Source organism: Semicossyphus pulcher, unplaced genomic scaffold, assembly GCF_022749685.1.
Source record: "Semicossyphus pulcher isolate SPU_LCO1_2020_fin unplaced genomic scaffold, fSemPul1.0.p SCAF_12, whole genome shotgun sequence".
NCBI classification, from domain to species: domain Eukaryota; kingdom Metazoa; phylum Chordata; class Actinopteri; order Labriformes; family Labridae; genus Semicossyphus; species Semicossyphus pulcher.
The window spans coordinates 30,980,107-31,102,013 of record NW_027211626.1 but is presented as its reverse complement, the minus strand read 5'-3'; the positions used below and the strand labels follow the sequence as shown (position 1 = coordinate 31,102,013).

Sequence of the window (121,907 nt, the reverse complement as noted above, 5' to 3'; positions counted from 1 at the left end):
CAGTGTGTGTGTCCTATCGTGTTTGCATATTATAAGATAAGATCAGATAAGCTTTATATAACAAACTATCAAAAGTCAGAAAGGCATTTATGTTAATCATCTGCAAATATTTAATTGTTGTCACTTACAGATAAACATATTTACGGTTCCCTTCACCGTCCACGCTCGCATTGTTTACATTTGTTCAAACTTTATTGAGTACTACTTCAATTTACGAACATTTGTTTACATTTGAGGGGGGGGGGGGGGGGGGGGGCTGGACAATCACGTTCGTATACGTCACCAAGTTCGCTATGAACTCTGGGTAAGTCCCACAAGAAAGTCTGCAGATAAGCGGACAAGGAAAGTCCGTAATTTGGCGTTGGAAAGTCCGCATCAGAGCCTTCACACACTCTGTGACCTGACAGTGGGACAGCACTAAGCACTCACACACTTACCAGGAACGCGCCTCAAAGTCCGTGAGTGTGGAGATTGGGATTGGGCCGAAGAAGATTGTGAAATTACCTACTCCTTTTCCTTTGCTCCGCTAGGTGCAGCGTCACTTCGCCTGCACTTTGCCGATCTCTCTCTCTCGCTTAACCACTCGCTACAATAATAGCTCCCAGAACAAGGATTTAATGTCAAATATCAGTGCTTTGTTGAAATGAAGAGCGTTTATCCTACTGATAATATTTTAATTGGGGGAGACTTCAAATATTCTATGTTTTTTAAATGGTAGATCTATTTACAATAATAATCGTCTTATTCTGGATATACTAGATAACAGTGAAATGATTGAGGATAAGGGCTTCATATTATTTCTGGATTTCAAAAAACTTTAGACATGATCGAACACCCCTTCATGTTCCATACTTTAAAAGCATTTGGTTTTAGGGACAATTTCATACAAGTCATAGAGACTCTATACAAGAACATTAACAGCTGTGTTTCATTACCTCATGGTGCATCGCCTTGTTTTGGTGTGCAAAAAGGGTGGGCAGGGTTGTCCTATCAGCCAGAGACTATTCATTATAGCAGCAGAACTGCTGGCTATAATGATAAAGAATTGTGAGAACTTGAAAAAACTCCATGTATTTGGAACTGAGCTTGCAACGGGCCAATTTACGGACGATACGACCTTATTTCTCAAGAATAAACATCAGATTCAAACGCTTCTGGACTATTCCTCAACATCCAAAAATGTCAAGTCAAATTTTTTTATATAGCACATTTAAAACAACGTAAGCTGACCAAAGTGCTTTACAGAACAGTGGCAGATAAAACAGTGGAAGAGATACAACAGATTATGAATATAACACACCACAGTATACAATTTTACATGCATACACACACACACGTATATACACCCATTCATACAAAATACTCACGAACCATTTCAAAACTTCTTCATTGGCTTTAAGTATTTTAAAAGGCCAAGGAAAAGAGGTGGGCTTTGAGCTGAGCTTTGAAAGAATTTATCGAGTCTGCCCTTTTGACACGAGGAGGCAATGAGTTCTACAGGTTGAGGCCCACAACTGAAAAGGCGCGATCACCCCGTAGTTTTCGTTTAGCCCTAGGGACGACCAGCAGGGACTGCTCAGAGGATCTGAGTGCTCGTGATGGGGTATAGGCGGTTAAAAGGTCTGCTAGGTAAGAAGGGCCAGTCCATGGAGCGACTTAAGTAATAACATTTTTACATTTATTCTGAAACTAACGGGTAGCCAGTGGAGAGAGGCGAGTACAGGGGAAATATGATCACGCTTTAGTGTACCTGTTAAAAATCTGGCAGCAGCGTTTTGCAGGCGTGAGAGGGAGGACTGACTGACCTCCACATATAGAGAGTTGCAGTAGTCCAAACGGGAAGTAATAAAAGCATGAATGAGTATTTCCGTGTCATTGAGCTTTAGGAACGTCCTCACTTTGGCTAGGGCTCTAAGTTGGAGGAAGCAGGCTCTCACCACAGAGTTTATTTGTTTATTGAAATTAAAGGACGAGTCAAAAATCACCCCAAGGTTTCTGGCAGAGGGTTTTATACAGGCTGATAGTGGGCCAAGTTTGTGGCAGATCTGGCTGGTGTAATCAGATGGGCCGAACAGCAAGTTTTGGGCCATCCAGTCTTTAATGTTCTGGAAGCAGTCAAGCAGCGGTTGTAGAGACTGAGGGCTATGGCATTTTAGTGGGAGGTATATTTGGGTATCGTCTGCGAAACAGTGGTTGGATATGCCATGCTTCCTTATGAGGGGACCTAGTGGAAGCATGTAGAGAGAGAACAGAAGAGGTGCCAGCACTGAGCCCTGGGGAACCCCACAGGTGAGGGGGGCCGATGAGGATAGGGCATTTTCCAGGACATAGTAAAGGTTCTGTTTTCCAGATAGGACTTGAGCAGATTTAGGGCTTTTCCCTGGATCCCAACCCAGTCCTTGAGCCTGGCGAAAAAAATAGCACAGTCCCCATTGTCTGCTGCTAAAAACAGGTCATTAAAAACTTTTAAAAGAGCCTATTCGGTGCTGTGGTGTTCCCTAAAACCAAAAATGTGAACTGCTGCCTATTCATAAACAAGCACAGAGTGTTCTTTTAATATATACCTGTTAAAACTGTGGTTAAGTACCTGTGTATTTATGTAACAAAAGATTAGAAAGAATGAGAGATGCTTAATTTGACAAACAAACAAGATGAATGCAAACACAAAGGTAATGTTTGGTTACAAAGAGATCTATCAATTTTTGGTCGAACCTACCTCACCAAAATGGAAAGATATCTCGAGGTGTTCACCCTGCATCCTCACTGTAGCACTTAGGTCAGGCTTTGTTAAATCTCTAAACCAACTCAACTTTAATTTTATATGGAGGAATCAAACCCATTATATCAAAAAAGCTGTCACTGGCCCTGTTCACATTTGGTATTACGCAACTGTCCTGGGTGATCCGATCACAAGTGGTCAGCTCTCAGCCTGCAGTTTACACCTAGCATTAACGAGCCCCTCGAATGCATCTTCAGTGACCACTTGTGATCGGATCTCACTCTCGCTGCGTTATTATATCTCTTATTATACCTATGATCTGCACGCGGGTTATAGCTCCTGCTCGTGTCATTCACAGCATGTGATTTTAGTTTATACTTTATGGTAACTGGGTGCGAAAATACAGGACAGATCGCGACTGCTATTGAGCCAGTGGCAGAACCGGCGAAACACACACAGATCTGTGTCCTCCTCACTGCGCTGCATGATTAAAAACTGTGATTAACTTCATGTGGTTCACTTGAATTTTAAACTCTGATAAACTGCTCATGGATCATATCTTGCGCCATCTCTCTCCCTCGTCAGTTTGGGATGGTCCTGTATTAAAAAATGTAATTCTCTCTCTCAATTAATAAATACAGACACGTTCTGAGACACAGAGAAGAAATGTTAAATCAACAGGAATGGCTCTACAAAATGTATGACAGTATTGATTCTTCTTGTGAGAAATGTCATCTTACACCTGCAAACCATGTGCATATGTTTTCTGTGGTTCTTGTATGCTTACTGGACTGAAATTTTGAAGACTATGACCGAGGTAACTGTCACACTTATTGAGCCTAATGATATTACTGCTTTGTTTGGTATCTCCCAATTACCTTTATCGAGGCACCAAGCAGATCTAATAGCTTTTGTAACATTTTTGGCTAGACGTGTAATATTAATAAAATGGATATCTCCAGTACTGCCCTCTCACACTGTGCGGGTAAAAAAAAAATTTAATAACTTGCAGCTTCAAAAACTCCGGTACACACTGAAAGGTTCTTCCCAAAAATGTATAAAAGTAGGGGGACCTCTTTTTGCCTATGTAAAGAAAATAACCTTCCCAGTTATAACAGCCAATCTGATCTTATTTACTTGTATTTAAAAAAAAAGTTTTAATCTGACGTGAATAGTGAGGCTATGTTTACTGTAACATGTGAAATATTACCAATCTGTCATTTGTTGTAATTTTTAAGTTTTTTTTTTTTTTTAATACTTTATTGCAATAATTACAGTTTCATCATTCCAGACAGCTGTTTCTTTAGTACATTGCAGTTTTTATATTAAATTTAAGTAATATATGAATGGGGAAGAAAAGGGAAAAAAAAAAAAAAAAGAATAAAGAAAGAAATATAGAACAAAAACGGGCAACACTATAAACAACAACAACAGAAAATATAAAAATACAAAAATTAAAAAAAAAATTAAATTAAATTAAATTAAATTAAAAAATAATAAATTTACATAAATTTAAAATAAATAAATAAATAAAAAGGTAAAAAAGGAAGAATAAGGAGTGTAGGGGGGTGGGCTGGTGGGTGGGGGAGTTAGTGCCTATTCATTGCAGATCTTAGTTTAAATTTATATAATTAGACAGTCTACCAAGTCTATCTTTAGGATACATCTTATTTAATTTTTGTATGTCATCTCTAATTGTGTATGTTAATTTTTCGGCATCCAAAACTTGTTCTAGTGTTGTTAACCAAAATTTTAATTTGGGTGGATGTTGTTGTTTCCATGTCCTTGTCACCTGCTTCATAGCTGTCACACGCAGTATGTTAAAGAGATGCATGTCAGCAGTTTTTATTGTTCTCGGTAAATTAATTCCTAAATAATTTTCTGGTTTCAGATGTTCATTTAACTCAAAGACTTCCATTAACGCTTTCTCCACCTCTTTCCAGAATGGTAACAATACTGGACACTTAAAAAACGTATGTGAATAGTTTGCCTTTTGTTCTCCACATCGCCTCCAGCAACTTGGTCCTTCTTGGGCGTTATATTTACCGTATTCGCAGGGTGTAATAAAGTACCTTATACTCACTTTCCAGGAAAATTCCCTCCAGTATTTGGATTGTGAGATCTTAAGATTTCCACGTAAGGAGTCCTTCCAATCATCTACTGCGATATTAATTTCTAGTTCTTTTTCCCATTTTTCCTTTACCTTATTTTCTACAATCGTGTGCTTCTGCAATATTTTATATATGTTTGAAAGGTTTCCTTTGGCTTTATTTCTATTTTGAGCCAAGTATTGTACCAACTCATTTGTTGGTTCATCTTCCTCTAAATGTTTCAGGAGGTAACTTCTCACCTGTAAATACTTAAAAAAATGTTTTTGATCTAATCCATATTTTGAAGCTATCATTTCAAATGAGTTTATTGTACTGTTTGTGAGTAATTGCGAGTATGTTGTTAATCCTTTACTCACCCAACAGTCTAGTATTTTATCATACTTGTTTGGGATAAAATCAGGGTCGTACGCCATTTCTCTAAGGTAGACACATTCACTATTTATTTTTAGTTTTTTACATATATGTTTCCAGTTATGTACAGTATTTAGAATAAATTGGCTCTGCCCTGTATTTATTTTCCATGATCCTTTTCCTATGAATGGTAATGTCCCAATTGATATCTTTACCATTTCTTTTTCTATATTGATCCATTTGACATCTGTTTCCCCTTTCATCTACCTCATTATTGTGAGAATTTGTGAAGCATACAAGTAATTCTGCAAATTTGGAACACTTAATCCTCCTTCCTCTTTTTGTTGTAAAAGGGTTTTGAATTTGATTCTCTGTCTTCCATTATTCCATATAAAGTTTGAAATCATTTTATTCCATTTATTAAAGTCCGCTCTTTTTATCGGTATTGGTAATACTTGGAATAGGAACAAAAATTGTGGAAGAACCATCATTTTTATTGTATCCCCTCTGCTTAGTATTCCATCTGGTATTAATCTCCATCTGTTAAGCTCCTGCCTTATTTTACATTCCAAAACACTATAATTGTTGTCATACAGTTCATCCAGGTTCTGACTAATATTGATGCCTAGGTATTTTATCTTCTGTGCGTCCCATTTAAGTTTATATTCATTTTTAAGATCTTGGCTAACTTGTTTCCCGATAACTAACGATTCACATTTATTTTTATTTAATTTATATCCTGAGAATTTGCTGTATTCCTCAATTGTTTTCATTCATTTATGTACTGATTTTTCTGGTGATGTGAGATAAAGTATTACATCATCTGCATACAGTGCTAGTTTATGCGTTTCTTTTCCTACTTGTATTCCTTTTATATCTTCATTTTGTCTAATTGCTTCCGCTAGCACCTCTATATAAACGGCAAATAAAAGAGGGGAAAGGGGATCTCCCTGTCTAGTTCCTCTTTGTATAATGAATCTTTTTGACAGTGTACCATTTGTTTTTACTCTGGCATTTGGATTACTATAGATTGCTTGTAACCATAAACCAAATTTCTCATCTAAGCCAAATTGTCTGAGAGTCTCAAACATGAAAGGCCAACTCACTAAGTCAAAAGCCTTTTCCGCGTCTAGTGTTATTAGCAGAAAGTCTTCATCTTGCTTTTGAGCATAATCAATTAGATTTATAGTTCGCCTAATGTTATCTGCTTCCTGGAATAAAGCCGCACTGATCTGTATTAATTATATGTGTAATAATGGCTTTTAATCTGTTGGCTAATATTGCTGATATTATTTTATAGTCTGTATTAAGAAGCGATATAGGCCTGTATGAGGAACACTGTGTGGCGTCCTTTCCTTCTTTGTGAATAAGTGTTATTATAGCTGATTGCCATGTCTGCGGCCACTGTCCTGTGTCTAATGCGTAATTATAAGCTTTTAGGAGTAGTGGGATGTTTTATAGAATTCGTTTGTAAATCCGTCATCTCCTGGAGATTTTCCTGCTTTCATTCCCTCTATTCGTTGTTTAATTTCCTCTGCTGTTATTGCTTTTGTCAATTCGGTATTTTGTTCCTGTAATACTGTAATACTAAAGTTACTCAGATATTTCCTAATCTGATTCTTATCTACCTTTAATTCATTTCTATATAAAGTTTCATAGTAACTTGCAAACTCCTCTGCAATGTTGTCTTTGTCAGTTACTGTTCCTGACTGATCTGTAATTAGTTTGTGATGCAGCTTTTCTTCATTTGTCTTTTAAGTTTATAGGCCAAAATTTTTAAGGATTTTGGTCCACCCTCGTAACTGTCTTGCTGTGTAAACCTCAGTAATATTTCTATCTCTATTGTTCTTATTCTATCTAATTCACAGCGTTTTTCCTTTAATTTATTTTCATCTTCCATACTACCTGTCTCCCGATGTCTGTCCTCTAGTAATTTAATTTCCTGTAATAATTGTTTTTGTTGTTGTTGTTCTGCCTTTCTTTTTGCAGAAGAGTATGAAATTATATGACCCCTCATAACTGCTTTAGCTCCTTCCCATAATATAATTGGATCTATATCCTCTGTACTATTTATTTCAACATATTCAGTCATTATCTTTTGTATTTTTTCTATAGATTTGTTATCCTGCAAGAGTGAGTTATTTAGTCTCCAGAGAGATTGACGTTTACTGTTTTTTAATGTTATTATAAGTGAAACTGCAGCATGATCTGACATATTTATTGAGCCAATGGTGCAACTCTTAACCAATGTTACATTGTTTTTAAACATAAAGAAGTAGTCTAATCTATTATACACCAAATGTCTCCCTGAGTAACATGTATACTCTTTCTTGTTTGGATGAAGTGTTCTCCATATGTCTACAAGGCCAATCTCGGAACCGGCTCTCCTCAAGATACTTGCGTTTTTTTCTGCTCAATGTATCTTTGCATTAGAGGAGTCTAACTTTGGGTTCAGTATTAGATTCAAATCTCCTCCTAATATCACGACTCCCTTACTTTTTGTTGTTATTAACTCTATCAGCTGACACATAAGCTCTGGTCCTGTATCTGGTGGGTAGTAAACGTTTTTCCAACTACAAACACATACCTACCCTCTTTGTCTGCCGTGCAGATTTCTTTTTCAAAGCCTACATGCGGTTTAATTATTATAGCTACCCCTCTCCGAGCTGAGCTACACGAGCTACAATATACATGACTATTGGTTGTTCTCTTTAATTTCTCATGTTCCTGTCTTCTCAGATGAGTTTCCTGTAAGAAAACTACATCCCCTTTATCTCTCTCCATCTGGAGCAAGACCTTCTTTCGTTTAACAACATTATTCAGTCCATTAACATTCAATGATATTATATTTAAGTCACTCATAGAGCAGTTGATGAATGCATGGACCTGCTGCTGTAAGTTTGTAATACTTTTGTGTTGTCTGCCTTATCTTATCTGTTGAGACTTGGTGGAGTGTGCAATATGCAGGCACGTATGGGGAAGCTGGAAAGTGCGGGTTAGGGATGGGATAAAGTGGAAAAAATAAACTAAAAATAAACTAAACCTAATATAAAAACGATAAGGAAAAAAAATGAAAAACAATTTGTCAGCTCCTAAAGTCTGGTTTTCTTCAACCATTTCTTCTTTTATGGTTGTGCAGGCGTACAATTGTCGCCTCAAAATGATGTACAAACAAAGCTTACTCAGTTTATCAGTGACAGCTTAACTACTGTTCCTCTGGCCCCTATTTATTAATCCATTACATTCATAAGGGGATGGGATAACTAAAATAAAATTAAATAAGAAATACAAATTCACCTTATTCATGTTTTTACTCTTTTCTATGTTAAGACAATTTAATCAGTTATAGCCTTTGTTCTATTTACTCTACGTTGTAAGTAATTAACATTTTTTGCCCTCCCAATCAGGTACTCACACACGCAGCTACTCACGCACACTCAAACACGCACATACCGAGAGCGAGGGAAAGTGGGAGACAGGGAGGAAAATAAAAGAGGAAGAAAGAGAGAGCGAGAGCATGAAAGAAAACCAAAGACAGAAAGAAGGGGGTAAAAGAGGTACTCCAAGTGGCTATTTCTTTAGTCCATATAGGTACAGTTATAGTGTCCATACATCAGGTTTATCTCATAGAAAAAAAGGAAAAACATGAAGTTCATCACGCAGGCGATTAGGCAACTTACAGATCTGCAGCGTGTCCGTTAATTTGTAGCTGTTCCTCGCTGTAGGTTGCGCTTGGATAGTTGTCTATTTATCTCCATCCAATTTATAGATACCTTTACGCTCCAAATCCGTTCTTGCTTGTTCTGCACTGTTGTATATAGTTGTTGTACCGTCTTTATTGAATACTTTAACTAATGTTTAAGTTGAGATGCAAAATACTGTATGTTGTTTTCTTTTTTGTTGTTGTTGTTGATGTGTTGTTTTTCCTTTTTCTTTGTCTCTTGCTTTTTTTTCTTTATGTTTATAGTATGGTATTGTCACTCACAAGTACCTGTCACTCACAAGTAAAAAAAAGACAGGAATAAAAGTAGAGGTCTCCTCGTATCCACGTGATCCTGTATTCTCGTTGCCGTGGATACGGGGAGAGAGGGAGCGGTGCTTAATGTGGCCCAGCACATGTGCGTTCACACTACTAGACGTATGTGGATAAACAACACGCAACACAAGGTAATAGCAACAAAAAGAACTATGCAAATAGCTCAGGGTGAACCAATCTTCTTTGCATCACTTGCTAACCCTAAATTAAACAAATGAAACCAAAATACATACTCTAAACCTAACTCCCTACCTTAAACAAAAACAGGAGAAAAAGATTATTCAAAAGAAAATGGCAGTTCACCCCTACTGATCCACTCTAGCTAACTTCAGAATTCTTAAACAAAAATATGGGTGTAATGAAAAACATAATAGCACAATCAATAAGTTATCTATAACAAGTGGGGGGACCCCGAGATGAGACGCAGTTCACCCCTTCTGCTCCACTCTAGCTCGAGGAATTCTTAAACAAAAATATGGGTGTAATGAAAAACATAATAGTATAACCCACATAAGAGATAACTGCACACTGGACTAGTATAAGTGATTAGTCAGACACCACAATGAGTAACTAGAACACAGATAAGGTAAGTTGAGAGTAAAGTAGCTGTATTAGCATACATATGAAATGACTTCAAATACAACAATGACAGAATAATGCCGGCATTCCATATTTTCTCTTTTCAAGAAATGTCTCTTTAACTGGGTGTACCCTCAAAATAAAATATTCCCACAAAAATAAAGATAGTCCTCTTTAATTGTCTCCAAAGTTCTTGTAAAGGACCTTTAAATTCATGTGTTCATAATATGTAATTCATGGTTTTATTTTGATATTTGTGGTTTTATTTTGATATATTTCCTGTTATACCGGAAGTGAAGTGAAGCGGTGCAGCAGTGTAAACATAGACAAGGAGAAGATAAAGATAAAGTGATACACAAGTAAGACAAACTGATGAAAGTGTAAAGATAAATGAAACAGTATTAAGGACGAACGGGGAGAGAAAGAAAGGAGTTTAGCGCCAGTCGAGAGGGCAACAAGCTCTTACGTTGGTCCATGTATGTTGTTAAGAAGATTGTCACAAATAAACAGCATTAGACCATCAGTCCAGGCTTGCTTAATTCGGCTGGGAGCTACAGTTCTTTTCCAAAGTCCTACCACACTGATGACAGGGCAGTTGAAGAGTTGAAGGACTCCTCAATCGAAGCTATCAACACGGGTTGCTCGCCATCTCCCTCATCTGGGAGAGATTCAGATCCAAGTATCCAAGGGTATCCAAAACCCAGCCTGTATAACATAGCATGGCTTTTATAGCATATATCCAAATATATCAACTTTTCTGTTCAAGGTTAACCAAACTATACCATCCACTTTTCGTCATGTTTCATCAAATACACAATGTAACCTTTCACTGTGTGTAACAATGTTGCTTTACAATGTTAACATAAGAATTGTTAACTTAAATATTTTTTACTGACCACTTAATTGTTAAATGTGATCAAACCATTAACATTTGAATTAAATACCTGTTACCATTTAAATAAGGTAAGCAAAACAATGTGAATTTCCTTGTCACGATACTGACACCTTGCATTAATGCAACCAAAGCACAACAGTAATGTAAAGAATCAAGCTAATTTCTTCATCCATGAAATTCAGCTCTGCTCAAACATGTGAAAACACACACACACATACTCATATCAAACACAAATATCCCCATCCGCCTTTAACATTTCAGGAAAACGTAGTTAACAAAAATGTACTCACAAGATGTTTGTCTGATAGGACTGTAGCTAAATTTAAGGAAACAATTCCAGCTGCTTTTAATTCTTTACCACATCTGTTTACTACAGAAAGCTCTTATGCTAATGTTAGTCCCTCTCAGATTGATCAGTTTGTTGATAGTACTGCAGGTTTGCTGAGAAGTACTCTAGACTCGATTGCCCCCTTAAAAAAGAAGATTATTAAACGACAGAGGCTAGCTCCATGGTATGACTCAGAAACTCGTAACTTGAAGCAAATGTCGCGTAAATTTGAAAGAAAGTGGCGATCCACCAAAACAGAAGAGTCTCGTTTACTCTGGCAAAATAGTCTTAATAAATACAGGAAGGCCCTATGGCATGCTCGAGGTGTCTACTACTCCTCCCTCATAGAAGAACATAAAAACAATCCCAGGTACCTTTTCAGCACTGTAGCCAGGCTGACAGAGAGTCACAGCTCCACTGAGCCAAGTATTCCTATAGGCCTCAGCAGTGATGATTTTATGAGCTTCTTTAATGACAACATCCTAAAGATAAGAGACAAAATTTGTAACCTCCGGCCGTTAACTGGTGCAGATGTATCTTTGGAAACTGCTCAAAAACCTGATGTTTACCTTGACTGTTTTTCTCCAATTGACCTTCCTGAGCTAAATTCTCTGATATCTTCGTCTAAACCATCAACCTCTTTTAGACCCGATTCCAACCAAGCTGCTTAAGGAAGTCTTTCCCTCAATTAGCACTTCTTTACTAGATATGATCAATATGTCTTTATCGACGGGCTATGTACCCCAGTCTTTTAAACTAGCTGTAATTAAGCCACTTCTTAAAAAGCCTACCCTAGATTCAGGCACCTTAGCTAACTATAGACCTATATCTAACCTTCCTTTTATCTCAAAGATCCTTGAGAAAGCAGTCGCTAATCAATTATGTGACTTTCTTCAAAACAACAGTTTATTTGAGGACTTTCAGTCAGGATTTAGAGTCCACCATAGCACTGAGACAGCCCTTGTGCGAGTTTCAAATGATCTACTTACTGCTTCAGACAGAGGACTTCTCTCTGTACTCGTCCTGTTAGATCTTAGTGCCGCTTTTGACACGATAGACCATCACATCCTGTTACAGAGATTAGAACATTTAATTGGCATTACAGGATCTGCACTAAGTTGGTTTAAATCTTATCTATCAGATCGATCTCAGTTTGTTAATGTTCATGATGTGTCCTCTATGCAAACCAAAGTTAGTCATGGAGTTCCACAAGGTTCTGTGCTCGGACCGATTCTTTTTACCTTATATATGCTTCCTCTGGGTAATATCATGAGGAAACACTCCATTAATTTTCATTGTTATGCAGATGATACTCAATTATACTTATCTATGAAGCCAGATGAAACCAATCAGCTATCTAAACTAGAAGCAAGCCTTAAGGACATAAAGATCTGGATGACTAGAAACTTTCTGCTACTTAATTCAGACAAAACTGAAGTTATTGTGCTCGGCCCAAAACACCTTAGAGACTCTTTCTCTAATGATATAGCTGCCCTAGATGGCATCAGTCTGGCATCCAGCACTACTGTTAGGAATCTGGGAGTTCTATTTGATCAGGATATGTCCTTCATCTCCCACATAAAACAAATATCAAGGACAGCCTTCTTTCATCTTCGCAACATAGCAAAAATCAGACACATCTTGTCTCAAAACGATGCAGAAAAACTAGTCCATGCATTCGTTACTTCCAGGTTGGATTATTGTAACTCGTTACTATCAGGCTGCCCTAATAAGTCACTAAAAACTCTGCAGCTGGTACAAAATGCTGCAGCACGTGTGCTGACAAGAACTAGGAAGAGAGAGCACATCTCTCCTGTATTAGCCTCTCTGCACTGGCTTCCTGTAAAATCTAGAATAGAATTTAAAATCCTTCTTCTTACTTACAAAGCTCTTAATGGTCAGGCACCATCATATCTTACAGAGCTCATAGTGCCATATTACCCCTCTAGAACATTGCGCTCCCAGGATGCAGGCCTGCTTGTGGTACCTAAAGTCTCTAAGAGTAGTGTTGGAGGTAGAGCCTTCAATTACCAGGCCCCCCTCCTCTGGAACAATCTACCAGTCAAGGTCCGGGAGGCAGACACCCTCTCTTCTTTTAAGAGTAGACTTAAAACTTTCCTCTTTGATAAAGCTTATAGTTAGGGCTGGCTCAGGCTTGGACTAGCCCATAGTTATGCTGCTATAGGTTTAGACTGCCGGGGGGATCTGACACACCAAGCTTCTCTCTCTCTCTCTCTCTGACTCTCTGACTCTCTCTCTCTCTCTCTCTCTCTTCCTCTCTCTCTGACTCTCTCTCTCTCTCTGTCATATTAATGCAGCTCATTAACTCTGTATCTTCTGGTCCCATTAACATTACTAACCACATATCTTCCCGGGAGTTCTTGTGCTCCCTTGTCTTGAAGGTTCCTGAGGATCGTTGCTGCAGACTACCTGCTGCTGTGGACCTGCTCGACTGCAACAACTACTAACATCAGCCTTCCCCATAGTATCATTATTGTTGCTGCTAATGCTAATAGTAGACCTGTTGACTTCAACTGTTACAATTACGATTACCTTAGCCTTTATCATTACTCTGCTTCTCTCGCTAATTTATTTATTTATTTATTTATTTAGCCAATCTTCACCCTAGTCTACCACTATTATTGGCATTGCAACCATAAGTATGTGCCTGTTGTTGTTCATGTAACAAGGACATATGTTGTTGCGGTAACAAGAACATATGTTGTTGTTGCTCTCTTTGCCTGTCTCTATCCTGCATCTCCTTCTATCCCATTTTCGGCCCATCCAGTCGAGGCAGATGGCTGTTCAACATGAGTCTGGTTCTGCTCGAGGTTTCTGCCTGTTAAAAGGAAGTTTTTCCTTGCCAATGTGCCGAATTGCTAAGTGCTACTCATGGTGGATTGATGTTGGGCCTCTCTTTAAATAACTTAACAAAGAGTCGGTCTAGACCTGCTCTTTCTGTAAAGTGTCTCGAGATAACCCTGGTTATGATTTGGCGCTATACAAATAAAATTTGATTGATTGATTTGATTGATTGATAACATTAAGCTACACTTCAGCAGATTTAAAGCAATTCTTACCTTTCTGGCATTTTTACGCTTTTTTTTTTGTAATCATAAAATGCTCCTAATAAGCGTATAGCACAATAAAATGTAAAAGAAATCAACTAGGCATTGAAACTCATCAATATTTAATTCTCATATATTTCTGATAAAAGTCTGACCAATCATTTTATTCGGTCCGAATAAAATGATTTGCCGAGCTTCCTGTCTGTCATCCGTCGCCGCGTCCCTCCCAGTTGCACCGCTGTCACGGCTCGCAAGTCGCGCGCCTCTCAAGTCACGCGCCTCTCTGGTAGAGCAGTAGAGCGGTGAGAGAGAGCAAGGAACAGAGACCTGACGATGACTGACCAAGGCGAGCCGCCACTTCCATCATCAGCTGCCCCCACAGAGAAAATTATCAGGACAAAGAAGACTATTTCACAAAAAGCTGCCTTAAAGAAAGAGCTTGATGCGGCAAGAGGCAAGACTGGAGTCAACATCGGCTCTGCTTTCCAGCAATAGAGGAGGCAAATGCAGCTACATCCGGAGCTAAAAAGAGATGAGATGGTCGCGGAGTTTCTGCTGGACAGGTACGTTAAGTTTGCCTAATCCTAAAACAGTGCAGGGAAATTTAGCCTAGCGTTAGCGTTAGCGCCTATAGTGTAAACAAACTGACTCCGCAGCTTGGTTTGTTTAACGTTACACTACCGGTGACGTTAGCTTCAGCGTTAGCCTCAGTGTTTATTGTGAAGTTGTCATTAACCCAGTTTTAGTATTATAACTCCGGGGTTGCGTTTGACTTGGTTGGTTGTACAGTTACCAGAGCTAGTTCAGCACAGTGCTAGAAGACTTCTCCGGCTAATAGATAATGCTGGCTAGCTGACATCTGTGTAAATAAGACCGATCTGTCTATGTTTGTGACTTTTTCCATCCTTGGGAAGAAGTACTATTTACCAGTAGGGAATAAGTTGATACATACACTTGCTCCACTTACTGTACATTGTGATAACATCACTCTGTGCCAAAGCAGCCTAAGATCTATATCAAATCTAGCCTGTTTGAGTTTATGCAATTTATATCCTGTGTCACGTTTCTATTTTTTTTTTACTCTTTGTCAAGGTACACCACTCTCACCGTAATGGAGGACATCCAGCACCAGCCAAGACTTGGTACCCCTGGAACTCATGAAGAGCTGAATGTTACATCTAAAAGATTTGTTTGCATTACTAAACAGTAATCTTGCAAGTGCCTTATGTTATTTATTTGCTTTTTTATTGGGACCAAATAACTAATTTCTTATAGAAGACAGCTGTAACAAAAAATGATAAACTGTGTAAAATAAAAAAATGTTTTTCTAAAAAATAGATTTAAGCAATTCACTGCAGTTCATTCAGATGAAGTGGGAATATGAAAATAGGGGCATAATGGAAGTAAAGCATAATAAACATTACTTTATGTGAGTAAAAAGACAAAGGAAATTATACAATGCAAGGTTTTATTGAACAACGTAAATAAGAAAAAATACAAAACTATATGAACTGCTGGACTCGGATGAGATCGTCAGGACTGAGTACAGCAGGTCCACGTGCCCTCCGACTGGCTCTTGTTGTGGATCTTGGGGCAGCTTGTCTGCTGGTTCCGGGCCTCTCCTCAGCAGATTCCCCACTCTGCATCACCCCACGGCCCTGCTGCTTCTACCCTGGCAGCCCCTGGAAGGACCTGCCCTTCTCGGGGCTCTTACACCTCCTGTGCTGGTTCCTGCTGTAGGCTGCTGCTGTCGGCCCCTGCCTCTGAAGATCCGGAACGTAGTCGGGATCTCCAACCACACTCTCCTCCAAGAAGCACCACAATTTAAAAAAAAGAAAGAGCCTTTTACTTTGTGACTATATAACATAAAGTTAAAAGAAAAAAATGTTGAAGCTAAACGTCTGAACGAGGGCTAAAGTTAGCTACCGTTAGCTGACAAAACAGGTTCTCAACAAAGTTAACCTGTAAACAAAACTGCTTGTACTGCTCCTAATTTAATGACAAACGTTACCGGGACAATTCAGGCAAGGTAAGACGTTATGACAGCAAGAAAATATTAATTCTGCCGAAAAACGACGCATTTGACTGTAAACAAACAGGCGATGAAATGCTATAATTACGATAGTAACGTTAGTAGTTCGTCAGACTACAAAAGGTAACTAAACGTTACGAGGGAGGGAATATTATTTAATTACTGTTGGTTAGTTTTCACTTACCTGTGCCTCTGACTCCGACTCCATTGACCCGTTTCACTCGCGCTACTTCTCTCACCGCACGCGTCAGGGATGCATGGAGGAGGAGGAGGAGGAGGAGGAGGGAGGGAGGGAGGAGGGAGTGAGGGAGGGAGGAGGGAGTGAGGGAGGGAGGGGAGCGTCAGAGGTCAGGCAGGGGGAAGAGGGTGGGACTTTGAAGGGAGGAGGAGTTGTTCTTGTTCAAATTTTAACTAAGTGCAGAGGGACATGCCAGCAAGGTAAGAATTGCTTTAACAGTGCAAGGCTTCACTAGTTCAGAAAACAACTGGCTAGTTCGCCATGTGCGGTGGACACTTTTCTGGTCAGAACTCACCGAGGGATAAAAAGGTATACAAGGAAATGAGTGTGTCTACTCGCTCCAAGAGTAGACACACTCGTACTTGCTCACGAAGTGTACTTTATCAAGCACATTTAATGTAATGTCACTCCGTAATTACAGCGTCTCTGCTACTCTCGTTCTGCTTCTGTGTTCTTCCGCACTCCTCACGTCTCTCTAACGCCGGGAACACACCGGACGAGAAGCGCTGCGAAGCGCCGCGCAAAGAAAATCGCGCGCGAGCCGGAGCACTTCTGTTCACACCAGACGCGCATTTCTCAGCGCCGGTCGACAAGCGCCTCTGCTCCTAAGCTGTAGTTTACTCAAATTTGGAGCTGTTTTTTCATCATGCTCTCTCTCTCTGTTTGCGTGTGTGTTTTGACCATAGACTGTATAAATAATGGATGTAGTCTCAGTGACGTCACCCATTGGTTTCTGAAGCAACGTCTTAAAGCCCGAATTGCGCCGCCGCTGGGGGTCGCCATATTGGAAATGCCAGAGCTGGCTAATCCAGAGACGGGCAAAGAGGCGGAGCGCGACCGAGCTGAAGCCTATGGCTGAGCTCTATGGGCGGGCTGCATGAATCAGCCAGCTACGGCTATGAAGCTAGGCTATATGCTCCTCAGCGTAGCTAACAGTTATTATCCATAGACTGTATACATCATGAATGAGCTGGTTTGACTTTCCCAGGAGGAGATTCTGTCGGTGACTGACTGCAGGTGTTTAGTTATCAGACTAAAGAAGTCCAGTGAGAGAGTGGCGAGCCGACACGTAAACTCCTGACTCCTATTTACTGGCCGACGATTAAATAAATGTTTGATAAACACTGTGCAGGCTAACAAGCAGCTAAAGCGAGCACAGTATGCCTGCTACTTAGTGCAAAAAATATTTCAATACAGTAACACTAACATTTAACTCACCGAAAAGCTGGAGCTCAGACTTCTTGCACAGCCATAAAGTTCCATAAATCCCACAGAGGGAGATTATTTGTCCAAACTTTCAATGAAAAAATCCCCAAAAGGCTTCAACAACACAAACAGGTGAAGTTAAGCTCAGTGTCTGTGTCTGTGTTGACGTCTAGCAGACAGCCAGCAGGATCCACCTGTCAATCAAGTGATCCGGCCCCTATGATTTAAGGCTTAATATAATTAAAATGGGTGTGTTATAAAAAAAATCACCCCCCTTACAGTTATCTTGAACAATAAAATTAGCTATTTATAACAAAACTGTTTTTTGTACCAGGCTGTAAACATGTTTATTTCTGCTGTACAAATTGCCATTTTCCCACCTGCTGTTATGTTATTTCTTGTTTTCTGATACCAGCCTCAAGTGGCCACTCGAGGAACTGCATTTTTCAGCACCGGAGGTTGCCGCTTGGTTTTGACACGACGCCCCCACCCCCTATAGCCAGCCCACTTTGTGTCTCTCTCTCTTTCTTGTGTGTCTGTGTCTGTGTCTGTGTGTATCTTCATCTCTCTCGCGCTCTGTTTAGATACTGACAAATATATAAAAGCACACAAATATAACCGCATTTGTCAATCGCGGTGTTTAATTTTGAAAATTGACCGAATTCTGACTTGCTGCCAGGATTGACGCAATCGCTCGCGGCTCGCGCAAAAAATAGACCAGACGCCGAAACGATCGCTGCAGGGCGCTTCGGCGTCCGGTGTGTTCCCGGCGTTAGACTTCTGAGATAAAATAAAATAAATAATAATCAAATAAATTAAATATTTAATAATAAAAAAAAAATTAATCATTAATTAAACAAAATAAATTCTCATTGAGGTAAAGAGTTCTTATTTGTCCTTATTTTGTCTTATATGTCATTTTCCCAATGGGTTACAATAGAAAAATCAATTAGTTATCTATTAGTAGGGGGACACCAAAATGAGACGTTCTGCTGCTGTCAGTGTGTTCCAGCGTCTGTGAGGACCAACGGCCTTTTTGAAAGTTGAGAAGGATGCAGTCAACCAATCCTGCTCATCTCTCTGCCTCAATAACTTTTAAAATGCTCGTTTTTTGAACGGAGATCAAATCGATCCTTTCCGATGCATTCGAGGGAGTCGGGAAACCTGAACGGGTTGTTTATCATTTTGGCTCGTTTGTGGTATTCTCATTACGTGTTTGCCCTACAATCTTTCACAAGGCCACAGATCTTTGGGCTATGCACTTAGTTGTCATTTATTGATAATCACCTGCTATTTGATTTCTGTCACCTGTGTTTGCCATGTAGACGTCTGCAATTGAATACTATGACAATAGTAATACAGCCTCGAGATTATGTCATGAGAGGCTTGTTGCATTTGCAATACATCTTGTCAAGCTTTAACAGTAAATAAGTGCCATAGTTTAATCAAATGAAGAACATTATATCATTCAAAGGCAAGCAAGGTCAAAAATTTACATTTTTTTTATGAGGCAGAGGATGTTGTCTTAAAGGTGTCCAGGGTGTGTGTGCGTGTGTGTGTGTGTGTGTGTGAGATGTAAGTATGAGATTGAGTGAGAGAGATTTGTTATATCTGATGAGATTAACAAATTAATTATGGCCACAAAATCAACAACCCCCGGCTGCCCCCGTACCCTCCCCCTTCAAGGTGTGAGGTTAGCTCAAGATGTATTTGGCTAAGCCCCAGATGTTTTCAAGTCCAAAAAACGCCCCTGGGTGGAGATTGGGATTGGGCCTTCGTCTTCTTCAAGGTTTTTACACCAGTTGGCGTCCATGATGTTGCGTTACTGCCACCATCAGCGTTTTACCTCTCAGTTTCTGTTCATTGAAATCTGTATTTTCAGTTAAAAATCCACACTCATTAGACCAACTGTCTCCCAATTGACGAAGTCGGGGGAAATTAATTGGAGAAAAAAACATACATATTACACTACACTACACTACATATTACACTACATATTAATTGTAGGTTAGGGTATATGTGTGCGGGTTTCTACAATTAGGGGTTTTTTTTAGGAAGGGACATAAGCTAGCTGTAAGCTTATTGTCTGTCCCACATCCGGGGCGGAAGGTGGCGGTAATGCCAAGAAGCTGGATGCCAATCGCCGTAAAACAAGAAGAAGAGAAGAAGCAGTGACTGGTGGAGAAGGAATCACATGCTCTATGTAAATGAGCCAGCTGTCCGAAAGGAAGGCCCTGCCCCGCTCAGTGTTTACGGCTGAAGATGGCGGATGGGGAGAGCGGTCTCGGAACGGCCTTCTCAGGCGCCTCCGAAATAGAAGAACCCGCCAAAAAGCGGTCGAAAGTCAGGCCGGTGACAAACTACGGATTCAAAGTCGCCAAAGCAGACGAATTCTCGTGTGTCTCTAGGGTCACAGAGAGCTGGGAGGCTGCGGAAAATTGCAAGCCGTCAGCGGAGCAGGAAGCAATGCCGGCGTTGAACATAGAGCAGGCCCCAGTAGCGCCAGGCGGAGACAACAATGGACTGGGAAGGCTAGATTCCGAGCCACAGAAACCATTTGTGAATTTAAACGCCAGCGCTTTACTCGAGACAACGGAGCAGGGTGCTGGTAAGAAAAAAGACGAAGACGGCGGACATTTTACAGAACACTTATGTATTTACGTGACTCATAGTTTTCATTACCCGTTTCTCAACCTAACCGGCAAGTTTGGAAAAGATTAGTTATGGTAATCAGTCAAAATGTAATTAAGAAAATACATTTTGGGAACTGTGTCCTGTTTAAAGTTTTACCATCACAGTCCTAAATTTTGATCACAACTAAGCATTTTTTTTTAGCTGAGTTATTGATCCTTCCCACAAACATTGACTTAAGTTATCGTTAACACAGCGAGATTGATCTTATTGGCATTATTTGTAATGGATCATAGTGGTCATGAGATTTAAAAGACAAAAACTCTCTAGTTTAACGTCCCTTCTATAATATTCTTTCTGCTCAGATTTTCTTGGACATGACGACCACCCCTCAAACGGTTTGGCTGACACACCGGAGCACATCAACGAGGAAGATGACAGATCGTCTCATGCAAGCTCCAGCGACTGGACCCCTCAACCACAAATAGGTTGTTAAATATGTTTACTTGAGAAGCATTTGGCTAAAACATTGCCTACCATACCCTTTAACTCTGGTAATATTATGCATTTAGTAAGTAGGCAATTGTTTAAACTCCTTTTTATAATTTAAAGGAAGGCAGATAATATAAAAATGGAATTATAGAAGTGATGCTATGATGAAAATGTTGTGCTCTTGGCCAGGTTCCTACAGTTTTATCCAGCAACACATCAGAGAGACAGATCCGAGGACCATTCTGAGGGATTTGCTGCCAGAGACTGTACTCCCACCAGATTTAGATGACATGACATTGTGGCAGATCATCATCAACATCTCAGATCCTCCTAAAAGAAAGAAGCGGAAGGATATCAATACCCTAGAGGATGTAGTTAGATTACTCCATGAAAGTAAAAGGATTCTAGTGTTGACTGGTGCTGGGGTAATAATTTATATTAGTAGTATACATTAATAGTACAAATTTGACTTTTGAATTACTATATGTTTGTTTAAACACATTATACAACTTTTCATGATATTACATCAGGATATCTGTATGCTCTTTTGGTAGGTGTCAGTTTCTTGTGGAATACCAGACTTTCGCTCCAGAGATGGAATTTATGCACGGCTTGCAGTAGATTTTCCTGATCTTCCAGATCCTCAAGCTATGTTTGACATTGAGTACTTCAGACGGGACCCAAGACCCTTTTTCAAGTTTGCAAAGGTTTGACTATTGTCTCCTCTTATTTTCAAATCAAAGTTGATAACAATAATTAAAAAATGTATTAATTTTATTTAGCACCCCCAATTAAGGTCCAGGGGTCTGGTATATGATGTGCAAAATTATTACACTCTATTAAAGAAATGTATTTTAAACCGAACATGCTTACATAAATCTTTGCTAGGTCCTATGGAAATATTGTGCACAGTTATACTAAGTTTTCACACACACACACACACACACACACACACACGTCACAGCTGCACGCTCATTTTTTTTAGGTTTAGTTTATATATTGGGGAGACGAGAAAGGTGAAGGTATTTTACATTGAGCATTACTGCACAGTTGCTCCCATTGTTTTAGTTCCCAACACATAGGATTCACATGTTACAATGTTCACCCTTGAGCACATACATGAGCACATTGCATGAAGGTCTGTGTTTGTATTCATATGGCGATATACAGTAAGTTCCTTTGTGTGTTGATTACCCAGGCTTTAAGACGAAAATAAAGATTTAAAATAAAAATAAAAACAGTTTTCCAAATGAATTGAGCAGACAAGCCGCTACAGAGGCACACTTATAATAAGCTTTGAGATTAGTCCACATATCTGAATGCATCCTCTTTGTCCATTTTTTTTTTTTTTTTACAGGAGATCTACCCTGGTCAGTTCCAGCCATCACCTTGCCACATATTCATATCCATGCTTGATAAGCAGGGGAAGTTGCTGCGCAATTACACTCAAAACATTGATACACTGGAACAAGTAGCCGGAGTTCAGCGGATTATCCAATGTCATGGTTAGTGATAGGGTTAATTAATTAATCTTGCTTATTTTTTATTTCATTCAGTCCATGCTGATTACAAGTCATTAATAACTTTTTTTTATTTTTCAGGGTCGTTTGCAACTGCATCTTGTCTCGTCTGTAAACACAAAGTGGATTGTGAGGCTATACGGGAAGACATCTTTAACCAGGTATTAATCCATTACAAACTGATTTGAGATGGCACATTAACATACTGCATCAGCAAAGTGCCAAGATGCTGCAATTTCATTTAATCATTTCCCACAGCTCCTGAAGCGTAGAACATACAGTGGCAACCATGTATATAAAAATAAACAAAATGTTGCCCACACTTATGCCATCTAGCATTTCATGGTTGTAGCATGGAAGCACCTTCCAGTGAAGAGTCTTGTTCGACCCTGGAAAGGGGGTCTTGTGTATGCCATACCCTTGGTATCACTTAAATTTTCATGCAATTTCAAACCAGGACGCTTCAATGTTACTGCCATTACTAATATGGCCAATGAAAAAAGCAGACCATTATTTAAAAATAATTTTTGCTGAATCTTTCACATCTAGACTAACGCATTAAATTAACACCAGGGCGTATGGAAATAAATTATTTGTAGTCACTTTTCAGAAGATGTAACTCATTACTGATATTCAGGGGTGATGGAAGTTGAAGTTGTGGTGTTAACAAGAACAAAGACAAGACCTTACATATAATGAAACATGGGTCACGGTACAATACATATTACGATACATAGCAATATTCTACATACTTTTTTAGAAAATTAGAAATTGAAGCTGAGAATACAACTTGCAGTAAACCACCTGAGTAGCAAAATCATTCAATTAAAACAATTTCATTCAAAATTCCCATTATAATTTATTAGATCAATGTTTGAATTGCAATTTCACTGAATACACTGAATAGAATGATGCCATCACACATCATATGAAGATAAAGTGCAAATATTAGTGTGTCACTATAATCAGATGAAGATGCCACAATACAAAAATAAAATGTGTAGTGTTCTTACAGAGTCACTAAAGACACTTAACTAAAATGAAAATGCCATAACATCATATGAAAATAAAGTGCATATAAGGTCGCCCAGGTATATTTGCCGACCAATTCTGTCATGTTTCATATTTTTATCTTTCCAAGATCTTTATCCACGACTAATGATAGACTGATCATGATCGTTCGACCGATTAATCATTCCGATTAGGAACTTTCTCTACAAAGTCTACGCTCACTTCCCATAACAAACCTGCCAGACGTCACATGCATACGTCACACATAAGGCCACCGTTCTTAGTGGAAGGTTCCGCCGTTAAACACCTTACTCAATAACAATAACTACAATAATGTTTAATTATTTTTTTATGTAAGTTTACAAATTTTGTGTGCACAAAAACTTTATTTTTTATTCACATATATTAGTTTAATTTTTTTTTACAAAGTTTATTTTTTTGATTACCATCGGACATTTATTAAGTAGATATATTGTTTTTAATCTGAAATAAGTGTACTGCAGACAGAATGCGGTTGTACTTGCAGATAATGCAGACAGCGTTAAATAAATTCTCATTCAAGTTTAGCAATTTTGTGTCTTATGTGTTATTAAATTGTTGTATTTTACAAATGCAAAAATAGGCAACATGATATATTTTTCAATTAGTCGATTAATCTAACAATTTATCGATTATTCTAAAGATATATTTTTTTAAGATTACTTTTTTTTAATCTTCAATTTCCACGTCCCTGTGATAAAATTAATAAAATGGTAAATTGACTGTACTTATATAGTGCTTTTCTAGTCTTGCCACAACTCAAAGCTGTTTCTATACTACATGTCACATTCAACCTTTCACACACACTGATGACAAAGGCCTAAGTGCCAACCTCCATTCAGATCTATGCCTATTCATACCCGATGGCTATGCCACCGGGAGCAATTTGGGGTTCAGTGTCTTGCCGAAGCACACTTCGAAATGTGACTGTTGCAGTCAGGGATCGAACCCCCAACCTTCCTAGTGAGAGTAGACCAACTCTATATATGATAATAATAATAGACTTTTTGTCAGATACCTGGGCAGAAAAATACTGGACCTCAAATTCTAAAGGATTGCTTTGACACTGTTTGTCACAGCAACCCTTTCACTGAACTGGAGAATCAGTATTTTTACTTAAGTACTTACTTAAAACGAGTAGAGTGAGCTAATTAATCAACAGAATGTACTACTTCAAAACATAAGTCAACAGTTATTGAGGAGGTACTAAAGAGGCCTACTTCTTACACTCCCCTATATTAAGATTTAGATTTTTCCCCACCTGTACCTAAACGCATCTCTCCTCTGCTCTTGTGTCGTGAAGTGCGCAGTGAATGGTTGAGCAAGTACGAGAGCATCGGAGAGAAATTTGAGCTTATATTTAACATCGTACCGGGGCTTCGTTCATAAGGTTTGAAGCTCAAGCCAGCGCTCCCCAGAACGCACGCCCTGGTAGATTTCCAGCAATGAGTGACAAGATCTTATTCTGCATGCACGTAACTTTATTGTGCTCCAGCTCTCAGCCCTCGTGTTCTTGTGACACAATGACACACGTTGTACAAATCCTCGTATTTCTTCAATGAATTATGTCGATGAGTGGCCCCAGCCCTTACCCTCATATCACTTAGATATGTAGAGAGGTAAACTGAGAACAGTCCTGTGACAGATGTATTAATAATATTTATATTTTCACTCTTCATGCCATTCTTGCATGCTTTGGTATCCCATATCAGAAGTTTCAAATGTTTCTTCAGTTTCCTAATTCTTGCAGTGGTTACGAAGCTATTTATTGGTCAGAGTTCTAAGTTCCTAATTTGGGCCAGCATAATTGTTGTTATAACACATTTGTTCTGAAAAGTTCAGGTGGTGGAGCGAGCATTGGTGCTCTCTGATTTGATCTCTTGCTGGATATGCCTCTGCAGCGGTAAATCTCTTTCCAACACCAGCATTTTGTTGCACTATTTGCTGGAAGGAAGGCATAGTTAATGTTATGAGCTCGTAAATTTCATGCTGGCAAAAGTAAATGTCTGTTTTTTTATGATTTCATCATAACTTGACCCATGTATCTGGAGGGGTATTCAGCAAAACAGGATTACAAAAGTAGCCACCTATAAGGATGCTAATGATAAACAAAATTTCAATATATTTTGTTGAAACTTTTCATCTGGCTAACCATATGCTTGCATTTTAGATCATCGGATGGTTTTAATAAATGCTGACAAAAACTGTACAGTTACAAGGAATATAGATGAATGCTGGGTATTTTATTGATTAGTAGTCAGTACAGTATAACTTAAGGTTATGATTTCCCCTAAAAATCAGACAAATTTGACACAAAATGGGAAATGCAAATCCACAATTCAGTGCCTGGATTCCAGTTGTTTCTCTAAATTGCTGTGGTCCATTTGCTTCTCTTTGTATGTCGTTAGTCTTTAAAAAGGTAGCCCTGACTTCTTGTTGAATCTGTTTGTACAGCCAACCGCGTAACAGCTAATTCCCATTTTTGACGTCTTATTTTTGTGTTGTTGCAGCATTCAGGCTGAACGCCCATGCTGCCACTCAGTATGTGCTCTCTGCCACTCTGTGGGTATAACCGCAGTGACTCCCGCCTACAGTGACATTACTTGCATAGCCTCCATAGTAACATCTGTCCCTAAAGTAGTATTGTGGATATTATATACATGCAACCCCTATGTAAATCATGATAAAGTGATGACAATGTCATTCCATGAAAATGTTTTGTTAAAATTGTAATAAAATAAATGTTTGCAGGTTGTCCCTCATTGTCCACGATGTCAAGATATTCCTCTGGCAATCATGAAACCCGACATTGTCTTCTTCGGAGAAAATCTTCCAGAAATGTTCCACAGAGCCATGAAGCAGGACAAAGATGAGGTGGACCTATTGATAGTGATTGGCTCTTCACTTAAAGTCCGACCAGTTGCCCTTATCCCAAGTGTGTTCATTTTAGATGAATAGATTTTTTTTAATATTCTGCTTTCAATAACCAATGTGTATCTATTGTGCTTCCAGTACATCCAAACATGCAATGTGTGTGCCTCATCCCATCCAGATTCTATTCCTCATGAAGTGCCTCAGGTCCTGATCAATAGGGAGCAGCTGCCTCACCTCAACTTTGATGTGGAGCTACTTGGGGACTGTGATGTAATTGTCAATGAGATCTGTCATCGGTTAGGTGGAGACTTTGAGGAGCTCTGCTATGATACTGTAAGACTCTCTCAAATCACAGAGAAACCCCTTCGGTTACCAAAACAGCAACCAAGTGAGGCCTTGGGTCCTGACTGCAATGCAGCTCAGGAGGAGCAGAAGCATCACCGTACAGACTCAGTAACTCTGCCTTCAGAGGAGAGGGAGAGTCTGAATTTCACAGAAGCTGCTGACAATTGTGCAACACCTCCAAAACCTTGTCCAAATGCTCAATGTCCCAGTAATGAGACAACTGAGCCTTCACAGTTGTCAACAGAAGACACTCCAATACAGATGGCGACTAGAGTAAAGGGCCCAACCTCCAACATTGAATTTCATAGACGATGCTGGATGACTCAAATCAACAGAAGTCCGATCAGCAAACGCCTTGAGAGTAAGCTGTAGACAGTGATAGAGAAAACATTGTTTACCATACGAATATATTACATATATCTCGGTATATTTGTAAAGAGGGAGAGGGTGCCTATTCACGTATCAAAAGCTTTACTCAACAATTGTTTATTTCTTCGTAAAGCCAAGTGCATGCTTATCCAAATAATGATAAATGTCAAAGTCATAAAGTAGATGCCGCATTAATTTGTAATGAAAGATTTCCTCCAGATATTTATTTCAGCCATGTAAATTGTTTGTATTGTTTCCTACAGCAGGCCAGTACCTGTTTCAAGCACCTAATCAGTACATCTTCCATGGAGCTGAGGTTTACACTGAATCTGAAGATGAGACATCAAGCTCCTGTGGGAGTGAAAGTGACGTTTCTGAAGGCAGTGCAAATGGGGTCGAGGAAGACAGCGAGACGGAGGAAGTCGTCAGACTAGCGGTGGATGGGAAGAAATGCCTTAGAGACACAATACAGCACTCTAAAGCTAATGAGCCCACATCAAGTGTGCAGACTAACGATGCTTCTTAAAAGACTCCCAGCTCTCCACACCTTTTTTTAAAAGTAACCAGTACCTAGTGCTTATTATATGTATAAGTGTGTTTCGTATGTTTTTGACAATACATTTATTATTCATAAAGTTGCAATTTATTGACAACTTAGTGTGAATATGCATATGCAAGTTCTTTCTCTTGCTTACATGTGTGTTTGTTTGTTTTTTCTGTCCAGATAGATCTTGTTTCATACAATGTACTACTAACTAAATACAATGTTGTATTTTTTTAAATGTCTTTCTTTCCATGTGCTCATCTCATTTTTAATTTACTTTTTTTAGAAATGTAGCTTATAAATTTATCTATTGCGATGTTCAAGGAATACACTAGATCAGACTTTGACTCCTAAATTGCAGTGATTACAAGCAAGGACATCAAATGTGTCTGTCCATAGTATGATGTCAGATATGGTCTAATCTGTGTATGAATTGATTCCTGTCACATTGGGAAACATCCAAATAGTGAGTATTATAAATTCATGGTTTACTTGAACACATTTTTCTTACATACTATATGAAAAGTAAAGCTATTCCCCTTCATGGGGGTAAATGTTAGACTTTGACCAAAGAACATTAGATCAACATGCTCTAATGTTGGCACAAGCTTTGTATGTTTAGCCTGTCATTTAAATCTTAGAAAAACATAGAACATTGGACAAGGTGTTCCTTCTAACATGTGGCAGCTACTTTTTAAGGTCAAGCCTCTTATTTTCTTCGCTGATATAAACATACATATCAAGGAGTAGATCGATGATAGTTTTGATCTGTTTTAAGTTATATTTAGCCTTAGAAATATGTTAAACTTTAAAAAAACCCCGTCTTGCTCTTAATCTGATTGTACAGAATATGTTTAGGCAGATAGACATTTGAGCCAATGTGATGGAGTAATTAATCTACAAGAGCAAAATTCACTTGCCAATTTCAAGATGTTTTGTTTACAGTTAAGTTACAGTTTTGTTTTTGTACATAATTATAGTTCTTCTGGGGTTCTCAGTAAAAAGGTGACGCAGCTGACGTGAGTGGTGTCTAATCTAGCCTGCTGAAAGTGAACTGACGTGCCAAAGAATTTGCTCCCCATTATTGTGAATTGCAAGCGGCTGAACTGTGTTGTTTGCTGGTCAGTTGTGGAGATGAATTGAGGAGTCTGTTCAATTTAACCAGCAAGGGTGATTTATTTAATACTATTACACTGTCTTCTTAAGACGTATGATTATGACATAATAAGGGGGAAAAGCTGTTTAAAAGTAGCACCGCCAGCCTTATTCGTGTTACCAGGTATCAGTGAATCAGCCGCTTTCAATACACAATGAATGGGAGTGAATTTTCCCTTGCGGCAGTTAGCGTTTCTGAGGCATGTTCCTTGATTTTGCTAAAAGCAAACTTTTAGGCTCATTAAGATGCATTAAGATTCTTTTGTCCTTCCACTCACAACATCTCGGTATTCCCTTTCTTCTGATCATTTTGACACTGAAACTTTGATGATCTGAGCAGGAAAGGACAGAGGAGGGAGGGGTGGAGTCGGCACTGTAGGACACCTGTTTGAGACAACGCATTATAAAATGAACCAATGATGGTCTGTGTAACACTTGTTAGTTAAATTTTCCATATAAAAAATGGAAAATTGAATTCATTTTTCTAAAGTTGTATTTCTCGGTCATCAGATTAATGTGTAATTAAGATTTTGGAGTCGTTTTTCAAATATTCTATTTGTGGAATGTTGTATAAAAAAACGGTAAATTGAAAAATAGAAAATCAGAAAGGTTTGATTTCTTTCGGAGTCTCCAATGACTATATAAAGATGGACAGCACGTCTCGATCAAAATTGCCACTTCCGCTAACCCAAACACAGTTAACGGAGAAAAAAAAGGCAAAGATCAGAATCAGAATCAGGTTTCTTGCCAGGTAGGTTCACACATACAAGGAATTTGTTTATGGTGGTTTTGGTGCAGAACGATTAACATAGAACTAGAATAAAAAATAGTAAAAGACTTAAAAGGGAAGGAGATTAAAAATATAAAATGAAATGCATAAAATACATAATATGTACAACAGGTGTAATTAGGAACTGTACAGATGTGCAGGATATTAGTGAGTGCAAAAGCTTACAGTATAAAGATGAGTTAACAATAAAAAATAGTGCAGTGTACAGACAATATAGGGGAGGGGGGAGGGTCTCGAAGAGACGGTGTCTGGGGTGAGAGGGGTCGCCTTTGATTTTACCTGCATGCCTCAGGGTCCTGGATGTGGACAGGTCCTGGAGAGGCAGATTGCAGCCAATCACCCTCTCTGCAGAGCGGATGATACGCTGCAGCCTGCCCTTGTCCCTGGCAGTGTCAGCAGTGTACCAGACGGTGATGGAGCAGGTGAGGATGGACTCAATGATGGTGGTGTAGAAGTGCACCATCATTGTCTTTGGCAGGTTGAACTTCTTCAGCTGCTGTAGGAAGTACATTCTCCGCTGTCCCTTTTTGATGAGGGAGCCGATGTTCAGCTCCCACTTGAGGTCCTGGGTGAGGATGCTCCCCAGGAAGTGGAAAGACTCCACAGTGGAGACACTGATGGTGATGGGGGCAGGTGTGGCTGCTTTCTTCCTAAAATCCACAACCATCTCCACTGTCTTTAGAGCATTAAGTACCAGGTTGTTATCACCACACCAGGGGCCTCATGTACAAAGACTTGTGTGGATTTCCTACTGAAACATGGCGTACGCTCAAATCCAGAAAACGTCGTATGCACAAAAATATCCAGATGTATGAATCTGTGCGCACACATGTATCCAAGCACATTTCCTTTGTACATCCCAATCAACGTGGAATTGAGCGCACACGTTGGAGTACCCGACCCCTCCCTGTTCACGCCCCCATTTAAATACGCAAATCATATTTAAATGAGCCCTGCACCTGAGATTCCCCTCTCTGCACGAATCAGAAAATTGAATTGAGTGAATTGGAGGCGCTACTCGCTGAAGTGGAGGCGCGCAAAAATGTGCTGAGGAGTGAGTGGGAGAGTGTGTGTGAGGCTGTCAATGCTTTGGGGTCAGAGAAGCGCACACAAGCGGAAGTGAAAAAGAAGTGGTCCGACATCAAGGTGGATGTGAAGCGGAGGATGGCTGCCCACCGCCAAAGTGTGGCCAAAACAGGCGGGGGGACAGGAGAAGAGGGGCCCACCCCGTTTGAACAGAGAGTCTCCGCAATTGTGGGCGACACTGCTCTCTCAGGGGTGGTGGGAGCACATGTGGGTGACTCTGATTACCACCAAGGTAAATACCTATGTATCTGTGTAACTCACAACAAATGTGTTCATACAGTAGCCTGCTCACAGCCCTATAAGATAGAGGTTCATGCGTAAAACGCGGAAAAGGTGAGGCTGATTAAGACATTGCACACTTTACGCACAGGGTTATTAACATGAGTACTTTGCACACAGAGACAACCAGGGGCTTGTTAGAAAGATCTTAAGCTGTAGTTTAACCAGCAAAAAACAACAAGTCACTAACTTTAACCACCGACTAGTAATGATGCTGTGAAAACAGGATAGAATTTGGGGGCACATGCTCAATGCGCATCACGGAGATTAATATTAGGACAATTACACGAATACATTTACTCACCAAGAAGCCACCAATCGCGCACAGTGCCAGTCTGTTCCCAACCATGCTCAGAATGTATGAATCGTGCGTTGCACCAGGCCACCTCGCCACAATGTTGCTTAATTGCATTTGCACATCACATATGATCTGTACATTGATCAAATGAAAATGTTTCCTGTTGACATATACAAATTCATCATGTGATGGCGCTTCTATAGCAATGTGTGCGCAGTCGATAGCTCCGATCACATTAGGAAAACCGGCTGTCGCTGCAAATTGCGCTTTAATGTTGATGCATTGTATGGGAATTTGATATACCTGGCTGACATGCGGATAATTCCGTCCCACACGGCTGGCATGGCTCGGCTCAGGGTCGACTGGCACAGTCCCGATCGGTCGGCCAGCTCCCTCTGGAATGTCCCGGTTGCTAGGAACCCCAGTGTGGTCAGCACCTGTATGGGCACAGGCAGCGCATGGCTCCTCGCTGTGTTGCGCTCCAAGGCCGGCCGCAGCTCTACGCACAGTTCCAGGAGGATTGCCCTCGGGAAGCTAAAGCGGCTGATGAGCCAGTTGTCATCATGTGCCAGGAAATCCTCTCTGTCTCTGAACACACGCTCTCTTCGTATTGCACCATTTACAATGTCTTCTAATACTGCTAAAGCAGCCATTGTTTTTAATGGTATTTTTTGCACCACTTTGCGCATGCTTTTATATCAACTCATGTAATTGCAGACACGTGGGTGTGTTAATTGTTCATCAGTGTTAATTGTTCATGTGTCTCTGATGTGCACATCACTCAGTCTGAGGACTAATTGTTTTCACATTTCCCAGCATCACCTCTAAGTGTCGCCAAAGGGTCAACAGCTTTAGAAACGTGCGTACGCCAGCCATGAAGTTGGCGTGAGGCACCGCACATTTCCACGATCATTTCACTCTTGATACAGCTGAACTTTGCCGTGAAAAAGAGCGTACGCCACGTTTTTGTCCGTACGCACCCTTTGTACATGAGGGACCAGATGGTCAATATACCACCTGTAGGCGGAATCGTCCCCCTCAGAGATGAGTCCAATGTGGGTGGTGTTGTCCGCGAACTTCAGGAGCTTGACGGACTGATGACTGGAGGTGCAGCTGTACAGGGAGACTACTTAACACTAAAGAAAATGTGGAACATATAATACAGCACTGTCAGTAACAGAACAGGTAAATGGCATGATGTTACACAGTGTGTAATACACACTCTTGTTCAGTAGGTGGTGGCAATGCACCATAAAGTTGTTTTCCAACCGCCAATAGAAGAAGAAGAAGAAGCACTAAACAAAGAGAAAAGAGAAGAAGAAAGTACATTTCTGTTTCAAGTGGGTCTATCGTCGAATGCACAACAGTCCGAATAACTACAAGACACGCCAATTCTGTTTTGTCGCAGCGGTCCTGTGATACATAAGAAATCAACAGCAGCTGCAAACCGAGATGGCTTCCCACACAGACGCTTGACGCTGTCTGTCTTTGCTAGGCGTCGGCGTGCACGAGTAAATATGATCTCGGAGGCGATGGAAGATGACATTTTAGACATAAAAGACGACCACAACCACAACAATTGTGCGAGCAACAGTGGCAAATTCCGCACATATACAAGTAGCCAGTTGCCGACTGCAACGACTGGGTGTCGACGAGGTAAAGTGCTGTCTGGCAGTTTGGGACGGTCAAAGTTCATAGACTCGGTTCTAGACAGTGAGAGCAGTGAGCCGCAAGTCAGAGAGACCAGCGACACGGCCCCGCCTGCCGCTTTTGAAGGAAAATTTACCATCCATTCTACTTCCAAATTCAGTAAGTTCACCTAAAGCAGGCAGAATGACAACAAGGCCCGATATCCTGTAGCCATTCAACTGATTGGTCTACTATAACACTAATGTGTGTACGGCTGTCTTGGCAGCAGATCGTCAGTAAGAACGTTAGATCCGATGGTTGTTTGAGTTTTTTTTTTCAATCAAATGTGTCATTATAACTCTTACCGGCTCTCCTCTTTCCGCTTAGTTCTGAATGCAATGGCTGCGGAAGATTACCGGGAAAACCACTGGCCAAACCTGGAAAAGGCAATTGACCGTCTCTTAATTCACAATCCAACGGACCACATCTCTGTTTCTTATGCTCAGATATACAGGTAAGACAAAATAGGTAAAGGGGTGTTGACAAAACTCACAGCTGAGCAAGGTCGGATTTTTCTTGTGATTTTATTTTGCCTCGAGGAGACCCCTTAACTTGCCAAATGATCACTGTTGCTTCTTAGTCAATTTTAAGTGTTTTCTTTGCTTTGTTTTCCTAGTTACGTCTACAAGTGTGTTTGTCAGCAGCACTCAGAGCTGCTCTACAATGATTTGATCATAAAAATAACAACCCATCTGCAACAGATTTCCATCAATTTGGAAGTAAGTTTATAAACAATGAAACTATTACACAGTGCACACACAAAAGTATAAAATTGACTAAGATTTTTATGATTGTTTTCCAGGCTAGTTCTCCTGAGAAAGTCATTGAGAACTTTAACGATGCGCTGACCCAATACACAGCCTCTCTTCAATGTATAGTTCCTGTATTTATGTACTTGGTAGGCCTATTTTTTAATTTGTTTTCTTTTTGAGGAATATCTCTTGTAAAAGCAACATAGAGAATTACATTCTTAAATGTCTAGCACATCCCATGCCACCAAGCATAGCCTTGCTCTAGAGTGTTGCTTGTATTCAGTTTTGTGCAAGTTTCTCAATTTCTTTTATTTTGAATGTTTTCAGAACAAGTTCTACATCGAGTCAAAGCTAAACAGAGACCTAAGAAAGGATCTGATGAAGTTGTTTGCTGATCACGTTGCGGAAAAGCATGTGAACACACTGATGTGTGAGTGTATTGCTGCATTTGAAGTACCGATGGCTGTCTTAACATTTTAAAAATGGTTTCTCTGCTTGTAATATTAAACCTGCAACTTAAGTTTTCTGCTGCATTCTGTTAAAAAATCCTTCCTTTGCCCATATCCGGGACAGATTTTTGTGTCAGTCCATTGTGCACCTTTCTCTAATCTTGCCGTTTTGTATGAGCACCATCTAATTGCTGGATTTCTTACTAGTACAAATGTCTTCTTAAACATGTGTTTTTATTGATTTTTTTTTCTTGTTTAGCTCTTCTTATCGAAGCTCAATCCATGCCATTTCAAGTGCAGCCATCTACAATGGCCAGCGTGGTTAAAGGCCTCTACAGCCTTCGACCAGGTGAGCTATGTTCATTGTCATGACCTGTTATGCTCCCAAAAAGCTCCTGTATGTGTTCTCTTTTTTAATGTAATAGAAGTTCACCTCTGCTGTAAGCTTATGTAATCTCTATGCCTAATTATGGCATAAATTTATTACATTATTATAGCAAGTAACTGAATCTTGTTAAGAGGAAGCAGATCCCACATACCCTCTGGCATCAGATAAAGTCTAAATTTATATTGATTAACAGGATTTAAGTCATTTAAAATCAACCTCAGAGCTATCACTCTTTCAAAGAGAGAACTTGAAATTTGCCATGCAGTTGTTGAGTTGGTGTACAGTGATTGTTACACAAATCAGACTAACCATGTTCTTCATAAATATAAAGATTAATTAAACTACTATCCATTTGCACATAAAAAACAAACCTCAGCTTACTACTAAATAATCATACCAGCGCAGCCATATGATGAAGCACCATGAAGTCATGAATATATCAATCCAAGGAATACAATGATGAAAAAATTATGGCAAGTAAATGATTACAATTGATTCAGGTAAAAACAAATGTATGAATGAGTGCAGCCACATACAAGGTTTCTGAATAAAGATCACCAAACCAGACTGATGCATCATTTTAAAGCCCCTGGAAACTCAGCTTGAAATAGCAAAAATGCATATATGATATCAGTTGTGAGTGAGTCATAAAGCATCCACAAAAATCTGAGTGAAAATAAACGTTCAGAACCACTAGAAAATCTTCTTGAAAAACAGCTCGTTTGGCTGTGCAGACAATTTCTCAGGACTGTGTAGGCGTGGCAGCTCCCGTGTTGATTGACACCTGCCGGGGTCTGCCTGTCCGAGTTCTCATGGCAACTGTCAACACAACAATGGCGCGTGGGAAAGCAGTGTTTCCTCTAGGATTTTTTTCAGCAGCAGGGTAGAGGGTGTTGTACCACCCAGGTATGTGCGCATGTGCACATCATATCAAACTATTGCTGTCAGGTGATTAAAAAAATGAATCTAATTATTGACAGGCTTTGTAATTAATTGATTTCAATGAATCTCATATATCAATGATTTCTGTGAGAAGCACATAACATGTAACTTACCCTCTTTGTAGATGGTTGTTTCTTACTTCCACAGTTTAATTGTACTTTCTTCTTCACCTCATTAAGTTTTAATTCACAAACTACTTTAATCTGATCACTTTGCTTCAGTCCCCCAGCACACCTGCACCTCCGCTCCCTGCACCACTACTGGCCCCGCTCAACCCCCCCGCCCCCGCTTCTGTCTGTCTCTCTGTCTGCTGTGTTGACTGTCTTCATCAGCAGTCTGTTTCATTAAGTCACAAAAGTTACAAATTTTCTCTTTCGCAATTCAGTTCTCACAGCACGTGAGTCGCGTGTGCACGAGGGACGTTATTAATGACGTAGCGATCTAAACGATCGATCGTTACCAAATGACATCTCCTTTTATAAGCTTTATAAAGCACGACAATCAATGTATTAACAGTAGGGACGTACGGAGTTAGACAGACAATATCTCCTCATTTCAGTATAATATTGTGCAGCTTGCTGGAGGGAGATCGCCAGGGAGCTGAGAGTTTGATACTGAGCGCACAGCTGATATGGGCACGTGGATTGTTTACACTGCGTAATAGAACTGCGTATGTATGCCGATGTCAGCGATGCGGAGCGGACCCTCTTTTGCCGTTAGAAGTAAACTGGTTCCGCTGTTGTTTATGTGGTTGCCAAGACTTCACGAGTTCACTGTTTCTGTGCTCTTCCTCAATGAGGAGAGGATGGACGTTCGTTGATTTGCAGCGGAAATCTCTAAAGAGTCGTTCAAATACAACTTCTGAAGCAGCGGCTGCAACAATTCATTACATGTATGTGGCGGAAACACTGCTGCTTCTCCAAGTCCGCCGCATTTAGAAAATAAAAGAATGACACGTTGTCATCTTAGATGGTGGATGTGCAACCGGGGACAGCACACACAGGCATGATGGGGGGAAAAGGCGATCGTTAGGTAGGTAACTGCAACAGGTATGTGCAGAGATGTTCAAGTTAGCGCAGACTCAGAGAGAGGGATTGATCGCGAGCCCAGAAGTGTTATTGCACCTGTGAGGGCGGGGCAACTGCTGTTGATTATTTCACAATTGGTTCAAGAAAATTTATGACAACATAAATATCTTCACTGACCACGCCCAATTTAACCCCAGCGTCAGGGAAGTTGACAAAGTAAGAATGGCAAAAACTCCATTTTGGATTAAAAGTCATTTCTAAAACGTTTAACATGCTTACAAGTGTGTACATAAGACTTTAAATTGCATAGTGAGAAGGATTTTGTGGATTTGGGTTTCCAGGGGCTTTAACAAGATGAACCCCAGCGAGCATTTTTCCTTCGAAAAGACGTTTGAAAAGACGTTTAAAAGACAACTATGGCCCCTGTTGAAAAGATGTTCAAAACTGGTTCAAAAGTGAAAGTTTTTTCACCCACTATTTGAAGACGTTGATTAGCTAAACGTTTGTGTTTCGACCAGATTCCACCTGCTTCTGTCACAAGATTCAGATTCAAGTAAATTATATAAGTGAACAGTGCATCACAGTCACCAACGAAATTCTTTTTGCAAAATGGGTTGAGTTGGATTCGATTCCATGATCGCTGCATTAAGCAGAGCACTCAACGCCTTCAGATACCGAATTCTCTTGACACATGTCCGTCAGGTATTAATGAACAATGTCAGCATCCAGGGGTCATTCTGCCTTCATAGTCAGAGCTGCACAGCCCAAGTACCTGGGCATGTACAGTCTTCTTTTTTCTTGTTCTGTGGAGAATGTTCAAAACTGCTCTCCTTACGGTGTCTCTGAACCTTCTCGTTAACATCACACAGCCCATAAAGCACCATATTTTTGATTTTTGTATGAAAAATAAAATGCGTTGAAATGACATCTTTGTGTAGACGGGATTTCACCCAGTGCTGCAAAATGATTTTGGAGAAATGCTGCTACAATCATCACTTTCGTCACCCTTTCATTGCTAAAATGAATAAATTAACAAAATGATAAAACAATAATTAATTTCTGACACATTGATGTCGTAACCGTATTTTAGCTGGTTGAAAAAAGGTATTGGATCTTCAGACCTGATTTCACACTTTTTTCAGCAAAGTTTCCACTTTGAAATCCTGGTTAGTGCTCACTGGGACTAATTTAAGCACAGAATGGAAGTTATTTGGGAGAGTTAAACAATCAAAACCCCAAATCAAATTATACACTACAGAGAATGGCTTATTTCAATAACAATAAAGGCAAGTTATACAACCTGAGAAGCAATTTAGTTTCTGTCCCTAACTATTACATTTAAGGAACAAGTGAAGTAAGTGGGGTTTAATGTTCATGCAAAAACTGTGCAAATGACACAAAAAGACTCCACCTCATTCTCCAAGCTCACACAGAGGGTTCAATGCACCCCAAAGTGCGCTGCACAGCAAACAGCGTCTCTGTGCTCCGGGGCAATTATGGAACCCTTTCTATGCAAATAAGCCTCGTGGCAAAAAGCACCTAATTTCCAAACGCCAGCACTAACAGCACTGCGCAGTTAGAATGAAAATATTACCGTCTGCAGAGAGCTGGCGGTACTGTGACACAATAGCCTATTATAAGGGCTGTCACGCTCTGAGTTTCCAGTGTTCATGACAACAGTTTCCCCGGCACACAGGCACACTTTGGAGACATTATGACGTTGCGCACTCGTTTAAATAATGAACCTCATTACAGATCTTTAAACTAGTGAACACCGGTCGAGTCTGGACTTTACAATAAACTGTTAAAAGAGCTGCCCCCTCCTCTCCCTGCTCATCTGTGCATAGAGTTGAGACCCATCACAGGAGGTGCAGAGACAGGAGGTGCAGACAGCTTCTCCCCACAATCAGACACAAAACAAGAGCAATCTCCACAGATCTGCAAAACTTTATGGGTGTGTTTGTGCTGGAATATAATTAGTGCTATTTGCTTTGTGAATGACCTTGAGACGGAGCAGATAGCGGGTGCAAATGATACGCAATTTATCAGCCGCCACAATTTATTCTTAGTGAATTCCCCCCTTAGTGCACAGGTGAAATGAGGGCAATGGGCATCTCAAACACATTCATTCAAAGGGACGGAAACCGACTTCAGTTTGCAACACTTACCTTCAACAAGCATACAAAGATTTACAATGACACACAGGAGAAGAAAGCATAAAGAGAGCATAAGGGGTTTCATGTAGAAAACGGTCTGAGGGCGCTGGTTTGGCTCAACGGTTAAATCGGGGACCATATACAGAGACTACAGTCCTCGATGCGGGGGCCACGGGTTCAACTCCCGCCAACTATCCACTGTCCTCTCAATAAAGCCATGAGAGGCCAAAAAAAAAATCTAAAATGAAAAAATGAAAAAAAAGAACAACAATCCTCTCTGCATCAATAGAGAAATATTTCTTTCATCCAACCCAGGATGCACTTGCCTTATTTCTTCACCCACCAAGTAAAGTGATCTGTTTTGTCAAAGATGTTTGGTAAATAGACATATTCTTTTGGATAAGATAGGAATAAAATAGAATTTTAGAAAACTTTTTAAACTGTATTTAGGGTAGTCTATTGGCTATCTTGGCTGTTAATTTCTCAAGCTACAGCCTAAAATGTAAAAAGTGTAATTTGCTGTGTGTTACAGGTATATTCGAGAGCCAATGACCATCATTTATTTTGTAATATAGCCGAGAATATGCAAGCAAACAGGAAAAAATTCACCAATGCCTCCGCAACACCATGATTCTGAAACAATCTGATGCAGGTCTTGTGAGTGGCCACAAGTGTAAAACCTCTCTCTAAAGCTTTTGGCAGCCCCAACTAAGTGATGGAGTAAGATGGACAATATCCTCGCCAAGCAATCCTACAAGCAGTGTTGTAGTACTTGAGTCCAGGACTCTAGTCCCGTGACTCGACTTGGACTTGAGCGCTGATGACTCTGACTTGGACTCTGACTCGCGCATTGACAGCATTTGGAATCGGAAGATGGAGAGAAGGAATTGGACCTTTTTATTGATAAGAAATGTTTTATTGTTTTTAACCTCCTGAGACCCTGCGTCATACGGGGACATTACATTTTGGCTTCACAGCACCATAATATTTAATTCTGCGGAACTTAGACCCGTTGGTCTCATTCCTTCCTTTGTCCACCAACCTGTGGTCACAAAAGCAAATTACGCTGAACAGTGTACATTCAAGATGGCCGTGATCCCGACCAAAATGTGTTTTTGTAGCTTGATATAGCAGACAAATTTGACTAATTTTATCAATAGCAACAAGCTACAACACTGTTACGACAAGGTACTCACATGAGGACATTGGGACTTTTTCAATGTAACACAAAGACGATTCTTAAGTTTTATACTTATTAGGTCCTATTAATCCCCAAAAGGTGGGAGCAATTAAAAATGCATACCAAACAAAAGCTCGGGTCTTAGGAGGTTAATAATGTACTCAGTTTCAAGCGAGAGCTGACACGTGTGTTGCATGCCCGTTCATTCAGCATCCAGGATGCATAAAGAAGCACCATGTATCATGCGTTTTACTCTCAAAGACTTTGCAGCTAAGTAAGTAAGTAAAGCTTTATTTATATAGCCCTTTATATAGCACACACAAAACACCAGGTTACAAAGTCTTCACAGACACAGGAATAAAAATCAAATCAAATCAAATTTTATTTGTATAGCACCAAATCATAACCAGGGTTATCTCGAGACACTTTACAGAAAGAGCAGGTCTAGACCGACTCTTTGTTAAGTTATTTAAAGAGAGGCCCAACATGAATCCACCATGAGTAGCACTAAGCAATTCGGCACATTGGCAAGGAAAAACTTCCTTTTAACAGGCAGAAACCTCGAGCAGAACCAGACTCATGTTGAACAGCCATCTGCCTCGACTGGATGGGCCGAAAATGGGATAGAAGGAGATGCAGGATAGAGACAGGCAAAGAGAGCAACAACAACATATGTTCTTGTTACAACAACAACATATGTCCTTGTTACATGAACAACAACAGACACATACTTATGGTTACAATGCCAATAATAGTGGTAGACTAGGGTGAAGATTAGCTAGATAAATAAATAAATAAATTAGCGAGAGAAGCAGAGTAATGATAAAGGCTGAGGTAATCGTAATTGTAACAGTTGAAGTCAACAGGTCTACTATTAGCATTAGCAGCAACAATAATGATACTATGGGGAAGGCTGATGTTAGTAGTTGTTGCAGTCGAGCAGGTCCACAGCAGCAGGTGGTCTGCAGCAACGATCCTCAGGAACCTTCAAGACAAGGGAGCACAAGAACTCCCAGGAAGATATGTGGTTAGTAATGTTAATGGGACCAGAAGATACAGAGTTAATGAGCTGCATGAAAAATCTGATCGAAAACATTTTAAAAAAATCACAAAATTGAACAAGGCCAAAAAATAAAGAAAAAGAAAACGAGAACAAATTTAAACACAAGAAAGCGATGGACAGCTACAAGAAGGCTTGTCTATACAAATGAGTTTTTAGCAACTTTTTGAAATTGTCCAAAGATTCAGCAGATCTGATTGTGGAAGATGGTTCAAGAGAGTCGGGGCTAAAACAGCAACAGCACGATCAACTTTTGTTCTGGTATTAGAATGTGGGATTGATAGCAGGTCGAGATTAGAAGAACGGAGAGGACGAGAAGTGGAATATGGGAAGAGAGGGTCAGAAATGTAACTGGGGCTTGTAATTGGGGCTTGGTATCTCAGTTACAATATCAATGCATCTCTAACCTGGTGCATTATCAAAATTTTTAATGGTTACATAAAAAATTGACCCCAAAGAAGTTACATCATGTACTTTTTATTTAACATGACAAACATGCAGCATTTAACATAATAACAATTTTATGAATTAGACAGCTTATGAACTTTTTTTCCAGTTTCAGATTTTTAGTCTGTACATCTGCTTATGGTTTGGATTAAACGAACTGGGGTTCAACTTGCGCGAGATTTGAGTACAAAACCACACGAGACTAGGAGTTATGGGAAAAGGCATATTGTTTAACAACATGGTTGAAAATACACTCGCGGTCAAAGCTGACCCTAACAGAGTGTAACATAAACATCAGTGCAAAACTAACTTTCCTATTCATGGACGCGCACCTAATGAAAAGAGTCTGTTGACGATCACTGATGTCTCTATAGTAGGTGCAGTAAGTAGTCCGGGCATGTCTCCCTCACTGCCGTGTTTCGGCTAAGTCATGCTGCATTCAGGAGCGCTCAGAAACTTGAGGGATCAGACACGTTTTTATATATATTTTTAAAGATCGACCTCGGGATTTATTCATCTATATTGGGTCATTCAAATGAGAATCAATTCAAATGTGAAAAACCTACCCTACTTAAAGTTTATTCTGAATTTTACAGGGAGCCAATGGAGGGATGCAAGAACTGGGGAGAAAGGGGATCGACGGCTGGTTGTAGTTAACAATCTGGCTGCTGTATTTTGAACTAACTGTAAACGGTTGAGAGATAATTGGCTGAGGCATGTGTAAAGGGAATTACAATAATCCAGGCGGGAGAAAATAAAGGTGTGAATTAATAGCTCGAGATCAGAAGAGGACAGTATTGATCAGATTTTTGCTATATTTCTTAGCTGCAAGAAACATGACTGGACAGCTTAGCACTGTGATGGTCAAAAGACATATGTCGAATATGTTTCCAAGATTCTTAGCGGTAGGTTTGATATTCGACTGAAGTGAGCTAATAAACTGTTTAACTGCAGAGGTGAAGTTATTGGGTCCAATTAAAAGTATTTCAGTTTTATCGGTTTAAATTGAGAAAATTTAGAGACACCCACTTGTGGATAGTGGCTGAACAATTGTGAACGGAGGACAGTTGGTTCAGGTTATTTGGTTTTGCAGAGAAGTAGATTTGTGTATCATTGGCATAACAGTGGTAAGTATCTCATGAAATCGGCTAAAAAAGTTACCAAGAGGAGCATGTATTGTGAAGAAAGGATTGGTCCAAGGACCAAACCCTGTGTACCTCAACAGAGCAGAGAACCAGAAATGCCAACCCAGTTATGTAATCTATTAAGTAAAATGGCACGACCCAGGGAGATTATGGACAGGAATGGCTTCTGGAGCAGGGTTGTGCTGAGGGAGACATCAGTCGCAATTAAAAACAATATGCCGGATGAAGTTCTTAAGTTCTTTAACACCCTTCACATTGGGGTGCAGACCACCAGATTTGTAGAGGTCATTTCTGGTCCAAAAACAGTCAAAGTGGCTACTAAAGCCCTGCCCAGTTGCGGTGCAGTATGTTTTTAGCCATTCATGCAGGCTGTAGAGACTGCTGAATTGTTCAGGGTTGAACAGTACAGTTAGATGATGAGTGATTAATTAATTAAATCCAAGTTAAATGTACCGCTATGTTACTGTTGCACTGTAAACTTGTAGATATGTGTATGCAGCATTGGGTGTGTTGTGGTGATGCGTGGATTGAAGTCACGTTACTGTGGATTGGGCTAACGGGGTCTTAAGAATTAAAATTTTGGTTAATAGTGGGTAGGGATGGGTACTGTTACGATTTAATTGATACCAGTATTGATACCGATACGCTTATCGATGACGATACTTATCGATTACTCTCCATTATTTGGTGCAAAAAACAAAGACATGTCTTTATTAGGGTGTCTGACAGTAACAGTAACCATAAGCAATACAAACTGTTTTCTGGCTGTCATAGCAACTCAAAATTCACACTTAGACGAGCTATCAGTTACCAGCGTTCTTAAACCAGCTGGACTCCACTGTAGTGAAGTAAATCTTACACAATAATTTTTCCATGATTGATATTTTTTTTAAAACAGTTCTCTATTTAAATAAGGTTACACTGTATTTCCCCATCAGAAATTTGCTTCACTTCCCTATATTGTAATACTTAAGTCTGCTCATCTTGCCTCTCATGAATTCATTTTACACACACACCTTCACCTGCTGCACACAGAGGCTCGTCCTGCCCTGCCACTTTCTGTTTCTCTTTCTCTTATCATGGGCTGCAAGATTTAAAAGGCGCCCAAATAACAACTCGCATTTTGAGTTTCTCACCTGCGATCTCGTTTTCACAGCAACAGGTGAGCCGAGCGTGAAGGTGGCTCGTCTTTAAAGACACTGCGTGCCGAAACGATCAAAACCGATGTTGTTCTGAATGACACTGGCACTAGACAGCTGCACTTAACAACAGTGCCATAACAAGGTTGTACCGTTAATCAATGCCTTTACAGGAGGGATGCAGCAGCGGATGTCTGTGTCTTTGTGTGTTTCTCTTATGAGCATGTCTAGATACGCTGCTCACGACGGGAGGGAGCAGAGGCAGCTAACTAACAACAGTGACTGAATAACTACAGGCTTATTTATTAGAACCATGCTTGTTAACTGGATTTTTTGTTTGGCTAATCGCATCTGCAGCATCAGCAGGACGGATGCCTGCTACGTTAGAATGAAACTATTTAATGAAAACGTTAATAATAAGATGTAATGTTTACGGAAAATACCGATAGGAGCACTGTTTGTCCATGAGCTTATCGTACTTTTGGTACCGACTAATTAAGTAACGGTACGAAAAAAAATACCAGTTCTTGATACCCATCCCTAGAAGTGGGTGGGTTGCAGGTATTTTAGAGTTTATTGGACACCTGCCTTGATCGCGCCACAGCAGAAATGATTCTCTGCGATGAGTCTCTGCCCTGCGCATTTAGGCACGACACACAGTGCTGTAACTTCACTGATCATTTAAATCTCGAGACACGCTAATAGGATCGGTCAGAATCTAATTAGAATGAAATGAAATGTGTTATCTACACCAACAAAAGGTCCCACACTTTCAGTCAAGGTTACAGTGAAATAGTTTGGAGTGAAATAGCGGTCCTCCTTATACATCCTGGGCTTCAAAGTTTTATTTTAGATGCTAAAAGTTTATTCAGTTCTCTGTGGAGTTTCCTCTGTCCTGTCAATTTATATCAGTTTAATCTCTTTGTAGTTTTGCTGCTTTAATGTCCCACGATAATTGCTGCAGTGACATTACTGCACACATAGAAACATTTACAATTGCTGTAATCAGCTTCTCTAATATTTTAAAGTAAATAGTTGAGGAAGACATTCACACATGAATAAAACACAATTTAAGAAATCACCTGGAAAGCTGCACTACTCAACATCATTTATAATAATTTATTGATTATTTGGCTCCGTGTTTTAACAAAATAACACCCACTACAGGGTAAAGTATAAACATGAGGACTCCGATGATACAGAGTTAAAGCTCAGCTTAATAGCATTTAACATCCTTAAGGTTAAATTAAACCTTGAGGACTCAGACTTGGACTCTGACTCAGGTAATGGGGACTTGACTTGTATTCTTTGGTGACTCGGACTTGACTTGAACACTGGGGACTCGAGACTCGACTCGGACTCGAGATTTGGTGACTCGTCTACAACACTGCCTTCAAGCAGTTTCCAAAGTCAGTGGTTGCACAATATATGGCAACTCACAAATAAATAGGAATAAAAAGCCAGATTGATTTTAATAAAGATAATCAGTCGATACATTGCATTTCTGTGTAAGATCAATGCTTTGTTAAAAATGTTTTTTAATTAAATGTGTCGGTACCTTTTACATCGCTGTGCTTTGTAACTGTTTAATGAAAGTATTAGCTCACTGTCATTTTATATTGTGATTACATCTTGTCTAAGGGCCCTCCGTTAACAGCAGCAATTAGCAGTGACATAATCACAACATATTATGGTTTATTTCAGCTAAAAAACATCTTATAATCTGACAAATCCTTTAACAAAAAGTCAGGTAGTTTCATATTTATTTTTAAATTTTTCCAGGCCTGCTTTTTGGCCTCTGATGTCCTATGTAACAGAGTCTTTTGTGAAAATTGTCTCTTCTCTAAAATAAGCAAACAATTCTTTGTCATGCCGCTCTTATCTGCTACAGAATTTTGGTATCCTCTTTTAGGGTGGGCCAATTTAGCCCCTGCTCTCTTCTCTGGGTTTATTCCCCAAATCAACCCACCTGCTGTGGAGTCTTTGCTGCCTAACTATGCCAGAAGTGACCAGAAGTTACAGAAGGAACTCTCCATGAACGGATTTCCACGGTCAGTTCTCTGAGTGTTTCATCTAAGCTCGTCAACAGTCACAGTTTGAACATAACCCCAACTTTTTGGCACGCACTTCACTGATGTGTTTTGTTTTGTTTTGTTTTTTCCCCCAGAGGTGACCAGTCTCGCAAACGGGCCAGCGATGACTCCTGATTACAGAGCCACTGTCACCAGAGTTGTTATAAAAACTATTACTGTTTTTCCTTCATCTTCATCACCAATGACTGTATATAAAGATGGAAACAAGTCTCCATGTAATCTCATTGTACAAAATTGAAGCCAAAATACCCCCCCATGACGGGCGCTGCCATCTTGCGCTGGTGACCTCATTTGGAGCCAGAGCTGCACAGTTGAGATAGGTGGGTGGAGCTGCCATAGCCTAAACAACTATGATGACAAAAAACATGTTAAAAAAAAAAGAAAATTGGCGTGTATTTTGATTTTATAGTTTGACTCGTCCCGTCTGATAACATGGAGGAGGTGGGGCTTTATGACCTATACTGCAGCCAGTCAGCAGGGGGCGCTCGAAATGTCTTGGCTTCACTTTTAGGGAGCTGTTATGATCTTTTTCTATCAATAGAAATCTATTTATTTTCGATCCATATTCATTACAACTTCAATGCAATAATTGCAATGTTGACAATGTTTCAGTTTCACCTCCAATGATAGGACACAATACACTATGAACAACAAAAGAATATAATGTCATTTTCTAGCAGCTTAATTCACTGCACTAAAAAATAGAACCAAAACTTCTATAATAGTGTTTTGCTCTGTGATTATGATGCATCCAACTTCAGTATTTGTGGGATCCTGCTGGAATTGTTTTCTTCACATTCTCCCATCTAAAGAGTGCCTTCATGGTTTCTGTTGTGATCAGATCCTCAAGTAAGATAGGTTGATAAAAGGTTATTTATTCCTTAACTTTAACATTATAGTGTCTTTTAAATAAACTGGGCAAATCAAGACTCTAATAATACTACAAAAATACTTTGGGTGGCTGTGGCTCAGTGGTACATTGTCCTCTTTCAATAGAAAAGTTGTCTGTTGAATCCCCAGTTGCTGCAGTCTACATGTCAAAGTGTCCTTGGGCTACGCACTGAACCCCAAATTTCTAATGAAGGCACAGCCATCATTGTGAGACTTTGTGTACATGGTTAAGATTGGCACTTTACATAGCAGCCTCTGCCATCAGTGTATGAATGTGTGTGTAAAAGAACATTGAATTGGAAGTGCAGTCTATTTATATGTGCTTCAGTTTCACACATTGTCTGTAACCCTGTTGCTTCACCAGCACAAACAAGTGTGGACAGACATAAGATTAGGAGAATTAATTCATTGACCTCAACTAAGATTCTCTTCTTCATATTGCCTTTACTGTGTAAGTATACAGAATGGTATTATCCTGTTATACCAAAGAGGATTTTCAGTACATCTTTTTTTTTTTTTAAGAATGCATTGGATTCAAGCTAACTTTGTTAATGTTGTATGCTGTCTGCATCACTGAGCCATTTACATTGTCTTTAATCCAAAAAAGTTTGTGCTTTGGTTGACCCGTCTCTTTGTTAGGCTCAAGTGATATTAAAACACTTTAAAGCAACTTTAAGGTACTTTTATTGACACATTTTGGAAGGGTGTACAGTAATAAGGTAATGTCTCTATGGCTATTCAAGATTAAAAACTGCAATATAATGGTAAAATAAAACACATTTGGCTGCTCTGTCGTGGTTATTTTGGGGACTGTCTAAATCAAAAATATATGACAGTATAACTTTGTCTGTGCATCAGATACTACAACCCATATTTAAGTAGTTATTCATATGGGAGAAAAGACAGAAATCAGGTAACATTGCATCAAGTAAAGTCTGTTTGGTTTTGGTCTGGGGGGTTGGATGGGTCACACAGTGGCAAAAAAGTTCCCCGAACCCTCTTGTCAACCACTTAATTTCAATCCCCAATAGATAATAAAACATGGTTGAAAAAATCTTAAAAATAGGTTATAAGACTTGGTTGAAACTCAAAACTTAAAAATATAATCAAAGTCTTCAAAAAACTCAGACAAGAAAACAGAGGCTGCCAGAATCTGATGCAAGAGTTTGTTCCCGTATAAATTCAAACAAATAAACACGATTCCATCCGGATGAGACTGCCCACAGGTCAGCCGCTCGGGTCTTATACTCTAAACCAGCGGTCCCCAAACGGCGGACCGCGGTCCCGATCCGGACCCAACTGCCGTCGTCTCCGGACCCGGACCTATTCATAGTTTTGACAAGCGCATCTATTATAACCTGCGCAGCTTTTTGTCTTTGCGGTAGTGATTTGGGGGTCAAGAAACTCGCAGACCAATGAATTCGTTGTAAATCGTCACACGTGACGCTACTCAGACAATCAAATCTGTCACTCAGATTAACATCGCGACTGACCCAGTGGGTGTGTGAGAATACAGATACACACTGAAGAGCCAGATGTCAAGAGAGTTACAGAGACACAGTGGGAGAAAATTAGTGAGTTAGGGAAAAGTAGACATGGCGTGCTCTGAAATGAGAGCAGTAGAGAAAACCGAGCTTTTAAGACTGGACAGACTCGTATATGTTCCGTGACTGTGGCGATTATTGAACGCGGACATTGTCTGACACTGTCACTCCGCTTGTCTCTGTTAACAGAGACTCCAGGCTGCAGTTTAGTTCAAACAATTTATTGATAAACCTGAGAGTTACACAGAGCTACATCAGGCTTCATCGCCATGACGGGTCGGTCGTCCTTCAATCGGAAGGTCGGAGGTTCGATCCCCAGCTCCGTCAGGCTACATGTCGAAGTGTCCTTGGGCAAGACACTGAACCCCAAATTGCTCCCGGTGGCATAGCCAACGGGTATGAATGTGATATCTGATTGACAGTTGGGCACTTTACGTAGCAGCCTCTGCCATCAGTGTGTGAATGGGTGAATGTGATATGTAGTGTAAAAGCAGCTTTGAGTGGTCGCAAAGACTAGAAAAGCGCTATATAAGTACAGTCCATTTTACCATTTACTTATTTTCCTGATATTTCCGCAGTTCTGTTCTTCTATGTACCGGTATGTGCCCTCTTTCTCTCCCCCTCGCTCTCGCTCTCTCCAGCAGTCCGTCAGTGTACAGTGCGTTTAAACGTGCGTTATTTATTTCATAGTCATTGCCTGTTTTACAACTCACTATGACTCACCATGAGAAAAAGTCTAATGCAACTGCCTTTCGGCAAAACATATAATAAAATTTGGCAAATTTTTGATAGTTCTGCCAGGAGGCAGAGAGATAGCAGCTTAAGTGAAGAGCTGTCACTCTCTTTTATTGATTTCTGCATGGAACATTATACACACACATTATACATTATACTACCAGTATTACCAGATTATATTATTTGTTTTCATTTACAAATAAAGACACTTCCATCACAAACTGGGGCGTAAAATAAACCAAAAATGCAGGAATTAAAGGTTTTGACACTCAACATTTCCTGGGGGGGACCCCCCAGACATACAAACACACACTATATTTCATTACCATTATTGAAGTATTCATTATTATTATTGTTAAATTATGAGAGCTCTGTGTAAAAGTTATTAGCGTTGTTGTAAAAACTATTTAGCCTAATTGTATTTTCTTTATTTGATTTGACAGACGTTCAGAATGTATAATGGTACTGAATCATAACGCATGTCAGACATTATGATGTTCCAGACCTCTGCTTGAGGAAAAAAATCTCTAACTGGACCTCTTTCAAGTGTAATTGAGTACCCCTGCTCTAAACCCCTCCCTCGCTGGGCTTCGGCATATTTTTATGTGTGTCGCAAGTGTCACCACCAGTTGGAACATTTGACTATAAAACCTTAACTATAAAACATTTGATTGTAAAATTTTAACTTCAAGGCATTAGACTATAGAAACGTTAACTTTAAGACATTTTGACTATAAAAAACTTTAACTTTAAGGCATTAGATAGAAACGTTAACTTTAAGATATTTTGACTATAAAAAACTTTAAGGCATTAGACTATAAGACCTTTAACTTGATTATATAACTTCAACTCTAAAACATTTGATTATAAAGTGTCAATTTTTTTTCCCAACAATATCACAGACATCAAGTCATTTACGTTACATAGCCAATGTAGCCATTAAACTAAAATCATAAACCTCTTTTTCTAAACTTATGCAAAAACCAAGTTGTGTTGGTGCTTAGACCCTAACCAAGTAGGTGCAAAATGAGAATATCATGGAAAAGTTACATTTATTTCAGTAATTCAATTCAAAAAGTGAAACTCGTATATAGATTCATTACACACAGAGTGAAATATTTCAAGCATTTATTTCTTTTAATATTGATGATTATGGCTTAGAGCTAATGAATACCCAAAATTCAGTATCTCAGGAAATTAAAATATTTCATAAGACCAATTTAAAAAAAGGATTTTTAATACAGAAATGTCAGCCTTCTGAAAAGTATGTTCATGTATGCACTCAACACTTGGTCGGGGCTCCTTTTGCATGAATTAATGCATCATATATATATATAAAATTATGAATTATCATAATGCTCATTATCATAATATACAATATTATATCGTACATTCTATCATATATTTTATCATATCGTGGTAATATATCATTGTATTGTTATATTATTTGGTTGTTGCTTATGTTATTAGGTTATACTATGTCATTATACTATATATAATGTTTATGATAATTATTATACTACTCTATTAAAACAATAACTTTATACCTAGTTATTCATTCATTCATTCATTCATTTCGTATTTTATTTACAATTTATTTTTGTGCCATAAATGCCATACCCCCCACCTGTCCAGGATCCTCAACCCAAACTGAACCTCTCATACAAACATCCAACCACATGCACACACACACACACACACACACACACACACACACACACACACACACACATACACATACACATATACACCACACACCATCCCTGAGCCAACCTAATTTCTACTCCCAGACTGTAATGATATCAACACTAACACTATAGTAACCTTTCTGTGCTATTGTTTATTAATTTATTTTTTGGTCATGTTAATTGTTCATTCACAAAAAAAATTACAAAAAAAATAAAAATAATGCATCAATGCGGCGTGGCATGGAGGCGATCAGTCTGTGGCACTGCTGAGGTGTTATGGAAGCCCAGGTTGCTTTGATAGCGGCCTTCGGCTTGTCCACATCGTTGGGTCTGGTGTCTCTAATCTTCCTCTTGACAAAGGTCAAGGGAGCTTGCTGGCCAATCAAACACAGTAATACCATGGTCATTAAACCAGGTATTGGTCCTTTTGACAGTGTGGGCAGGTGCCAAGTCCTGCTGGAAAATGAAGTCAACATCTCCATAAAGCTTGTCGGCAGAAGGAAGCATGAAGTGCTCTAAAATTTTGTGGTAGACGGCTGCATTGACTTTGGTCACACAGTGGACCAACACCAGGAGATGACATGGCTCCCCAAATCATCACTGACTGTGGAAACTTCACACTGGATTTCAAGCAACTTGGATTCTGTGCCTCTCTATACTCTTCCAGATTCTGGGAGCTTGATTTCCAAAAGAAATGCAAAATTTAATTTCATCTGAAAAGCGGACTTTGGACCGCTGAGCACCAGTCCAGTTGTTTTTCTCCTTAGCCCAGGAAAGACGCTCCTGGCGTTGTCTCTTGTTTAGGAGTGGCTTGACACGAGGAATGCGACAATTGTAGCCAATGTCCTGGATATGTCTGTGTGGTGGCTCTTGATGCACTGTCTCCAGCTTCAGTCCACTCCTTGTGAAGCTCCCCCAAATTCTTGAATGGGCTTTGCTTGACAATCCTCTCAAGGCTGCAGTTATCCCTGTTGCTTGTGCACCTTTTCCTACCACACTTTTTTCTCCACTCAACTATGAATATGCTTGGATATAGCACTCTGTGAACAGCCAGCTTCTTTAACAATGACTGTGAATGACGGTGGGTTGTCTTGGACTGCCACCTGGTGATCAATCCTTGTTGGTGTAGCGTCAGCTGAGAGGTGCGACGGTAGATAAAGGGAGAGGCAATTAGGTAGTGTAATCTCCTGTCTCACCTGTGTGCCTCTTCACCGCCTGTGCTGCTCACCTATTGTCTCCTATGATTTAGCGTGGCGTCTGTGCTGCTCAGTTTCTCCTGCGTTTGGCAACATTTCACGGTTTATACCGAGTAAGTTTTCCCCCTTAATGCTATTTGTTATTATACACGGCATCGTCATGAAGAATTTGTCACTGCTGTTTTGTAATATCAAGCTCATGTGCAATTGTTGTTGGGTTTGTTAGGAAGCAGATGGTCCCCAGAAGGCTTTACCTTTGACGTTCTCCTAATAATTAGCTCCCTTGGTAGTGGAATGAGGTATGTAGTCCTCAATGTATGTATTATTATAAATCCTTGGGATGTTTCTGGAATTTATTTTCTTTATTCCTGAGTGATGCAGCTTACAGAAGTTGATAATGAATTATTTGTTTGAATTTTAACAACCATAATTGCCTTGTCTAATGAATGTATTTATATTTATTAATTTTTCTGTCTATTAAATAGTGGTTAATTGCACATATGGATTTCATAGTACCTAAAATCTGAATGTGGAATTCAAGTTTTGTTTTTGTCCAATATTAATTGTGAAGGTGTAAATGAAATATTTGCTTGTATTTACACTAACCCTCTTATTTCTGTACTTCTTATCTATAGTTTTCACAGTGCTTGGCAAGCAATGAAATTGAAGCACCAGTACGAAGCTCTCCGACCTCATTCATTGGTACAAAGGGCCAGCTACAATTACCTTTTGTGGCTGACCCTCCTTGTGGAGGGTGTCAATGACTGTCTTCCCCATGACTGTGTAGCCAACTGAACCAGACTGAGAGACCTTTTAAAGGCTCAGGAAACCTTTGCAGGTGTTTTGAGTTAATAAGCTGATTAGAGTATGACACTGAATTTTGGGTTTTCATTAGCTGTAAGCCATAATCATTAAAATTAAAACAAATAAAGGCTTTAAATATTTCCCTTTGTGTGCAATGAATCTATATAATATGAGTTTCACTTTTTGAATTGAATTACTGACATTTTTCAACGATATTCAATTTTTTTTAGATGCACCTGTAGTTTTAGTGCCTAAATCTAAACAAACTACAACTGTCTCACAAGCGTAAGTATGAGTTCCACATGCTTGTCCAGTGCAAACTAGTCAGTGGTAGGGGTGCTTATTTATTAGTGGTGGGACTCGATTAAAAAAATGAATCTAATTAATTAGAAGCTTTGTAATTAATTAATCTCAATTAATCGCATATCAATATTTGACACGAGAAGCAACATTTTTCAATTTAAATGGATTTTGGTATATGACTGAATCATTGAATAGACACATAAATGAGCTTAAACAACAAAATTGTGTTTATTTTCACCACTGAGTGTTAACAAAGTGCAGTATGAATAAAGAATATTATGACTGCATTGTTCACAAGGCACAAACTTAAATTCAGCTATATTCAAGCTTTTTCAGGACTTTTTGTAAACTTTCTGTCTTAAACACACATAATGTGTGATTCAGTTTTCAGCATAGTGCCTGGTGGTCGTCTTCTGCACGGTTAGGGCGAAAGACTTAAGATGCCATTCCCTGTCAGTGACGTCAATAATGTGTGCAGTCACACCGACGTAATTTGTACGTTTGCTTGCTTTTCAGTGTCATAAAGCTGATGAATTTTGTTTGAAATTGTCTTTCTGCATGGCAGTTCATAAGTTGTGTCTGACGACGCTATCTGTAGCACCGCTTCTAGCCCCTGATCTTCTACCACCGAGAGTGGCTGACAGTCCACTGCAATCCACTTCGCCAGCGCGTTGGTTAATTTGTCAGTCGTGGACTAACTCATATTGGCTCTGAACCCTGTCATCTTGTCGAGTGTGGATTGGCGACACTGCCTGCTCTAACAAGGAGCGTTGTCTGTGCTAGCTGCAACATGTTTGGCATTGAGGTGGTAGCGGAGGCTGGAAGTGCTCCGGTGATAGGCCAATTCTTTCTTGTACAATTTGCACACAACTGTGCTTTTATCCAGGTTTCCACCCGGTAGTTTTTTAAAACTAAAATTTCCGCCCACCGAACCCAGCAACGACTTCTCATCATCGGTTTCCATTTCTCGTGTTGTGTCCTGTGCATCAGTATTACGGGTTTGCCGGGAACTCATGCAACGAGCAACGTTCCGTGCTGTTTGGAGTGCAAAAATAAATTGCGATTAAATGCGTTATTTTTTTTGTCGCGTTATTTTTTCTGTAATTAATTAATCGTAATTAACGCGATAAAGTCCCAGCCCTATTATTTACATAACACTTTTTTGGGTTGTATTGTACAATATGCACAAAATCCCTTGTGATTGTATGGATTGTTGAGTTTTGTTGAGAATGCTAAAATTATCAACTTTCACCACGAATGTTAATCTCTTTATAATTGGAGGCCTTGTGCAAGATATTGCTATGTAGCAAGGCCAACAAAACGTATTAAGTGTAGGGGTGCCAGTCAGAGGGTTTCTCTGACAAAACACAGTTTTCAATTTTATACCAGCAACCCTACAAAGGAGTTGACAGAGACTCAGACCCTTTCCCCAAACTATGGTACACAGCAACTTAAGCAAGCCAAAAGAACACATACAGCAGACTTCAATTCTCCCACAGTGTGTTACACAATAACACAAGTGCAGCAAATAACCAACAATAGTGCAACAAATTCCCCAAATCCCCCAGAGTCACTTTCTCGATCCCATACACGTTGACAGTCAACTGTATAACACAACACTGTTTAGGGTGAGACCTCCTGTCTCACATCAGAGACACCCCTTTTCGACCGAGGCAGTTTCGGGTTGGTTCTGAGCTGGTGCTGAATTGAGAACCAGTTTTTTTGTATTTGGTCAATGAAAGAACCGGCTCTCGGCCAGGAAAGCGGGTTCCAGAGCGGCACCAACTTTTTGCTGGTCTAGAACCACGAACCGCTTATGTCAGGTGCCGTGACAAAAAAGACAAACCAAAACATAGTGTCCACCATTTTTCTACATTCAGCGTCACAAAACAAGGAAGGTTAAGTATACGAGTTGGGTAAAGTTGGAAATATATTCACAGATTCTGCTTCTTGTAGTGTCACCAAACTGTCTTTATACATAAATGGTCTCCTGTTGGATACACTACAACACTCAGTTTGGGAAATTGTGCTTTTATACATATTTGAATATTTTTTAAAAGAATAAAATACACAATAACTTCCTAATAAGTCATTGTAGTGTTGCAAAAATTACTTCAAATAATAAAGATATGCAATGTTGATACAAAACGACTTTGTCTAAAGTAGTTGATTGATTAAATTCTATTCCTTCAATTGCAATTTGTTTTTATCTCCACTAAATGAAAAGATACAGTCACATTTGACAGGTGTTATCCATTAAGTTACAGTAAATCAAAGTTACAGTGATATAAAGTACCAATTTAGTTAGTCAACCTCATGCAACAACTTTTTATGATGTGTTTTGAATTGTATTCTTGTGTAGCATAAACATATATTGTCATATACATTATGAACAGCCATTTCATAGTAAAAGTTCCCTTTTAACATTTTCAACAAACGGAAAGATTTAAATCAAAATCATTAAAAATGTCACTCAAAGCAAAGGTCTTAAGAAATAAACATTTTAATGAGGCATAATAATACGGCAATAACATAATAATATGGCAAAATAAACAGCTTAAACAGCTATAACAGAGCTATACATCGCCATAGCATCAGACGTTACATCATTAATGTAGAAAACCACATTATTTATTTTGACAAAAAAGAAAAAACACGTCTGTTTGAATAAAAATATATAAAATATTGGAGATTTGTATCAAGACTCAAAAAGTGTAAAACTATTTAAAGAGGATATTTCAGATACACACCAATTGCAGCACAGTTTTTGTTTCTTTGTTTTTTTGCACGTTTGACATTATTTGTGCTGAACAAGATTTATGGACATGCAGTTTCTAAGTAAGCAACTACCGTTATGGCACCACATAAAATTACAAAGTTCCCACTAGGATTTTAAAAAGAGGATTCTTTCAATTTAAACATTTTAATTCCCTACAGTCTTCAGACATTAACCCTTACATCTCTGGCAACAGTAAGCCATGCTCACCTGTAGCCTCTTCAGTTACCAAGGGGCATCATTGATTGGTATTTGTGCTGGTATTTGTGCTGGTGTGATTCCAAGGCAATGCGTGTAGAACCATCTTTGACAGGTTTCACACTGAATCTACATGGAGATAAATACATAAATAATTTTAAGTACATTTTAACTTAAGGAAACCTGTAATGCATAACAGTATACAGTATTTAATTCATAATTTTATATTTTACTCAAGATCATCTATCCCATTTTCGGCCCATCCAGTCGAGGCAGATGGCTGTTCAACATGAATCTGGTTCTGCTCGAGGTTTTTTGCCTGTTAAAAGGAAGTTGTTCTGCCAATGTGCCGAATTGCTAAGTGCTACTCATGGTGGATTCATGTTGGGCCTCTCTTTAAATAACTTAACAAAGAGTCGGTCTAGACCTGCTCTTTCTGTAAAGTGTCTCGAGATAACCCTGGTTATGATTTGGCGCTATACAAATAAAATTTGATTGATTGATTGATCTACAGGTTTTCCATTTATCAGATTATCAATTAATTATTCAAACAATTACAACATTTAGTCTTAGTCTTTAGTCCCAAACAGCAGCAACAGCAGTTTTGTGCAGGTCCTCATTTCCACAGAAGGAATAAAAGTCATCATTTGAAACTGGAAAAAATATAAATAAAAAAAATATATATGTATAGGCCTATGTATTTGTGTATATGTGTGTGTGTGTGTGTGTGTGTGTGTATATATGTATATATATATATATATATATATATATATATACAGCTTCAGTTAAGTTGTGGAACCAGCTGAGTCAGTTAGCCAACTGTCGATTTGGCATGGAGGCTCCAACATAATAATAACTCTATTAATTAATTATATCACTCTATTAATACCTGATCCTTTAAGAATTTCTTCAGCCATGTCTCTTCCGAGTCTTTGAACAGATCGGTTTGATGATTCAATGAGAAATGTCGGTGGTATGTTTGGAAATTCCATTATGGTAATCTTGACCATCTGTATGGATGGAAAAAACAATACATCTACTGTGTTTGATCCTTCACAGTAAAACAAATTGTTGTCAGGTTAAGCTGATCAGGAATAACATTTTGCATAAAGTCACCTGCATGACAAAGACCCCACAACTGGTGCTATCTTTCTGGTAGGTGTGTGTTATCTTGCCAGGCAGCCACTTGATCTTATCCCAGTCCTCCTTTCCAAGTCTATTCCAGCACATCTTGAAATACTGTCTATAGGAGTTAAGCAAAATACATTTTGATTAAACTTGGTTCTTACTCTTTCCCTTTTGTAAATGTTTGTGAAACCTATTTATTTCCTATCAGCTAAAACATTTTTTTTTTTTAAATTAAAATTTTACCCAAATCTGTAGCCAGCCTTTCTGGAGTCCTCAACTTCATCTGACCCTTGCAGAGGATACTTGCAAATATGTAACTAAGTATTCATTTAAGACTTCAAATACACGGTTAACATAAATTGGTACAGCTTTTAGTAGTACATTTACTGAAAAACTGTATACTGTTGGGTGAGTAAAACAAAGTAAACAAACCATTAAAAAAGTATAATATTCTGAAGTATTGAGAAAATGGACAGCTTAACTTACCCAAGACATTTAAAACTAAAATAAGGAGCCTAAAATCAATCAGAACCAAATGAGTTGTTCTATATTATTTGAACAATTAAGTATTATTCAACTTGTACTCTAAGACTGCATTCGACAAAAGTCTAAATCAGATTAGTTGTATTTAGTAGATTACATCTACCTATAAACCTATATTATAGCAATTTTAAGGCAGATAACCCTCAAAAAACATACCATGAGCCATACATAAATGTTGTGAATTAATGTTGTTCTTCATTAATGTAACATAAGTAGCTGTATACTCACCACAAACTTCCAGTGCATGTTTCTTATGTTAAAAAATACAATCATAGTCACTAAATGTAACCTAAGAAATGTGTTTAAATGGAAACAAAATATTTTTTTTTTTTTGCATAGGAAAAACTAACATTTCAGTCAGACAACTCACGTTGTTATAGTTTCAAATGTTTATTGCAGCAGAACATAGCTTGTGTTTGGCGTCTAGGCTCCGACCTCCGAAATTGAGGAGTGATGAGATAATATCTTAAACCTCCTATTCGGAGCCTGCAGGTGGATGCTGGGGTGGTGGTGGTTGGGCTGAAAGTAAGAGCGCAGTACTGGTGCAGGGCAGCGATGGCAATGACAGAGCAGAGGGAGAGACAGGAAATCTTGCAGCTTAAATAGACGCCAGTTGGGAGGAGGTGATTGTCAGGTGATGTGGAAGTGACATATATCAATTATTAAATCAGTGCAGCTCGAGTTGTCTGCCTGAACTAGCTCGCAGGCATGGGCCAATTTTATCTACACAGAAATAGGGGCTGTTGCTATATCATATGTATGGATTAAAGAACATTCTCAGTATCACATCAAGGACAATAAACACATAATGATATCTGTACACCAAATTAAAGCCATTTAGGTTTCTATATCAAGCTATACAGACTGAGTTGTACTCACCCCTTTTAACCCTTGCATGGCCATCTGCTCTCTTGTGCCATGCAAAATTGCACCCATGCTGTCGTGATTAAGGTGGTATAGTTGGCCAGCAGTATCCCCAGAATTGAGGATGACTCTTATGTAACCTTTTAGAGAAGATAGAGATAATTATTTATATACAAATGTCAGGTAATTAAGAAAGTATGGTTAAGCTATATTACATTGTTGTTTCTCAGACATCGATGATGCGCAGATGATGAAAAGAACTTCCGTTGACACCGACTTGTTTGTATAAGCATAGATTTATTACAAAGAATCAGCATCAGTCAGGCTTCATGAATACCTGGGAGATCACCTCGGCCAAATAGTGTCTTCCCGAAACACATTTCTACTTGCACTTATATATGATCGGGGTGTGTGTTCGTTTCTCTTACCATGTGTTTCACATTAGGACAAACCCAAAAGACTCCTAACTCATCAACACATTAGATGGGGTCCTCTCCTCATTGGCATGTTTATAGTACCATATACATCATTTTAGACCGGGCATATACCATTTGTTTTACTACTCCTGCACAACAACATTCCAGAGTCACTTATAAGCAACTCACATCTCAAGTCAGATACTACAACATCCATTAGCTGTCAAAATGTTGAATGGTTCATAAAACACTTTAGCTAAGACCAGTTTATCGAAAGTCACACTCCACACCTTCTGACCTGGCAATCTACTTGATAATCACTTATTTCAGCACAGTATCTTCACATAAATCTTGTTAGGGCTTGTTGCATCAACATATGTAATTAATTTGAGAAAATCAATCTGGTACGACAACAGTTTTAATGATAAACTTACCTCCCCTATCAAAAGTTTATCAGGCCTCAAACTATGGAATTCTCTGTGCCGCATGGTGAAATTCAACTTTTGTTCAGCATTTCTTACAACAGCCACAACAACCTATGTTGGTTTTATTGCGATCTACTTGACTCCAAAGATCGCAAGAGGCTAAGTGAAGGAGTGTGACCTCTGTTTGACGCGAAATTATCCAGCTTGAGTCCAAGATACATTTGATTATTTATTAAACAAAAACAGTAAAAACAGCAAACTCGAAGTACAGCTCATAATATCAAAAATGCGGTCATAAAGGCGGTCAACAAAAATGCGTCCTCACTCACCCCCTCTCCCTAATGACAAACAGGTGAGCAGGTGAATTCATTCATTCATTTCTACCCTCATCCACGTGACATGAATTACAACAGCGGAGAGGGAGAGAGAAAAAAAAAAAGAAAAAAAAGAAAGACACTTACATGGCTCCTACATTCCAGCCCCCAATTATTATAACATACCAATAATTACTCAAATACATATAAATAGGAGCCACATCCAAAGGCAAATTACATTACACCTCTCAAACATGATTGAACATAATAATTGTTAAATATGTGTGAATTAAACTTCATGATTTCTTTTATTTCTGTTTGAAGTTATGATAAAATGGGGTGTTTTCATTATTTATTCCTTTAAAATGGCCGCTTGTGCTTTGAGTTCAGTATTTTTCCTTTGTTCACTTATGCTTAAGTGTAATCAACTCCTGGAGAGGTGACATTAAGTTCACCTGTGGTCAAGATGGCACTGATTACAGAGGTCACCTGTGATTGGCCTAAAAGCAAAGTATAAAAGGTGTGTGAAATCAACTGTTGGATTGATGTGTGTCAGTTTGGAGGTGAGGGCTATGAGGAGAGCCTGTGTTTTCTGTTTGAATAACCTCCATTTCTTTTGTCTCTACAGAGGACACTTAATGATGATGTTTGATATTTGATTGATAATGATTTTTTTTGCTTGTCTGGATGGCCTGAATAAATCTACACCTCAGCTGGTAAATCGTCAACCATGTTTTGAATCCTTTTTTTTTGTCTCACTCACACTGCCTGTCATCCAGAAGTGTAACATTTGGTGGCAGTGGTGGGACGGTACGCCTTGTGAAGTGGAAACGGAGAGAAGGAAATTGACCAGTTGAAAGGTGTGGGGCGTGGAAGAGGCCGAGTCACAAGACCAAATCCAGTTCAGCAGTAGAGCAATATGAAAGTGACCGAGAAGAGAGGAACATGGAGTTAGAGCCTTCACAAAAAGGAGCTCCTGCTTCTGCTCAAGACCATCCAGGCAGTTGTCAGATGACTGAAGCCGCAGAACTGATCGATGAAGAACCAGTGGTTTGGCCTAAAGGGGTTACTGTGAGTACTCCAAGAGAACAACTTGTTGATCCTAACTTTATGAAAGAGATAAGAGACTTTATGCACCACTCTAAGCAGAAAGAAGAAATGTTGTTTGAACAGATCAGACAGTTGCAAGCGAAGCTTAAACCAGAAAAAGATTGGATGTCAGAAGAACAGTCAAGTCAACAGTATCCTCTTCCAAAGCCTGCTCATTCCAAAGTTCGACCACTGATACTTCCACATTCATGCCTGCAGCCATTCCTCATAGACGAGAGACCCAGAATCAACTTAATCAGCCCTATGCTCAATCACAAATCTCAAACAATCACAGATAACAGATTGGAGAGGTCATCATTTTGGAACAATATCTACGTGTGCTTCAGCCTGATGTCCGCACCTGGGTTAAGGAGCACAGTCCAAGAAGTAGAGAGGAAGCAGCAGAGTTGGCAGAGCGGTACATGGCAGCACATTGGGAGCCTTTCAGGAAAAAGGTGTCTACTCTGAAGCCTGGGTATGAGGGTCAAAGGCCACCCAGAACAGACTCCAGTAATACTGACAGTGTGGTTGCAAGAAGGTCTACAATGTCGCATCCAAAAGGTGAACTCATTTGTTTCTATTGTCAACAACGGGGTCATAAGGCTGGCTTCCTGTAAAATCTAGAATAGAATTTAAAATCCTCCTTCTTACTTACAAAGCTCTTAATGGTCAGGCACCATCATATCTTAAAGAGCTCATAGTGCCATATTACCCCTCTAGAACATTGCGCTCCCAGGATGCAGGCCGGCTTGTGGTACCTAAAGTGTCTAAGAGTAGTGTTGGAGGTAGAGCCTTCAATTACCAGGCCCCCCTCCTCTGGAACAATCTACCAGTCAAGGTCCGGGAGGCAGACACCCTCTCTTCTTTTAAGAGTAGACTTAAAACTTTCCTCTTTGATAAAGCTTATAGTTAGGGCTGGCTCAGGCTTGGACTAGCCCATAGTTATGCTGCTATAGGTTTAGACTGCCGGGGGATCTGACACACCAAGCTTCTCTCTCTCTCTCTCTCTATGTGTGTTTCTCTCTCTCTCTCTCTCTCTCTCTCTCTCTCTCTCTCTCTCTGTCATATTAATGCAGCTCATTAACTCTGTATCTTCTGGTCCCATTAACATTACTAACCACATATCTTCCCGGGAGTTCTTGTGCTCCCTTGTCTTGAAGGTTCCTGGGGATTGTTGCTGCAGACCACCTGCTGCTGTGGACCTGCTCGACTGCAACAATTACTAACATCAGCCTTCCCCATAGTATCATTATTGTTGCTGCTAATGCTAATAGTAGACCTGTTGACTTCAACTGTTACAATTACGATTACCTCAGCCTTTATCATTACTCTGCTTCTCTCGCTAATTTATTTATTTATTTATTTAGCTAATCTTCACCCTAGTCTACCACTATTATTGGCATTGTAACCATAAGTATGTATTACCTGTTGTTGTTGTTGATGTAACTAGGACATATGTTGTTGTTGTAACAAGACACTAACTAACACTGTGTTGGAGGAACACACCTACAGACTGTTAAAAAGTGCATATTAAAGTATTTATTTACCTTAATAAGGCACTGTTCTTGCTTTAGCAAAAAAGCATAATTAACTGTTAAAAAGCTGATTGCTAATTACTGAATAATAACATATTTAATAATCTTGATTAAGCAACTGTAAAGCTTAGTAAAGGCTTAACAATGGCATAATAGGTAATTAAGACTCAATTAATACATTTGTAATGCTATTATAAACATTTATAAGAAACTTAAAAGGCTTTTATTAACGCTTCTAAGCTGTCTATAAATTGTTTACAAGTCTCTTATAAGTGCTTATAAATATCTATAAGCACTTATAATCTAACAATAAACAGGATTTTGACACTATTAACACTTATATAGTCTTATTAACACACAATGTTAATAAGCATCTTATACAGACTTATAATGGTTTTATTACCTATTAACTAACCTTATTATACCCAGTATCTCTTCAAAGCGGGCTGTTTTTATCACTAGGTAATATTTGGAACTATAAATATAATGTCAAATGAGAATGTATGTCTGATAGGGATATATTTATTACTATGATTAATGTATATACACAACGCAAATATGACCAAGGAGATATCTGGCTGACTGCCTTTATTAAAAATGGCTGATATTTGCTTAAACTATTCTTAAATTGTGAGTTGTGACTAGTTAAAAGCTGTTCTAACCCCAACCTTGAATAGTTCAGAAACGTTGTGTATTCATTCCGTTGTGAAACCTATCTTTCTAATTCTGTGGGATGGACGACTTTGATAGACCACTAGGAGTAATCCCTTTTCAGCATGTCCACCCTGGCCAATGAGCAGGGACACCACCCAGCCACATGGGCCAGGCCTCCCCAAAATAACCTGCAACTCCTGCACTCACAAATGTTACTACTTGTTCTGGTGACAGATTACCCTAGCTACCCGGCTCCATATTTTCCCGTAAACTCCAAGGTTAACTCGACAAAACTGTGCTGGGCAGCTGCCTGCGACCAACATTTCCTCAGCTGGCAGTAACCACAGGATCGGAATCTCCCTCTTCAAGCACAGGTGCACTTTGATTTAGGGTTTGATTTACCAGTCATTTAGAGAGACATGCTAGGTTTATTTTAAAGGTAATACACAACACTTCCTAATTTAATTGTTATTCACTGTGTCCCGGACTACCTGTTGGCATTAGCTTGCTATGGTGCGAATAGCGACAGAAAATATCTGACATTAAGCAACAGACAGGCTATGGTCTATTTCTTTTTTAATGTTTAATTTCTTTTTCATAACCTGTCTAAATCTCTGGTAGCCTACTGTGTTTAATTTGGGGCACGTTAATCTGTGTGGGCTCTTCTTTGTAGGCCTATCTCTCGGATAGTTGTTTATTAAATTAATGGTTGTTATAGCTGATAAAATGCTTACAAAAACAAGGGCACACGGCATAAGGGGGGCTGCTTTTTTGTTGATTTCTTCATGTAAACTGACCCCTACCTATTATTAGATATGACTTGGTGGGCTCGGAGCCTGTTTGAAAAGGATTAATGTACACAACAGCTGCAGCTTCAGGTCTGTTGGAAGGGCATTGCTGCGTCTCGAAATTGCGCTGATCTGAGTGTCAGTAGCATATGTGTATCCTATCTAATGTCTTGATCAAAAGTTATGCAAAGACTTAACATATATACGTAGCCTACATGCAGTGTGTTTGTCTGAGATGGACTATGTGGATCCAGTCAGATCTAGTCTCAGTGCATGAACTGGATACCCTGTGGGGGGTAAGGGAAGGTTCGTCTGAAATAAAAAGCTATTTTTACCACATACCTCCCGCATTTAAATACAGTCTGTATTCATGTTCCGTCTTTGTCGAGATGTCTTGGGTTCTATTAATGTGGTAGCATTAGCTGTATCTAATGGTCCATATGTAGGCTACTGTATAAATTAGATTAACATGTAAGGGATCAAATCAAGATCTTTGTTAGATCTCTGATCTCTGTTAGATTAATTATTTTTACTGTAAGTCGTGTACCAACATTTTTATTAAAGCAACCAGTAGCAATCAATCTGTCAGATCTGTAAAGAAAACAGTAAGAAACAGACCTCTTGCTTGTTTACTTAACATTTGAACAACAATCTTAAATCTTATATTTTTTGTCTATTTTTGAACACAAAAAAGATTTGAGAGTTTAATGTAACTAAATACTTTGTGGTTATTTCAACAGCATGCAAGAGCCACCATCACTGTCTCAGCTCTTAAGAGAGAGCTATCTGGCAGAGGCAAGAGCCCAGCAGCGCCACAGTGAGATGAATCGATCAGATGCTTCATCCTCACACCTTCAGATCTATGGGTCACTTAAAGGCAAGGCTGAGGACTCTGTGGGTCACAATGATCCCCAATTCCCAGACCTCTCAGCCTTCCTCAGCCAAGAGGAGCTCGATAAAAGCGTGAACCTGGCCTGTCAGGCTATTGGTCATGGGCTTCATGACAGTAGGGTAGAGAACAAAGCATCTGGGACACCATTAACCTCCTCAAATATCTCCCAATTCTTGGATTCTTCCTGTGAACCCCCATCTGTTCCATTGGCTAACCCCTCTCCTGCTCCTGTTGCTGCTCCTGCCACTGTGCCCTTCACCCAGCCAGCTTCTGAATGTAAAGAACTGCCATTAACACACAAAAAATTCACATCAGACAGAAAGGTGCTCAAAGCATCTACACGGCAGGAAAACATAATCAGGAACAGCAGAGACTCCAGTGAAGGGTTCAACGACTTTAACAGGCCAGTGAGGAACGCCCCATATGTGGAGACCCAATCCAAGAAGGAGTTCCTCAACAAGGCTGCAGACTTCATAGAGGAGCTCTCGTCTCTCTTCAAGGCAAACAGCTCCAAACGGGTACGACCAAGAGCGTACAAAACCCACAGGAGTAAGAATCAGAGCAGAAGCCAAAATGATGAGACAGTTTTCCCCCTCATCCACGACAACAGGGAGCGCACTGTCATGCCCATGGAGGTAGAGAAAGAGAGACCCAGCCCTCTTGTAAGCCATCAACCAACGGTCCAGCTGGACTCTGAAATTGTGCATGGGGAATTTCAAGACTGCAGGATTATTGAAAAGTACGAGTATGACACTTTCTCCCAGGAGGTGGAGGCTGACAACTTTGCCTTGACAGATAATCCATATCCAGCAGAGCCATTGTGTGAGCCTCCTCATTTCATTCAGAAACTGAAAAGCAGAGAGGTTCAAGAAGGCAGCAAGGTCCAATTAGACTGCATTGTAATAGGACTACCTGTGCCTGAAGTCCGGTAAGGCAAACAAGTTTTTTTCTTAACATTGTGGGACTATTTCCTTATTCAAACCATGGGTCTAAGGTAGAGGGTGTCATAAGCTGTGAAGATTGTAAATCCCTTTTAGGCATCTTCTTGGATCTTGGGCAATCAGATTATTAACTTGAGTCGACCTGAATTAGTTTTTTGTTTGGCTTCAGGATACAGTAGGACTGTCTGCTACCAAGATTTTGGAATAAGCCCAAGATAGCCATCTGCTTTTATATAAGAAGAAATTGCAGTATTAGTTTTTGAAAATGATGTTTGCCTACCAGAGTCACTGATGAATTTACTGAGCTAGTAAGTTTGTAAGGTTGTGCTGTCAGACTATAGGGGGAATATATTTTTTAGTCCTGAACATTGTTGAGACACATAAATACACAACATATACTTGGGACAGGGAAATTCCAACTGCATTTTTAGACTTGACTGGCACTGCAAGCTGTAACGTCTGATTATGAAAGTTACCGTTACTATGGAAGTTTTGACATAAGCCTGAAGAGTAAGGTAAGTTGATTGGTACAGTTGTTGCTTAGTGGATGTCTTTATATGGTTTGTTTTTTGTGTCTTTAAAAACTTTTCAGTGATGCTTCAGTATTTTCAAGTAAAAATGTTTCCCCTTCACTCTTCAGCTAATGTGTGTGCAACTAGACTTAAAGGAGTCAAAATCACTTTGTACGGTTCATATATCCCATCAGTTTGCAGTACTGTACTTTCTCTGGTATGTCAGGGTATAGCATTGTGTGTATGTGACTGGATCAGCCAGTCAGTGCTCCCATGAATCTCCTCTCTGGTCCACAGGAAAAACAATAATAACAGGTGAAGCAAGCTGGGTGTCACATACCAGCCAATTCCTCTACTACACATGCTTTCAATTTAGACCCCTTCTCATTAGTACTGGCATAGCTTGCTTAAGGCAGAACACTGACAGCCCATTCCAGCCACTTTGCATGTTTTATGTCCACTTATCTGTTATCAATCTTCAGTGTAGATTCTCAAATCTACATTGGTTAGGGTTAGGGTTATACCATATTGCCATATTTTAGATAAACCTGAGGAATAGTGTTTTTTTTGGAAGGGGCCCTGTGTAGGTTCATGTCTTATTTATGATTGTATGATGACATGTTGCCAGAGTAAATTATCACCTCATTCCTGTTTTTTATTGGCTGGCCTTTTATATAGCATAAAGGCCTCATTTGCTCACAATAATTGATGTAGAAGCTGCTGCACATGTTGCTGGTCAGGACAGGGGATGTTATAAGTTCACTATTATAGTTTTACCCTGAGTAATAAGTCATTTTGCCAAATGTACTAGAAATAGCTGAATAGGACTTATGCCAGGTGAGTAATATTTGCAAGGTTGGCAAGTTTTCTTGCTATTTATTAAGTACTTTAATTTGAATTTTGCCCTTTCTATAAAAATTTGACATTATACAGATAAAGATTACATTTCTGAAAATTGGCTTTAGTCTGCCGTCTAAATGCCTATGAATCTATTCTTTTTTGCTCCTCATCCTTATAAAGTCAACAGTATATTGAGAAAGCCTGTAATCTGGCATGGCACGCTGGTGCTGCTTCTTGTTATACAGGGAAAGGGATTGGGCTTGCTTATCAAAACGTTTTCCTCTTGGCCTACGTAACTCTACTAAATGGCACCAAGCCAAAAGCCAACAGTAAGGAAAGACATCACATTGTACTAGCCTAATTGAAAAAGTGTCAGGATGTTAAAAGAAGCAAGGATATAGGAGTCTTCAAATATCCTGCTGAAATAATAATAAGTCACATCACAGTAATATAACTAAAGTAAATAGCAGTGGATAATTGACAGAAAACAACTCAAGATAAGTTACAGAGAGGTGACAAATAAAATGAAAAGAACCTGAAAATGAGCGGACCAAAACAGCAAATGCAGGACATATATTGCCACTTAAAGGTTTGAATGACTATTAAAACCATATGAATAAGATTAACAGTTACCAAATCTTAGAACCCAGTAGAACCAAATTGAATGAGGGAATGTGTTGGAATGTTGTCCATCACTTTGTTAGAATTTGACAGGTTTTATTACTGTTCTATAGGAGTAAAGCTGTGGTTGCCTTACAACACATAAAAAACATAAGGCTGTTTTTCCTTTGATTTATCACCAATTAAAAGAAAAAAAATAGGGTGAAAACGTCACTTTAGGTGCACAGACCAAATTGTTACTAAATGTCCAGATTTAACCAGACACTCAATACATTACTTTTGTTTTTTGGCCTGTAAGTGAAGCAATTACTAGCCACTATTTCACCAGCATTTTGCTGGTGCTTATTTTGTGCCTGCCTATGGTCAGGGTGAAAATGCAAAACATTGTAAATGAAAATGCAATTTAAAAGTTACAATAAAGCTCAGTGTGATTCTATAGTCATAGGATACTCTTAGTTCTTGCATTTCTAAAATGAAAGGAAAGAGGCTGAAATAGAAACTCAGTTACAGAAATGATGGGGTGGCTTTGGCTCAGTGGTAGAGGCGGTTGTCTCAATCGGAAGGTCGGGGGTTCGATCCAAGTGTCCTTGGGTAAGACACTGAACCCCAAATTGCTCCAAGTGGCATAGCCATCGGGTATGAATGGGCAAATATCTGATAGGAGATTGGTACTTAGGCCTTTGCCATCAGTGTGTAAATGGGTGAATGTGACATGTAGTGTAAAAGTAGCTTTGAGTGGTCAGAAGACTAGAAAAGCGCTATATAAGTACAGTCCATTTACCATTTACCATTTACAGATGTACGATGCTTCCAATATCTTTTTGATGCATTAAAAGACACTCTACAGTCTTTGAAACTGAAAAAAGTGACTACCTTCAACCATGCACATGTGCAAACGTGTGACATGAATGTGAATACATAGACGGACAAAGCAGGATATCATTAAAAAAAAAAACATTACTCCACAAAGGTGACTTTCTAAAAAACATTTGCATTTTCAACCTTATGCTTTTCATAATAACATTTTTATTGAAAGTATTATTTCATAGAATAATAGCACTGGAAAAACTTATGGTGCTATGTTGTACTGAGCAGTTTTCTGTACGTGTCTAACTACAGGTGGTTTTGTGAGGGCAAGGAGCTGGAGAACAGCCCTGACATTCAGATCACTACCAAGGGTAATCTGCACTCCATGATCATCGCCGAAGCATTTGAGGAAGATACTGGACGCTATGCTTGCTTCGCGTCTAATTTCTATGGCACTGATTCAACTTCAGCTGAGATCTATGTGGAAGGTATTTCTTATGGCTCCATTAACAAAAAAGCTAATTTTTACTTTCAGAGTTCGAGGATAAAAAACATGCATCATTCCAAATTGATAGAAAAAAACACCCCAAACAGTACATATATAAAAATGAATAAATGAATAAATATCTATAGAAAACATTCAACTACAACTAAACATAGCGCTTTGAAGAATGTGAGTGGAATGTGAGATGCCACTCAGTCTCTTAAATTACATGGGGACAGCCAATGTTTTCACAATCTCTGCATCCATCAGCTATTGTCCGGTGATACAGCCTCTGAGAGTGACAGCAAACTTTCTGGCATTTCGTTGAAGCCGGCGGTTAGTGATAAGGACTTACAGCCGAGACTTTTCCGTGCGTTTACAGTACACAAATAACAACATCACGATGCAGATTTGTAAAGTAAAAATAAAATGCAAGCTTTGTCAGGTCTAACCTCAGGAGAAGAAAACAATTTTTAAAAAGCTTGTTCATTGAATGGAGGTTGAATCGATGACCTCTAATGCAAGTTTAGATTTTTGATCTAGAATGGATTTTTTAGCTGAACTTGCATGCAGATGTCTGTTTATAGAGAATGATAAAAAAGCTAAATCATTGTCAGATAACCGCTTATGGGAGTTGGGATGACCTTACGGCTGATCGCATTCTGCCTGCTGTGACATTATTGTAAATATTTTAACAGTCCGTATGGAGAGCACGTCCGTCTTAAATAAATGAATAGGTCAATTTAATTCTAAAATATTTTTACAATCTCACAGTTTGTTTCATAAGAACACTGGTGTGCAGACAAGAAAGAAAAACTAATTATTCTACTGTAAGTCATTAGCCTTGTCTTCAAAATTGTGTTTATATGTTAATGTTTTTATGTAAGAAATTACTTACAGTGCACACAGAATATAAAAACAAGTCCATTATCTTTAAAAAATCAGATTCATATCAGTTCTTATAAAAAATTTTATTAACCCCAAAAGCTGTGATTATTGATATTATTGTAAATATTTTAACAGTCCGTATAGAGAGCATGGACTGTTTTTCCTGCATACACCAAAGCCTGCAGATACATGATTGGTCAAACTACTCGGACAACAAACGTACTACAGTCGGAACCATAGTTCCCGTACCAAAATCTGGTCACGCACCTACATATTGTAAATAGAGCTGCAGAACAAGGGTAGGCTACCATAACACACAGAGGGAGTGTGATTTCCTTCTCTGCTCAGGATGCTCTTACTCCAATATCTTTACATAGCAAATAGATGTTTTCAGCTATTTTTATGTTCAAAATCTAATATAGTACATTTTAAGTTAAAAAGAGTGTGTGTGCTTGTTGTTTAAACCCACAGGTGCCTCATCGTCAGATTCTGAGGGGGAACGGAACTTTGGACATGTAGACCAGTGAGTTTTAAGCCTATTGTATAATTTATGTGGACCTTTAATCACCTTATTGAAACTCTTAAGACCATTACTTTTTTTCTTCATGTGATTTTCCAAAGGATGCAGAGGAAATGTTTACCTCCATCATCAAGCCCAACTCTCTCTGCAGAAAAAGAAGACTTTCCATCAGCCCATCCAGCATCAGCCTCTGAGAAACCATCTGAGCAGCTCTCCTCTTCACCAATTAACCAAATAATCCCAGAACCTCCTCTTCCAGACCAGACAACAGCCACCATACTTCTAGTCCCAGAGCTCTCTAAAACAACTGCGGCATCCAAAGCACACTTTTCTCAGGAGACAGCAGTGTTACCTGTGCATGTGTTTCCTATTTTGTCACCAGGTGATACAGAACTTTCAGAAGAACAGGAGGTTTCAACATCTGTCTCAGTCATATCCCCACCGCCGCCATTGCATTTGAACTCAGTGGTTCCGTCTGTGCTGCCTATCTTGTCAGCTCAAACACAAACACCCCAACCTGAGGTAGAAAAGCTGCTTCACTGTAATTGTCCACGATGATTATTTTGTTTGTTTTCATCAACACGTCCCCTGTGGGTCTTTTTATCTTTAGAGTCAAGCCTCCAACCACAACTATATACAAGGGTTAAACGGGCAAAATATCATGGCTGCCCCTGTATTTACAAAGGTAGAGTCACTTTTGAAAGGATGTTTAATGCTACTATCTATTATGTATTGATTGATGTGACAAAAAGCATGTTTTTCCCAAACAGAGCCTGCAGGAACTCCTTGCGTCAGAGGGCCAGCTGGTGGTGCTAGAGTGCCGTGTGAAAGGGGTGCCATCACCTCAAGTGGACTGGTACAGAGAAGGAAAAATCTTAGAGGACTCTCCTGATTTTCGGATCCTAAGGAAAAGTAAGCTCTGCTGCTGCCCCACCGTCCATGCAACCATAAGAGACTTAAGTAGGTCTTAAATAAATTGATAGGTCTATTTAAGTCTAAAATATTTTTGTAATCTAACTGTTAATTGTTTCATAAGAACCTTGGTGTACAAACAAGAAAGAAAAAATATAATGATTCTACTGTGCACCAAGTCTTGTCTTCAAAATTGTCTTTATGTTAAATTGTTTTATGGAAGAAATTACTTACAATGCCCATAGAATATAAAAACAAAGTCCATTATCTATACAAAATCATATTCATATCAGTTCTTATCCAAATTTTTATTAACCCCAAAATCTGTGATTATTGATATTATTGTAAATATTTTAATGTTAAGGGGTGTTTCAGCAAATAAGACTAATAATGCTAATTGTTCTTAAACTACAGCTTCAGCAGAGAAGTGTATTGCACTTTCATAATGATTTTGGTGTTATTTCTGTTTCAGAGCCCAGATCTCAAGTGGAATCAGGTACATATTTCATTTCATCCTTAGTCGAAAACACAAGTGTTGACTAGACCAAAGCAGCTGCCTGTCTGTACATGATGCTTTGTTGTGCACATATTACTTTGCTTAGCTAAGGCCTATGCAGTTCTTCTGTGTATAAGCCAGTGCTGCTTTTAACTAACTCAGGACCATATAAGGTAGTCTCTCATCCTGTGTCACACTACCATTGCAGATCACTTCAATCTGCCTTAGCTGCAGATAGACTCTCAGCCTCAGTGGCTCAAGCTAATCTCAGTGGTGGGCATTTGAAAAGAAAAGTCATGTATCTGTCCTACGTGCATTAAGGCTCCCTCGAGTTGAGAAATGAATATGATGCAGTCATGGTAAACCAACTTCAATACTTGAGTATCTCCTTTTTCACACCATTACTTCTAGAGGAAATATGCACTCTGGTCATTGCTGAAGTCTTTCCTGAAGATTCGGGAATTTTCACTTGTACAGCAAGCAACAAGTATGGAACCATGTCAAGCACTGCTCCACTAAAAGTCAAAGGTAACGTTTTCACACACACACACACACACACACACACACACACACACAAATCAACAGCTATCATTGTCTTTATAAAAGTGCATTGAAATGAATGAATGACATCCATCCCTCTGATTCTCATCAGCTAATGCCAGCAACAGCAACCATGTAAGGCCTACCAGCAGTTTAACAGTGAAGCCTAGTCAAATCCAAGAATCTTTCACTTCGGGTCCCACTGCAAACCTTCACCCAGATGTTAACATGATAAACAGCAAGTTCCACTCAAGAAACATTTTACTAGACCCCTTCAATTCTAACACTTTATGTCTGGAGCCCTTAAACACCAGCACCCTCTCTGTGGACCCCGACAGTTCCAGCATGTTGCTTCAAGACCCTCTCCGCACCAGTCTAGAAGCCGCTAGCCTGAGCGGCAGCTCTTGCCTCAACTCACCCAGCACCAGCACCAAGAATTTAGATCCTTTCTTGTTTCACCAGGGCCCTCGCGGATGCAGTGAAGCATGTCCAGGGTCAGAGAACATTGGACAGGTGCTCACATACCAAAAACCCTCCACTTCTCCATGTGCAGTTGGGACTTCAGCTGAGCAGGAAGTTTCCAGACTTTCAGTGACATCTCCTGACACAAGCCTCAAAATTAGGGGAACCACAAACCATCAAAACGGCAACAACATTGTGGTGCCACTCCCCGATCCCCCTCCTAATTCTTGCCTAAAGACTGGCGCCCCAACGAACCACAAAGGCTCCCGCTCCAGCTCAAGAGTTGGTCTGCGTGTGCACTTCAAACTGCCTGAGGAGGAACAAAGTGATTTATCCAATCAGTCTGATGAAGACACCTCTCAGATGTCAGTCAGCAAAGAACCACCACCGGTGCTGGCTAAACCAAAACTGTAAGTAGAGCAAATAAAAAACAAGTACAAGTATATGAGTCTCAGAAATGTCACAACTGTACTGAAACTCTAGGACTAAATAAAGTCTGTCAGAATGGGCTGCAATAGTGTGATGCAAGGAAAATTTGTAGATTACTTTCAAAATCATGTCCTTAGTTTGTGCTGCCTCAAAGTAAACTAGATGGGCTGAGAGGTGGGAGGGTCCTACTGAGCAGGCTCAACTAGCTGCTGTAATCAGTTGCAATTCAAACAGACTTCAGATGTGGACCTTTTATCTTTCTAAAACAGAGGATGGCATTTTCTATCTGTAAGTGTACTTCTTTGCACTTTGTTTATCCACAATTTCTTCTAATACTAATGCTGTAAATGAAATCATGTATGTTGATTACCTGTTTGTCTGTTTTATAAATTGCAGCATATGCTTAAAACACAGAGCTAAATATAACAAATTATCCTGTACTGTTGAGTCTGAATGACATTTGAAGTAATTATATGATGAATTAAAGGAAAAGTGTTGAATGAGAGCTCAGAGTGCCTGCAGCATGAACAGTGTTTTGTTTGTAGGCTACTTGTTAGTAGCCCATAAAAGGGCAAAGTATTTTTCATGCTGACTTTGGCTCATTCCTGCTGGGGTTTACTGAGTAGACTTTATGACAGCAGTGAACTAAGCTGCTCTCATTTTCACCATGTAAAGTATATTTTATTTCATTTTCCTTCCTATTTTTTCATGATGAACAGGGACCCAGCCCAACTTCAGCATCTGCACAACCAAGTCCTCATGGAGCAGCAGCAGGTGACTGAACATCACATCCAAGCTCATATTCAAACCCAACCCCCATCCCACATCCAGCCTGTGGTCCAAAGCTACGATGAAGGTCTGCTGTGGTCACCAAGAATGCAACATGAACCCCATCTGCCACCTTTCCAGCCCAACCTGAACACCACTACGCCGCCACAGCAGAAGCCCAACTCTGCACCTCCACTGACCATTGCTCTCTCTGCTCCATTTCTGAGTTCTGACCCTACACTAAAAAACACCATTTCTCCATCTTCTCCTTTTAGCTCCCCAACCTCAGTTCTGCAGCCAAAGTCACAAATTACCTCCCCTTTACCTGCCCCACAGCTTAAAGCAGCTCCTCCTCTCAGTATAGCTTCTGTAACCCAGGTGAACACCATCCATGCCTCCCATCTCAACCTCTCCCCTGCAGCTCTTGCAATTACTTCAACACCCCCATGTTTCTCTCCTCCTGCACCAAAACTTAGTACAGTCTCTACAGATTCAACATCATATTTACAGCATATCACATCTCCCACTCCTCTACTGAGAAGCACACATGCCTCCCTCATTAACCTAACTAACACCTCTCACACATTCAACTACGCAAGGCCTAAAGAGTTTATAGCTGCTCAGACCTTCTCTCCAGTCAGGATTCCTTCCCCAGATGAATCACCATTGTCTCTGCTCCAGGAGCTGGCTACTGAGCTTAACTCCTCTTCAACCAGCTCCCCTACTATCCCGCCAATCTCCCCATCACCAGGGACCTTCCCAACGAGGGTGCTCAAGTCTCCCACCAGCCCTCCATCTCTCATGTCTTCACCCCCGCCGGTGCCAGTAACTTTTCTGAACAGCATGTTTAATGTACCAGCCCAGTTGCCTCCCAAGGCCTCCTCTCCTGCCTCTAGCAGCTCCACCCCCAGCCCCATTCAAAACCCTGTGGCGTTCCTGAGCTCCGTCTTGCCGTCCCTTACCCCAAGTCAGCCCACCAACTCTATGGGCTTGCCCAGGGGAGCTCCTTTAGGGTATGCCCTATCTGATGGATCAAAATGCTCACGAGATTGTTTAACTGTGGAATTATCTAATACAGTTTTCCTCTCTGTCTTTTCAGGCTTCAAAAAAAGGTACCCAAAATGCGCCTCTCGTCAACTGAAGACATTTGTGAAAGCAAAGAAATTCTTCTCCACCACATAGAGAAAAAGCTTCAAAGCTTTCAAAACTTCAGAGATGATACTCCACATTTTGCACATCAACAGGTATTGAGGCTACTTTCAGACTGCAGGCAAAATTGTCCAAAAAAGTGTTTTTTAATAACAGTGTGAAAGCACAATTCACACTAAATTTCAACTTTTTGATTCTTATCTGAGCCACTATACTAACACTAACATGTTCCTACATCAGATACATGCAATGTGACATTAGTCATACAGGTTTTTATGTGACTTTCAGATTCTAGATGGACAATTGTTACAATTCTGTAGACAGATGTATATGTAGATAATAACCCTTGATATCCTAATATTTTGAATAAATCTGTTTCTGTAAAGCTATTCACGTCATGACTGATCACAAATTGTCTGGCTTCTACTGCACCTTAACTTATAGATGAAACAGTAAATGCTGACTTCAGTGGCCTATGTTAACTTCCATATGACAATTTGCTTCGTGTGACGTTTTTTGTGTTGTTGTTTTGCGCATATGGGTCAGTTCAGTATCATGACCAGTACCCCCTGGAATCTGAAATTCGTCAAACAGAAAATTGAATCAGAGAAATAAATCGAATAAAATACCAAAGCTTGCAGTGTAAACATAGCCTAGGTAGTCTCCAGCGCCACATATCTGATTTATTTCTCCTTTTTTGACTGCTTGAACTGGAGGTATGTAATAGAATACAATAACTCAAAACAACTACCTGCATAAACAATTATTTTCCCAATATTTAAGCCAAAAAGCTGGGTCAGTTCTACCAACAAACCAATTCCTGGAGTGTATTTTTTTTTTTTAAACTTTAAAAGACATTTACCTTATATTTATCAATGACAGTGCCGCATAAAATGTAAAATCATGAAGAAACTTAAAATCACCTTGAAACTCAACCTGAAATTCTGCAGAAAATCTGCCATCATTCCTTCCCCAGTTATGCATGGTTATTTATCATTGCTTGTCCATGTACTGTGACAACATGTGCATGCGTGTAACGGTAGCTTGTGTGTTTTACCATTAGTATGTGTTTGTATGTACAATATGTGGCTCTGAGGAAGTGTTTATCATCCATCCTATCCTCTCATAGAACCTGAGTAATGAGGGGAAAACAGGGAGCAGACCCCTCGGACCAAACATTCCTGCTACTGTCATTAACTTTGATGAGGTACAAGGACTTGTCTGTCCCATCACTGCTTTGCTCAAGGCTCTATGAGTTATTAACATGTTTCAGACTGAGATTACTTATAAACTTTGGATACATGTTTTGAGGTTAAAATTCATGAAGCTAATTACATTTTTAAACTCTACTGTTGTGTAGAGCATTATTCTCCGGTTTTCACTTTAATTATTATACATTTTTCTCACTGAAGCTTGCAGCATCTTCCTCCTGTTTGCATTTCAGAGTTTCCCAGAAGGCCAACTTGAGATAGTCCGTCTTTGCAACACTTTTCTGGAAAAATACAAAACAAATTCAACCCAAAAATGTTCTAATTTTCACACTCTTCTATAATTCCTAATAATTTTATCTTTTTGCCAGCCCATGAATTAAAACTATAGAGAGCTTCTAATCAATCAGTGTTTAAATTTCTACAAAATATGTTCTGCAGCTCCCCTTGACGGTTCATCTTCATCTTTTCTCTGGTTTACCTTCAACTTTATTTTGTTTGGTTGATGAACACAGGAGAGATACAGTCAGACTGAGGCCACTGCATGATCTTCATCATTTAGTCATGTAAAGTCACAATCTGTGTCTTTTGTTTTGAGATTTGAATTAGCTCTACAAGAGCATTTGTTGCATATCTCATCATGTTAAGCTTTCAAGTACAATATATTGTATGTACATTTTTGTAGTCAGAAGTTTTCAGGGAAATGTGGTGTAGGCACAAAAACATGCGACAAAATTTACATTGGGCATTATTATTCTTATGTGTTGTTTTTTTCTTCCAGGAGTACAGAGTCTCCAGTTTTGAGCAGCGACTAATGAGCGAGATTGAGTTCCGCTTGGAGCGAACACCGGTGGAAGAGTCCGATGATGAAGTAGAGCATGATGATGTCCCTACAGGGAAATGCATCGCACCTATATTTGATAAGAAACTAAAGAACTTTAGAGCCATGGAAGGGGTGCCTGTCACTTTCTCATGTAAAGTAGTGGGAATCCCTGTTCCAAAGGTGAGAGGTCAACAACTGTACTTACCAAATGACAGCAGAAGCTTACATCTTCATCCCTCACGTTTACCCTTCACTTCTGCGTTTCTTATCAGGTTTACTGGTTCAAGGATGGCATACAGATCTTGAGGAAGAACATCCATTACAAGAAGATTAGAGAAGGGGATGGGAACTGTGCTTTACATATACAGTCCACAACCAATGATGATGATGGCAACTACACTATCATGGCAGCTAATCCACAGGTAGTACTTCACTCTCAGCTTTCTGTTCATGCTTTCAAAACCCTCACTCCAGCTGCAAAATTTGACTTGCTTTTCATATTAAATGACCATCAGGGACGAATCAGCTGCTCAGGTCATTTGATAGTCCAAACCGGACCTACCAGAAACCGAATGACACCTATTCACTCTCAGAGGTGAGTTGGTCATCGTTACTTCACACAGCACACTTCAGCAGCACGTGGCAGCTACCTGTTGCTGAACTGTTGCGGCTACCGTCACGTTGTTCGTACAGGCTCAATTTATCCATGGTGCTGACGAGGAGCTGCTGCTGCTGCTGCCAGCCCCATCTCTTCACATTGGAATTTGCCTTTGATAATAGCCATCAAGCTTACACTTAAATCTGAAATGATTGAGGCAGTTCTGAGTTGGAATTTTTTTCAGTTCTGACATATTGTACAAATATATATACAGACATTGAAACTATATTGAAAGGTGTGTTATTGCTGGTATTATGTCAATATGACTATCCACAGATCATTTTCAAATTCTATTTTTGTAGTGAACCGTAAAATAGGCGAGCCTCCTATTCTCTAGATTTTTGACTCTACAGCAGGGAATGAGGTGTGCCTAAGCAGTGCTGCTCACGTGAGCAGTGTGGCTGCTCTAACCAATCAACATGCATGCATATAAAGTTCAAGAAGTTCCACAACTGACATGCACTGCTCAGGCAGTCTGTGTGAACAAGAAGTGTGCTGTGTGATTACCAGATGCCTTCTGCATCATAGGGAAACAGACAATTATGATATCCCTCCTTGATAATAATGATATTATGGGATCAAGTTCATCTACCAATACTACAACATTCGCAATAACATAAACCATCCACATGTATTAATGTAAGTGCAGTTTGTGCCCCTTAACATGCTCTGCTCACCTCACATATTTAAGGGTGCGAGTCCGCATACAGGAAGTTGAAGGTGAGCCAACACAGGCGCGCTTTTTTCAACCTCACTTCCTCCAGGCCCCCGGTGACATGCTGGCTCATGAGGGAAGACTGTGTAGACTAGACTGTAAGGTCAGTATTCAGTAGACCCTGGCATTGATACAATTCGTAAAATATGAAGTTTTTGCCTCACCTAGCTTTCAAACCTTCTTGTCTTCTAGGTCAGTGGCCTACCCAACCCAGAGCTGATGTGGTTGGTCAATGGGAGACCAATCTATCCAGACCTTTACCACAAGATGTTGGTGCAGGAAAATGGCATCCATTCTCTGGTCATTGATCCTCTTACGCAGAACGACACAGGGACATACACCTGCATTGCAAGCAACAAAGCAGGACAAAGCTCCTTTAGTCTAGAACTGAAAGTAGTGGGTAAGGTCGAGATACAATCAATGACTTTGCTCTTGATGATAAAAAGTAATGAATTGCTTTTGATGACCTATGCCTTGTGTGAGCCATTAATGTAATTTCCCCTTAAGAGAAAGAGATGAAGCACCCTCCCCATTTTGTGGAGAAGCTGCAGAACATGGGTATTCCAGATGGAACTCCAGTAAGGTTTGAGTGTCGGGTGGTGGGTATGCCCCCTCCAGTTATCTTCTGGAAGAAAGACAATGACACCATTTCTAAAACCAAGGACAGAATCAGGTAAGTAGGAGTTCAAAGCCTCTCCTAGAAGTGTTTAGGTCTATATTCCACACCTTAGTTTAAAAAACTCTGTTCGAATTGGATTGAATTCTCCATTATCTACTATTTCAGCATGACCGAGGATGCAACAGGATATGTGTGTCTCCTTATCCAGCCAACAACAAAAGACGATGCTGGCTGGTACACAGTGTCAGCAAAAAACGAGGCTGGAATTGTGTCCTGCACCTGCAGGCTTGATATCTATGGTAAGTATGCTGTATAGCAGTGGAACTATCAGCTTTATTATGAAGTTTGCTTCATTTTTTACCCTAGTGGTAACACAAGCTACCTGCTGCACCTTCAGCACAGTGGCATCAGAGCATTGCTGCACCCATTAAGAAGTCTCCACGCACAGGCAGTCGCTATGCAACTTTGAAGGGCCAGGGGCTTAACATCAAGTCAGCTCTCCCAACGTCAGAGACTAGCCCTATCCTCTTCTCCAGCTCTCCTCCTGAGGCCACTCTGGAGAGTGAGGAGCTTTGAGCTCCAGATTTGTGACTTTCAAAGGACTTCTAGCACGTTTTGTGACCTCCCTTTGGTCTGCTTAGCTTCAGCTCCCTACTTTTTTAACCTTTTTGTTTTTTTTGATAATCTAAGTAGATTGTCATGTTATTTGTGTGTGCATGTAAATTGATTCACCAGGATAGTTAGAATTATTGTGTTAGAGCTATTGGCACTAAAAGTAGGTTTGCCACCATTCCTATTTACTCAAGTAATATGACGAGTGTTTCACATACAGAAAAAGACATTAAAAAAGTCTTTAGAGTTAAATAGTGTATTTTGACAGGTTTTGCTAAAAGTTAAGTTTTTAATAGACATTTAATTTAATGGCTTTAGCAATGTGAGATTCTGTCTACATTTAACCAAATAATTTATAGACATTAGTCACATTTGGCACAACGTTTTTTATGTGCATGCATGGCAAATGCCTATCATGTTCCAATAATACCTAACAAACACACTGTGTCTGCTCATTGTCATAATAATAATAATATGCTGTTAGGATTGTCTCATTCATGGTAAAAGCTGAAACACAAACAGTTAGAATTTTGTTTTGTTTTCAGTGCTAGTTTGCAGCTGATACAGTTTTTAGCCCATGCTTGATATGAAAAGTATTCATATATTAAAGTTTCCTCCCTTTTTTCAAAATTCTATGTAGAACATATTAAAGGTTGTTTGGTAGTTTAATCTGCTACTTATCATATTAATGTGGGTCAAAATCAAAATCAAATTTTTGCTATCATAATTGAGAGCTTGTTTCAACTATACTCCAATCAGAGCCCTATTAGCTTATTCTGAAGCTACATTCAAGACAAACAGGAAAGCTCAGAAGCCAATTAAGCATTGCTAATCAGTCCAATTGGGGGGGAAGAGAGTTCAAACAGGCATAAAATTACGTTCATCTAACGTGACCTTATTTTAGTCTATGCCTCATTTGACCAGCTGCCAGGCCTACTTGTTTACTGGGTGGTGTATGTGTTATAGTAAAAAAAATCAGTTGGCTTTGAATAGTATTTTTTTGTTTAGTTTTCTTTTTGTAAGTAATCCAAGTGCCATGATATTTTAAATGAAGTTTAAAAATTTCAAGCGTACTTAACTTTATTATAGTACAACACAATAATAGCATGAATGTTTAAAGAAACCATTACTCCTTGCTTGTTTCAACAACAGCAATTAAAGTCCACACATTAGAGACCAACAGTATTAACAAAGTTATGTGTTTTTGTATGCATGATGTATTACATGAAGTATAAGCTTATTCACACTGCTCATTTAAAGTAATCCTGTAATAATAATAAGAAGATTGATCAAGGCAGACAACACATGCAAAGGGGATCTTTTCACTTTCTCCTGTAGTAAAACATACGCTTTGTGCTTTAATCTCCATTTCTCAATTAGAGGAGCTGGATTTACGAGGTGACATGTTTCTCTCAAAGCAGAAGAGTCACTTTTCAGTTGTAACATATGGCTTTTTACAGAGAAAATGACTCCGCCATTGGTGCTCCAACAAGCCAATCATGTGAAAGGGTGTAAAAAATGGGTTGATGACATTGACGGGCTGGGCCAAGTCTGAGACAAGGCCATCAGACAAGAGAAGTAGCAGCTGGCATACTACATCAGTCTGTAATCAATGAACCAACTGGTAGATGGGATTATATGCCTAATTGCACAGCTAACCAGTCCACCCCAAAATGACCAGACAGCATCAGCTTGTGTCCATGACCCAATACCAGAGAGGCATTATTGTAGGCCTCTGACTGTGATTAATCATTCATAACCTGCCTCTACAACCAAGCAAGTTTGTCAATACACAGTTTGGTGAGCAACATGACATCAGTAAATGAAGAAGTAGTGGAAGAAATATTTGATACCTTTATTTTAGTCAAGTAACAATACCATGGTGAAAAAGGACTCCATTACAAGTAAAAGTCTTGCACTTACCTTTTACTTAGGTTATAGTCCACTAAAGCATGACATACAATGTAATAACGTATCAGAAATAAGTTATGCAAACTAGCTTTTATTGTATATAGAGTATATACTGTATACTGCAATAATATTGATGCATTATTGTTTAAACAGTATTTTCATATTGTAGCTGGTCAAGCTTGAACTAATTTAAACTAAGTTAAATGTTTTGGGGTATTTTATTTAATTTTTCCAGCTTATTATTTTGTATGTAAAATTCTTGTAAAACAGAACTGTATCTGCGCAGTATCTACACCTACACATCTACACCTGACAGTTATTGTATTGGAGTAAAACAAATATTCAGAGTACTTACTACTTGTGGTTCAGGGGTTTACAAGAAATCTATCAAATTATATGCATTGTTTTCTTATATGAACACCATTTTAATATGAAACAAAGTGCAACCAGTTAACAGTGTTTTTGATTGAGATCCATCCTCTGGAATTACAATATTCAATGTTGGCAGTTGAAAGGACAGACAGACAAATGATTCTGTCAGCCTCATTTCCTTGGACCACTACACAGATCAATTATTTATTTCTCATGTGGTCCAAGGTACATAAGGAACTATAATGCATCCCACATACTGTGCTTCAGACCATCACACAGATATTAACAGCCTATCAGACTAACGTTACAATTTTTCAGAAATATGTCATATTTCACTGGTTGTGCAGTAATCTGTATGCCATCTTGGCCCTCACTGTTAGAGAGCTATAATCCCCTGATGTGCTGCTAAAATCCCTGAAGTTACAGGCCAAACTTTCACTTCTGTTACCTCAGGCTAATCTCAGATTATGGTAATAATGACATATAGACCAGTAACATGAGAAGTGAAAGAGACCCCTTTGTGGCTTTTTTTTTTTTTTACCTAGTGGATTGATAGCCAAGCTGAAACATTAGATTTCTATTATATATAAATAAATAAGATATTAGGCTGTGATACATTTAGATTTATTATATTTATCATATTCTATTATAATATATATATTTATTATATATTATCATACAACAGATTAATATAGTCAGTAGTTAACTAGCATGTACAAACAAAAAATGAACATTTTAGAAGGAGCAAACATTTCAATTTGTGAAATATTAATTCATAAAGAAAAAACTATTACTGAACCATTATATAAATGGAAAATACTGTATGTTTGCATAAGCAATATGTTGAATTTTGAATCCTTTCTTTGACACAGTATTATGAACTTATTAGATACAATAAAACTGGTGCATTTATGCCGTTTTGGTAACATTTGTGATTGAGTATCTATTATTTGCTAACAACTAAAAAATGTACGAAAAATTTATTCCATTATTTTTCCATATTCTGTCATAGAAAATACTTAGTTTAGTCCTTAGCAGGTTTTTATTGATTTTACAGAATTTGTGGAAATGTTAATTTTACATTAAATGGAAAATATCCACAATCGTAGCCATTTAAAAGTTTTTTTTGCAATCAGCTGCGGTAAGTTTTGCTACCAGATGGTAGCCTTTTTGTGTTTGTGACACATGGCATACGAGTGAAGCCACAACCACATAGCCCAGCCCAAGATAATTGGAATTTCATTAAGGTCTTGTGTGTGTGTGTGTGTGTGTGTGTGTGTGTGTGTGTGTGCGTGCGTGCGTGCGTGCGTGCGTGCGTGCGTGCGTGTTGAGAAAGGGTGTGGGTGTTTGTAAGTCTGCCTGGGTGTGTTCTTGTCTTAGTTATATTGAGGAAATGTGTGCGTGTTGTTGTGGTTGGTGGGTGGGGGGTGGGGGGTGGGATGGGGCATTGTGGCTGGGGGACTCCACCTGCTGCCACCTGTTCAACTGCCTTATCTTATAAAAGCTGCTCCCTCACTGTCTCCAGAATAACAGACACCTTGGACTCCTCAAGCTTTTAACAATCAGGACTTAAAAATATTTCAGCACTAAGGACAAACAGTATGGATATCAGCCCTCTGTAAAATCAAGACCTCTCAGGAACACCACAGCTGAAACTGGATACTTCTCTGATAAATCTGTAGACTGCACAGTAGCTGATTCTTTCTGTTCTGAGGACCTATACAAGTCTGATTCTTCAGCCAAAAGTCATGAAGTCTCGTCGAACAAGCTGTATTGATTCTGGATCTGAGTCCTCAGAACCAGACTCCAAGAGCCCAGAGCATTATGAGACTGCAACAAAGCGACGGATGGCTGCCAATGCCCGAGAGAGAAAGAGGATGCAAGGTTTGAACACAGCCTTTGATTGCTTACGCAAAGTGGTCCCCCAATGGGGCCAGGACAAAAAACTGTCCAAGTATGAAACCCTGCAGATGGCCCTCAGCTACATCATGGCCCTTAACCGGATCCTGACAGATGCAAGGAGGCACAATGCTCCTTACAGGCAGTGGCTGGACATGCAGTTTGACTATGTGCAGCCTGAAAACTATCCTTGCCTCATGAGGCACGACTCTCCGGCTGGACAGGAATGCATCCACTCTTCAATTTTATATCAATTTAAGTGCCATCAGGTCCACACATAAACAACTGGCATTTGATAGATTGTGTTGTTGGATTAGAGTGATTACAGTAAATACTGTATTGCTTTATTTTCTTTTTGTTTTCATGTAATTTTTGAATGACATGCATTTTTGTAGGAAATGTTGAGCATTGTTTTGTTAAATGTATAGCAATGTAAGAAATGTAGTCTTTATAAAGACCACTAGAATGTACTGAAGATACAGGCAATTGGTGTATTTTTCAGTTATTTGATATGGCCCTAAAAAGATGTGCAATGTTAAATTCCTTTTGAGAAAATCTTCTCCTTGTTGCATGGTTAAATCCAAAATTAAACAATTTAGTCGAACTGTAAGTACACATTTGTAGATTTGAAATACCTTTATTGTGTTTATTGTTACAGTTTTGCATCAAAAATAAAAACAATTTTGTATTACATAGGCCTTTCTGTCTCTCTTTACCGCTTCTATATTGGGTGAATTTATCAGCTATGATGATAAAATATATGATTATTTTTGCAATGAAAAATTAAACTATAAAATGTGCTTCAAACTTAATAGGTCACAGCATTACATACAATGTAAGCTGTGTTATGACATTTTTAACCATAAAAAGCTTATTGCCAATTAAGAAAAGTTTCCAATAGCTTTCTCGAAATCATTAATTTGCAACCCCGACAGACTGAAAACTTATAACATATATGTATAACATTTACACAATAGTAAATTGAACTTTTTCATTTTTTAATTATGTTATAAGAAAAATTGTATTAGATTTTTTATGTAGAAGTTATTATACAATTTTGAGGTTTACAATTCTAACACTCAGAATCCCACTTTGTCTCCCTTAAACAAGGTTTATCGAGGAAAACAACTTATTTACAGCACATCCTTCTTATTGTGTTGTGTAATGGCAGGTCATGTCTGCACTGCCCGGCTATGCACCCTTAGCAATAAATCATTCTTTTGTTCTTAACTGCTGTGCTCCGAGATAAGGCACTTTTACGTCAATGAGGAAACAAGAACTAGACATTTGAATTACTGGTTGACAAATTTATGGTGGACCATGAAAATAATTTAACTATTCCAATCTCAAATTTCCATTATAGAATAGCACCTTTAGCGCTTTAAAGGTTTAACTGACTTAGTCCAACAAAATACTTCAACGTCATTAGAGATATCAGGAGGCCATATGATCCACCACTGTTCATTGTTAGAGACCCACCGCTACAGATTTAAATGGTAATCATCAGCTACTTGAATGATGGCACAAGCCATCGCAAATTAAGGGAGACTGTTTGCAAGATCCTGCCACGGCTTCAGAAAGCAAGCAAAATTAAACTCTATTGTGTGGTAATGGCTGTGTGTAATCGCTCTGTTTTGAGCCGCTGAAGCATGAACGGCCATAGCAGGACCCAAACTCTATCTGCAAGGTAAAGACAGCTACAGCAGTACATTATTTGTACTGTCCAATTGCTAATACACAATTCATATTTAATACCTTGGATTTGATTTAGGTAATTTATTTATTTAATCAGGTGTTGGTTTTAGATCATTCTATGTAAGTCTTTTTGGTTTTATCTGCAAAAATATAACAACCATAAATAAATACAAAGATAAGTGCGTAATGGCAATGAGGCAGAGGTTATTGGTGACACTGCAATGATGCGCTTCACTGATGTAGTCACATGCAGCTAGTGGGTGAATAAAGGAATACAATTGAAAAATATAATCAACATGCAATTACATGATTTGCCTAATAGAAGCACATTACTGGATGATTTGCTAATCAATGGCATGGAAAGACATTTCCAGCAAATTATTAGGTTAGTATGTGGAATTATAGAGGCCCCCACTAATGAATAAAGTTACTTAAATTTTGAGTGATATTCTTGTCATTTCAGTTATTCACTACCAGTTTGAAGGAGAGTTGTAAAGGAATCTCTACACTTCTTTAGTATGATTTGGTGTCTGCTGATTTACTTCTACTTTACAAAATACATTGATACCATGCAGGGGCAGAATTTTGATTTCAAAGGTGGGGGGGGGGGACACAGTCGAAAAAGTGCAGAATAAAACCGCTCAACCCATTACTTAAACTGAATTAATTTAATTAATTAATTAAAACTCTTTCCAGGTTTAGATTTCTCGTAACTGATAAACGGTTACATTTTAAACAGTGTAGCAGCAGTGCATGTCCACTCCTTAACAGGAAAGCCAGTGAGAGAGGGAGAAGTCACAGATTTGTTTAGCAGTGAATTGGGAATTAATGCGTCTCACACTCACACTCTTTTTTTGAAAGAAATGTCCTCCAACCTTGGTAATTTGGGGGATTTGGACATTGCTAACATTGTAAGATTATAGCACTGACCAAAATAAGGTGAATTGTGAATGGTTAAGTTAAAACTGTCCATGCATTAAAGGCTACTTTTACGTCAATGTTTTGTTCGTACAACACCGACCACTACATAACCTTTGTGTCTTTTAACTGGGTTTCAATCTCAAGACTACAAAAGCTCCAGCAAAGGACTAGCAGCTCCGCCCTCAACTAAGCTGATGTCATCCACTCTATATAATCAACACTCTAGCACTGCCTTCACTTCTCTGCTTCACTTTCCTCTCTGATCTAAAACCAGCAATTAATACAGAAAAACGCAGGCATCCAACAGCATGAAGTGTCTGAACAACCGGGCTGACAGCCACCTGACAGGACAGGTGGAGTGCAAGCTAGAAGGCATAGGCATACGGGCCTGGGTAAACCAGGGCTTCTGCAGCACCCCACCGCCTCTAACCCAATCTGGCAGCACAATCTACAACCCTCAGCACCTCTTACAGGACTCTATGGACAGCATGTACAGAAGGGACACCCCTAGCGCATTTCAAGAGGGACCACCATCTCCTGACCTAAGCCCGGTGAAGAAACGAAAAGGCTGCTGCTTTTTTATCAAAGGTAGGAATCCAACTACATATCTACTATGTCATTTGAACAACTAGTTTAATGACTATAGATGACACCTCAACAAGATCTTGACAAAAACATTTATCTCACTGAAGACTTTGTTTGGTACTGGGTCAGTTTGGGTCTGTAAAATCAATTGACATGCCTCAATATTTTCCTGTGGATGATGCTGTTGGTTAATCAATTTTACTCTTTTATGGAATATTAGCTCCCATATTTCAACCTATAGTCCATTTTATATGCCCTCTGATGAAAGTTATTTAAACAGTCTCAACTTTATGTATCATAATAACATAAATGGTATCTTTTGCTTTAATTTGTCTTAGGCTTGTGGGGCACAACATTGACTGAAAACACCTCAAACAACCGAGAACTGTTTGTCCGAACCACACTACGGGAGTTACTGGTCTATCTCTTGTTTCTGGTGGATATATGTCTCTGTAGGTATTTCCATATATGTATGAAATACTGCAGGTATTTCATTTTAAACTTGCAATATCAAAGAATATTCCTGGCACTTGTGGTAGTCTCCAAATGTAATCAAAAATGATGGTCAGTACACTGGTCGAACTGTGTTTTTTTGTTTGTTTGTTTGTCTGAGTACAGAACCGTACAGGATAGTGTTTTATATAACATGAACTTGGATACTTTGAGGAACACTGTGAAACAAAACAAACTTACCACTCTCCCTGATTTATTATACATTTTATGAAACCTGCTGAACTGTATTGAAAGCAACTGAAAAGGATTTCCAAATACTGGTTTTGCAAATGTATGATTTTACATGTAAATGACCCCAAATGTGACAGAAGGGATAAAAAGAATTGAAAGTATTTTCAATCAAAGGAATGACATATTTTGTTGCTGATTCTGTTTTCATTTATCGTATGGCAATTTGAGTATATTTCAGTCGACTTTTGTTTTAAGTATTGCTGATTATTTATTAAAGTGTTAATAATTTGGCAGGCTTTATAGTGCACTTCGGACTGTTGATGTACCAACAAAAGCTTCCTCCCTGCTTACCACAAATGCCCTCCCTATCCCTGTGCCTGAAAGCCATTGTCTAACTGAGCATTGGGATTGAAAGGGACATGGCAACTGCTCTTTTGCCTTTTAGCGATAAGAGCATTTGGTCTCATCCATTGTTGCTTTGTCAGGGTTAGATTTACATGTTTGATGAGGCTATTTGTGTCAGGCTGACGTTCTCGCTCAACAAACAAATCATGGCCCCTTATCTGGATCTATTCGACTGCAGTGACATAAACACAACCACACAAGTCCTCAATGAGGCCTTGCTTGTCTGCTTCTGAGTTGTGTTATCTTGGACTGTTGAATGGAACAACATTTAGAGGCAGATGGCAATAAATAAACAATGTGATCATGTTGTATTTCAGTGACATATGGTATGACCAGCTCTAGCACATTCTACTACACTAAAGCCATGACTGACCTGTTTGTGAATACAGCCGGTGAAAGTGGAGTTAGGTTTCAGTCCATTAGCACCATGGCCGACTTCTGGACTGTGAGTTTTCCTCCACATTAATTTCCTCCATGTTCACTATAGTGAGAAATAACTGATACATGTGAAATCACAATGTGATTTTTTTCTGTGTGCAAATCAAACTGTATCTTCCCTCTTTTTATATGAACAGTATACCCAAGGCCCGTTACTCGATGGCCTCTACTGGACTAAATGGTACAATAACCAGTCCTTGGACAGCGGAGACCAGTCCTTTATCTACTATGAGAACATGCTGCTGGGAGTCCCCAGAATGAGACAGGTCAAGATCATGAACAACTCCTGCCAAGTCCACAGTGGCTTCCAGGATGAGATAACAGGATGCTTTGATGTTTACAATGAAAAGAAGGAGGATGACCTTAGCTTTGGTCTCTTCAATGGCACTGCGTAAGCCTCCATTTTTTTTTCTTTTATGAGGTTACTTTGGATATATGGTTTGAAAAAAGAACAACTGCAAAATTGTCTTCCTCCTCTGCAGCTGGACCTATCACACAGAGAACAAAATTAAAGGTTCCTCTCACTGGGGCTTGCTGACCACATACAGTGGAGCAGGATACTATCAAGACCTGAGTCGGACCAAAGAGGAGAGCGCAATCTTACTAAGGGAACTGGTAGACAATCTGTGGCTTGACAGAGGAACCAGAGCCGCCTTTGTCGACTTTTCAACTTACAATGCAAACATTAACATGTTCTGTGTCATCAGGTAAATATTAACATTGAATTTACCCATTGGTTTGGACCCATCCATTAGGTGATCAAATTTGTATCTGCTTCTTTCAGGTTATTGGTTGAGTTCCCAGCAACTGGTGGAGCAATCCCTTCCTACCAGATAAGAACAGTCAGACTGATTCGATACATCACCCATTGGGATTACTTTATCCTCGGCTGCGAGTTAGTCTTCTGTTTATTCATTTTCTACTATGTTGTTGAGGAGATTCTTGAGCTGCAAATACACACATTCTCCTATTTCAAAAGCATCTGGAACATACTAGATATTGTTGTCATCATGGTAAGAAAACATTCTTTTTCGAATGAAACATCCTTTCTCTAACTTTACGTGGCATCACAGAAGTAAAATATTCTCCTTCCCAGCTTGCCATCATTGCCATTGTGTTCAATATATTCCGAACTATCAAAGTGGACAACTTGCTTGGCAAACTTCTGGAACAACCTGATATCTATGCTGATTTTGAGTTTCTGGCTTTCTGGCAAACACAGTACAACAACATGAATGCAGTCAACTTGTTCTTTGCGTGGATCAAGGTAAAGTACTGGCATCCCTAACACACCAAATTTGTTTCAACAGTTCAAAGACTGTTTCCTTTCCCCTTGCCCTTCAGGTTTTCAAATACGTCAGTTTTAATAAGACCATGACTCAGCTGTCCTCCACACTGGGTCGATGTGCTAAAGATATCTTGGGCTTCGCCATCATGTTCTTCATTGTGTTCTTCGCCTATGCTCAACTTGGATATTTGCTCTTTGGGACAGAGGTTGACTCTTTCAGCACCTTCATCAAGTGCATGTAAGAGATGTCAACATTGGCTTAGGAGTATAAATACTTAGATAAGATGATTGAGAATAAATGAATCAATCCTTTTCCTTTTTCGTACAGCTTCACACAGTTCAGGATAATTCTTGGAGACTTTGATTACGATGCTATCGACCGTGCTAACAGAGTTCTTGGACCATTCTACTTTGTCACCTATGTGTTCTTTGTTTTCTTTATTCTACTGGTAAGTATCTTTCACACAAGATGTCTTATTTTAAAAGGTGAGCTTCCTCACAATAAGTGTTCATGCAGCTCTGCTGCCAGTCCCTATAGTTTTGGCCATTGGTGTTATTGTAATTATTTTTAGGTGCTGGGTGGTTTATAATCAGCCATGGATTCTTACAAAAATTGGTTTGCATGATCTAGGGGCATGATTCAATTGTTGCCTCCCTGAAACCTATTCAATCCAGCAGTCAATCAAGAAAAAAATATGCAACAAATTAACATTGGTAACCTAGAGTTAGTTTAGAATTCATTCATTCTATATTTTTCCAGAATAAACAGTAAAAGTAAAAGAATAAACATAAAAGTCTTTATTATATAATTATACTGAAATTGACACAGCCAGTGGAAACTAGATAAAAAGGAGTTTTAAACCGTTAAGACTTTAAGACCTTTATTTCCATGCATGAAAATAAACAAAATAACCTGGGTGCACAAATGAAAAGCATGAGGTCCGCCGTCTCATTCAGGCAGACAGTGTGTGAAACTGTTGAATCGACCTGCCCATCTCTCCTTACTCAACATGATCACGACAAGGTGTTTATGCAAAGGCTGTGAGTTCGAGGCCTACATGATGCCGAGATGCACTTAATGGCTCAGTAATTGTGCTGTGTGAATTACAAATATGACTTATGGTTATTTATTCTTATTATTCTGATTATGTTGGGTATGGACAGAGTTCTGTAGGTGGACCCTTCTGTATTTCTCATTAGTTTTCCTCCACTTCTTTTTCTTCCTCATCCAAAAAATGCCTGGCCTTGAATAACTTAAGCACAGCAGCTATCATTTTTTTTAATGTTTCTGTTCCTTAGAACATGTTTCTGGCCATCATAAATGACACATATTCTGAGGTTAAGGAGGAGCTCTCAACACAAAAAGATGAGCTACAGATTACTGACATCATCAAACAGGTAAAGGCGCGGTGAATAATGTTAAAACAGATACAACTGCGGATATATTTTACAAGTGTTGCTAATTAAATTATTTTCTCTTGTAATTCAGAGCTATATGAAGACATTTTCAAAGTTGAAACTTAAAAAGGAGAAAATATCAGATGTTCAGAAAGCACTAGGATCTGGATCTGGAGAAATTGAATTCAAGGACTTCAGAGAAACTCTAAAAGAGTAAGTGAAAAATATCGAAAAGAAGAACATGTTCTTACATAATCCTCACCTCACTCATCTGATGATCTTATAGGATGGGACATGCTGATCATGAAATTTCTGCAGCGTTCTCACGGTTTGACCATGATGGTAATCAAATTCTTGACAAGGTTGAACAAGAGAGGATGAAAATCGAGCTGGAGGGAAAAAGGGTTTGTATTATAATCTATACGGTTTGACTTAACGTAGAGGAAAAATATAATGGCTTCATGTAATCTCATACAATTTATTTTACTTGTTTCTTATTAAGGTTGACTAGAAATTAAATACAAAGAAAATGTTATGTTATCTCTTTTTTTTTCAGGATGCTCTTTGTGCTGAACTTAACAATCTTGGAATTAATTATCGAAAGGAATTACTTGAGAAGCCTCCTGTAACATCCAGTGAGGAGAAGAACCACTCAGTTCATACCTTTGTAGACCAGGAGAAGTTTTTTAGGTCGGAAAAGATTTTATCTTTTAATGTATGAAATTTCTTGAAGACAGAAAAGAAATTATTGTCATTACAATGGATGTTAACCACTGAATTACTTTTCTCTCACCATGAAAGACTCGTCCAACAAGTTCTCCACCTAGAAAGCTCGGTTGCAGGGATCACATCCAGGATTCAGATGATAATGGAGAAACTGGGATTACAACAGAAAGCTGAAGGGAATGAAACAGCAGGGAAATGGCTTGTGACCAATAATGATGTGAACATGGTAAAGATATTCCTAAATATTGCTGTGTACAACAAATGTTTTATTCCACTTCCATTTACAGAAAGCCTTTTAAGCTCATTGAGATACACTTCAAAGTATAGTGAAGCTATGTAACTGGGTTGTTAATAACACAAAAGGGGCTGTTATACAATTTAAAGAAAATGTTTACATTGTACTTTACATTTCAGAAAATTTGATAACACTACACTTGTTGTTCATATAATTAATAAATGTTTTGTTTTTTTTATTTACCCAATCCAGATTGATGAAGTTGCCTTAGATGGGAGTGTCCTGGTTGGTTTGGATAGAGTGTCATCAAGGAGAGGCTGCACCAACACCATATATGACTGTCATATGTGATTAACCCCTGTGAAACTGAAAAATAGGAGGTTGAATAAATCACAAACCAACAATATTTTGTGTTTGACAACTTTCCAATGTTCAGAGTCTGTTCCATGGAAAAAATGTTCAGGAGGAAAGAAACATTTAGTCAAATGAACAATAAACTACTGTCAGAAATATTTAGAATATTTAACCCTTTGCTTCCGTTATAGCCATTCATTTCAAGGAAATATATGTACATACTGTATAAAGCAATTATTAGAATGATTTGCGTATGTGACAGCACTTCAGCTGATATATCAAACTGATTAGAGATTTAGCACAGACATGTACAATATACATAATAGAAGGGTTGTGTAGTATAAATATATGTAAAATTAGTTTAGAAAAACAAAGTTATAGTATATAAGAAAATATTAGACAATGTTTAGGGCACCAATATCTGAATGCCTGTTTTTGTCATGTTTATGAATGTTCAAATTCAATTAAAGTGAATTATACTATATACAGTTTTTTTTGTTTATTTGTATATGATGGTTAACTAATGATTTGAGAATAATTAACTTTTTCCACCTCTTGAGCTAACAAGACCGCATGCTGTAACATAGCAAACAAGCAAAGGATGACACCGTCCAGAGGTCTTCATTAAAGAGGCATTATCACAGTGAACTGTTTTTTACTTGGTCCTCTTAAGTAAGGTTTCATACTTCCAAATTACTCCAAACAACAAGGGTAATAGGGTTTTGATGCAAATGTATAGAAATATGGATCATATTTGAATGTTGCTAAGTGCTACTCATGGTGATTCATGTTGGGTCTCTCTCTAAATAACAAAATGTATGGTTGAGACCTTCTCTTTAATTAAAGTGTCTCGAGATAACTTTGGTTATGATCTGGCGCTATACAAATAAAATTTGATATGATTTGTATTAAACATTGCATATTGAACAACTTTACAAACAGTAAATGGAGTGTACTTTTCTAGTCTTCTGACCACTCAAAGCTGCTTTTACACTACGTCACATTCACACACTCATTCACACACTGATGGCAAAGGCCTAAGTGTCAATCGCCAATCAGATCTATGCCCATTCATAGTGTCTTGTCCGAGGGCATGTGGCTATAGCAGTCAGGGATCGAACACCCAACTCTCCGATAGAGAGACAACCAACTCTACCACTTAGCCACAGCCGCCCCCAAACAAACAGAACCTCATTTTAATAATTGTTGAAAGCTGATACTTGGTCTGTTTGAATAACTGAAGCCACAGTCTATGAATTTATAAATGTATTGAACAGGTTTAATGTTTTTTTTATTTGATATAACCTCATGAGTTTTTCTATTTAAATGAAAAATTGATGACATCCTTTACTATATCACATGAGTTCTGTTGCTCAACTTGGATTAATTATCGTTATAAAAGTAAACCAATACATTCAATAATTTAAGCAACTCAACAGAACATGTCATTAGTGTGGAATTCAAGCTAATACACTTGCATATGAAATCCACAGTCTGAATGAATGAAAATTTGTAACAGAGCCTCAAAAATTACCAATGTTTGAATTTTCTGAAATGTCCATTAAAACTTTGAGAATTTACATCACTGAAATGATAGCATTTAATTTAATATCACTCTCCCAACAATATGTTGAATACTTACGAGAGGTTTATATGTACACTCTGAGCCAACATGTCATGTCATAGAACATTGTTACATGACCCTTAATAAAAAAAACAAAAAACAAACATGAAGTAATATATAAATATCAAGTTTGATGGCTAGTGCAAGAGCAAAAAGGACTGAGCTCACAAAGAGTGTAATACAGTGTACAGAATGACACATACTCAAATAAAATTCAAATATTTGTCACAATTTGGCAGTAATTTTCTCAATAGTTTACCTTGAATATAGGCAAATATTCAGCCAATACTGACAGAATTTAAGAGCAGAAAAAGTGCCAGCCAATTTATAGTAACCCTAAAACCTTGGACAATTTGTCTCAACACAAGTGATGGAGGTACAGCATGTTGGATGACCTAAATGGGATGCAGTAAGAATGGTTTTGCATATACATTGTGTTTAAGGTTTTTAGCAAAAAAAAAACTCAAATACATTAGAAAGAAAGATGTCAAAAAGATGAAATAAGGAAATAAACATTTAAAGATCCCCTCGATTCAGAAATGTGACTTCCTTATGTTTATATTCCCTAAAATGTCTTGACTCAACCATACTGACTTGTATCTATGCAGTTTGTCACCAAAGAGGTGTTTCCACATTCCTCTACTTGAGGGGTTGAGCTGCTCATGGTCCTTAAGTTTGAGGTTCAAACATATCCAAGACAAGCTAGCATTGATAAATATTAAATTCAAAAGCCAATCACTTTCTAATAAACAAGTACTGGCAAAGCGAGCTCGTTCACTAGGCATCCTAACCTAAGAAGGGGTGGTGGGTGGACCACGAGGCTTGATCCAGAATTTCTGAATAGGTGATGAAGAGTGTGCTTCCAGACTTTAAATTTAAACATGGTTTGCATACATAAAAGGTTAAAAACACAGTATTTTAACATACTTTAACTTTGTGTGGAGGGATGGCCTTAAAGCGCCTGTGAGGAGTTTTTTGCTGGTTATGAAACAGACTGAAATACATTCTGATTACTCTATATGACCTACAAAAGCAAACCAGACAATCAGTGACAAGATTTATTATATCTTTATTGTTATTTTAAGTGCCTGAAACCGCAGGTGGGGGGTTGGTGTCAGACGAAGCGATTATCTGCATGCTGCCTTTGTTTACATTTTCCAGGGCAAAGTGAGTCATACATATGACATATGACTGTTAAAGAAAGCAGGATGACATTTTTTTGTAAAAAAACACCACTTAAGCATGTACAGGACAAAATCAGGAGAGAGAAGAGGTTAGGCTTTGTCCACAGGGGACGCCAAAATCAACACAAACTGAAAGTCCCTGTAGTAGGTAACATTATTAAAACTAACTTTTGGTCGTATTTGCTCACTTTAAACATGCAGTAGTACATGAGAGATAATCTGTGAAAAAAATCATGTTCCTGCTTCTACTACTGCTCCTTATGGCATTTGCAAGAACCCAACGCGAACCACAACAACCAATCCGGACCGAGCAGTCTCTCAGACTGCTATCAATCACACGCTGCGCATGTTCTCAACTTCAGTGTTACTGCTTAGTCGGCACTGTTGTTTTTTCCACAGTCTGTTAGCAAACTAAGTGCTGGTGGTTTTGCCAAATAGAATTTGCTGTAGTGTTGGTGGTGTAATACAGCGGCTGCAGTTGTTGTCATTCCACGTTTTTACCAGTGTGTCCGCCATGTTGTATACCTGGCTTCTTCAGTTGCTGTGATTACTAGCATGCGCGCGCATGACAGCCTCCTCTGTGGGGAGTGCTTTGGAGGCAAGACTAAGCACTGCGGAGAAAGAGGAGGGACCTGGAGGTTGTAATCTTTTAAATTTTGAAGGAAAGCCCGCTCTCTTCTCCATCTTACCAACTGCAGCTTTAAGATTCAATATCTTTCTAGGGAACCAGCCCCAGAAACAGCAAACAGAGTCTGTTACCTTTACAAAGTTCTGGGATTAAGTTGTTTTTACAATAGATTCTATATATAGTGAGTAGATGCCAAAGCCTTCCCTGTCAGACACAGGATTATAAATAACTGATAGAATTGTTATTTCTAACAATTAGTGTGGAAAAGCTGCAAAAACCCTTAGTCACAGTCTGGGTAAGGTTTTCATGGGCCAAGCATTCAGAGGATTACAATGTCCTTTAACATTTACCTAGAAGAAGATGTTTGGTATGCCTTTACTTCAGAGGCCTGAGAGCAAAAGTTTGATAACAGAACTATGATTTTTGCTTAAAACATAACTTGTTAAACTGGTTGTTCAGCGATAAAGGCTTTGTGAATATGCCACCTGCTCTTCTTTTACCCCAGCAGCTTTTCAGAAGAAAGAAAGCTTTGTGGTCTAAAAGAGTTCTTCAAAATCCCCTTGGCATTAAACCTTAGTAAGGCCAAGTCACTGTGTTTGGTAGCCAGTCATGCTGTTGTTTGTCAGGTTGGACAAGGCTGGACCGGGCAGGGCTGCAGCCTGGGTTGATGGTGATCCAAAGCCTCCTGTCCAGGCTGGTGACTCTGACTGCCTGTAAAGGCCCCAGAAATAAGAATAATTGTCACTGAGTCCAAAAATCAGTTGTATTGTAGACATTTAAGAGAAAGTGTTTTACAGTTAAAGAGCTGTTGAAGTACCATCCATCACAATTTAAAAGCATTAAATCACCATTTTGTAAGTCTTCTGTCCCCTACCACTAAGAGTCAAAATATATCTGTTTTTCCATCAAAAAGCTACCTGCAACAGAATCCTTGAATGTTTAAGTTAAAGGTGAGCTCAGTGAACAAGTACCAGAGATGACGTATTTAGGAATTAATTTAGATTCTCAGTTAAATTTTAAGTCATGCTAAAAAGATTTGTAAAATGATTAAGGCTAACCTTACCTGTTTTAAGATAATAAGACATTGAATTTAGAAACAGCATGGCACAGTCTGATGTCATCCAATGATATTCTCACATCTGTCCTATGGTTTGGCTGCCTGGTCTCAGGCTAACCAGTCTGTAATTAAATCTACAGAGTGTCTTTATAATTGGGCCTTGAAAATCTTGGACAAAAAAACAATTAAGGTACCACCATTGCCTCATTTTAAGCTTTGCAAACTTTATTGATTTCCATTATGTAAAGCTTGTGTTTAAACGTTTAAATGGACTTGCTCCTGAAGCTCTTTGTGAAAACATCAAGAGATTACAGAGATTTAGCAGATCCACCAGGGCAGCTTTAAGTGGCAATTGTAAGCTGCCATTCTGCAAAACATGTTTTGCTCATACAGCTTTTTCGGTGAAAGTAACAAACAAGTCTTGGAACTTGCTACCTGATCACTTGAAATTTGCTGCAAACTTCACCACTTATAAAAGAGCTACCAAATCCTGGTTTATTCAACAACAAACCTGCACTCATGCCTAGCTTTTAAATGCAATGTTTTCACGAGTGCTTAATTGTATCTTGTTGTATTTAATGTATTTTCTTTTTCACTTTTCTGTTACTAACCTCTCAGTTTCTTAAAAGCCCTTCCCAAGAAAGGTGTTGCAAACTAGCAGATGCTATGAACACTAGGATACTTGCATTGGAGTGGCTGTTTGTCAATGTATATTGTAACTGGCCCTATCAAATAAAAGGTAAATAAATAACAATGTAGTTATACAAAAGGTATATTAATTAATTGAGTACCTACTACTGTATAAAACTCACTCTACTCCAAATCCTTGCTGGTTCCACATCTGGCTGTACGTGCTGTAGGAGGGAACTTGCCACCCATTGGTCAGACATTGCCCATACTGCTGTTGTGGATTCCCATAGAGTTGGTTCCACTGCTCCCACTGACTGTACTCAACCTGAGTTGCACAAAAAGCAAAAAGTTTATCATTGTCCTAATGCCTATTGCCCCATTAAGTGTTACTTCTATCAGGAACGACAATATAACAAATTATGCAAGAAAGGGGTCCAAATAAGTTATTTGCTATCTTCAAAAGAAAATTTCATCCTGATTTTCCACTCTGTTTTGTCAGGATTTACAATAATGTATCATAACCTTCAAAATGTTGACAGTTTTATTAGAGCGACACAATGAGGTTAAGATGCTGACATCACAGCAACATCCCTGGCTCTGTGAAATCCTTTGTTGCATTCTTCCCATTTCTTACTTTAATTTCTGTTATCTTTCTGCAGTCAACTTAAGAATGCCAATAAAAAAAAATGTTCTTTAACATTATCAGGTACATTTTCTCTACCTGCTGTGAATTTTTAGCCATTTCGGGAGATTCTTTGCCCCAGAAGCACTTGACTACATGACCTTCAATGGCTGTGCCATTGACTGAAACAATGGCGTGGGCAGCACTGTCGTGGGAGGAAAACCTTTAAAGAAAACAACAGCAATCAAATATATCAAACAGGAACTCTATCAGGCAAATCAGGAAATACACAGTATTAATACTTTGAGCTAACAGATCCTTATATAGCAGTGACGCAAGGACAAACATAACAGAAAAGACCACAAACACTGAGTCAAATTGATTGGCCTGTCATCGACTCATGCAATGTGCTTCTGTTGACATCTAGTGGCCAAATACAGCAATGACCTGAGGCCCTACCTAATGAAGGAGTATCCTTTGTCTGGGAAAACTCTTATTTCCATTATTTGACCAAACAGTGAGAAGGTCTGTCGCATGAGGTGTTCTGAAAGAATGAAGCATAAAGAAGGTTCATGTGGTTAGATCTGAAGCTGTTTTAGGAAAGTTTAATAGTAAGTAATAGGATTGTAATTTCAGAGTGACTAAGAGCTATAACAATGCATCTATGAAGATCTTGAAACATGCCTGATAGTCCTGACTGGATCCCTCCACAGTAAACGGTACAGTTCTGGGGACTAGACCGATTCACAACATCATCGAACCTCAGCTGCTTTGAGTCATCTGAAATAAAAAACAAAAAACATTTGTATGGTAATGTTCATCTCTTTATAATAAAAGTATACTAAACAGTTAAAATGAATCAGTCAATACTGTGATTTATTACATATATGATTAATAAACTCCAGTATTTGTTGTCTTTTATCAAATAAGATTAATCAAAGCTAAAAATACAAGCTTAGTCTAGTAAGGTAAGGTCCATCAAGTTATAATCTGGAAGAATTTCAGGAAATAACAGATTTTTTATTAAGTCACTATACAAAGCTGAAGAAATATGGTGTCGACTGGCCAGCTCAACATATGTCCTTAAATTCACTTGTATGTACAGAAGCGTATTGTTCTTGTCTGGCCTCTGCTAGCATTGCAAGTCTCCTTACACATTTAACCATGACCAAACCAAAAATTTGATGGCTTGACTAACAGGAACTGATATCTGGGAAGAGAGATCAAGTGCAGTTGAAAACCCCACCTGCAAATACTGTGAAGACTGTATCTTTAAGGTAGGGCCCTGTGTAGAAAAAACACAGACAGAATCTGTGATTTAGGGAAATCGAATCAACTGTCAAATATGGTATATCACAGAATTTTCTGTGAATTTTCCTTTTTTTTTTTTTAACAGCACATAAGCCAAATTAACTAAAAAAACACAATGTTCTAGTGTCATTTATAAGCACCGTGCTTTTGTTTTCTTGTGGTTTGATTCCGGCTCCTGCAGTCCACATGTCATAGTGCCCTTGGCCAAGTAACTGAACCCCAAATTGCTCCCGAATACTTGCCATCAGCGTACGAGTGTGTGAGAATGCTATTAGCTAATAACTGATGGGCAGCCTGGCACTTTGCATAGCAGCCTAATTGTAATGTGTGTGAAACAGTGAATGCTGGTATGTAGTGTTAAAGCACTTTGATTGCTCGGAAGACTGGAAAAAGCAAAGTCCATTTACCATTTACACGTGTGCTCAGCAAATAAGTCTCGGTAACGATGAAGTCTCGCACTGAAATCTCGTGCAGGACCGTAGTTGTTGCAGGAAGAAGGAGAGAGTGAGAGAAGATGATGACCCAAGATGATGACGAAGAGGGAGAGAGGATCTTCAGCCATGACAATCTTTTAGATGGCACTGAGCAACGCTTTCTGTACTCCAACACAACAAACGGCACTTCTCCCTCTTCGTCTTCTCTCACTCCTCTCTCTTTCTTGCTGCAAAAACTACCACTTGGTTACAGAAAACAACAGAGAGCATAAGGTAAAGTAGCATGGCTGCCACAGTGTTGTCAGACACTTATAACGATCTGAGCCTGTCAGTAGCAAAAACAAGCACTTTTAGTGGCTGTATATTGGCGTATGCCCCCTGCCCTGTTAGTTACACTGTATCTCATTTCGCGACTGCCGGCCAATGCTCCCTCCCTGAATACTGGATCGATTTCAATAATTGTTGTCTCCACTAGTCACTTACACAAAAACATGGGAAAATAGGGTCCAAGTTATCCTTTAAGTACATAAAAACAAAGAAAGAACTAAGAAATAACCTAAATAATAAATAAACTAAATGAACTACTTATAATCTTCGATAAATAAGAAATCTGCAAATTGAAAAAAAATATTGATTTAAAGAGTTGATGAAATGGTAAGGTAAGAATATATATGTTTAAAATCTTTCTGTAGCAACCTGTTTTTTTAAGGAAAAAATGTTAATTGTTAAACCTGAGATAGGCAACAATCTTGAAAGTTTTGTCAATCAGTTTTTCAGCCAATTTGATTCAGCTTCAAGGCTTGCAACTTTAGTTCATGTTTACTCTCACAGCTCTTTTACTTGTGGGGCCCTAACTCACAAACTAACGGGGTATGCTTCTGCTTATGTGACCACATATCTATATTACTGATGCAAAATATACTGTAAAATATTGGAACACGGTATTAACTTTAGATAATAACCCCCCCTGTCACAGTGTGAGAAGTATTTATCGTGTCATTTTAGCCTTTTTGGTTTGAAGCGCGTGGCGCTGAGGAAGGCAAGGGAGGAGTCAGTCAAACAGCCCACAATCCTGCTGGCCCATTCAGACCAAATTCTACCTGGCAAAATATACTAGCGTGGTGTGGCTGGTAGCAGAGGATGCAGAAAATAATGTGTTGGGTTGTAAACATTAGCTCGTTTTACACAACCTGTTCAAGGCAGGACTATTAAGCTTTTCTTCCACCTGGCTGTTCTGTGTAAAAATTACTGAGACGGAAGGATGGGGGAAGTCGTTCCGCCATTAAGCCAGCAGCAGAGGTTGTGAGGTCAAACCACTTCTATGTAACTGGGTGGGCCAGAACGGTGTAAGTATGCGAGACCAGCACTACGTCTCTTCTGCTCCAGCAACAAAGATAAGTGTGTAAAATCACAGATTGAGACAGCAATATGAGCAAAATGTTTGGTCCAGTGTAGAAAGACAAAGTTGGAGTAATGGCAGCGCTTCATTACGATGCTGTTGCAAAACCTCTGTATAAAAAGGGCTATAAATTGGGATAGTCAACAGTCCCCACAGTTGTAGATACTGTGAGCACAAAGACGTCAGCTCTAGCAATAAAGTATATAACTTAATGAAAAAATAATAAACGGCAGCTGAATGAAACAAGCGTGTTTCAGCCCAAGGCTTTCATCAGCGTTTCACAAACGAATGTGGGTGTGACACCTTTTTAAACAATCAACACCAGGTGACTTGCCAAAGAATAATTAAACATAAATGGTACAAAGACATACAACATAAAAACATTCCAACACAAAATGTATGTGTTGACTGTAAGGAAAATAATTTCTTTTGCAAGAGATTTTTAGGGCCCGAGCACCGACGGGTGCGAGGACCCTATTGTAACGCAAGGAATTCCTATCGCATTTTTGGAGGCTGAAATGTGCTCGGAGCCTCATGAAACTGTTCACCCGCGTCAAGTCTGGCGAGTAATTTTATATTTTATGGGCCTCTGGCATTAGATCGCCAAAATAGCTCCATAGCGCCGCCTAGAAAATTTCAAAAAGGGCTCCCCATAGAGGTTACTTTCACCTACATGTATGAAATTTGGTATGCATTTTTACCATGTCAAAAATCCTCTTGCACCATACCTCAAACCCAACAGGAAGTCAGCCATTTTAGTTTCAATGTCAAAATAAGGCCTGTTTTTGGCCATTTACAGGGTCCATACTAAAACAAACTCCTCCTAGGGACTTCATCCCATCCTCTTCAAATTCGGTCAGTGTATTGACAAGACAATGATGACTAAAAGTTATCAAAAGTCAAAGGGGTGTGGCCTTGGTGGAGGGTCAAAGTTTGATGTTTTTCGGCATCTTGCCAAAACACAGAAAAATTCACTTTATTCTCATATACAATGTTCTAAATCCTCAAATTTTGGTCAGGAAAGCCTTAAGACCTTGATTAAGGCTTGTAATTTTTCCACTGCAAATATAACATTTGCCATGAAATTCAGGCTGTGATAACTCGGCTGTCCTTCATCATATCAGCACCAAATTTCATGTGCTTGATAAGAGTCCCAGCCTGAACACATCTATACATAACACAACAGGCACAGTGCCACCTACTGGCAACAGGAAGTCACTTTTACATGTCCAGTTCCTATGAGGTCGGTCGTAATCCCTTCAGAATTGGTCACAAACATCCCAAGACCTTTGCCATGCTCCATTTCGAAACTAACAAGTCTATGTCCAACGTCCCTTGCCATGGAGACGCGCTGTCCGCCACAAACAGGAAGTTCATTTTTCAAGGGCTTAAAATGCTTATACAGCCAAGAAACTGGGTACACATGTCCCCAGTAGGGAAGGTTTATGCAGGTTTTGTTAGTGAGCATGGCTAAGCGGCTCAGTGGCACCCCTACAATATTAAAAAAATACAGCACCCGCAGCATTTTGAACCTAGACTTATGAAATCGAGTATACATGGTACACAATGGTAAATGGACTGTACTTATATAGCGCTTTCCAAGTCAAAGCTGCTTTTACACTACATGTCACATTCACCCATTCACACACACATTCACACACTGATGGCAGAGGCTGCTATGTGAAGTGCCCCACTGTCAATCAGTTATCACATCCATACCCGTTGGCTATGCCAATTTGGGGTTCAGTGTCTATCACTGAGTCACAGCTGCCCAGCAATGTATGATGTATGATGCCTAGACCTACAACCCATATTCCACCAGTCCACCATTTTGAATTTTGTTGTCAAAAAACTGTATTTTGCGCCATTTCCAGGGGTCATACTTTAACGAAGTCCTCTTAGGGCTTTCATCCGATCCACCTCAAATTTGTCCAGTATACAGAGGAGACATTAACAATTAAAAGTTATCAAAAACATACACAACTCAAATGGCGTGGCCATGGCGGCTTGTCAAAGTTCCATGTCTTGTCATGAAACACAAAGTTTCTGTAAGTCAATCATGTTGTGTCCAAACTGCTTAACAATTTACAGCCATTTTCACAGTTTTCGGTCTGTAAAATACACTGTGGCTGTCGTACATTTTGTCTGCTTAACATAGAATTTAAAGTTTCCAGCACTTGACATCGTCTCCAATTGAGAGTCGTTTCCCCTGTTCTGTCTATGATCATCACAACATGGCTGCTGGTTGCTCTGTGACTGCAACACACCCTGACATGTACAGAAGTGCGAGGGCCCGTTCATTGCCGCTTGCAGCTTTAATTTTCTTTTGTAATTCATTTCTTGTAAAGATATTTTTTGGTGATGCTTCAATGATCAGCTGTATTCCATTATTATTATTATTATCCCAAGCAAAGTGGAGGCAAATAGTAAATTCATGACCAAATGTTTCTTGTCCTGTTCCAGGGAGAAATGAAAGTCAAATTCAGTTTGTCAGTGCAAGGAGAAAAGCTTGAATTCTACCAAATACGTAAAATCCTCTTCGTGGTTGTATGGTGGGTGTGGAAGGCCTTTAAAAAAAAAAAACCTACTGTCCTGGGTACTCTTAGGACCTGCCGGTTTACGTGTTGCCCAGTTGGTCCTGATTTGGCGGCCTCCAAGCCACTGTCCCCCCATGTAAATGATGGCATTCTCTGCATCCTATAAATCAAAATCAAAACAGTTAACCTGGCTGGACTGAATGAATGTGTACAGTTTATTAGAAAAAATATAAAAATATATTGCATTTTTTAATTTAAGCAATATTTAAACTGTTGTTAATTCACTGATGAAACTATGGTTACAATAAATTAGAAAATAAACTATGTTTTTTTTGTATTATTATTTTTGTATTTGTATTTTTTATGTAAATGGATTTGTTAAGTTAATAAACAGAAAATAACACACTCCAAAGGTCATACTTTGGACTTAATCTGTTGCTCTGGTCTCACCCCCCTCAACAGCACCTCCGACGAACTCCATATAACAGACCACTTCCTCCTCACATTCAACGCTGCACTCTGCCTATCTGCAATCAAATCTCCACGTCTCATCTCATTCAGGAATCTGAAGGGCATCAACGTTGACACTCTCTGCTCTAAAATTGACAATATTGCAATCCCGGGCCAGCTCTCCAACCCTGATGATCTCACAGCGCTTTACAACAATAGTCTACACAGCATACTCAACTCTCTTGCCCCTCTGAAAACCCGGTCAGTCTCCTTCTCATCCACTGCCCCCTGGTACACCCCTGAACTCCGGTCATTGAAAGCACAAGGTCGCCAACTTGAACGGCTCTACAAAAAAACTGGTCTCACCATTCACAAAGACATTTACAAGGGTCATATTCTTCTCTACAAGGACTCCATTGCTCACCGTAAATCTGATTATTACTCCGGTCTCATCCTCTCCAATGAAGGAAACACCAAATCACTATTCTCACTGCTCAATAGAATCCTCCAGCCTCCCCACTCCATCACTCACACCCCCCTTCACTGGTTCCGCTCCTACCTCACAGGCCGCACTCAGTTCATTCAGCTTAATTCCTTCACATCTGTCCCCTCCCCAGTCACTACAGGTGTGCCCCAGGGCTCTTTCCTGGGGCCCCTCCTCTTCATCACTTACCTCCTCCCCCCTCGGCCATATCCTCCGCAAATCTAACATTAATTTCCACTGCTTCGCGGATGACACCCAGCTCTTCCTCTCCTGCAAACCAAATTCCACACTCCCACCCCCTTCCCTCTCCTCCTGTTTTTCTGAAATAAAATCCTGGTTCACCTCAAACATTTTAAAATTAAACAGCAATAAAACTGAAATCCTACTCATCAGCACCAAATCCACCCTATCTAAAGTTTACAGTTTCTCACTCTCCATAGACAGCGCCTCAGTTTCCCCCTCCCCTCAGGTTAAGAGTCTGGGTGTCAACCTCGACAGTACTCTATCTTTCCAATCCCACATCAATAACGTCACCAGGTCCGCTTACTTCCACTTACGTAATATCAACTGTCGGCTCTGGAAATCTCTCCCACCTGACCTCCGAAATTGTACCACCCTCCCCATCTTTAAAACTAAACTCAAAACTCATCTGTTCCGCCTCACCTACTCTCCCTAAGTCTCAGCACTGTCCCTCACCCACTCTTAATGTATTTTATCTGGTTTGTTATTACTCTTGTTGGTGTTTTTACTCGTTTGTGTTTTCTTGTTTGTACAGCGACCTTGAGTGTCCTGTTCTAAATAAAATGTATTATTATTATTATTATTATTATTATTATTATTTTTACAATACAAATAACCTCCGGTTTGTGTTCATGCACTGGAGTCTTACCAGTTTGTTGTGGAAGGACACAAATCCATACCCCTTTGATTTGCCTGTTGTCATATCCTTCACAACACGGGCATCCCTGGAGGTAAAAGTGTAAACATCTTCAGTACACTTTCTAGTTTAAATGCCTCAAACATTAAGGAAACACTCAAAACACACTGAAATGTGTACGCTGTTCTTAGTCCTACATTACATAAACTATCATGACCTTGTATTAAGTGCTAAGTACAAATACATGCAGCCTATTATAGTATTGTTTTTAAGTAATTTCAGATGCATAAAAGGATCCTTGCCAATAGAGCACCACTTCATGTTCAGTCTTCTCAACAGGCGGCTATTGATTTAAATTCACAAAAGGAACAGACTGAATGGATTACCATGCATTCTTAAATCTGCAGTTGGTGCTCTACCTACACATAGAAATATATACAATATATGGAAAGAGAAAAAGGAATTAAAAAGTCATACATGGCTTGTTAACAGATTTCGTTTTTTTTCCTGGTCAATTCTTTACCACCAATATGGAGTATGGAGTTTGGATAGCTGCAAATTTTGAGAAATTGACATTTTTAGAAAATTTTAAAAAGGATAATGGCACTACAAACAACACTATGCAAGTAAAATTAGACAATTAAAACATTGTTTTAGAGGAATACATTGAGTATTGGAATTTTTTAATCTAAGCTAGATCAACAAATCTACATATACAGACATATGAAAAGAATGGAATAAATAGAGAAAAAAACTACATCTGAGTCTCCAGAGTGCACAGTTCCTTGCTGTTAGCCTTCAAGTTCCTGTCCAATCCTATGAGCATTTCTGTAAAATAACCAAAGTGCTATTACTTTACTGAAACTCACAACTAAAAGCTGTTCAGTTACATACACACAGCTGACATACACCTTACTTAACACACCCTAATATGCAAAGAAAGTAGAAATAGGCTAAAATCTGATACTGAGGTCATAAAAACAGAGACACAAAACACAGAGCACAAGTAAGTAAGAAAGTAAAGTGATTAAGAATTGTCTAAATAATGGACTTAAATTAGGATTTTCTGCAAGAGTGTTTTATAAATCAATGTTGGGGGTGTGAGATACAGTCCGTTCTGATATTTATTTTCATGCTTTACCTAAAATTATATATGTCCACTATCAATTATTTTTAAAGGCATAGATAATTTTTGCATTCATTTGCAAAACAATCGAAAATAGTAGCATACATCTCTACAGATACTTAATCAGAAGTCTAGGCCTACCTAGACCTAGACCATGCTTCCATTTGGGTGAAAACAAACACTGAGAAAAGGCTAGCAGTATATTAAAAAACACAAGTAACACTGTAAAAAAAATATTTAAAAAGCTATCATTGTACCACTGTCACTGGATTTTCACAAATATATTTATATTTTCAAATTACATCTCATATACATATATATATTGCCAAAAATGGTTGTATTTGCAAGCTCTACACAACATCCACCTAGGAAAAAGCATGAGTGGATCTGAATTCGATCTTACTAAAGCAAAAACATACATCGTCTAATTCTCCCGTCAGAGCTCTGACATGCACTCATTTAGTAATTTATTAATAAACCACATCATTATCCATGTAAGACTTTGTTTTGTGCTGACCTTAGACACCAGGTTGCCATCATACCGGGACATATTAGTCAAGCTCTTTTTCTCTCAAATTACACATTATGACAAAGATATGTTTTTTATCAGTGAAAATCAAACTCATATAACACTGTTAAAAAAAACACAATGTCAGGGTATGACACATTCAGTCACAAGTCCAGTCTGATGGAGGCAGACTGAAAGGACACCCAAGTAGGCCTATAAGTCCTATATTTTTCTGATTCTGATGTATCTTTATCACATTTCCATTAAGGTTAATACCCATTTTGTAAGTATGGTCATGGATGGTTGTTAGAGCAGAAGATTATTACAAAGTATCTTCCCAAACATTAACTAGCTACAGAGAAATTAGTATGTTTGTATTGTAGCTTTCAAATCATTGCACTGCACTTATAAAGGAATTGCCCTTAAAAGTGAAAACTTACGAGATTTTCCCAAAAGGTGCAAATGCAGCCTTGACATCCTCAGTGGTTATCTCAGGGCTCAGGTCACCCACAAAAACATGGAAGTGATCTAAAACAAAACCAAGGATAAACAAACAACATAACAAATACAATTACTATGCTCTGGTAAACTTTGAATTCTGGAAATTAGAAAACCAATAGGTGAACACTTACTGTATGTGTCTTTCTTCTGGAACTTTCCACTTGGAGTGGTGGCCCAATTTACTTTGACCTCCTGAAAAGCGAATGTTTACAGAAAGATTTGAAAACAATGGCCTGACTTTATGAGAACACCAGAAACAGACATTTTCTTCACGAGGAACAATTGGATGCATGACCTCACTTTCAATTTCAGAACAGAGAAATTGTTATACCTTTCCCAATATCTTCCTCCCGTTCATGGCTGCAAGGGCTGAAGCAGCATCTCTGTGTTCAAGGAATTCCACAAAACAATAGGGATCATTGCTTGTATGCTGCAAGGGACAAGGTGAAACAGAAGTTTAAAGGATGGTTCCACTCTTTGTAAACAACTGTGATGTGACAGCAACAGTCTAACAAGAAAGCAATTTTCTTAAAGTTGGCTGCTTAACCTTACCTCTGTGATCATTTTACAGCTTTTGCAAGGCCCTATCTGGGTGAACAGTTGCAGAATCAAAATTTCTGTTACATCCTTCGAAAGGTTTCCCACATATCTGAAAGGAAAAAAAGGAGGTTCCTTTTGTGAACGATGAGTTGATAAAGATAATGAAACTTCTTCGGGAAAAAACTGACGAACCAAATGCTTATTGTAGGTATTAACGTTACCTTATGATAAGAGATGGTATTTTATCTTGCCGTGTATTGCTATAAAGGCCTACGTTAACACTTACTTATCTGACTAAACTTCAAGCTGGCCCAAACTTATAAATGATTAACGTTAACGTTTTGAGATTACATGCACGCATGAAATTAGTCTGTTTTAACCATGTTACCTAACCAGACATTTGTGAAGCATTACTTTTTACCGACGTTAACGATAGCATATGACGCTAAAAATACTTACAGAGTTTTAGGGTGGCTTTCGTCTTCCATGGCCGATGCCGATGCACAGCAGGGCAATAAACGTTAGTAACTACCTAGTTAGCTATCGCTTACATTAACTGACTCGAGTGTACGTGGTTATCTACAGCAGTTAGCTAACTAGCTTAGAAGCTACCTGATCGGGTCACAAGACATACGTCACGCTGGGAGAAAACAGGCTGCTTCTCAGGTCTCTTAAGGCCTTTCTCATTTCTCTATGGCTGCTTCCCAAGTCTCTTAAATTGCATCCACGTTTCCTTCACTTGCGTCTTTCACTTGCGTCTAAGTCCCTCCCACCAGAGATGCCTGGAGAGACGCGAGGAAACCAAGAGAGGAGAGAGGAAACGAGGGAATGTTTTTAAAGAGACATGAGACGTCCTTTCCGATGATGCGTCATGTGCTGCGACGTCCGTTTGCGATGATCGCGTCAGCTTATCACCGCTGGATCAGCTGTCAGTCTGCTTTAACAGCTGTTTGTGTCTGTACACATGTGCCCTGTATTAATTCTAATAAAATACACAGTAACAGTGTTTTCTCTCTGTAACCTGTTACCTGTGTAACAAACACCTGCACATGAAGAACAGGCTGCAGTCTGTGTTCCTGCTGCAGAGCCCTACGGACACTTCTTACCAGCACTACCTTTATATTATTTGTTCATTATTTACATTTTTGATCACAGATAATCTGATCTGAATTAATTATTTAATAAGCCCAAATACTGTCTGTTCATGAACTATGAAAATGATTTATTAGGCTAAAAGTTTTAGGATAAACAGAAATCACGTCATGCTGATCAAACCCGACCTCATTGATGATCAGTCTCACACGTGACTGAATAAAAAGTGTTACCTGCAACACGCTCACACAAATAAGAGGTAAATGTATTATTATCCTCAAGCAAAATTACGTGGCACCAACAATCATGCCTGCAGATATTAACTGTCCAGTGTCCGTTTTATGCACGCACGTGAGCATACAGCCGTGTGATCCAGCAGCAACAATAAGTAGATTTACAGCGTAACAGCCGACCTTCTTTGATGGTCAGCACACAGAACTTTGCATCTGTCCGAACTGTCCGGACCTGACGGCGTGTCTGCAGATTGAGATAATGAATGAGTTACCTGCTGTGCCTCGCGCGTAAATGTTATGTTTTGTTTCTGCTCAAAAACAGTCAATACATTGACAATACGCTATGGAAACTTAAAATAAAAAGTCCAGGCCTACACCAGTCCTTATAATGTAGGAGACGGTTTGTCTGCTGGTTTTGATGACGAAATAGCAACATGTGGACATGCTGTGGGTTAGTCTGGTGCGCACTCTGTTAAATGTGAGACACGCCATGGAGAATACCTGCTCAGACGGAACAGATGTCCCAGGAGCAGAGATATGCAACAAAGCTTTGTTTTTTTTGTTTTTTTGTAACTGTTTAACTTCTCGTTTATATATTAAAAAAAGACAACATTCTATTTAACCGCTTAAATTAACCAGTTCAAATTGTTAACTGACGGTTAAGGGTTAACTGGTTGCAGTGCACATCTCTACAACTTATGAATACAAAAGCAACACTTACATTTGTGTAGTCCTGCTCCCGCAGTGGTTTGTATCTTCCAGCTGTGTTTCACGCCTCTTTTTACGTAACAGGTGCCGAAAAGACTTCTGTAAAGGATACACCAGTGTATCGATTTCCAGGTCACAGGCAGGAGGGCCGAGGAGCGAGGAGCCGAGGAGGCACAAAATTGAGAAATGAGAAAGGCCTCTAGTCTCTCGTGATGATCCACTTCCTGCCTTCTGTGTGGATTATCGTGTTTCCTTGTGGCTCCCCGTGTTTCTCCAGTTCCTTTCCTTTTGAATTATTTGTTACCCTGTATCCCACATTTTGTTCTGCCTTTTGGTTTCCTGCTTTGTCCTGAATGAAGAGTATTTGAGTTGCATTGTGGATTCAGCCCTTTTGGTCTTTTTGTTTCATTTATTAAATCATCCAAGTCATCCAAATCCTTTTTGTTTAACCTCAAATCCTGACAGTAAGTTTGGATCCCGTATTGAGTCATTAGTGTCAAACATTTGGACCTAACAGCCATCTTTGCATCTATCTATGTGTTTATTGCTTTACACTAGGGCCCCACTAAGCTGAATCTCAGACTCAACAAGATTATTTTTATGCATTTGCTACAATTATTGATGATGTCAAACATGATTTCATAATTTTTTCCTTCTGTCTTTTTGTTGTAACTTGTAGAAGCTGTTAAAGGATCAACCCAGAGAGAGGGACAAAGGCATGTCGCGGATAGGTGACCACCAAGAAAAGCGGGAAAATAGTCCAGCAGAAAGTGACATCCCTGAACCCACATATTTGCACTCCTTTGAGGAAGCTCATGGGTTGTGACTGGGACTTTGTCTGTGCAGTTCAACTTTACAGAAGGAGTCAGTGTTAAATGTAAACACAAGGCCTAGATGTCAACTTATATTTGTTTTTTGTTTGTTTTTTTAATTCTGTTTAGCGTTGTTCATTTTAAATATTCAAAGTAGTGGGCCATCATACTGGATAGTACGACAGAGTATTAGGGCCACATTAAAGAAAAAATAAACACGTTTTTCGAGAATTAAAAAAAAAAAATTAAGATTTCAAGAATAAAGTCATTACGAGAATAAGGTCGTAATTTTACGAGAATAAAGTCGTAATTTTACAAGAAAAAAAGTCATAATATTACGAGAATAAAGTCGTAATTTTAGGCCATGGTTAGCCTGTATCTAATTTTGAAGGATAATATCAGAAGAGCAGAATGACTTAAATGACTAAGATCACAAGTCATTTTCAAATAAAATCACTTTTCAGAGTCCTGATAGTTATGACAAAGTGGTGCTCATGTTCCAGGCAGATTTAGACCTCAGTTCTCTCAGCCGTATCAAACGGACCCATTAAGCAAATATAAAATAAATAGCCTATAACAGCACAATTTAAAGCTGTACAAATGCTAAATTTCATATCTTATGAGTACAAAAGAACAAAGTAGGCTTCAGTGTTTTTATCAGTTTCTGTTGTAGATGTACATCAGTAAAGCACAATGTATATCTTTTATGAATATATTTTAAAAACTCCTACAGTAAAGTGAAAGTGTTTTACCTCTCTCCCTCCTCCCTCTCATGATCTGCTCACAGAGCTCCTAAATCAAGAGGCAAGACGTGAACCACCTCCGTAGTACTCGAAAACTCAGAGTTAACCCTGAAGTTACCTCGATAACCGCAAATCCTGCTTCGTAGTATACCCCCCAGGTCTAGACCATGCTCTTTGTTATGTTATTTAGAGAGAGACCCAACATGAATCCACCATGAGAAGCACTTAGCAACATTTGGGACATTGGTAAGGAAAAACTTCCTTCCTTTTAACTTCCTTAGAAACCTTGAGCAGAACTCGGGGCGGTTGTGGCTCAGTGGAAGAGTTGGTTGTCTTACAATCGGAAGGTCGGAGGTTCGATCCCCAGCTCCCTCATGTCGAAGAGTCCATGGGCAAGACATTGAACCCTAAATAGCTCCCGGTGGCATAGCCAACGGGTATGAATGTGATATCTGATTGACAGTTGGGCACTTTATGTAGCAGCCTCTGCCATCACTGTGTGAATGGGTGAATGTGATATGTAGTGTAAAAGCAGATATGAGTGGTCGCAAAGACTTGAAAAGCGCTATATAAGTCAATCAATCAATCAATCAAATTTTATTTGTATAGCGCCAAATCATAACCAGGGTTATCTCGAGACACTTTACAGAAAGAGCAGGTCTAGACCGACTCTTTGTTAAGTTATTTAAAGAGAGGCCCAACATGAATCCACCATGAGTAGCAATTCGGCACATTGGCAGAAAAACGTCCTTTTAACAGGCAGAAACCTCGAGCAGAACCAGACTCATGTTGAACAGCCATCTGCCTCGACTGGATGGGCCGAAAATGGGATAGAAGGAGATGCAGGATAGAGACAGGCAAAGAGAGCAACAACAACATACGTTCTTGTTACCACAACAACATATGTCCTTGCTACATCATCATCATCAACAACAACAATGAGAACAGATAACACATATTTGCCAATAATAAAAAGTGTAAAAATTAGCAAGAACAGCAAAGTCATGATGAAAGGCTAATAATAATAAATTGGCAAGAACAGCATAGTCATGAGGAAAGGCTGATAAGAATGAATTAGCAAGAGAAGGCTGATAATTATGAGGGGCCGTTAGGGACATTATTCAGAAATACCATGCATACACACAACTGAAACACTCTAACATAAACAACTGAAAAATTATACGCTCACATACACAACTGAAAAGCTCTCATATAAAGTACTGGAAAGCATTCACACATACACATTATAGTGAAATACTCTCATACAGTATAGTGAAATGCTCTCATATAGTATACTGATATCAATCAATCAATCAAATTTTATTTGTAAAGCGCCAAATCATAACCAGAGTTATCTGGAGACTCTTTGTTATGTTATTTAAAAAGAGGCCCAACATGAATCACCATGAGTAGCACTTAGCAATATTCGGCATATTGGCAAGGAAAAACTTCCTTTAACAGGCAGAAACCTCGAGCAGAACCAGACTCATGTTGAACAGCCATCTGTCTCAACTGGATGGGCCGAAAATGGGATAGAAGGAGATGCAGGATAGAGACAGGCAAAGAGAGCAACAACAACATATGTTCTTGTTACCACAACAACATATTTCCTTGTTACATCAACAACAGGTAATACATACTTATGGTTACAATGCCAATAATAGTGGTACACTAGTGTGAAAATTAGCAAAAAATAAATTAGCGCGAGAAGCAGAGTAATGATAAAGGCTGTAGTAATCGTAATTGTAACAGTTGAAGTCAAGAGGTCTACTATTAGCATTAGCAGCAACAATAATGATACTATGGGGAAGGCTGATGTTAGTAGTTGTTGCAGTTGAGCAGGTCCACAGCAGCAGGTGGTCTGCAGCAACGATCCTCAGGAACCTGCAAGACAAGGGAGCACGAGAACTCCCGGGAAGATATGTGGTTAGTAATGTTAATGGGACCAGAAGATACAGAGTTAATGAGCTGCATTAATATGACAGAGAGAGAGAGGGAGAGAGAGAGAGAGAGAGGGAGAGAGACAGAGATAGAGAGAGAGAGACAGAGAGATAGAGAGAGAGGAGCTTGGTGTGTCAGATCCCCCCTGCAGTCTAAACCTATAGCAGCATAACTATGGGCTAGTCCAAGTCTGAGCCAGCCCTAACTATAAGCTTTATCAAAGAGGAAAGTTTTAAGTCTACTCTTAAAAGAAGAGAGGGTGTCTGCCTCCCGGACCTTGACTGGTAGATTGTTCCAGAGGAGGGGGGCCTGGTAATTGAGACTTTAGGTACCACAAGCCGGCCTGCATCCTGGGAGCGCAATGTTCTAGAAGGGTAATATGGCACTATGAGCTCTGTAAGATATGATGGTGCCTGACCATTAAGAGCTTTGTAAGTAAGAAGAAGGATTTTAAATTCTATTCTAGATTTTACAGGAAGCCAGTGCAGAGAGGCTAATACAGGAGAGATGTGATCTCTCTTCCTAGTTCTTGTCAGCACACGTGCTGCAACATTTTGGACCAGCTGCAGAGTTTTTAGTGACTTATTAGGGCAGCCTGATAGTAACGAGTTACAATAATCCAGCCTGGAAGTAACGAATGCATGGACTAGTTTTTCTGCATCGTTTTGAGACAAGATGTGTCTGATTTTTGCTATGTTGCGAAGATGAAAGAAGGCTGTCCTTGATATTTGTTTTATGTGGGAGATGAAGGACATATCCTGATCAAATAGAACTCCCAGATTCCTAACAGTAGTGCTGGATGCCAGGCTGATGCCATCTAGGGCAGCTATATCATTAGAGAAAGAATCTCTAAGGTGTTTGGGGCCGAGCACAATGACTTCAGTTTTGTCTGAGTTAAGTAGCAGAAAGTTTCTAGTCATCCAGATCTTTATGTCCTTAAGGCATGCTTCTAGTTTAGATAGCTGATTGGTTTCGTCTGGCTTCATAGATAAGTATAATTGAGTATCATCTGCATAACAATGAAAATTAATGGAGTGTTTCCTCATGATATTACCCAGAGGAAGCATATATAAGGTAAAAAGAATCGGTCCGAGCACAGAACCTTGTGGAACTCCATGACTAACTTTGGTGTGCATAGAGGACACATCATGAACATTAACAAACTGAGATCGATCTGATAGATAAGATTTAAACCAACTTAATGCAGATCCTGTAATGCCAATTAAATGTTCTAGTCTCTGCAACAGGATGTGATGGTCTATCGTGTCAAAAGCGGCACTAAGATCTAACAGGACGAGTACAGAGAGAAGTCCTCTGTCTGAAGCAGTAAGTAGATCATTTGAAACTCGCACAAGTGCTGTCTCAGTGCTATGGTGGACTCTAAATCCTGACTGAAAGTCCTCAAATAAACTGTTGTTGTGAAGAAAGTCACATAATTGATTAGCGACTGCTTTCTCAAGGATCTTTGAGATAAAAGGAAGGTTAGATATAGGTCTATAGTTAGCTAAGGTGCCTGAATCTAGGGTAGGCTTTTTAAGAAGTGGCTTAATTACAGCTAGTTTAAAAGGCTGGGGTACATAGCCAGTCGATAAAGACATATTGATCATATCTAGTAAAGAAGTGCTAACTGAGGGAAAGACTTCCTTAAGCAGCTTGGTTGGAATCGGGTCTAAAAAACAGGTCGATGGTGTGAAGGAAATTTTTATGTTAACCTGTTTGATCATGTGTTTAAATTTCTCTAATATTATGGAGTTATAATCATGGTATAATCCGCTATGGTTAATTTTAAGGATATGTATTGTCTACTCCTCTCCAGGGTCTTGTGCATGATTTACTGTTGCTCCTTCTGTCTCAGAGAGATAGTTGGTGGCCTTGTCTGGGCTGAGAGCTCCAGGGCAAGGGGTAAACTCTAGATAGTCAGGCGCCTCAACTAAAGTCATAACAATAACACCTTACTTTGTCTCTGTGAGAGGGAGTTCTTTTTGTGATGTATAACATACACTGTGAACCTTGATTCTGTGTCAGTCAGCTAGACAGCTGCGTTCTTTGTAGTACTGGTCTGACCCAGCTCGAGTTGTTAATTGCTTTTACTCATCTTTTAATATTCTTCAATTAAATGACATCAAAAGACAACTTTGTTTCCCTAAGAACTTAATGGTCTCGTCATCAGAAATTGCCACCACAGATGGTTTAGACGAAGATGTCAGAGAATTTAGCTCAGGAGAAAAACAGTCAAGGTAAACATCAGATTTTTGAGCAGTTTCCAAAGATATATCTGCACCAGTTAACGGCAGGAGGTTACAAATTTTGTCTCTAATCTTTAGGATTTTGTCATTAAAGAAGCTCATGAAATCATCACTGCTGAGGCCTATAGGAATACATGGCTCAATGGAGCTGTGACTCTCTGTCAGCCTGGCTACAGTGCTGAAAAGGTACCTGGGATTGTTTTTATTTTCTTCTATGAGGGAGGAGTAGTAGACACCTCGAGCATGCCGTAGGGCCTTCCTGTATTTATTAAGACTATTTTGCCAGATTAAAGGAGACTCTTCTGTTTTGGTGGATCGCCACATTCTTTCAAATTTACGCGACATTTGCTTCAAGTTACGAGTTTCTGAGTCATACCATGGAGATAGCCTCTGTCGTTTGATAATCTTCGTTTTTAAGGGGGCAATCGAGTGTAGAGTACTTCTCAGCAAACCTGCAGTACTATCAACAAACTGATCAAGCTGAGAGGGACTAACATTAGCATAAGAGCTTTCTGTAGTAAACAGATGTGGTAAAGAATTAAAAGCAGCTGGAATTGTTTCCTTAAATTTAGCTACAGTCCAATCAGACAAACATCTTGTGAGTACATTTTTGTTAACTGGAGAGTAGTCGGTTAATAGGACATTGAATGTTACTAAATAGTGATCTGCTTAAAGAGGATTTTGTGGAAAGACAATTAAGTTTTCGGGTTTCAAGGCCATTAGCTAGAACAAGGTCGAGGGTGTGGTTATAGGGGTGAGTAGGCTGGTTTACACTTTGAGTGAAACCAGCGAGTGAGTCCAAAAGGGACATAAATGCCACGCTAAGACTATCATTATCAACATCTACATTATATGAATATTGAAGTCCCCTACAATAATTATTTTATCTGAACTCAGGACTACATCTGATAAAAACTCTGAGAATTCAGTTAGAAAATCAGAGTATACGCCAGGAGGGCGGTATACTATCACAAATAAAACAGGCTGTAAAGTTTTCCAAGCTGGGTGTGAAAAACTCAGAACTAGGCTTTCAAAAGAGTTGAAACTAAGTTTTGGTCGAGGGTTGATTAGAAGACTAGAACTGAAAATAGCTGCCACTCCACCACCTCGACCAGTGTCTCGAGGAATATGAGTATTAAGATGACTGGGAGGAGTGGATTCATTTAAGCTGACATATTCTTCCTGACACAGCCAAGTCTCAGTTAAAGAGAGTAAATCAATATGATAATCTGATATCAGATCGTTCAGCTGGGTCGCTCCACTGCCTTTCCGCACTCCGAGACCACGCCTCTCCAACAACAAACAGCAAGCCAGTCAACGCCTTGCCTGAGTTTGTGGCACGCTGAAGAAGCGACCATTAATGAGACAAAATTTCGTGGACTTTATGAAAAACCTATTTGACAACCTGACATGTAGAACCTGCACCACCACTAAAAGAACAAGAGGAATGTTGGTACCTCCCTTTCTTTGGTGTTATCACCCTCATAAGCCCAACCAGATAAGGGTGGTCTTTGACTCCAGCGCCCGTCACCATCTAGTGTCTTTGAATGATGTCCTTCTTACTGGTCCCAATCTCAACAACAGCTTAGTGTGAGTGCACCTGCGGTTCCGCGAAGAGCAGGTGGCGGTCACTGCTGATATCAAGCAGATGTTCCACTGTTTCTTGGTACGGGAAGATCACAGGAAATTCTTGCGCTTCCTATGGCACCGGAACAATGACATGGAGGAACCTATAATGGAATATCGCATGAGAGTGCACGTTTTTGGGAAAAGCCCATCTCCCGCTGTCGCTATCTATGGGCTAAGGAGGGCATCCCAAGGACAAGAGGACAAAGATGACAGGACGGCAGACTTTGTTGAGCGACATTTCTATGTCAACGATGGACTCATCTCATTACCATCTGAGGATGAGGCGATTGCTGTTCTCAAGAGGGCTCAAGAAACGCTGGATACATCCAACTTTAGGTTGCACAAGATTGCTTCCAACAGTATCAACGTGATGAAGGCATTTCCCAAGGAGGACCTTGCAAAAGGCCTAAAGGACCTCGACCTTGGAGCAGACTTCCCACCCATGCAAAGAAGTCTGGGAATAAGTTGGGACGTTGCCACAGATGAGTTCTCTACCACAGAGAAGCCTTACACTCGCAGAGGGGTGCTATCGACTGTAAACAGTCTTTACGACCCACTCGGGTTTGCAGCTCCAATCAGCATTCGAGGCAGAGCCTTGCTTAGAGATCTTACGACCGAAGCCACTGAGTGGGATGACCCACTCCCCGAAAATAAGCTCAAAGAATGGCATGACTGGAAAGACTCTCTCAAGGATCTGGAACACGTCAGGATCCCAAGGACATATACGTCCATCTCCCCCAGCAGTTCGACAAACAGGGTGCTTTGCATTTTCTGTGACGCCTCTACACAAGCCATAGCAGCTGTAGCCTACATGAGGTTACAGACGCAGAAGGAAGGAGTGAACTTGGATTTGTGTTTGGAAAAGCCAAGCTTGCACCACAGCCAGAAGGGACAATCCCCAGGCTTGAACTTTGTGCAGCTGTTCTAGTTGTGGAAATTGCAGACATGCTTTCATTGGACATGGGCATTCAGTTCCATTCTGTGAAGTTCTTTACAGACAGCAAAGTTGTCCTGGGTTACATATGTAATGAATGCAGAAGGTTCTATGTCTACGTGAGTAACCGTGTGCAGAGAATCCGAAAGTCATCCCTACCTGAACAATGGAACTACGTTCCTTCAGGTTCAAACCCAGCTGATGATGCTTCAAGGTCAATCCCCGCAAATACCTTGATGTCCAGTGTGTGGCTTAAAGGGCCAGACTTCCTGTTGAAGCCTGCTAATAAAGAAACTGATGATGAAGCATCCTTTGATCTAGTCAACCCTGAGTCAGACCCTGAGATCCGCCCTTCTTGCGCCACTCATGTTGCAGAGTCTCCTTTGAATCCAAGACACTTTGAGTCATTCTCATCCTGGAGATCACTTGTAAAAACCATAGCAAGATTAATCCACATAACCCGTTCCTTCAAGCAAGGTGACCGCAAGGGGAAATGTAAAGGCTGGCACATATGCAAAAATGAATGCCAAGAAGACCTCATCAGGGCTAAGATCGTCGTCTTGCGTAGTCTTCAACACAAAGCCTTCCCTGAGGTTGTCTCATGCATCCAGGCAGGCAAAGAGATCCCTAAACAGAGCCAACTCAGACAGCTGTCTCCCTACCTGGATGATTCAGGTTGCCTCAGAGTTGGAGGTCAGTGGTCTAAAGCTGATCTTGAAAGTGATGAAAGAAACCCACTCATCATCCCACGATGACACCACCTCACGACCCTACTAAAAAGATATTACCACCAGCAAGTCCAGCATCAAGGACGTCACAGAGGGTACGGTGAGGGCAGCTGGGCTATGGATCATGGGTGGAAAGCAGTGCATCAGTGCCATGATTCGCAGCTGTGTGACCTGCCGCAAGCTCAGATGGAGAACGGAGACGCAAAAGATGGCGGACCTGCCCCCGGACCGTCTAAGCACCAACCCCCCGTTCTTTTACGTTGGAGTGGATGTGTTCAGGCCTTGGACAGTAACGTCTCGTCGGACTCGTGGAGGCTGTGCCAACAGTAAACGTTGGGCAGTAATATTCAGTTGTGTGAGTACTAGGGCCATACACATTGAGATGATTGAGTCTATGGATTCTTCGAGCTTCATCAACGCGCTGCGCAGGTTCCTCTCCATTCGCGGACCTGTAAAACAGTTGAGGTCTGACTGTGGGACGAACTTCATGGGTGCATGCAAAGAATTTGGTATTGACTCAAAACACTGCAACAACCAGAAAATTCAGGACTTCTTAAGTGACAATGGATGTACATGGGTATTCAACCCACCTCATGCCTCACACATGGGAAGTAGCTGGGAGCGCATGATTGGTGTTACAAGACGTATACCGGACTCAATGCTTATGGGCATCACACCCAGGCAGCTGACCCATGAAGTGTTAACCACTTTTATGGCAGAGGTCACAGCCATTGTCAACTCACGACTTCTCATCCCAGTATCCACTGACCCAAGCTTTCCTCTAATCCTGACACTACCAACTCTTCTTACCCAGAAAGTTGGAGTTCCATCCATTCCTCCTGGGGATTTTGATGGAAGTGACACGTACAAATGCCAGTGGAGGCAGGTGCAGCATCTCTCCAGTGTGTTCTGGCATCGTTGGAAGAACCAACATCTTTCTACTCTACACGGCCGCAGAAAATGGCGTACAGAGAGACCTAATCTGAAAGACGGGGACCTCGTGCTGTTAAAGGACAGTCAAGTCAGGCGGAGTCACTGGCCCATGGGTGTGGTGGTCAAAATCTTTTCCAGTGATAATGGAAAAGTGAGAAAGGTTGAAGTCAAGGTTGCTTCTGGGGAACATGCAAGTCATATTTGAGACCTATAACAGACACTGTACTCCTTCTGTCGAACACCACCAACATGGGCAATGAAAAATGAATGCAATTGTGACATTTTATAGATGTCAGACAGGGAGTGTGCTGGCAGATTATCTTTCCCACCAGCAGGTGGTGCTATTTCTGTTTTTGTGTTCATTCATTGTGTGTTTAAGTAGCCAATATGAATGCATTAGGTTAGTTTAGAAACTGAAAGTAAATGCCACATGTTCAGTAATGGCTGTCAGCAACTGACTGAATCTGCATCCATCCTTCTTTGTTGGCTTATGAGAAGCATTGCCTGTGAGTATTTTCAATTGCTAAGACGTCTTGAATATGTTATTGATGATTATTTTCTCTTTTGAATTTAGTATATTTAGTTTAGTTGTTATATATTTACAAGTTTGTAAGAAAATATAAGATTTACATGTGAGACACTACAGCTAAGTGCCTGAAAAGTGTTCTTTCTTGTTTTGTTAAGACAATACATTTGTCGTTTGTCGAGGAGTTTATCTGTCTGCTTAGCTGTGCTGAGGTCGAACAGTTAGGGCAGAACGGAACGAATACAATGTTTACAATCATAGATTGCACCTCTGCCACTATGAAAGTATGTGGGAGGAGAGAACCTTTCTATTTATCTCTTCTTCTGTCAGATTTTGAGAGACACTGAAACACGAGAACACAAGAATTTGGAATTTGGAAAAAGTTCAGTTCAGAATATCAACTATATCGTTTCCATCAAGTGCACCCACTCCTTTATGTAAGACAGGTAAGACAGTTTAAATTCAGTGTTGTCACATTGCTCTGATGGTTTGAAGTTAAAGTAAAGAACTTGATGTCTTTGGAAACAGTATTCTGATTCTGATTCCAAAGATATTCACTTTAAGTTCTTCACTTTAACTTCAAACCATCAGAGCAATATGCTTAAAACTCCTGTGGGGAACTTTTGCTTTGTGTTGGTTTTGGTGATCCCTGTGGACAAAGTCATACCTCTAATCTCTTTGCTGATCTTGTCCTGTACATGTATGAGAAGTTTTTAAACAAAAAATCTCATCCCCCTTTCTTTGAACATTCAAACTTAACATTCACTGTTAACCTTTGCCATGTACAATAAAGAAAACTGCTGATTTTGCAGTGCAAAGTTCCTTGTCTGACTTCTACCCCCAGGCAGTGGTTACAGGCTATATAGACTAACTATATAGAAATAATCAGTCTTGTCGCTGATGGTCTTGTTCTCATATAGATGCATCAGTATTAATTTCATAGTTTTTAGTTTCATAACCAGTTTAAAAACTCCTCACAGGAGCTTTATTTAAAGTTTGACCATTATGTTAATATTAAGAGTTATTTTAGTCATGTTGCGACGTGTGCCCTGATTGATTAGCAATTGCTAAAGGTAGTAAACAAACAGTACAGGGCTTTATGTAAGTACAACACTCTATTGCATCATAGACCCCTTTTGTCAGTTTATAAGAGGTAATAGTTTTAACATTGTGTATTCTTTTTATTGTGCTTATTAACCTTTGATAAATTGTCTGTTTTTATTAATGTAAAATAAATATTGTAATCCTTGACGGAAGCCCTTGCCTCCGACTCTTTTTTTGACTGCCAATTGCACCCATTTATTGGAT

At 39.3% G+C, this 121,907-nt stretch overlaps 6 protein-coding genes across 14 annotated transcripts; 5 read left to right on the top strand and 1 right to left on the bottom strand.

The window, feature by feature from the left end:
- The first annotated feature begins 19,817 nt into the window (after nt 1–19,817).
- sirt1 (sirtuin 1) lies at nt 19,818–27,626 on the top strand. The gene is made up of 9 exons (XM_069658506.1): nt 19,818–20,171; nt 20,560–20,682; nt 20,876–21,111; nt 21,241–21,393; nt 22,044–22,191; nt 22,288–22,367; nt 26,008–26,191; nt 26,309–26,836; nt 27,108–27,626. Exons 1-9 carry the CDS (start codon nt 19,826–19,828, stop codon nt 27,368–27,370), a joined length of 2,061 nt encoding a protein of 686 aa, XP_069514607.1. The 5' UTR covers nt 19,818–19,825; the 3' UTR covers nt 27,371–27,626.
- Nucleotides 27,627–32,282: 4,656 nt separating this feature from the next.
- Nucleotides 32,283–47,145, top strand: cacul1 (CDK2 associated cullin domain 1). Of its 3 annotated transcripts, none has more exons than XM_069658664.1 (8): nt 32,283–32,652; nt 33,013–33,139; nt 33,302–33,404; nt 33,488–33,583; nt 33,765–33,867; nt 34,146–34,235; nt 45,284–45,422; nt 45,539–47,145. In XM_069658664.1, exons 1-8 carry the CDS (start codon nt 32,514–32,516, stop codon nt 45,576–45,578), a joined length of 837 nt encoding a protein of 278 aa, XP_069514765.1. In that variant the 5' UTR covers nt 32,283–32,513; the 3' UTR covers nt 45,579–47,145. The 3 variants fall into 3 exon arrangements, with proteins under 3 accessions (XP_069514765.1, XP_069514763.1, XP_069514764.1); XM_069658662.1 differs by having other exon boundaries at nt 32,283–32,805; XM_069658663.1 differs by lacking the exon at nt 33,488–33,583 and having other exon boundaries at nt 32,283–32,805.
- Nucleotides 47,146–62,865: 15,720 nt separating this feature from the next.
- mypn (myopalladin) lies at nt 62,866–82,469 on the top strand. Of its 3 annotated transcripts, XM_069658790.1 has the most exons (21): nt 62,866–62,941; nt 64,096–65,175; nt 68,281–68,456; nt 69,812–69,863; nt 69,962–70,382; nt 70,471–70,545; nt 70,631–70,772; nt 71,245–71,268; nt 71,680–71,796; nt 71,921–72,680; nt 73,419–74,480; nt 74,567–74,711; nt 75,746–75,823; nt 76,606–76,827; nt 76,920–77,069; nt 77,163–77,242; nt 77,997–78,123; nt 78,213–78,420; nt 78,528–78,693; nt 78,805–78,938; nt 79,037–82,469. In XM_069658790.1, exons 2-21 carry the CDS (start codon nt 64,097–64,099, stop codon nt 79,213–79,215), a joined length of 5,397 nt encoding a protein of 1,798 aa, XP_069514891.1. In that variant the 5' UTR covers nt 62,866–62,941; nt 64,096; the 3' UTR covers nt 79,216–82,469. The 3 variants fall into 3 exon arrangements, with proteins under 3 accessions (XP_069514891.1, XP_069514889.1, XP_069514890.1); XM_069658788.1 differs by lacking the exons at nt 62,866–62,941; nt 64,096–65,175; nt 68,281–68,456; ... (4 more) ...; nt 71,245–71,268; nt 75,746–75,823 and having other exon boundaries at nt 71,717–71,796; XM_069658789.1 differs by lacking the exons at nt 62,866–62,941; nt 64,096–65,175; nt 68,281–68,456; ... (5 more) ...; nt 71,680–71,796; nt 71,921–72,680 and adding an exon at nt 72,941–72,987.
- A 550-nt stretch (nt 82,470–83,019) lies between these two features.
- Nucleotides 83,020–83,717, top strand: atoh7 (atonal bHLH transcription factor 7). Its single transcript, XM_069659269.1, has one exon. The coding sequence runs from the start codon at nt 83,283–83,285 to the stop codon at nt 83,712–83,714; it is 432 nt and encodes a 143-aa protein (XP_069515370.1). The 5' UTR covers nt 83,020–83,282; the 3' UTR covers nt 83,715–83,717.
- Nucleotides 83,718–86,357: 2,640 nt separating this feature from the next.
- pkd2l1 (polycystic kidney disease 2-like 1) lies at nt 86,358–92,527 on the top strand. The gene is made up of 15 exons (XM_069658907.1): nt 86,358–86,637; nt 86,973–87,086; nt 88,041–88,168; nt 88,299–88,552; nt 88,644–88,868; nt 88,946–89,174; nt 89,258–89,428; nt 89,506–89,687; nt 89,778–89,898; nt 90,749–90,847; nt 90,939–91,060; nt 91,134–91,251; nt 91,404–91,537; nt 91,649–91,799; nt 92,061–92,527. Exons 1-15 carry the CDS (start codon nt 86,358–86,360, stop codon nt 92,157–92,159), a joined length of 2,427 nt encoding a protein of 808 aa, XP_069515008.1. The 3' UTR covers nt 92,160–92,527.
- A 945-nt stretch (nt 92,528–93,472) lies between these two features.
- Nucleotides 93,473–108,842, bottom strand: tial1 (TIA1 cytotoxic granule-associated RNA binding protein-like 1). Of its 5 annotated transcripts, none has more exons than XM_069658191.1 (13): nt 108,534–108,842; nt 108,087–108,183; nt 107,866–107,964; nt 107,666–107,726; nt 107,474–107,561; nt 105,412–105,487; nt 103,640–103,748; nt 99,154–99,192; nt 98,592–98,687; nt 98,367–98,451; nt 98,007–98,130; nt 97,468–97,610; nt 93,473–96,309 (listed from the first exon to the last, which is right to left on the bottom strand). In XM_069658191.1, the coding sequence occupies exons 1-13, from the start codon at nt 108,560–108,562 to the stop codon at nt 96,186–96,188; spliced, it is 1,170 nt and encodes a 389-aa protein (XP_069514292.1). In that variant the 5' UTR covers nt 108,563–108,842; the 3' UTR covers nt 93,473–96,185. The 5 variants fall into 5 exon arrangements, with proteins under 5 accessions (XP_069514292.1, XP_069514293.1, XP_069514294.1 ...); XM_069658193.1 differs by having other exon boundaries at nt 96,223–96,309; nt 97,451–97,610; XM_069658194.1 differs by having other exon boundaries at nt 96,256–96,309; nt 97,447–97,610.
- Between the last annotated feature and the right edge of the window lie 13,065 nt (nt 108,843–121,907).

Coding starts and splice junctions, on each gene's coding strand:
- sirt1 (XM_069658506.1), top strand. CDS start 19,826: ATGGCGGATGGGGAGAGCGGTCTCGGAACGGCCTTCTCAGGCGCCTCC. Junction 22,192..22,287: donor GCGGATTATCCAATGTCATG/GTTAGTGATAGG, acceptor TTTATTTTTCAG/GGTCGTTTGCAACTGCATCT. Junction 26,192..26,308: donor ACCAGTTGCCCTTATCCCAA/GTGTGTTCATTT, acceptor CATCCCATCCAG/ATTCTATTCCTCATGAAGTG.
- cacul1 (XM_069658662.1), top strand. CDS start 32,514: ATGATCTCGGAGGCGATGGAAGATGACATTTTAGACATAAAAGACGAC. Junction 33,405..33,487: donor AGATTTCCATCAATTTGGAA/GTAAGTTTATAA, acceptor ATTGTTTTCCAG/GCTAGTTCTCCTGAGAAAGT. Junction 33,584..33,764: donor TTCCTGTATTTATGTACTTG/GTAGGCCTATTT, acceptor GAATGTTTTCAG/AACAAGTTCTACATCGAGTC.
- mypn (XM_069658790.1), top strand. CDS start 64,097: ATGCAAGAGCCACCATCACTGTCTCAGCTCTTAAGAGAGAGCTATCTG. Junction 68,457..69,811: donor AGCTGAGATCTATGTGGAAG/GTATTTCTTATG, acceptor TTAAACCCACAG/GTGCCTCATCGTCAGATTCT. Junction 70,773..71,244: donor TTTTCGGATCCTAAGGAAAA/GTAAGCTCTGCT, acceptor TTTCTGTTTCAG/AGCCCAGATCTCAAGTGGAA.
- atoh7 (XM_069659269.1), top strand. CDS start 83,283: ATGAAGTCTCGTCGAACAAGCTGTATTGATTCTGGATCTGAGTCCTCA.
- pkd2l1 (XM_069658907.1), top strand. CDS start 86,358: ATGAAGTGTCTGAACAACCGGGCTGACAGCCACCTGACAGGACAGGTG. Junction 86,638..86,972: donor CTGCTGCTTTTTTATCAAAG/GTAGGAATCCAA, acceptor AATTTGTCTTAG/GCTTGTGGGGCACAACATTG. Junction 91,800..92,060: donor CCAATAATGATGTGAACATG/GTAAAGATATTC, acceptor TACCCAATCCAG/ATTGATGAAGTTGCCTTAGA.
- tial1 (XM_069658191.1), bottom strand. CDS start 108,562: ATGGAAGACGAAAGCCACCCTAAAACTCT. Junction 107,562..107,665: donor CCAGAAGAAAGACACATACA/GTAAGTGTTCAC, acceptor GTTTTGTTTTAG/ATCACTTCCATGTTTTTGTG. Junction 98,688..99,153: donor AGTCTTCACAGTATTTGCAG/GTGGGGTTTTCA, acceptor TTTTTATTTCAG/ATGACTCAAAGCAGCTGAGG.